The 130355-nt window shown below is 45.9% G+C and overlaps 6 protein-coding genes across 16 annotated transcripts; 4 read left to right on the top strand and 2 right to left on the bottom strand.

The window, feature by feature from the left end:
* Positions 1 to 18469: 18469 nt before the first annotated feature.
* On the top strand, positions 18470 to 26382 carry FAM3D (FAM3 metabolism regulating signaling molecule D). The gene is made up of 11 exons (XM_066195314.1): positions 18470 to 18536; positions 20982 to 21038; positions 21774 to 21838; positions 22586 to 22693; positions 23015 to 23035; positions 23518 to 23641; positions 23892 to 23950; positions 24327 to 24377; positions 25368 to 25452; positions 25594 to 25720; positions 25927 to 26382. Exons 3-11 carry the CDS (start codon positions 21826 to 21828, stop codon positions 26014 to 26016), a joined length of 678 nt encoding a protein of 225 aa, XP_066051411.1. The 5' UTR covers positions 18470 to 18536; positions 20982 to 21038; positions 21774 to 21825; the 3' UTR covers positions 26017 to 26382.
* Positions 26383 to 29710: 3328 nt separating this feature from the next.
* Positions 29711 to 55399, top strand: FAM107A (family with sequence similarity 107 member A). 2 transcript variants are annotated; one of them, XM_066195576.1, is made up of 5 exons: positions 29711 to 29980; positions 40887 to 40950; positions 50499 to 50673; positions 53770 to 53926; positions 55083 to 55399. In XM_066195576.1, exons 1-5 carry the CDS (start codon positions 29957 to 29959, stop codon positions 55188 to 55190), a joined length of 528 nt encoding a protein of 175 aa, XP_066051673.1. In that variant the 5' UTR covers positions 29711 to 29956; the 3' UTR covers positions 55191 to 55399. The 2 variants fall into 2 exon arrangements, with proteins under 2 accessions (XP_066051673.1, XP_066051674.1); XM_066195577.1 differs by lacking the exons at positions 29711 to 29980; positions 40887 to 40950 and adding an exon at positions 42254 to 42397.
* Positions 55400 to 61261: 5862 nt separating this feature from the next.
* ACOX2 (acyl-CoA oxidase 2) lies at positions 61262 to 79467 on the top strand. The gene is made up of 15 exons (XM_066195149.1): positions 61262 to 61423; positions 61997 to 62280; positions 63434 to 63596; positions 66260 to 66411; positions 66666 to 66773; positions 67470 to 67589; positions 68064 to 68179; positions 68577 to 68749; positions 69812 to 69974; positions 70624 to 70814; positions 71959 to 72120; positions 73082 to 73187; positions 75506 to 75723; positions 77463 to 77592; positions 78321 to 79467. Exons 2-15 carry the CDS (start codon positions 62121 to 62123, stop codon positions 78381 to 78383), a joined length of 2025 nt encoding a protein of 674 aa, XP_066051246.1. The 5' UTR covers positions 61262 to 61423; positions 61997 to 62120; the 3' UTR covers positions 78384 to 79467.
* A 530-nt stretch (positions 79468 to 79997) lies between these two features.
* KCTD6 (potassium channel tetramerization domain containing 6) lies at positions 79998 to 87950 on the bottom strand. 5 transcript variants are annotated; one of them, XM_066195151.1, is made up of 3 exons: positions 87856 to 87950; positions 82605 to 82713; positions 79998 to 81395 (listed from the first exon to the last, which is right to left on the bottom strand). In XM_066195151.1, exons 2-3 carry the CDS (start codon positions 82629 to 82631, stop codon positions 80709 to 80711), a joined length of 714 nt encoding a protein of 237 aa, XP_066051248.1. In that variant the 5' UTR covers positions 82632 to 82713; positions 87856 to 87950; the 3' UTR covers positions 79998 to 80708. The 5 variants fall into 5 exon arrangements, with proteins under 5 accessions (XP_066051248.1, XP_066051251.1, XP_066051252.1 ...); XM_066195154.1 differs by lacking the exon at positions 87856 to 87950 and adding an exon at positions 86498 to 87529; XM_066195155.1 differs by lacking the exon at positions 87856 to 87950 and adding an exon at positions 85718 to 85970.
* Positions 87951 to 88239: 289 nt separating this feature from the next.
* On the top strand, positions 88240 to 93007 carry PDHB (pyruvate dehydrogenase E1 subunit beta). Its single transcript, XM_066195835.1, has 9 exons — positions 88240 to 88433; positions 88594 to 88701; positions 88773 to 88835; positions 88919 to 88954; positions 89068 to 89353; positions 90059 to 90169; positions 90763 to 90854; positions 91125 to 91266; positions 91542 to 93007. Exons 1-9 carry the CDS (start codon positions 88296 to 88298, stop codon positions 91685 to 91687), a joined length of 1122 nt encoding a protein of 373 aa, XP_066051932.1. The 5' UTR covers positions 88240 to 88295; the 3' UTR covers positions 91688 to 93007.
* A 560-nt stretch (positions 93008 to 93567) lies between these two features.
* On the bottom strand, positions 93568 to 128157 carry PXK (PX domain containing serine/threonine kinase like). 6 transcript variants are annotated; one of them, XM_066195831.1, is made up of 19 exons: positions 127996 to 128157; positions 117728 to 117778; positions 117023 to 117070; positions 112684 to 112870; positions 110701 to 110778; positions 110456 to 110529; positions 109529 to 109603; positions 108606 to 108710; positions 108348 to 108449; positions 107538 to 107699; positions 106117 to 106234; positions 105597 to 105675; positions 103402 to 103450; positions 102572 to 102649; positions 102078 to 102164; positions 101391 to 101460; positions 100449 to 100511; positions 96807 to 96888; positions 93778 to 93863 (listed from the first exon to the last, which is right to left on the bottom strand). In XM_066195831.1, the coding sequence occupies exons 1-18, from the start codon at positions 128095 to 128097 to the stop codon at positions 96833 to 96835; spliced, it is 1584 nt and encodes a 527-aa protein (XP_066051928.1). In that variant the 5' UTR covers positions 128098 to 128157; the 3' UTR covers positions 93778 to 93863; positions 96807 to 96832. The 6 variants fall into 6 exon arrangements, with proteins under 6 accessions (XP_066051926.1, XP_066051927.1, XP_066051928.1 ...); XM_066195832.1 differs by having other exon boundaries at positions 100449 to 100508; XM_066195833.1 differs by lacking the exon at positions 93778 to 93863 and adding an exon at positions 97157 to 97191 and having other exon boundaries at positions 96806 to 96888; positions 127996 to 128156.
* Between the last annotated feature and the right edge of the window lie 2198 nt (positions 128158 to 130355).

Genomic DNA, 130355 nt, shown 5'->3' with positions numbered 1-130355 from the left:
GGGTTTCAGTGCAGTTTTCAGTGAGGGTCCTAAAATTCCAACTTGGAGTTTTAAATTGCCTGCATCACTGTGCATTTTTCTTTTGTGGTATGTAGAATAACTCTCCTGATCACAGTGAAAGAATACAGATAAAAAGCAGAACATATGTAGCATTTCAAAATGAAATCACTATATAAAATGACTCAAATACCATGCATGTATTTTATTTGTTGTATCTATTTATGGATTTATTACTGTGTATGGATACTGTGTACTGTACTTAGATCTAAAATCCAGTTAAACTGACCCTGATGTTTCTGGCTGCTGCTCGGCTCCAAGCTTTGCCCCACATTCCCAGCCCCAGAGCAAGTGCTGCTTGCCAAGAGCATCCCCCAACCAAGAGGACACTTGTCTAAGGGGTAAATAAATCATTAAAACATCAGCTGCCAGGTACAGGAGAAAAAGTGTTGCTCAGGAATTGTCCATGACACAAGAAGGCCAAGGAATTTTGTTTTAATGGAGTTGAGTCAGTGGAACAGTTTTGGAGTCCACCAGTTCAGTACATAACACTTTCCTGGAGACAGCTGAAGGGAATGTGAAAGGCTCATGGCAAAAGTGATCTATAGGCATTTCTGGTGACTCTTGTTCTAAGTTTCTACTCGATAATATCCGGTGCTATCCCACTAGTAATTCTTTTCAAGCTGACTACTCAGTGAATTTTTAAGAATGATGCATTTGAATGTCATAAAGCAAGCTCAGTAAGCTCACTGCAAGTGATTTAAAATTATAAGCCTGTAAATTATATGTAATTGTAGATCCCAGTTAATGAATATCCTAGAATCAATTGAAAATGCAGTTGTTAATAGTGGCTTGGCATAAGATCAGATTGTGTATTTGGCTCTGTGGCAGGTACAAACATATCATCACAAATTGATTCAAGGAAGAGTAGCACTGAAATCCACGGGAAGACAGATACTGCACTGAGATAATTTACTGACCCAGCCTTAGCCAGAAAGATTTGTACCTGTTCTTGCTAATGTCATAATCAGTTCAAAAGTTCAATGAAATCATAATTTTGACTTTCAAAAATCAGATGTAGGCTTGTATATGCTTGTGCATATCTGGCCATTTTAGTATCATTTAGTGATCAGGACCACACTCCCTCTGTGTGTGGCAAGGGTATTTAAAACATATTATTAATTTTCGTTCATAGCCACATGTCTCACAGGAGAGGTTGGGTGTTCCAGGGCACCACTGCGAGTCCATCCCTGATGCATCTGAGATAGCCACTCTCTTGGGAGAAAAGAACCCAACTAAATACTGGCTGCAAACTGCTGTCAGAGGGGTTGTCTGCCAGCGCCTGTCTGGCCAGATGTGCTTGTCCTGGCTTCACAGCAGGCAGTCACTAACCTGTCACATACAGAAGTGCACCAGTAGGCATCCAAAGCTTGGGCAAAAGGGAGTCCTTGGAGACCCCAAACTCTTACCCCTGCCTTTAATGAGCCCAGGAGTCAGGTGAGTAGCGACAGTAGGTTCAGGGTGAATCTGTTGTTCCCAGTTCACAGTCAAGTACAAATAGGATCTGCTTTCTTGTCATTAGCACAGCAGTATTTTATAGGTAAGCAGTTGTAACCTGCTTTTCAAAATCAGCAGTTTGGGATCCTTGCCCTTTGTGTTCTAGTTAGCAGCTTTATGTCTTCAGCATCCATGGGGATTGATTGCTTTGGTGCTGTGAACAACACCTCTGGCTTGAGCAGCACAAGAGGCTCACAAGGGCTCTGAGTTTTGCTCACAATGTTTTTCTTCATCATCATCCTGTGCTCTTCAAACTAAAGCACTGCTGACACGCAGCGGGTGCTTTGTTAAGCCAATTTGTCAAAGCCAGCAGTTATTACAAGTGATGAGGAACACAGAGATTTGCTCTTAGCAGTCATGTGCAATGTTTGAGCCCAGGAGAACCACACAGTTCTCACTAGAGCATGCTTTCCAACAGGTGAAAATACCCGAGTCTGAGCATAAAGTTTCAGGTTAATGAAACTGCAGGGATTTATTTCTACAAACCTGACATCAGTTATGATTTTTGGGAACAGAAATTTTGAAATGCAGTACATTTTAGTAAGGCTTCATTAATGTTCCTTGGACCTGCATAAAAAATAGAGGAAGTTGGTAGAGCTGCTGGAGTCAGCAGATCACAAGTCAACGAATTGGTCTCTCAGGTCTTTCTGTGTTCCTTACACATCTGAGATGTACCTGATACTTCTGCTTTGTTTCTGCTTGCTAAGAAACTAAGCTTTCAGATAGTTCAAAAGAAAGAAGAAATCTTTAAAACACATTTTATTGCTTTAAAACACAGCCCACATCAGTGTGTTTCTATGTTGCTGGAGCGATTCTTCTCATTTCTCATTCTTGTCTGAGGTCCATCTAACAGGATTTTCTCCGAAGTCCAGCCAAATTACCAGGTTTCAGCCTTCAGGTGTCTGTGGAGAGCAGCAGCACTGAGGTGCAAATCACTGAGAACCTGGTACCTTATGGTACCCCGTGGACTCCTTCCTCCAAGCAGCTCTAAGATTTCACACACACAGATACACACGCAGAATCACAGAAGGAAGAGACCTCCAAGATCATCAAGTCCAACCCCTGCCCTAACACCTCAACTAAACCATGGCACCGAGTGCCACATCCAGTCTTTTTTAAAACACATCCAGGGATGATTACTCCAACACCTTCCCAGGCAGACCATTCCAGTACTTCATCACTCTTTCCATAAAAAACTTTTTCCTAATATCCAGCCTATATTTCCCCTGGTGCAGCTTAAGACTGTGTCCTCTCATTCTGTCAGTTCCTGCCTGGAGAAAGAGACCAACCCCCACCTGACCACAACCACCTTTCAGGAAGTTGTAGAGAGTGATAAGGTCACCTCTGAGTCTCCTTTTCTCCAGGCTAAACAACCCCACCTCAGTCATTCACCAGCCTTGTTGCCTCTTCTGGACGCATTCAAGCATCTCAACGTCCTTCCTAAACTGAGGGGCCAGAGCTGGACACAGCACTCGAGGTGTGGCCTCAGCAGTGCTGAGTACAGGGCCAGAATGACCTCCCTGCTCCTGCTGGCCACACCATTCCTGATCCAGGCCAGGTGCCATTGGCCCTCTTGGCCACCAGGGCACACTGCTGGCTCATGTCCAGCTGCTGTCACCAGTGCCCCCAGGTCCCTTTCTGCCTGGGCACTGTCCAGACACACCATCCCCAGCCTGTAATGTCACTTCATAATCTCGCTGTGCTGCACCCAAGTGTTTCCTGTACCTGAGCCTCATTATGCCAGACAAAGAACACACTCTGTCCTAAGGAGCTTACTGTAAGAAATCAATATTGATTTTTCTCCTCTGCTGCCTGGGTTACTAGGCGAGAAAATATGAAAAGTCATGCTTTATTATTCACATATTCTTCAGCCATGAAGCATTCTGTTCAGAGGCACATCCTCAAACACTGAGTCAAGTGGCAATGATAAACAGGCTGGAAAATCCTTGAAAATAATTTTTCATAATTCATTTCATATTCAATTTATTTTTCTTGGTATTTCTTGGTAATTTTTTTTTCTTTATTTATACTTCTTTATTTTCATGGTATTTATTTTTTCAAAAAAGAGCTTAATTTTTTTAAGCAATAGGTTACATGTAAAATGAAAAACAATCCAGTCTGTCTTTCCTATGTGATAATGCTGATAATCACTGCTTTTCTCATGGTTACTATAGAAACTTGGCATCCTTATCTGCCACCTTTTTTGGCACCTTGAAAAAAACTATTTATGTTGAGTTTGCTGATAAACTGAAAGCTTGGCTTCACAATACCCATGGAAGTATGTAAGTGTAACAACAATATTTGTCATTTCTTATTATTTGGTGTTTAACTTGCTCATTAGCAGCTGTAGAGGCATTTCTGACTGTGATGTTCAGGGATCACGCTGCGGGCATTGTCACCAGCACAAATGCAGAAGTCCTGGATGAAACCCAGGAACAGCCGTGAACTCCCAAGGGCTCACATGGAGCAGCCCAGGATGCAAAGACCTGAGCAGGATTCTGCTCTTATCACATCACTCTAAAAGCAGTCCTGGTTTCAAGTTTGACAGTTTTCAAGTGGAAAAATAATCTGTGGGCATTAAACTTCATGGTAAGAGTGATTATGAAGGTTCCTGTGGTAAATCAGTGGTGAATCAACAGCGTTGTGATGCTTTTAATCCCATTCCAAGTATGTGCCATCCAGTCTGCATGGCAGACGAGAGTGGACTTGGGCTGGAGATGCTGAGGAGCATTTTTGGAGGTGAGTACAAGGCCAATGCAAACACCAGGTTTCCCGGCTGAGCACGGCTCCCCAGCACTTTCACATTTCTTTTGTTCAAAGGGCACCAGAATAATGCTTGTAACATAGGTTGTTCTTCTATTTCTGTCAAAATGGGGCCCAGATAGGTCCCTCTGCTTACACAGCCCCTGCACTGGTGTCCTTCAAGATCTCTGTACAGAAATCCCCTCAGCACTGGAAGAGAAAGGAGATGTCAACACCTGAACAGCTGCTTTTGGCTCCCAGCCATCAGGCACAATGGTCCAGTGTGGGCTGCAAGGGGGCAGAAAATTCTGCTAAAGCCAGAGCATTTGGTGATCCATCCCTGCAGCTGTGGCACCTTCAGCAGATCTCAGGGTTTTAATTTGTTGTCATGTTCTTCCACCAGGAGTATTGAAGAACAGACAGGTTTGAAAGATTACAGAAACAGGTTACAAAACAGCAGAAGAAAAATGCTATCAAGAGCCATTAAATAAAATGCAATTTTACTTTAGCATTGTGGTTGGAGTGCCCCAGGGGACTAACACCGTGTTCTCATCCAATCCTCACAGGTATCCTCACCTGGCCACTGCCAGAGAAGAGGTTCAGGCTATGCCAATAGTGTGTCCTCTGCACTGATCCACAGAGCAACAGTAAAATACTTTCCATAAAGAAACCCAGCTAGACTCCCAATACAAACTGCTAGTGTACTTCAAAAGATGTTTACATTAGAGTGCTTAGAGGGTTTTTCGATGAAAAAGTTTATTATTGGATGATTGTGCATTTTATCTGCGTGGGAGATCAAAAAACCTGAGGTCACAGAAATTACTGACGTTGTTTTAGAGCACTGCATATTTATTAGACCATCTGCTGCTGCAGCACTCAAGGCAGAAACTTCATACAGGCAATCTATTCACAGCTACTGTTTTACCACCTGATGTGCAAAATACCAAAGCTCTGGATGTATTTATTACAGCACTGAGTAATTTTCTAATGAATACATAAAGCTCAGGAAACATCCCATGCACAAGTTTCCAGCGCATTAGGCTGCTGTTTTCTCACTGGGGCTTTAGAGGGGACTCTGAGGAGAAATATCATTGTGTCAGTGCTCTGAAATGTTAGTAGGGTAAAACTGAGTCATTCCAGCTGTGTGCAGGCACATCCTTGCACAGGGCTGTCCATCACACTGCGGGGATTGAGCAGAGGAAAACAGGGATGGACAGGGGCCATGTGGGAGTGTCCAGACACCCATGAGGGGCTCCTGCCATCCTCAAGGAACTGCTGCTCCTCTGCAATGCCAAAGAGTTCCCTCAATGCCTCAGGGGTCCCAGGGTGCCCAGTCCCAGTGCTGCCTTCTCTGGGGTGATACCGAAGGGGCCAGAGCTAAACACTTGCTGTGAGAGCCCCAGACAGGAGCCCAGGGCATCGTGTGCCGGGCAGCAAACACTAGATGTTATCATGAGGGATGTGTTTCATAAAAGAGACCCTTCCCCTCTGCACACTTAGAGCCAGGCTGGGACTCTACACTCAGCCCAATGCAAAACATGAAGAATCCTCCATCTCTGTCTGAAACAGCTTCATCTTCCCATGGGTGTCTGCCATGGCAGCAGAGCTGGGGGTGGTGAGGGTCTGACAGCTCATCATGCCATTGACACATTTCAGTGCCCTTGCTGTGCATTACACCTCCTTTAATAAGATCTGTAAATCCTCACGTGCCAATAGAAGTGTCTGGCCAGTCTGTAAGGTGCTCCAAGGACTCATCTTTTACAAATATCTTCTGTTAACTTCCAGCTCATAAGCAAACCAACACACGGCAGGTTCTGAGACAGCCAAGAGAAACCTGTCAGCTCACCTGGATCCATCCTCCCATCTCCTGCTGCCACTTCCCCTCCAGAGCCACCTAAGAGCTACACACACACACAGACAGAAAGTGTTTAAGATAATTATACCTTTCTTCCAGTGAAACAGGGGGCTTGGTATCACTTTGTGCACTCGTCACATTGAAGGTAATCATGGGAACTCTTTGCCACTGTTACAGGTTAATGATGAATCATTTAAATGGGAATGAGATATCTGCAGTCAAATTTACACCTGGAGTTGCAGCACTGAGTGCCAGGGAGAGTCCCGGTGCTGAACCACAGTGCTGCTGCCATTGTCTGTGGCAGGGAACTGCACCCAGCCCTGGTGTGGCTGGTGGCCATGGGGAGCTGCTGCCCAGCCCTGCTCTCTGGGACATTCTTTTCTCCTCCTTGGGCTCTGCTGGCTCAGATCCCATCCATGTGCACCCCGGAGCCCAGAAAATCTTGGCAACAGACATTTGTATGGCTCTGCATAAAGAATCCAGTGAAATAAGGATAAGGGTGCTAATTCAGGAATTTGCTTTCCCTTCCTGGTCCTCTGACACCTCCAGCTCTGCAGCCCTCTCAGCAATAAACTCAGTGCCAGGAGATTAAAATGTACAACGACGTGACACCTTATAAGCCACATAAATATGAACTGGCAAGGCCCTGTAACAATGAAGGATTTTGCACAAAATGTTCAGGCACTAATTCAGTCTCAAGGCTCTCTTTCCACTGCAGTGGGTATGCAGTGCCATTATGAAACCTTGACTGAATTATAACCCTTTATTCTTCTAAGGCACCTTTTTTTTCTATCTTCAACAAGGTTTTATTTTGACCTAATCACAAAAATAAAGAGCATAAGAAATACAAATTCACTTAGTGATAGATTTGTTTTCCCTGGAAAAAACGTGTTATATGCTAGGAAAACACCTATTAACTTGTAGATTATTTTAAAACTAATGGATAATTATTATTCCGTGGATTTTTTTTTTCCCAGGGAAGAGTTTAGTTGGCTGAATGGTCCCTTCCCATTTGCAGCACTGATGTTTCTCTTCCCCTGCATTAACAACGTTACCAGATGTTATCAGAACAAATGGCTGTGCTTTTGCCTTTGAATTTTCTTTCACATTTTTGACAATTGCTTTTTATATCTTGCATAAGTCACTGTAACACATGATAAAGTAAGGCAGATTCAATGCTTGTGAATAGTTAAGACACTGTTTCTCCTTTATGCAATAGCCTGTAACTATATTTTAAAGCACTTAAAATCTTTTATCAAGCACATTGGCACATTTTTGTAGCTGGATCACTGAGCACAGTCTAACAGCTCTTAAGAGCTTTCTCACAGTGTCACGTAAATCCTTCTTAACTCACGGGTTATTGACCACAGTGGTTCTGGATGAGCGTCTGATGCCAGTTCCCTCACGGGCAGGGTGACACTGCTACCACATCACCACGGACATTCCCAATGTTCCTCTAAAAAAAACAACCCAGGTGTTGCAGATCATCACTGCTTCCATAGGGAAAGCAAGCTGGAGAGATGACACCCTTTGCAGTGGGTCTGTGAGTGGAATAACCCATGGCCAAGCAGACAGGAGCCCCTTGATCCTGGTGGAAGAAACTCATGGGAAAAGCTCCAATCTTGTGTGGGGTGAGGCAGCTGGAGCACCTCAACCCCACAAGGGTCAGTCCTGGGGGAACATGAGGCGACACCCAGCACTTGGGGACATTTGTGGCTGTAACCAGCTTGATGGCACCCAAATCTGCAAACCTCCTGTGTATCCCAAACACCCAGGACACCATTTGTTCAGTGCAATCTGCAGTCAGTGTGGGTGGAAGGGGGTTATTTTGCTCCTTTTATGAGCTGATTTATGACTTGTTTACTTGTATGCCTCACCCACACTGCTAATATTGTAATTAAACCTTGTTAAACTGCTCAGGCCCCCCTCAGGCATGTGTTGTAACTTATTTTTCCCCCAGAACCATAATTATTGTGTAGAGGGGAGGAGAAAACCTGGGTGGTGAGGAAGGGTGTCAGGCCAGCTTGGTTTTAATAAATACCTATTTAGCAGGCAGAGGATGTTTAGTCCTAAATCAGATTGTGTATTAAAGGTGGAAATTGCTGAGATTGGTGTTTACCTGTGAAACCAAAATTACTTCATGAAGAAAATAATTATAGATGCAGTCTCTCGAAGAAAGCAGTTTTGAGCCTATATTAAATAGTTAAAATCAAGATGTGCTGCTGTGAAGCACAGCATCAGCACATTGTGTGAGCGTTGTTTGGGAGGGGGCTGTGAGCTGTGTGTTGTACATACCCCACAGAGCTCCATCCCACAGTTTTCCAGTGCACTGCAATGTTTTCTAGGAGATAACAACTCCCATGAAGTAATATTAAAGCAGGTGAAACAGGGCACAAGGGAGGTGTTTTATTACCAGAAAAGGCTGATGAGTTCAGGGAATTATTAGAGAAAAAAATGAAATTTATATTAATAATAGTCATTTATTACCTGTAACAAGACAGCAAACACCCTAATGAGGGAGTGCAGAGGCATCGGGCTCACCACGGCTGCGGTGCCAGTTCCAGAGCAGCCCTTCCCCTGTCTCTAAAGCAGCTTCAATTCAGTGCTGGATTTACTCAGGGTTCTCTCTTCTGCAGCAGATCCAGTAGTTACTACCAGGAGAGTCTCTCTAGAGGTGTGTCTCTGCAGCTGGGGGGTGTGAGTGCAGGTGGGAGAGCGCTGGGGTGCCCTGGGAGCTGCTTGGCCACACGTGCAGCACCAGGGAGGTGTTGGTGGCCAGGTGGCAGCTGACAGATGGCACCAGAGAGCCCCAAATGCAAAGGCTTGTGCAGGGCCAGGGAGCTGCTTACTGTCACCTAAACCTGCAGTGGACACAGAGCCAGGAACAGGGTGGCCCTTTCCTGTAACTCTCCTCCAGTGCTGCATTACGAGACGGCTCTTCCAGGAACGGTTCCCTCATGTTGGAGCTTTACAGCTGAGGCACGCTGGAAGCTCACCAACAACTGCTTGGATCTGGACTATTTTTAGTCAGTCCTGTCCAAAAGGAAAGTCTTTCCTGAAATAGGTGTTCCTCCTGGGCGAGTGGCTCAGCGCGGAATCTGGGAGAGTCGCTCGAAGGACAAAGGTGCAGAAGAGCCCCAGGTTTGGTCGGAGGCTGCTGCTCCACGTGTTGTGTGTCCTTGGGGCAAACAGCTCCTCTCCACAGCACACATCACTGCTGGGCCAGGGCAGCTGTTGACCACCAGCTGGAGGGTCTTCAAAATTAGGTTATTTGGGAAAGAATTGCTGAGATGCTCAGAGCAGCAGCTCACCACAGTGCAGGCAGCATGAGGGTTTGGGATTTCACGGGCTGAATATGAGCGTCTTTAGTCTGAATTAACAACTTCCCCCTCCAAGGATGGCAGAGCTCTGGTGAAGGACCCTGGCCAGCCCAAAGGCCTTGACTCTTGCCTTGACCCTGGCTCTTCACCTCAGGGACTGCACCACTCTCCATGCAGCTCCTGGATAGATTCTCAGTGACTGTTAGAGGTGGGAACAAAAAGGGAGGGAAATGGATGGATTCTTCCTATGGAGCGGCATGAAAAAATTTCTTTATAGAGTTTTTCAGGCAATTAGCCAGTGGTACCAAATGGCACATGGAACCACTCCTAAAAATGAACCGGTCACCGCGCTGCCCCACACAGAAGTTGATGAATTTTAAAGCCATGCAGTTTTCAAGGAAGTACAGACAGATGTGCAAGGAGCTTTCACCCAGCTTGGCTCAGCTATACCATGTGCGTGTGTGTGTGTGTGTGTGTGTGTGCTCATTAAAGGGAGCCGTCAGTTCTGTTATCAGTTCTCTTGAGTCAAACACAGGAGTCCAGCTATAAGAATTCTCATCAATGGTGAGGTTTTGGATGCTCTAGAAGTGCCATTCACTAATGTGAGAACAGCATCATGCACTGCCTCAGTCATGAGGGAATCTCTGTGACCTGTGTTACACAAATGCCCCTCATGTTTGACCAGCCTGGCTGGAAAAGCTCTGAAGAATTTGCACTTTTGCAAATTTTACCATTTCCTTTGGTAGCATCAGCCATTTTCTCTGGGGTTAAACTGGCTGTGAACTGCATCATGGCTGAACATCCTCTTGAGTTCAGAAAAGGAAAACATAAACTATTGAAATACAACAGAGAGAAGAAAGACTTTTCACCATCTAAAACCATAATGCCTGAGCTGTTGGTGCATTGTCACTGTAAGGGACAATGGGTCAGGCTCCAGCATGGGGTTTCACATTGTCTCAGGAATCTCCTTCGGAAAGTGAGGAAGGCAATTCCAGCCTCTCACTCATCAAATCCCTCAGCCTACTTGTCTCAGCCAAGAGTAAAGGCTAAATAAACACATCTAAACAACTGGAAAGCATGTCAACATCCAACTTCAAAATAAAATGCAGTGAAGTGTGAAATTATACCTTTTATTCCATAAATCTTCAGCAAGCAGCATGGTTCTATAGCTTGTATCACGCTTTAATACTGGCAGAATTTAACACACCATGCAAAGCCCCATAAGGTAATTACATTTCATCTCAACAAAGCAACAAAATCCAGCTCATTCAACCCCCTCCATGTGAGGAAGGATTATAGACAATTCAACGCATGTTGATTTTTCCTGGTGATAAATCCAAAACAGGTCACCAATGAAATGTAAGTGTGGGTTTCCAAGACAGCTGATTCTGAGGGAAAAATAGAGATGTTATTTGGTGCCCTTCAAGGCAGTGTCACCCTGCTTTCTGAATCTTCCTAAAGTTTATCCTCCACCTAAAAGAAGCTGAAAATGTAAAACTTAACCTTGAACAGACCATTTTGGCACCTGGCAATTGCCCCTGTGCAGGCTGTTTATGTGCTTCACAGCAGATTCCTATCCAGCTTTTAAAGAGTTATTTAATTTTGCAATAAATGAGGTTGTATGAGTGATGATGAAGATGATGATAGAAAGCCAGCAGAAGACATTCACAGCCCCACATCCTGCAATACCAACCATCAATCTCCAAGGGTTTGGGGACTCCAGGCCCACAGGCCAGGCTGGAAATATTTGTCATCAGAGCATGTGCTAGCTGCCCTTCTGCCAAACCAAGGGTATCTCTGTATACAACAAACCACAATTAATTTAACTAATTTATCTATTAACTGCCCTCAAATAAAGCTTCCAAACTTTAATTAGACCTCTGTGATTTAATGCAATTAAAACCCTTAAAGCAAGTCAGCAAGGACTTCAGGCACTCTCATTCCCAAAGCCAGCACAAAGCTACAAACACACACAGGAATGGATAACTGAGGGTGAGGACAAAAGCATCTTTCCCCAGGCACAAAGTAACATGACTTTCTATAATTCCTTACTCAGCCTCTGCAACAAGACAAGACCTTGGAAAGGAGACAGGACATAGTGGCCTCCTGAGGGATGGGGTAAGAGGCTTTAAAGTCCTAAATGGGGAGAGGAATGCAATCGCCTGCCATGAAAGGTGTTGTTGTGTCACCTCAAATAATGATGATGCTCATTAGCAGCCCTAGCAGTGGTGGGGTTCAATGATGGCACAGACACAAGGAAAACTTGCTGGGACATTTTTTTTTCTTAATCCATTTCTTGTGCCTTGTTTCCTTGCATCTGAACCAAGCAGTCTGTGCTAAAGGTTGCACAGTGATGGGAAACACTGGAGAAAAGCCATGGCAGCTTCTCAGCACTTGGTGCTGTTGTATAAAACTGGAGGCAGACAATGCAGAAATAACTTGCACAAGCCTTTCCACAATTTTTCAGCTGATACACCTCATGAATGTAGTTCAGTTCCCAGTTCCTTCCAAGAAAACCAAAGACCTGAAGTGGTGCATGCAATTGTGTTGCCATAGTTGAGTCTTGTGCATGGAGAGGTCAGAGGGAAACCAAGACAGAGTGAATGACACTGGGCAGTGGCAGCACAGAGGATTAAATTGTGCTAAGAGTCACCTGAGCACAGAGTGGTCTTGGTGGAAGACATAAAATTTGATGGGAAATTTTTATGTTAAAAAGTTCACAACCTTTCTAGGAGATGATGAGCAGTGATGATGATGATTTTTGAAGACCAAAATGAGGCAAAATACTGCGAGGCGAGCACTAAGCAAGTTGCACAGGGCAAAAAATTTGATAATGTTATCAACAATTATGATGAAACAAGAAGAAAAAACTAGAAAGGGCTATGAGAAGGCAGGAAATGTCATTGGAGTGGGGGTCAGCAAGGAGGTGAGCGGCAAGCAAGGAAAAAAATCAGATTTCTAAATATAAGCCACATCCAGGTCCCTTGTTCCAGCCGTGGTGATTTCTCTTGCCCCTCGGACTTTTTGAAAAGCTGATACTAAGCTATACCTTGAACAACCCCAAATCATCCCTGCTAATGGCAGCTGTATTCAGATTTATATTCTGTAGTGAGCTGCAGTAGAAGGAGAGTTGCAATAGGCACCCTGCAGCTCCCCAGCCACCACGGCTCGGAGCATGCACGGCGCCAGGAAAAACCCAGCAGGTGCCGGAGAGTTCCCTGAGTTATTTCCTATTCTCTGTCTGGCAGTAAAGACACAGCTACACCAGGTGGTAACTCTTAGCAGATGGTGACTTTTTAAAGTTGATTGCTGTATAAATGATACTTTCTGAGTTTGTTCCTTTTAATTCAGATCCTCAGTAGTGTGTTCAAATGTCAGAGAGCATCATATTTCTATCTTTTATTTCCTTTGTGAGCAGAAATCTTCTTTAAGAAGTCTAGGAATTACAGCTTGGGAGAGGAGATAGACTCCCTCGATGAAAGTGATCTACTTTACAAATGTTACAGAATACAATAAAAACAGGAGATGCAAAAAGCCCCACTGGCTTTGTTCTCAGTGGAGAGTTTGAATTTCTATTGCGCTTTTAAAGAGACATTTTGTCTGCACTGTAATGTTTTACTGGATCTGTGGGGTCCATTAGCAGCACAAAAGCAGGATTTCCTCTGCTGGTAGCACAGGGGGAGTGGGGAGCTGAGGTGGAAGACATCTAATTTACTATTGCAGGTAAATAACAGGACAACTGAATGAGGATCATATTTACCCTCCACATGCCCTGCAGCCCCAAGCTGGGGTGGCCGTGTGCCAGACCCCCATGTCCTGCTCTGCTGTAACCACTCAGCAGGTCTGGCTGGCCCCGTGTGCCGGACTGTCATCTGCTCCTTTGAATATTTACGTTTCAATGACACCGACACACCAGAACTGGCCACAAACCAACACCCCACTGACCCAGCACTAAGGTCTGTCGCCTCAGGACATGAGTACTCTCTAAAAAATGGAGGTGACAAATAGATGAAGCACCTGTGTGGTTTGCACTAGTGCAGGACCCCCTGCCACCACAAGACAGCCCCTGCCCATGCCCCCAGCTTGGGAAAGATGGACCAGAATAGGTGGCACCGTGGCAAACTAGGGACATTCAAAGAGCTCTGGTACAGACACTCATCTGCCCTCTGTACTTCACCTCCCCTCAGAGTCTGTGTCTCAGCCCATTTATTTATTGCACCTCATTGGCAAAAAAAGGAAAGACATCCCCTGGCCAGAGGGAAATGTCCCAATTAAAGAGCAAATGATGCAGTAAAACAGCAGAGCATTCTTGAGAGCCGCGGTAAAAGCGGCCACCTCTTGTCCTCAATTTATGCTGCTCCCATCACCCTGGGCATTATATTTGTGCTGACAAGGATCAGTTTAACCCCTGCCTGCAATCTAATAAAAAGCTGGCATGGTGCAAGCATGCATAATCTTTCTTCAGTGTCCTAGAATGGATGCAATAAAAAACTGCTGCTGCTGCTCGATGGCCACAGCCACTGCCTGGAATAAATAACTCCCTGTCCGATGCCAGCAGTGAGAAGTGCTTTGGACCAGAGGCTTTTCAGACCCTCATCCCTTTATAGAACTTTATAATCATGGGGTTGTTTAGGTTGAAAAAGCCCTCTAAGGTCATTGAGTTCAACTGTTCCGCCAGCACTGCCCAGTTCACCACTAAACCATGACCCATGAGCCGCATCTACACATCTTTTAAATCCCTCCAGCAACTCATCCACCTCCCTGGGCAGCCTGTTCCAATGCTTGACAACCCTTTTGGTGAAGAAATTGTTCCTAATACCCAATCTAGAATTCCCCTGGTGCAGCTTGAGTGCACTTCCTCTCGTCCCGTCGTTCATTACTTGGGAGAAGAGACCATCCCCCACCTGGCAACAACCTCCTTTCAGGGAGTTGTAGAGAGCAGTAAGGACCTCCCTGAGCCTCCTTTCCTCTGGGCTGAGCCCCCCAGTTCCAGCTTAACACCCCAGCACATCTGTGAGTGCAGCATGTGCCCACCAGCCCTGAGTATACACTAGGGGCAAAGCAAAAGGAAAAGTCCCAAATGCCTTGCCATGGACAAACAACAGATTCTTCCCCCTCTCATCACTAATTGACCAAGCCAGCACAGCAGAGCTGGCATTACGCTCTGCTACCCTTTGTAATGAAATCACTGCCTGTGCACAAGAAACAAATTTAACGATATGATACTAATAGGGTTAGAAATTTCCCATGCAAATATTAATAATTTATATCTACATTCTTTTTTTTTTTTTTTTTTTTTAAACACTGCTTGCAGTCTGTAGCAAGGAAGTGCTGAGGTCTACCAGCCTCTCTCACAGATCTTGTCTGGGAAGGGTGCAGGTGTTATCCAGCTGGAGACAGAGGGCCCCAGTGCGATTTCACCAGGGGTTCAAATTAGCCTTTGGAAATCAAGTCCTGGCCTATTTCAAAAAAGAGACTTGAACAGGAGCGCTGCTTGCATGGACCAATTGGTAACAGGAGATGGTTGAGCCTCCCTGTGCCCAGGCTCCTTCACCTGCACCAAGAGCCAGGGCTGCTGATGTCCCCGCAACAATCCAGGGTGAAATGAGCTGTGGCCCAGCTGTTACAGAACACACCAAGCACTCACCTGCATCTTCAGGTAAAGGCAGCAAAAGGAGCCACCCTTAGGCTGGGAAGTCAGAGGAATTTCGGGACTGAGGAGAGGGGGGAAGGGGAGGACATTTTATTTTAGAAGTAGGGAGGGATTTGTGTTGAATGTCCTTTTCTTCAGCAGTAAAAAAGTCTCTGAGAGGAAGGGCAGTGACTGGGAACCTACAGGGTTGAAAGAAAAGCTAATTCCCTCAGACAAGCATAATTGCTGCAATTCAGAGTGGTAAAAATGAGAAATTAGGAATAATCAATGGCTGTTTATGATCTGTGTCTATACTGTGAATTCAGCTAATATGGACTAATTACACCGCGCTAATTCCTGGTATTTGTCATCGTTCGGTTGCAGAGGAGTCCTGCAAAACAATGAGAGCAGATTGGCTGTGCTGGGCCCGCAGACCAGGGGCTTAGCACCGCACGAACTAATTTTCCGTTTAATAGTAGAAGCGGCTGTGACTTCCCGTGTTTATTTTTCTCTCCCAGCAGCAGAGCGGGCGGAGATCGGCGGGCGCAGGATGCGCTACACAACAGCACCTCCAGTAGCCGGCACACGGAGCTGCGGGGGACCCAAACCCAACCCCTGCCGGCCAAACAGCACCTGCCTCCTCCCGTGCAACTGCCTCCTCACCTTCTGTCCGGTATTGTTACATCAGCCCTCCTATAAAACTTTGTCCTCATGCAATTCCTCCCATCCAGCACAAGGGAACTGTGCCGGCGTCTCACCCGGATGCTCAGCCACCCGTGAAACTCCCGGGATGTGTCATCGGTTTGCTGGCACGATTCACTCCTTGGCCAGTGGAGCAGTGCTGATTACTGACCTCCGCAAAAGTGGGAGAGGAGAGTACAGGAGCGGGATTCTTTAGCGGAGGGTGAATAATCCCCCGTAGCAGCACAGGTGGGAGGTGTGGGCTGCAGGGATAGCCCTCGCCCTCGTTCACCCCTCACGTGTGGCATGCGGTAAGTGCAGGTGGTGTTTAACACAAGACAAACACAGAAGTTACAGATCGTTTCCTTTCAGAGGAGCTACACTTAACATCTGCAGTAGTTCGGCAGGAGCAATCTGAAACCATACACCCACCGTGCTTATCAGTGGCCAAACCTTTCCTAAGAGAATTTGTCATCAGTTTATCCCAGTGAGCACACTCCTGAAAAGCTGCAATTCCTGGGCACTGCAGAGCCTCACAAGGGATCTTTGGGAGAAACTTCCTCCCAGTGCTGAACTTTCATATCCTGGAGGGACAGTCCTGCAGCCACTTTCTTGGCACCAGTGTCCCAATGCTTCCCACCACTCACGGAGGGTCAATGCACGCAGTGTGTCAGCTGGATGGAGGAGGAGGAGGAGAGCAGCTCCTCACTCACCAGCTCACTCCTGCTGATCTACCACAGTGCTGATCACAGTGCAGTGAATTTGCACCACATTCATTCCCTAGTCCGGCAGTTTTTTCATACCACATCTATTTTTTTTTCTTAATTCCTCATTTTCTATATCATGCAGAACCCCCTGGGGGAGCCTGCAAATGAGACTTGATGCAATATAATTCTACTACACCGGTTAATTATTTGCTGAGTCAAAACTGAGTTGATGCCCCACGCCCAGCCCTTGACACATTCCCTAATGTTAGGTGGGATTTAAAAGCCATTTTCGCTGTGTGCCACAGTGGATGGGCAAAACCTGGGCTTCCAAAGGACGCAGAGATGGGACATGAGGGCTCCCCACACCAGTGTGCGCCACAAGGAAAGCCCACAGTTCTCCATCCTTTCCTGCAGCTTCAGGGAAACATCTTGGATGACATGTTCAGTTCCAGACAGCAGAAGCTTTTCACACAAGATTTCATTGTTAGAGGCTCCTGGGCCTGTTGATGGACTTTGCTCATTTCCTCTGCAAGCAGCAGAAATGCTTTCATCTCCATAGAGGACTTTGCCTCAGGTCCCTTGAAACAGGAGGCAAAAGTCACCATGGACCACGCCTCCCCCAGGGTGTTACACTCCCCGCGCCGTGGGCCTGCCCCTGCAGGGGCAGGAGCAGGGAGACACAGCAGGGATGAGAGCTGTGGCACTCCAGGGCTTGGGGCACTTTGTTATTGAGCCGAGCCGGTTATTGCCAGCAGCTAAACAAACTAATAGGAAGGATATTTCCCCAGAGAGCAAGAAGGTTTTTGATTTAGACTGTGCTATTTAAGCTCAGACTCTCACCGCAGCTAAAATTTCCTTCCGAGAGCAATAATTATCCCAGTGCAGAGCCCAGGCATGTGTTTGCTTTTCTGCTCCCTGTCAGGAAGGGTTTGCTTTAGAGGCTGTGATTTCCCCTGGTGGTCAGCACCCCCTGCACCTCTTGCCCAGCACTGAGTACCAGAGCTGGGGGGAAGCAGAGAAAAGCTCAGTGCACAGCTTTACACAGAGATCACCCTCAGGTATTAAACTAATTATCAGGAAGAAGCGTTGGTCCCACAGGGGTTCTGCTCCAGCCCTGTGCAAGCTGCAGTCCCAAAGGCAGCGCTGTCACTGCCAGCCCCACGACTCCTCCACTGGTTCTTGGATGAAAATTGCTTTAAAAGCTCCAAGAGAAACCGTTTGGTTCTTCTGAGTGGTAAGAATGGAAAAGAAAAAGGAAAGAAGGAATGGGAACACTTTTGTTCTTGACTGCCAGGTAAATGGAGTTCAAATAGAGAGCCCCTAGTGCTAACTTCAGGAATGATTTCTTACTTCAGAACCATAATAATAACAATGATAAATTATTAAAAACAAAACAGCCTAAATCTATATCATGAGTTAACTCAGGACTCCTTTAGAGTTCAGGACTGTTGCTGGATAAATAAATGCTTGTTTGGAAAAGGAACCTCCAGCTTCCTGTAAATGAGAGGCAGAGAGGCAGGACTCAGGGCCAGACCACACACATGCAGCACAGCTCGGGGGAAATCCTGACAGATTTCTGGTTATTCTGTTTCACCCCAGTTTGGGGAATACCACTGCTTGGCTTCACGCCCACCTGTTCCCATTGCAGCACCCCTGTCAGCCCAATGTGCTGCTTTGGTGAAAGAGCAGAAAGTCAGGCTGGTGCTCACCCTGGGAGAGGTTTCCCTCTTCTGACGTGCCAAAGAGGCAAGGACCAAAGTGAAAAAAAAAAAAAAAAAAAAAAACAAACCAAGAGTTCGTGGCCGCAGCGATGAGTGTTTTGTCCCTCCCGCGGGGGAGCTGCTCCCCAGCGCTGCGGCCGCTGCGCCCCGCGGGCTGTGCCCAGCCCCGCACCGGGCAGGGAGATAAGGCGTGGGGAGGTGCCACGGCTCACGGAGGGCTGGGCAGGATGGGCGGCTGCCAAGCCCATGGAGCCTCAGCTTGCCGGGGTGCCCCAGCGCCCGCACGGCCCGCGGAGAGGGACGGCACGGCCGGGACACTGAGCGGTACGTGGGCTTGTCCCGTCCCCGACCGGGGAAATGCCTTTTCTAGAGCATGAATGAAATTATGTGTTCCTGCAGCACTTTTCTTCTCACTTGCTAGCAGGTTAGGGGGTTGCATGGGGAAGGTTTTAGTTGTTCTTCCTTCTCTTAGGCTGGAGGTGAAGGGGAAGCCCCCGGCGCTGGCATCCTTTCCGTGGGATGCATCTGTGCTGGTGTCATGGGCTGAAATATTGACCTCCCTGTGTCAACAGGGATGCACACCTACCCTGCCAGTCTCTCCTCTGCACCCCCGCATTCAGCTGTGCGGGAAAACCCTGGGTTTTGGACGCGTGACTCAGTGGCTGTGGGCATCTGGCTGTCACCCTTTTTGGAGTCGCAACAAAATGTTTTTGTTCACAGTCAGGGACCTGTTGGGAGAGAGAGGGACACGTGGACCTCAAAAGCCGACAAAAAAGATTTTTAAAAAAAGGGGGGAAAGGCAAAAGTTTGTGGTGAAGAGAAGAAAAGTTTTCCTGCAGCGCTGAGGGAGAACAGGAGCGTTCACCTGGTGCATCCTGGAAAAGCTCGCTGGGAGGGCAGGACTCTCTCTGTTCCTTCCACCAGCAGTGACTCAGCTCCGCCAAGCGGCACTTCGGGCCAGAGCAGCCTTGGGTGGAGCTTTTGCTTTACAGCACCGTGAGCCTCTAGCAATATTTGTCCAAGAACTTTCTTGTTACTGGAATTTTTTTTAAGCAAGCAAGTTTCATGTTTATTAGACAAATAACTCTGTTTAACACCTACCACAGTTCCTTCTTTTCTCCCCCTCCTGCCAACAGCTCTCTGGCTGGCAGATGCCAGAGCACAGGTGCCTTTTATTCTGGCACAGCCCTAGAAAGAAAAAAAATTATCAGTGCAAACAATTAAAAAATAATATAACAGAAATGCCAGGACAGGGCCACCCTCTTGTAATGCAATCAGATTCCAGGAATTTCACCACCCAAGGACTTCACCCAAAAAATTTTATCTGGGATTAAGGTGAAGACAAATAGCCCAAAGAAATATATGACTTCCCTAAATCACTGGCATTTATTGGTTTATTTTTCCATTTCTCTTCCTGTGCGATGAAATCAATACGTGCCAAGAAAAAACACAACTTTGGTGAAGGGGAGGACTGTGCAATGGGCCCCAGTGAGGCCAGTGTTCCCTGTAGCACTGGGGACCAAACAGGGAAGGTTTTGCAAACTCAGTGGAGTTTTGTTCTACTGACTGTGTTCAAATTGCACCCTAGGTCTGAATCCTCAGCACATCCAGGCTCTGCTCACAGCACTTGTAGGGAGGACAACAAGCTCCCAAAGCAAACCAATACCAATTTTGAAGTGTTTGCAACTTGCCAAGGGGGATTGTGAGAACTGGCCCCATTTTCCAACTCCATCATTAGATCTGGCACTGGGATGGGGAGCCAGAAATGGGAAGAGGGTTCCTGTGTTTATAAACTTCATGCTGAAAGGAGCAAAAGGGAAGAGTCTCGTGCTGCCCTTTTAGATCCAGCCATAGGCAATGCTTGTCCTCCAAAACCTTTAAACTGTCATTTTTCAGGTCTGTGTCTCTTATACCAGCACAGTGAAATGGGCTTGCTCGTGCCAGCTTGGACACAAGCTTTAAAATCTATTTCAAAGTCACTGTGTTTAGGGCTGGGGTGTGGGGAAGGGCTTTGGGCATCACAGACCCCCCTGGCACTTCCTGTGGGGACAGATCCCTGCTCACAGCCAACCTTCCTCTGAGAGGAACAGCTGCAGAGAGAGGGGAGATGCTCAGTTGATATGCTATCAAAAACACATTGTCTCCATACATAGGGGGACACAAATACCTCCCAAGGCTTCCCCTAAAATGCAGGTGGGCCAGTCTCCCGTGGGAAGCTGGTAGCTCCGTGCTGGAGCAGCTTTGGCAGATCGTCCTTGCTGCAGTGTCACAGCTGGTGTGGGGACAGCAGAGGGGTCTCATGGGGAAGTGCGACGAAAAGTGCCAAGCTCCAGAAACATCAGCTGAAACATCACTGAGGGGCTGCCTAAAAACCCTGGACAGTGATGCTGCAACCCACCCCTGGGTGTAGGGAAGCCACGGAGCATCTCCTCAGAGCTCTGAGAGGGACGTGGGTCCATTCAGCCCAGGCCCCAAGGCTGCTCCACAGCCTCGGTCAATAACACAGCGAGCCCTGGGAGGGGACCCAGAGCAGGGTTGGGCAGGAGGAAAAGCTTTTCTCTCCTTCCTCATGACGCAGCAGCCTGAAATCAACATTCAGCCCAGCCCTGCTACAACCCACTGCTCCTTATTTACCCTTCAAACAGGAAAAGCAACTCTCAGCACAGCTCGTTTACAAATTTTCTGTCAAACGTTACTAAAGGGCTGCTTTAGTTAACATTAGGCTCATTAACTCTCAGCACCCATCTCACAAGTGACAATTCGCCGTAGGGCTCCAGCGCAGTTTCCAGGACAGTGTTCAACAGACTGCAGCCCCGAATTTCAAAGGTAGGAGTGGTCCCAGCCCCTGGGGAAGCCCGGTGTGTGGGGTGGCAGTGCCTGTCCCACCAGCCAGGTGGCAGTGGGACAGAGGGCAGCAGGTGGACTCTCCCGGGTAGGAAATAGTTCATGCTCCAAATTACAAACATGCCCTGTCCCCGGGGTGAAGGTGCTCCACAATTTGGCCAGGTAGAAATATTTCTGGGTTGAAGTCAGGTGTCCACAAAGCTGGCTGCTCTCCTCAGCACAGTGGTGCTGCCCTTCTTCCCTTCTCCTTTGGATTTTGAAGGAAGACAAGCTTGTTCACAGACATTCCCCTGACTGGGCAAGGCCAGATCACAGCTTGTCCTCGACAGCATTTTGCAGTCCTTAATATTTGAAATCTACTTTGCATCATCCCAGAAAGGAAATGCAACACAACTGTGATTAAAAGTGTCCAACTCCTTGCTATCAGCAGAACAGAAAAGGCTGGTCCATTACCAAGCATGGGGCCTGGGCCAGGAGCCCATGGGGCAGCAGACACGGGGAAGAGTTCTGAGGCTCCACAAGGAAGCGAGCTCAGTCAGTGAGCTCCAGGACTTAATCAGGGTGAGACCAAGCAGTTCTGCATAAGAATTTGTACATCTTTGATGACATTGTCATTATTGCAAATATGACTAAACATAGCAATTATCTTCTCATCAAGAATCTGCCTGGCTTTGGTGAGTTACAGGCATTCTTTAAGGTGTTGCCTTCTTTCCTCAGAGTGACCTGTGACTGTCAGTCCTTCCCAGCTGTGCTCTCTCTGCTCACCACCATGCGGATAACGGGTAAGGAGGGACACATATTTACTTTTCTCTGTCTGTTTTTCTACAGTTCTTTATGCCTCCTTCTCATTTACATGATACCTTCCAAGCCCAGCAACCCTGCCCTTCCCCTGCCAGGGACATGGGAAACGGCCTTTGTATAAGCATCAGGTTTTTACAAGATTTGTGTAGATTTCAGCCTGTTGTATTTTTCCCAGTGAAACCTTCTGTGACTGGGAAGAGATGGCTATTGAGACGTTCCTGGTTCCATAAGAGCCATTCAGCTGCAATAAAAGTACATTTTTCTGCTTTCTTTCCATGCAGGACTGGAACGTTTTGCTCTGATGAGCGCTGCTTTAAAGCCAAATGCCAATCGCAGTTGTATCAGCAGCTGCTCGGCTGTAGCTAGTGACTAATTGGGGGATAGCAGCCTTCCCAGCACTGGGAACATAAAAAATATTTGGATTTACATAGCTTTCTGAGTAATTATCAGATTTACTTTAACATAGAGAGAAAAAGGAGTAGTGCCTCCCAGCAGAGCAGGAATGCCTATCTGAGCATCACCGCATACTCTGGAGATGGTAATTAAGAGATCAGGATCCCTTTGGAGGGTGAGGGATTCTTAGCTCCCTTCCCACACCACGGGCTGTCACCCTGTGCCTGGTAACCTTGGGACACACGGATGAAATCCCAAGAAACCAGAGGGGTGATCCAGGGCCTGCCCCGTGCTGCAGCTGCTGCTCTCACCCGGCTCCTCTCCCCCACCTGCAGCCGCGATCCGGTACACGGCACTGCTCATCACCCTGCTGAGCACGTGGTTCATCCTGCAGACGTACTTCCAGCGCAGCTGGAGAACCATCAGCCTGCGGAGCTGGCTCGGTGAGGCACCAGCGGGCTCCAGAGGGGTCCCGAGGGAGGGTGCCAGAGGTTCCGTTGCAAGCCACCCCCAGAGCTGGATACAGTTGCCCCGACCACTTGGATCCCCAGTCTCTGGCCAAGGCTTTAGCCACCGACTCTGACCACTAGGGCAGGGAGGGGACAGTGTGGTGGGAAGCTGCACCGGGGTGGGTGTGTCCAGGGGGATGTGTCTGCAGCCATGGGAAGCAGTTTTGGAGAGCTGGTGCCTGAACAGCTGCTCCTGGCTTGGGGAAGAGCCAGCAGCTCTCCAAGGTGTCTAATCCTCCCTCTTGATACCCACAGGTGCCGCAAACAAGCCCAGCAGTGAGTATCGCTCTTGACTTCATCACACAGCTCCACTCCAGGGTTCAGGGGGATGGTGGAAGCGTGAGATCTCTTTCAAGAGCCACTTACGAAGGCAAAAATCCCCCTCTCCCAAACACGGGGGATTTTGCTACTGCACACAGCAATGGGGTCTTTGGCAGGTCCCTGCCTTGGCCAAGAATGGGGAAACTCTGGGCAGAAAAGTCCCAAGGGTCTTGCCTTGGGCACCAGCTCTGAAGGCTCCCAGCACACCCCATGTGTCACACCTGGGGCAGCACCTGGCCTTGGCACCATAAACCTCAAATAAGAAGCTGGTCCCAGCCCCAGGACAAGCCTCCTTCATGCATGAAGTTGGTGCAGGTGTTGCCCCCTTCGTGGGCCACTGTATCCTGGGGTCAGTCCCACTCAGCCCCTCAGGGACACAGCCAGTGTCTCCCCACGGAGACAAAGCCATGACTTTCAGCTCCACTCCTCTCTTGCAGGTGAGAAGCTGCCCCGGAACAAGTGTGGGAACCAGAAGAGCTGCCCCCAGAATTATTTTGCCTTCAAAATCATCAGTGGTGCTGCAAATGTGGTGGGACCCTCAATCTGCTTTGAAGACTTGGTGTAAGCAGTCCATGGCAGGGACAAAGCAGCTGTGGCTGGCCTGGCTTCAAGAGGGCAAGTTTGACCTCTGCCAAGCACATTAATGGCCATCACAATGTATTTGTGGTTAAAAAAATTTTTGATAGATTTCTTTGCTACCACTTCTGGTTATTTTGCCACCTACAGCCACTTCACCCCACCACAGTTTCACGGGCATCAGCATCTCCAGGGCATCCCTGCACTCACTGGTGCTCTTTGCTTTCCTTTCCAGCCTCATGAGCAGCGTGAAAAACAACATTGGCAGAGGCCTGAACATTGCACTGGTGAATGGTGAGTTGGGCAGGCACTGACCCCCTTTTCCCCGCTGCCTGGCGTCCTCCCTTCCCCAGGAAAGCACAGGCCACTGGAGACACCATCCCAGGCACTGTGGCTGAGCCAAAGGCACATCCATCTGGTGTTGCATGGGGAGCATAGCCACAATTATGGTCGTAAGCACTGCCAGTGGGAAGGGAACAAACCCACCTGGGTCGTGCACAACCAGCTCCACAAACTCCTCCAAGCAACACAGTCACCATCGCAGCAGTTACAGCACACTGAGGGAAGAGCAAAGCATTTTGCAAAGGAAGCCCAGGCTCATGGCCAGGCAAAGCCCAGAGCCACCCCAGTGCAAACTCACTGTGCTCTGTTTTCAATTTTGACTTTTCAGGAACTACTGGGCAGCTCTTGAAAACAGGCGCCTTCGACATGTACTCCGGAGGTAAGCACAGTCGCTCTGCCCCTTGGTGGTTCCCAGCCAGGGCTCACACCAGCACTGCTGGCTGCTTCAGCTGCTTCTCTGTCATGTATTTAATGACAAAGTCAAGTGACTTTGACCAGACTTGCCAGCCTGGGTGGTAAAAGCCCAGCTTTCCCTGAGGCCATCAAGCCTGGAGTCCTCACAATGCTTCTACATCCAAGATTGGCTTCTTGCTCCTTTTACAAGCATGTAATAGCCTGGAAAACGTGAATAAACCAAGGCACTTGAGACTTGAGAAAGGTACTTTCTGAGATCCGGTGGTTAAACTAATCCTGATACTTTGCAACCTGTAACTCAGTTTTTGACTACTGGTGGTGGCTGAGCAGCAGCTCATTCCCCTGCTTTTCACAGCAGGACAAAGGAAGGAGCTCAGGGAGACATGGCCCCCTCAATCACTCCTTCGGTTTGGAACCTATTTTCGGTAACTCTGGAGTTTTAAGGAGAATCACCAATATAACGAGGTTTCCAGCCATGTTCACAAGCGAGATGCTCGGTGGGAGAGGCACTGGAAGAAGGCAGCAGTCAGCTCCTGTGCCACTAGATGGAGCATTGGATTCAAGCATCCCACAGATGCAAGATCAGGAATAATTCCCCCAATACAGCCAGAGGCATGATGGCAGGGAGGGCAGCTCTGTGGCTGAGCAGGTTCATTTCTTGTGTTGGGAAGTAAATTCACACAACTGATTTTAGAGTTAGCAAGCACAGTTTAGGAGGAATTTCCTCCCTGCAGTTGTATCAAAAGAGGACATCAGTCCCGTGCACTGCAGGAGAGCCCAGGTGGGAACAGAGGATGGGGAATGCATAATTTGGGAGCCCACCATTCTCCCAAATCCTGGCTAGCATCAGCACAGTCAGGTTATTTCCCACCAACCCCGAGGAGGCTCCCCCGGCCACCATGCCAAAGTACCTACTAAATCCCTTTTTTCTCTCCCTAATGCTTTTCTGTCCCAGATGTTACCAAGCTGCTCGTCTTCCTCCAAGGGATCAAGCGTGGCACCCTTGTGCTGACAGCAAGCTATGATGATCCTGCCACAAAGTGAGTTGCCCACATAAGCAACATCAGGCTCCCCAAAAACATGCAGCTGGGGGAGCTGGACATGCTGCTGCCACCATCGGAGAGGGTAAAAGAGGGGACACCCACCTGGCACCATACTGACACCTTGTTCCCCACTTTCAGGATGAATGACAAAGTGAGGGCACATTTCACAGAGCTGGGCAGCAACCATGTGCGCAACCTGCGCTTCCGGGACAACTGGATCTTCTTGGGGGCAAAAGGGCTGACGAACAAGAGCCCCTTTGAAAAGGTACATGGCCCTCCCCTGCCATGAGCTCTGTAGGCTCCATCCTCTCCATGGCACCTCCCAAGCTACATCTCACCCACCTGTCTGCAGAAGACAAGGGCCAGTGGCATTATCCCCCACACCAAACCGAGCTGTAACTTTTGCCGTGTTTCCGGCTTGCACTGTTCCAGTCTCCTCATTCATCTTCTCTCTCTCTTTTTTTCCTGCAGCACATTAAAAATGATCCAAAGACAAATAAATACGAGGGCTGGCCTGAGCTGTTGGAGATGGAGGGCTGTGCCCCCAGGAAGATGGACTAGCATCGAACTCCAGCCTGCCATGGAGGGCAGCTTCAGCAGTCACACAGGGACACCAGGCCCATGGTGGGGACTCCAGCCTCTCCAGCCAGGTCACAGAGTCCAGCAGCTGCTGCCTGCTCATGGGAGCTGCCTGTTTCACAGCAGGAGCTGTGCAGGGTTTGGAGAAGAGCTGTGCAAGTGCCTGCAGAGCCTGAGCAGACACGTGGCCGGGCTGCAGCCAAGCCATCCCCATCTGTGGGTGAATTTTGGGTATTTTATTTTTCTATCTTTAAACTAAAACTTTGTAGAAGGTTTTGTAAATGTATTAAATGAGATTTCTAATTATAAAACACTGCCTTCTCCCTTCCATTTTCAAGCATAATCAACACTTTCACCCACAGGCACAGCATGCCAGGTCCTCTGCCACTAGTCAAGCACCACCATCACCCATCCCACAGCCCTGCACACAGGAGGGACCCCTCCCCACATGGCACAGGAGATCTTGCCAATGTCCTACAGTCTCCTACAGCCACAATAAGGCCTGAAGTCCACAGGGATAGCATGCAGCAATGTAGGTTAATATTTACAGACCAAAGCATCATTCCTGAGTGTTAGGAACTGGTTTAAACCCAGAAGAGCAAAAAAACCTAAGTCTCTGTGGATAAAACAGAAAGAACTTCAAAGGTTCAGAATATTCCCAAAAACAAGAAAAAAAACAGATTAAATGCTGGTGGCAAAAAATTGATATATTTTTATTTAATAGTAAGAAAGGCAAAGATAAAGAAAGTGAAAACAAGGGAAAAGTTAGAAAATGCTAAGGTTATTTTTAAAAGCATAGGATAGGTCATCACCTCACCGTGCTACCTTTACTGCTGCTGAGACAGGGTGGGGGGAGCAGCGCAGGTTTTCCCTTTTTTTTTTTTTTTTCCCTGCTGTTTGAAGCATCTTATCTGCCTTCCCCGATCTCTGGAGCAGTTTGGCAGCAGGAGCCCATCCTCCCTCCATGCTGCAGGCACGGTGCCCGGTGGCTGCGGCCGCCCTTCGGTCCACCCGCGGTGCTCCAGCCACGGGACACCGGGGCAGGGCAGGAGTTCCACAGCTCACTCCCGACTTCGGTCCAGGGCTGCAGGATCGGGGGGGCTCCCCAAGCGGGCAGCGTCGGCTCCCACAGGCCTTAGGGTGTCTCGCAGCAGGCGATGGTGGTGGAGGCCAAGGAAAGGCAAAGGTCAGGGATTCTACCCCTTGATTCCCCCTCTACATTTCGCACCAGTTTTGCTTTCTTTTTTATGGGCCTCGAGCCGGCTACTCACTGTCCATCCCAGCCATAGTTTTCAGGTGTTAAAGAGTGATTATGATAAGCAGAAATAATGACAGATAACTTTTTGAATCCATTCTCTTATTATCAGGTTCTCACAGTCGGTTAAATCCAAGCTAAATCCTCTGTGACACATCCCCATCAAAGGTCAGGATAATGCCAGGGATGTGCCCACCTTGCTTTGCCCTCAGGAAGGGAGGGAGGGATGGATGGATGGATGGATGGATGGATGGATGGATGGATGGATGGATGTGCAGGTTTCTTGGGCAGCTGAAGTTGTGCAGCACAACCAATAGGTGGGAGCCTTTTACCGGTTTTACCGGAACCAGCATCACTCTGGAGCGATACAACGGCACCCGGGCTGGCACCCACTGGGGTCAGCCACACAACAGGAGCTGCAGCCCAGCCCGGGGCCAGCAGACACAACGAGGAGAGGAAAGATCCCTGCCCAAAGGAGGGGCGGGAAAGCCCCACTGTGCTCCTAGAGCAGTCCCTACACTGCTGCCCAACACCGAGCAGGTCCTGGGGAGCATCTGCCCCCTGCTCCTGTCCACACACATCAGCCAAGCACAGTCTGTTCCCAACCCCTTCCTGAGCACTGCTGGGATCAGATGAGCTGCACGGGTGACGGCCAGGCTTATCTGTCATCAGAGACAGGCATGAATTTGCATCATGTACAGACTTTAATTTCCGGTGATTGTATCTGGTTTTTCCCCATTCTCTGAAGCAGACCAGAGGTTTGTAGAACATGAGGATGGAGTGTTTCTCCTGGAGCATTTGGAGCTGGACAAGATAATAGACTGTCCTCCACAGCCTTCTCTGCTTCCAACAGCCCCTGCACAGCTCCTAGCAGGCAGTTCACAGGGTTGAGTCCTCGGGTCACCCCAGGGAAGCAGAATTGAGAAGCACAGGCAGGATAAGGCCAGGAAAGGACACGGCCTGACCTGTGCTGGGCACCTGAAGGATGAAACCCTAGATCCAAAATTCAACACCACCGATCAACTGGTTTTCCCTAAACAAGGAAAAATCCTCATACAAACTGTGTAACACCTGTAAGAACTTCCAGAGGCAGAACTGAAATAAAACCCCAAAACAGCCATCACAGAGGAATCCCTGAAGAGGTGTAGTATTTTATCCCAGCTTATCCTCCCATGCTCTTAGCACACACCTGATGGCACTGAGGGAAACCTCTGCCATAAATCGATCCCTAAGTCTGCTGCAACAACAGCGGTTAATCCCAAGCGCTGAATCATCCCTACCCGTGGCAGCAGCGAGAAATAACACAACCAGCAGACACAACAGCCCTGCCGAGCTGCCAGCATAAATATGCCAACTATTTTAAGCCCCTCAAAGGATCTAGATTCACTCATAAACCAAACTGAAAACAGCCCAAGAGCTGTAAAAGTGGCTCCACAGGGTAAACCAGAGCACAGCATCAACTACAGCCACAAAAACAACCAGCCCCATTCAGCCACAGGGAACTCTTCCTACCTCCTCGCAATGCACATTAGAAATCTGGTTTAAAGCCAAAATAAAGGAAATTTACATTTCAGCACACTACAGGCAGTTAAAACTAGCTCTGAATCCATCACAGAGTAGTTACTAAGGTATATCACTATTTTGCAGAAATAGGGAGAGCTAAAAGTGAAACTCCTGTGCAGAGACCTTCAGTAGCAGCCAGTGTTTTGAAGAGCCATTCCTGCCAAAGTCACTGTGTCCTGATAAAAAAATCAGAGTTTTTTTAATATCCAGACACTGAGAGGCAGGGAATAAATATGGACCCATGAGTCAAATTGAACTTGCTAATTTCTTTAAAAGGATTTAAAAAGGACAGTGGGTGCAGGCACAGTAATCTCCAAATGAGGGGGGGTTTTGCAGTGCCATGGCATTTTGAGAGCTGTATTACTGCAGGAACAGGCGCCTACCTGTGCTGGTTTGCACTGTGCCACATCCCCAGAGTCTTCACCAAACACAAGCCTGACCCACCCGGACTCCCAGGACGCAGCTTCAGGTAACCTGGGCTCACCTGGGGTCACAGCAAGCACCAACGCTGCAGCAGCACACAGGCAGCCTGGGGTGTTTGTGGCAGCAAAGTTTGCAAAATCCAGAGCTGCAACAGGAGCCAAGAGCCAGGATGCAGGCAGGCAGCAGAGGGATAGTCTTCCTTTATTTTGGGGGGTTCATTTGGGCAAAGCACCAAAGGAGTATCTAGGAAAGATGCCACAGGCAAGGACCTGCGGGTGCCGGGCCGCAGCTGGGCGAATCCGCATCCTGTGACATCTTGCCCTGTCAAGTGCAATTACTGTAATCTTCCACAGCCTCTCAAAATACGGATCCCGGCTTAGAAACCGGGCATCCGCGGCATGAAAGCTGCCTTTGTGCCCGGGCAGAGCCTGGGTGCGAGCCAGCCGTTAGGTGCATGAAGAAAATGAGTTCTCCACGTGCTGGAAGAAGGGAGGAAAAGCAAGCTTTCCCACCCGACCCCGCCACAGACGGGCTGGATTTCACCCACGTCTCCCCACAGCAGCCGCGGAGGGGCCGGGAGCAGCGCGGCCGCCGGTCCCCCCGGGAGTGACGGGGCCGTGACCGCGGGGAGCCGGCCGGTCCCGCAGCCCGGAGAGGGGAGCGCGGCCAACACAGCCGACCATGGGGGCGTCTCACGGGAAAAAGGTAACGGGGCGGGTTCGCCCAGGGCTGCGGCGGTGGGATGTGATGGAGAAGGCACCGACGGCTCACGTGGTGCCTGTTCTGCCCCGCGCCCGCTAAGGCGGCTGATGGCAGCCAGGGATTAGTGGGAAGGGACCCGCTCCTGGGTGTGGGTGCCACTCATCAGGGCCGGATTAAGTAATTCCATCTAATGGGCTCAGCATCGGGGCCTGCCGGGGCTTTCAGGACAGCGAGGAGGGGATCAGAGCATTGCAAGCAATTGCACTAAGAACAGACCAAGTTTGGTTCTCTGGGGAGAAATGTCAGATTTGTTCTGAATGCATCCAGCAGCCTCTGGGATGTCTCCTGTAGGTGCAGTGCAGAGCAAGCCCTGAGTACTTCTTGGCCTGGGAATTGATGCCAGCTCCCTTCCAGGACAGGGAGGAGCTGGGCCGGGTCCCACAGCACCAACAAGTGTCCCTCTCCTCCAAATCCCCTGGGGAGAGCGGTCAAACAGGTCCAAACAGAAAGAGTTTTGTGGAGTCAGAGCCCTGCAGAGGTGGCTAGAGATGGTTGCGCTGAGGATGCTGTTGGATGTCATTTTGCTTCCATGGCTGATGACATCAGTGCCTAGAAATGCATCATCCCTGCTCAGTTGCAATGCCCTGTCTGGAATAAGGCTTCCATAGCTCTAAGAGAAACACACTTGTGCACCATACTAGGTCAATAACTTCCACTGGAATGGGGACAGCAGTGACCCTTTGCCCCAGCAGGGACCCTCATGCTCGGCTGAGCATGATTGTCGCCTTCAGATGTATGGGCACCAAGTGCCTTTCAGAGTTCTGCAAACTTGCTGGACTTTGTTCCAAAACCAGAGCTAGACACTCTTGCAGGGCAAACATGTGAAAAAGCAACCCACTGGCCAGTGTGACCAACACCCAGAAGGAAAATCAGAGCTGATGTGGGACTAGTAAGCATTTATCTATTTTTCTGGACTTCTGACAAGAGCTGGTACAGGAGGTGATGCTCCATCCCAGGTACCAACGCCACACTGGCTCCAGCACACACGGGAGCCGTGGTTGTTCCCGTGGCTCAGAGCTACAACACACCCAGCAGGAGCCATGCTCTGCCCACAGCTAATCCCCAGGCCCCTGCTCACGTGGCCCTGACCTTCAGGCCCCAGCGCATTTGTAGAGGCATTACTGGAAGCAGGGATATAAGCTGGTTAGGTCAGGCTTGGCTCAGCGCCACCCAGTTAAGCCCTGCTGCATACAAAGCAGCCCATGCCAGCCTCCTGACCACCAGACCAGACTGCTTTTGGACAGCTTTCCCCACTGTTCCCTCTCCCTGAAACACCTCGATCCCACCACTGCCCGGCACTGAATGGCCTGGCTTTGAAAAGCTGCCGGGAGCTTGGGTTCTCCAGCTTCCTGGCAGCTCCTAAAAGCTGAGACAGTTTTACTTTCATGGGTACCAAAAGGTCAGAGATGTCACTCCCATTTCAGCCTCCCAAATGTTGCCAGGGTTGACAAAAGCCTGTGCCACTGCCCAGCTGGCACCAAGCAGGGATGTCTGACTGGCAGCTCCTGGGGCGGTGCTTTACTCTTAGGCTGATGCTGATGGGAGATGAAAACAAGACAATTCTTTCCGCTGCCTTTCCAGGGTGGGTGTGAACAGCAGGATCCAGCTCTCCTGAAGAGCAGGATGGGTCCAGGTGACAGGCAGGAAAGCTCCCTTCCCCCAGCCCTTGCAGAACCAGGGCTCAGGGACCTGAGGCACAGCTCAGGGCACAGGCACCTGCCAGCCCTGAACCCATCTATCAGCAACAGCCCAGAGAGGACCCACAGGGAGCACAGAGCAGGGCTCAGCACCCCGAGCCAGCACAGCCTGCATTAGCAGTCCCAGCTGCACCTCTTCTAAGCTTAGTCCAGAACAGCACTCCAAGGAGATTACAGTAGTGGATTGTGGAGTGCAAGGCAATCCACAGCTCCACAACAAAAAGCACCAGAAAGGCTGCCAGCGTGGCTCCAAGGACATTTTTACTTTAAAAGGCTGCATCTAGTCCCAAAAAACCTGTTCTCATATCACCAGTGCTCTGTGGGTCTGAGCCAACAGCAGGGCTCCAGCAAGACACAGACTTTTGCTGGGGTGCCCTTCTCTTGAAGGGAAGGCAAGGACTTTGCCACAGGCTAGTTCGTGGATGCTGCAGAGCTGATGCTGATTCTCTGATGATCTGGTGATGATTCCCTGCTGATTCCTCTGCTCTGCAGGGCTTCAGCCCCAGTGGTGTGGCTGACATCCCTCTAACCTCAGCAAACATCCTTCAAACAATCTGCAAGCACAGCCTCACCAGGAACAGATCCCCAGGGTGCCAGGGCAGATGCTTCAGACCCTCTGGCAGTGGAGATTATTCCCAGGCACCTGCACCTCTCCGCTTCTTTTCTCCACATTTTCTCAAGGCAAAGTTTGCATAGTGGTTGTTTCCCCAGGGAAAGTTCTCTGTCCCCAAATTCCCAAGAGTGTCAGTTTACACTAATGTCAGATGAGCCTGGATTAGCCCTGCTGCCGAGCGGGGAGCTTTGCTCTGTGGCTGGTTTAGAACAACAAGAGGCAGCATGCCAGTGCCAGGGAAAGAGGCTCTGCTTGTTCAGGCAAACCACAGTACCTGGCTGCCCATGCTGAAAACAGGGCTTTGAGTGCATCCTTTAAAACTCCTCCATCTGAGGAGGACAGGACGAGCATTTCTGGGAGCTGCTGGAGGGATTTCCCCACAACCACGACTTGCCTTGTTAGTGAGGGACCCCCACGGTCTGGCCAGAAAAGTGTTTTAGCCTGTGCAACAGAAAGACAAAGAGGTCTGAAACAGCCAGCACCTTGTGACACCCCAAGGAAGACCCACGGTCCAGCAGCCCCTCTCAAGTGGGGGGAAATACTACTCCAAGGCAGTGAGCTGAGACAGCTCTGCTCCATCACACTCCACAGAGCAGCAGGCACAGTGGGATTTTTCCTGGCTCTTCCTGACAAGAATTTCAGAAAGCTGGTAGCCAGGGACCCTGCCAGCTCTTTGGAAGCATCCCTGTGCCTGGGCAGCACAAGATCCCTCTGAGGGACCCTGCCTGCTCTGACACTGCAGCCCTGGCTGTCCCCCCCTCATCAGCCAGGGCTCCAGGGCTGCTCCACTGTCAGCAGGAGGGGCTGCAGGTGCCAGGGCCCCTGAGCAGAACAAGTCCCACTGACAGTCACAGAATGCCCACGGCTGTTCGGTGGCACTGGCCCCGGGAGCAAATCCAAAAACCAGATGGCAACCAGGAACCACAATGTTCCAGTGTCCTTAAGCATTGTGCTTCTTGGGGAGAAGGGTTTGCATGTGCTGCCTGCAACAAGCCTTTCTTAGAGGGACAGGGATGAGAGCTACAGAGGCACACCAGTAAAGTCCCAAAGTGCCTCACGAGTGGGGACATTAGTGATAAAAAGCCCATTTCTGGGCAAAAATTACGCACACCCAGAAACTAACAGCTCTGCATCATGAGACAGCAAATGTCTCTAAGTCCTCTCATCTGTCTGACGCAGATGTGGGAGAGCTGGGCCAGGGCTAGTCCCTAAACCTCCACAGAAGCCCTCTAAGGTGACTTTATCCTGCTTTTTGTCTTCCTCTTCTTCAACCCTTTAAGGTCCCACAGGTGGTGACACATGGGGACTCTAAGTAGAGACACTGCTCTGGGCTTCTGTAGCTTTTATAGTGAATAACATGCTGCAGCATCCCAGCCCTCAGAAGCCAAACTCATTACAGGGGGGCTGCTCTAGCTCCTAGAATGAGATCACAGCTTTATTTCTTACTTCTCCATCCCAAGCACCTAGACTGTGCCAGTAAACCAGCTCCAACACCTAACATAACCCACTCTCTGCCTCCAAACGGGCTGACGTTCTGGTCCTGAGAGAGCTCAAATGGGCTCAGTGAGACAGGGAACTAGCTTGGACACAGCCAACCCAGGCTGAATCTCTGCCTGCATGCATGACAAGTGGCACACGGGTTTGATCCATGGGTGAGGGTGCTGGGCAGGACACAGAGGAGTGTTCTGCCAGCCCCTCTAGGGCGTGGGCAGAGGTTATCCAGCACTGGCTAACGCTGCCTGCAGCACTGAAGTTGCAAGGGAGTCATGGAGAGGGCTCAGACTGAAGGGAGGTGCACAATGTGCTCATGGAGAGACCAAGAACAACAATGCATGGGAAATGCTGCAGCTGCTGGCTCTGGGATGGCTCAGCAGTCCTCAAATAAAAATGGATTAAAGTAATTAAAGGCTTCGCTGGTTCACTCTGCTCCTGGGGGGGCTTAAGTGGCATCTGCTGCCTCCTCCTGAGCCCTGCATTAACAGGGATGCTTCATGTCTTCCTTCACTGCCTCCTCTATTTGCAGCCCATGGTGGTATTTGCAGCCTGGCAGGTGGCGTCTCATCCCAGACAACAGCCAAACTTCCTCCCTTTCGGCCCCTTCCTTTGGGGTCTCCTCCACAAAGGACCCAGCTGGCACACGCTGCCCACAGGGATCAGAGCACCCCATGTGCTACCAGCAGTGCCTGGGGCTGGTGGGGCATTTCTGCCCTTGCTTGTCACAAACTCCATTTTTCTAAGGTAAGGACCAATTCAAGTGACCCTGGGCAGGTAAAGAGCCCAACAAGGTGGTGCCATAAGAGCAAATTTCTGATGGCAGCTCTATGCTTAACCCCTAACATATCGTCCCCAGATGTGAAATGGAGTGATGATGCCTCTGCAGCCTGGCAGCTCTAGGACAGCATGACACTCTGCCAGAAATAAACCCTGTCCCTATTAATCATGTGGCATAAGCCTCACTTTTCACAAAACAACATTCTTCAAGGCACTTTAGAGTGTCTTAACAGTCTCTCTGCAGCATGACAACAATTCACTCCAAAGCTGTCGGAGCCCTTTTGTGCCAGTGACTGATGTTCTTCCTGTGCAATCAGCAGGATCCCCAGAAATAGTGCAGCAGTCTTTCATATCAGCAGTGATATCACATCCCAGCACAGGGCAAGAATAAGCTCCTGAGACAGGTAAAAAAATGGTTTATCCATTGTAGCAACAACTTAACTGCTGCTGACAACATTGAGGTGGGCGATGCAGGTATTTCCAACAGTGAACAGGGCTGCAATTTGGCTTTGCCCTGGTATGCAGAGGTGGTGTGTGCTCTGCACTTTGCAAGGGACCAGATTAAAAAGCACTGAACTGCAAGTGAGGATTTCCTTAGGGACCAAGGCACAACAGCAGGTCCATCGGTGTGTGCACTGCCCTGCTTTGTGCCAAGAGCCTCTTCATGCCCTTCTCAGCGGGATGTCAGGCTTCACAGTCAGCTTGAACGCTGACAAATGAGCCTTGTGCACCGGCTGCTGTGGGGCTGAGCCCTGCCACTGATTGCTCTCATTAATCTGCGGGAAATTTTCTGCTGAGGTCTGGTGTGTCGCATTCCTCCTCCCCAGCCGTACGCCGGGAGCAGCCAGGGAGCAACGTTTGCTCAACCGTGGTGGGAAGTCCTGCGGAGCTCCCTGCCCCAGGGCTGGCAGCTCCAGGAAGCCTCCGTCCCCATGCCTCTGCCTCCCTGCTTTAGTTGGGGTTTTGTCCTTTGTTGTTGACAGTCAGTGAAATGGGACTCGATTTGCCAGCTTTCGCACCACAGGAGGGCTGTGCTTGCCTTCTGGGGCCACGGGGATTTGGGAAGGAGAATGACATTGGTGAAAAAGACAGGCAGGGATCAGCACAGCACTCATCTGTGTCAAATTGTGTGTTCTTTATGAATTAAATAACACCACTATTTGAAGCATTTACAATTTTCTACTCGACTAGGCAGCAAAGTGGCCACCTGGCTGGTGCTCCCAGAGACTGGCACAGGATCTGAGTGTCAGCCTGGCCCCATAGGCAGACCAAGAGCCTGATCCCCTTCTCTAAGCCTAAATTTACAAATTCCTGTGATCAAAATATCCTTAAAACTGCTGGCTGCTCTCGTGAGAGTGGCCACAGGCATCTGCCCTCAGCTCACTTCAACCCAAGAAAGGCTGCAGACTTGTAGAGGTCAAAAGACCAGTAATGAAACCTTACACCAATAACTTGATATTTCTTAGAGTCCTTTGCAATGTGATAGTGAAATCAGCTATGGTTGTGGCCAGGGACCAGGAGTAACACAAGCTCAGCTTTGTTTGAAAGCCCAGCTCCCTGTGGGCAGGTGTGCATGGAGGGCTGGGCACGGGCACGCTGGAGCACAGGGCAGGGAGCAGTGGGGCTGGACTGAGGCACTCACTGGATACTGTGGTGGCTCCAAGATCCCTTCCCATGACAAGGGCAGCACCATGACAGCAGATTTTATAGCTGCTGGCCCAGGAATGCTGGGATGTGCCTGGACACTGACTCCTGGGTGCCTGCCAGTCCCGATTGCAAAACCTGCCAATATAGCAGTGTCCCATAATGAGCTGGGAGCACAGGAATGTGCACAGTCAAGCTCCCTGCCAAGGTGTAACCCTCCCAAACCCGGCACTGCTCTGCCTCTGTGAGAGACAGGAACATGCAGCCTCTCACAAGAATCCCGAGAGCAGCTTCATCATGGCCACCACCAGGAAGGCAGAGCCCAGTCTGCAAGCTGCAGGGGGAGTTGGGTGTTATACTGCCTTTCCTAGCCCTCAAGAAATTTTGGAAATTCATCCAAACTGCAGCACTTCCTTTGGCCAGTGCCTTCAGGGAACTAGCAGAAGCATGAGGCATTGGGTTGTGCTGCTGATTTTCTCTGTGTTTCTCCTTACCAGGAACACGGTGTCATCCCAGCAAACGTGCCCCAGCTTGCTGAATGAAATAAGCCTCAACATCTCACATGGCAGGACTTTGCAGCAAAACAATGGAGCTGACAGATTTTTGTGCATTGACATCACAGATGGGAAAAAGTCTTAGTAATCCTCCAAAGTTCCTTGCAGTGGATGATTTCATTGATATCTCTGGATCAGTCCCACCTGCTGCAAATGAGCACAGATAGACCAAAATTCAGCAATAGCACAGAAGATTTGGGCAACAGCTCAGATGGCATCTCAGAGTCCAGGGGCATATATGAGATGTTTTCATAGAGAGCACTGAGAACAGCAAAAGGTATTGGGGGCTAATCAAAAGTAAGGGTAGAGGACAGTTTAATTAACCTCTAAATCACATGTTTTGTGGATTCATCACATACAGAAATGCTGGCTTTGATCTTCCAGCCATCTACGAACCTTGTTCCAGGTCATGGCAACTCCTTTCAGAGCCTCTGGGTTCAGCAATAACACTATTTTAATCAATGGATGTGGTCATTCATTGAGCACCGATGTCAGGAGCTGCTACAGCACCTTAGGGACAAAGTACTTTTCTCTGAGTCCATCTACTCCTAAAACGGTTGAGCAATGTCTAACCCTGTGTCCTGCTAATGGTGTCTCCCTCCCAAACCAGACCTGTGGGAGAGTCACATCAGAGTGGCATTTTGCCCACGTTTATACCTCTTTGCCACCCTGATTTGATTGCAGCAATTTCTTACCTAATTCATTAGCTTAGACTTTGGCTATAGTGTGATACAGATGCTCTGATACTACACCTTAATGGCCCCTGTATTGATCTGAACCTGCCTGAAGCCATTCTCATCACCCTTCCCATGGTTCACACTCTGACCGTGCTGACGGCTCTTCTCCCTGCTCTCATAAGATCACAGAGTCCAAATCTCCTGTCAGTTGTGCTTCAAGTAAACATTACAGCACCCACACGTGGGACAAACAGCACTGATTAATGGTTTATACAAGGTGGCTGGCTTTAAGCTCCAGTAGGAGCATTGCACACCCCCAGTGGGGAGCCAGGGAGGAGGATAGTGGTTAGAGCTGGTGGTTCAAAGCAGCCTGTGATGCTGCCTCCAGACATTTGCTGCAGGAGTTCTTTGCTGTACACCCAAGTCAGGGCCAGGAACAGTCCTGCCAGGACATAGTGATGCCCAGGATGTTTGGTAGTAACAGAGAACAGTGCATGTAAAGCATGGAACTACTTACTATTTATACTTTGTGTTGCTTTGTGGGATTTAACCCACTTAATCACCAGGCTAATTCCAGCTGAAGCAGCGGTGTCCTCACTGACATGGTCAAAGCAGGATGGGGATCCCAGGCAGGAGGAGCTTGCCTGCAGGTTGGAAGTGGCACCTCCTCCCATCAGCAATGTCTCCAGGACTGTCCTGCTCAGCTGCAGGGAGGCACAGTGTTACTATCTGATACTAGATTTTATTACTACTTCTTACTCCTGGCAAGATGCAGTCACACTGCACACAGAAAGTGGCTTTCACATGGAAATAGAAGGGTTTGAGAAATAGCAGGCATTTTCTGCACATTTACTGCAACAAAAGCTCCCCATCTGAGCCCTCACTGTGACAAATTAAGCCCTCTGACTCCTATAATCCCTGTCCCTCAGCTGGCTGGGGACAGTGCCATAACCTGATTTGTCCCATAGGGAGCAGAGAAAAGTCTCCATCACCTGGACAATCATTAACTGCCCTGGTGAGCTGGAGAGGTGCAAGGAGAAGCTGTCCTGCTGTGCAAATACACTAATGGCTCAAGTGGAGATTAGGGGGAGTGTGTTACCAACCAACCTGTACCAAGAGGTGACACGGTACCAGGGACCCAGCATGGTCTGGCCAGCCTACACATCCCCTGCCTTTGGCTTTGCCACCACCAAGGTCACCTCACAGTGCAACCAGCATGATTGCTGAGGTTGTACTGGGATAGCACAGAGTTTGTGTTGGGAGCTGGTGCCACAGGGCGAGAGGGAAGGCTGGGCTGCACAGCCAGTCCCAACCACCACAAGCAGCGCCTCAACCCACATCAAGCATTAACTCAGCAGAGCAAATGTTTAACCAGCCTGCAGGACCTCCCTGCAGCAGGAGGTGAAATGCTGTCTGCCTTCAAGTCCAGCCCCAGGTGACTTCAGCAGAGTAAAGTTTTGCATGCAGACTGGGAGCCTGGCATGACTGGCAGGGATGCTGCCGTCCCAACCCCGTGCTGAGAGTGGAGATTTAATAAAGGTCCAGGCAGAGCTGTCTGCTCTGTCACTGACAGCTGCACCCAGGCTCCTCAGAGCGCACACAGATTTATCTCACTGTCACCGCACTTGCATCAGCGGGTGGCATTGCACACCCAGAGAGAGCCAGTGCTGGTGTTGGGAACTGGCTTGACACACTTGGGGTTTTTTAATACACAGGAGACATGCCCATACAAGAAAGCTCTTGGTGCCACAGCAATTGGCTAAAGAGATGACAGCCAGCAGCCAACATCACTAACACAGTAACTCAGCAGCTAAAAGTCCACCTAATGAACATCCCTGGTAACAAGAACCCAGCTGTGGGCCCCTCCAGAACCATTTTCCTGTTCCCAGAACTCGTTAATAACCATACAGCCACCCACCAGTGACACACCAGGCGCACATTCAGTACAGCATTACTTTCTCTTTACATGCACATTAAAAAAGAAAACCATGTCATTGCCCCATCACAGCAGAGCACAAGTCCCAAGGGATGAGCCCTCTGTGCCCCACATGTCAGAGAGCTGTAGCAGAGCTGTTCCAGAGCTATCCCAGAGCCATGCCAGAACTGCCTGGGTCTTCTGCCAGCTGCTGACTCAGGGACACCCTGGGGTCACTCCTCTGGGGTAGTACATCCAAAGAACCCCACCCTGCAAACCCCTGCAGCATTCCTAGCAACACGGGGCCATACAGGGTACAGGAGATGCAATAGGTGATGCTGGAATGATGTCCCCATTCTCCCAGGACATGAAGCCACTTCCTAAGACACACAGGGCAGCTGGTGAATGACGCAACTCCTTGTCTGCAGGAGCCACTCCTGCTAAATCTCACCCAGCAATCAACCACCCTCGCAATATAACCTTCAGGGAGCTACAGGGGCAACACAAAAGCTTTTTGTTAATCTCAAAGACACAGAAGCACAGGGGGAGATTGCTTACTAATTTAGATAGCAAACAGAACTGTTCTGCAAGGAGCTCCCAGAAAAAGAGCTTTGCCATGAAAAGTCCCTTGGTTCAGGACAGCACCCCACAAACCCACTTCCTCCTCCACTCTGCAGGAGAGGAGTCCAGATGTGCAGCTGGTCAGGCACCAGGATGCATCAGAAATATATCCAAAGAATTTAGCTGACCTTTTTCTGATTTTACTCAGTCAAAAGCATGTTGATGGATCACAGACCTTTTCCAGTCCCACATCCACCAGCCATAACTGCACGTCCTTGGCAGCTCAAAACAGGTTTAGATCAATACTCTTTTCCCCCTTTGACACATCTCCAGTGAACTGACAGACCTGAAACTTGTTCAAAGGTGACCCAAGGGGAATAGCACAGATGTGTATCCATTTCCTTTTCCATTTTGAACTAAATGGTATTTTTGGAGTGTGCAATGAGCAGCCAGGCCATGGGACAATGCATGTTGTGAGGGAAGTCTGCTGGGCCACAAAAATCTTGTGGGGCACACATGGGCTGTGAAGTCACAGCTTGAGCAGAAAAACTACACAACCTCCTCACTTAAAGGCCTCTCCTTTGCCACAGCCTTGGTTTAGGTGCAAAAGCTGCATGGGACCTTCCAAACCCTGTCTGTGAGTAATCCACAACTGGACAGGTCAGGCTGAGTGTGCTCCTAAGCACAAGGACAAACACCACACACGTTGGAATAAGGACCAGTCTGCCTCTCCTCTCACGCATCTGAGACCCCATGTCAATTAAACTGAACAGCTCCTGGTCAGGAGGTTAAAAATAATAATTTTTTTTTAAATAATTCTGGTAGCAAAGGACTGGTAACTTCTCCTATGTTTTGTCTCCTGTGATAGAGCAATACCTGTACAGTCTTTTCTCATTTCTCTCATGCTTTTCTTTCAGAAAGAATATTCCCTTCAGTCCAAGGGTCCGAATGGAAGCAAGAAGCCAGGGAGTGGCAGTTCAGGTGAGTGCCAGAAGCCCATGCTGACCCTCAAAGTGCATTGGAAGCAAACTGAGAGGGACTGGGGCTTCTGCTCACACCTGGTGCTGCTGAGTCCTTGGCTGGGAAACATGGCTGGGATGGGAGAAAATGTTGGGATGTGAAGGGTGGATGTGGAGAGGTGCAAACTGCGGAAAGCTGAAAGTGAAAGAGCACCCCTGTGTCTGTGAGAACCTGGCTTCTTTCTCCAGTCCTTCACAGGGCCAGGAGTGTCACACCAGGACATGGCCTGGACCATGCACTCTTGGGTGCCGCAGAGTGTGAAGGTGACGGGGCACCCCAGCGGTGCCCCCCGGCTTTCCCTCTCCTGTTCCTCTGTGTGGAAATGATTTTGCTTCATCCCTGACCCTCCTGGGACTGGGACACTTAGCACTTGCCGGCTGCCACTGGGCAACCTGGGCAGAACTGGACCACAGAACCCACCAAAGAGCCAAAAGGAGTTGCTGGAGTGGTTTAACCCCTCCTTCTCCCCCACCTTTGCACCCTTTGGTTTCCCAGGCAGTGGCAATTCAGGGACGGCCAACATGGCAACTTCCAGGCACAGTGATGACGGGGACAAGAAGCGCAGTTCAGGCAGGGGCTGCATCCCAGCAGCAGAAGACCTGCGGCAGGGTTGCTGCGGCATCACACAAGCTCCGATGCCACCAGGACACCCGTGGCCCCGTGTAGGGGCTGCTCCTCCCTCTCGCAGCCCTTACCCCTGGGGGGTAGCAGCTGCTCCCGCTGGGCCGTGCAGCAGTAGGTGGATGACAGGGTGTTGCAACATGCCAGGGAATAATCACGATAGCTCGAGCGGTTGCCCTGGTGCCGGCTTGGCTGTTGCAGTGGTTGCTAAAGAGAGTGGGCGTGCGGCTTCCTCTGGGGCGATCTGATTTCTCCAGGAGCGTGGTTAAGGCACGTTGAGGAGAAATCGTCCTCCGTGGAGCAGGGACACGACCTCTCCACCCGCAGCAGTGGCTGTGCCGAGCAGGCAGCTCGGGTGCCTGGGCACGCACAGAGCTGTTTGCTCTGGGGAGAAAAAAGCGATTAGCGTGTTCATCTGTCCTGGGAAAACATCATCAGGCAAGAAAGAGCAAAGGGAAGAAGTTTCCAGGGCGGCAGAGGGACCAGCACTGAAGAGCGAGCGAGGCCACCGGCTGCTGCCAGCTGAGCTCCAGCGCTCGGTGAGGTCCTTGTGGGGTGGCAGGAGCAGCAGGGAGGGTGCAGCAGCCACCTCCACGTGACCTTCCGCCCCTGCTGCCACCGCAGAGACCGGGCAGGAGCCAGGCGGCTTCGTTGGAGCGGCCAAAAGTCACCTAGGCGCGAGTGCAGCCAGGCAGCAGCGGCAGCCTCAGCCCCCACGGCCCCATGTCGTGGGGCACAGGGCAGCACCTGCCCCCCGGGCTCCCCAGGGCCTCGCTGCGGAAATCAGGTAAGCCCAGGGCCCCCCGACTGCCCGGGGGATCCCCGCTTCTCTGGTGCTCCCTTCTGCGGGGACGGGCTGCTTCATCCCGCGGGATTGCTCTGCACTGTATCCACAGGTGACTTGGGACACGGTTTTATTTGAGATATCATGTTACTTTAATACTTCAGTAGCTGGTTGAGAGGCTGCCCTTCTGCTTCTGCCTTTCCATATCCCACAAGAAATTCCCTTAGAATACCCATCCTGCAATTCAAACCTTCTTCTTGGAGAGGCACTGGGCTGGATAGGGAGCTAATGCAATCCCTACACATCAACATGGGAGGGTATTTTCTGTATTTAACTAAATACCTTTGAACTAACTTTAAGCATTCATTACTGATTGATGTGCATGTCTGTCATTGGCAGAACAAATATTTGGTGAGGTATTAAAACTGAGTTTATGATTGTCAAGAAGGACTGCTAAGCATCTGCCACTGTCGAACAAAACTAAACCAGTGCTCCACATGCTGTTTGTAAAAGGCACGGGACATCTTGGTGATTGCTAACAGACTAAGATCCCAGCCTTGCTATCTTTGCTTATCACAGTCCAAGGTAATTAAATGAAATGATTAACCAGCACACACAGTCCTGCCTGCCAGCAGAGAGGCACTAGCCTGACAGTACAAGCATTTCCAGCTGATAACTTGTACAGCCCAGACAGCTCAGCAAGCCTCAAACCTGGTGGGATTTCTCTCTTCTAAATCCATGTGCATGAATGCAAAGTTGAGCAGGTGACCGTGCTGACATCCGGAGTCCTTTACCTTTGGGGTGATGGCAGGTGGCAATGCCTGAGCAGCCTGGGCTGAGCCCAGCCCCGCTCTGTGCAGTGCTGGTGCAAATGGGGGACCCAGCCCTGGGGGCTGCGGTGCTGGCACGGGGCTCAGCAAGGGTAAGCAGGACTGAGGACGAGCTGGGGAGACTGGCTATACCAATGAGAGAGCACTGGCTGTGCTGGAGGAGAGCACTGGCTGTGCAGGTGAGCAGCCCCATCCCCAGCATGTGCCCAGCAGAGACACAGAGGTAGGAACAGTGGTGACACGTGGCAGCAGTGCTGGGAGCTGCAGAGATGTGTCCCCCAGCCCTGTTTTACATTTCCATTAGAGTTTTCTCTGCCTTTCTGACCTTGTGACCCCGGTGGGGTTTATTTCTGACCGTCAGGGCTGAATGCAGGCAAGGGGACCTGGGGTGTGAGCGCCCGCTGCCCTGAGGCAGCCACTTGATAGCTGGGAACTGCTTCCCACAGCAGCCACATCGAGTTACACTCACCCTATTGCATTATAAATACCAGAATTAGCCTTGCTTAATTATTTAAAACTATAGATTAAAAGCAGACAAAGGCTCTTTGACTCCTTCCCAGAGCACACATATCATTTGTCAGAGGTACGGTCGCCTGGTGACAAGCACAGGGGAGCGTGCCAGGTCCGTCGGTATGAGGTGCTCCCGAGCTGCTGCACAGCTGGAACCAGAGGAGAGGAAAATCACAGTGAGGATGGGAGCTGGTGCCATCTCACCCAGGGAGGGTAATGTTTAGCATCTGCCAATCTTTGGGCTCACATTATTATTATTATTATTATCATTATCATTATTAACGTCATCATCATCCATCACCAGGGCAGCAAGCCACACCAGTCCTTAGGCTAATGGGAATTACAGGAATTTTGTTCCAGGTTGTTGTAACAGCAGCACATGGATTCCTGGGTGATAAGGCACATTTTGTGGGCTCAGCAGTGGGGACTCACCCACCAAAGGGTGTCCAGGCACTGTGAGCTTCCCCATCAAGCAGCACCGACACCTGGGTGTCTCCCTCTGCCTTGAACCGACCGACCATGCAGAAAGGGGCTTCCTAAAGCAAGTGCCTGACTTTGAGGTCAAACCTCCTGTCCTCCTGGCAGATGATCCTCTGCAATGCAGGTGCACAACTGAAAGCTGCTGTCATCAGACAAAGCTTTGGGGCTTTCAGAGACTGACATGGAATTCTTTCCCATTTTGCTGACCTCAGCTATTCTGTATTTCTAAAATACAGTTAATTAACACTAGAAAAATCGTGCAAATTAGCAAGTGCCATCAATTGAAAAGTCCAAAACCAATGACAAACTTTCAGCTTCATTCTTTGTAGGACTTAACATACAGCATGACCTTTTCTGCCATTACTCTCTCACAAGAAAAGCTGTAGAGCCAAATTCCAGCTGCACTTCAAACACTGGAAATGCATTGACAGAAAGTTCATACTCTAAAATGAAAAGAAAAGTTAAGTTCTGGTTAACAGAGAGAAGCATGCAAGTGCTTAAATGTAACAGAAGCCAGTTTAAAGATCCCAAAAACCTTCACCTGCACATACAAACTCTTGCAGGGATTGACAGGCCCTGCTCCTCTCAGCCTTCCCAAGAGGGGTGAGGGACAGTACTCTCACCCTGAAGAAAGGAGGGCTCCCCAGGGACTGGATGTTGTTGGGGTCTGAGGCCCAGAAAAGGGATGGTTTCCCCCCATAATTGCAGTTAAAAGTGTCAGAAACCCACATTTCCTCTCAGGCTCAGGTTACTTGTGTAAATAGCTTTAAACTCACTCTGCTGGCTCACACTGATGTGTTGGTTTTGCAGCCACCTGACTTGCAGGACGTGTATGACCAGCCACTGTCAGCAGCCCTTCATTAATCTCTTGGTTTACTTAAAAAGACACATTCATTAATAAATCCCAGGCATCCAGAAAAACAGGGGTTCTTCCCTGTAACCACAGTTTTAAGTGATCATCTCTGCTCAGGAAATGGTCTCTTGAATCAGTGGTTTTACAAACCCAGATCCAGGGCTCTGACCCTGGACATCCTGAGTTTTTGCCCAGTCTCATCCCTTCTACCAAGCAACAGGGTCTCACAAGGTTACAGACAGCTATGTCCTCTGAGTAGAGATCTCACTCCCAAAATAATGCCTTCTGACTGTTTTTACATGGGTGGCATTTCACAAAGGCCCATTATCTGCCCAGAAATGGATGCCAATACAATATTTTTAACAAAAGCAGTTTGGTCATCATCTGGCCCAATTGACAAAACTCTTCTGAGATGCTCTAGTTCAGTTATCAAATGACACAGACAGCAGAAATAAAACACTGTGAACTACATTTGCTTTCTAGGTTTCAGCTGAAGTTGAACACTGACCTGTGCTGCATAAGGCAGCATTGACAGCATTGCAGTTTAAGGATGCAGGTGGCATGGGAAAAGGATGAGGGATGTGCAGGGCAAAAACGAGATGTCACAAGGGGCAGGATGTCAAGGAGACCTTGGCAAAATACAAGTCAGGCATTTCACATAAAAACCTGCAAAAAGCAGCTGCTGTCCTGCTGCACCCTCCATTCTCCTGTACAGGTGCAGGTTGACAGGTGCTGGGCAGGACCCCAGACCTCCACTCTACAGCTTTTTAAATCCAACAGCTATGGATTAACTCCATTTCCAGCCTGTTTAGTTTTCCCCATGTAAAGAACAGCTGTAGCCATGTAAGCAGCCGTAAGCAGAGCTGCATCCCTCAGGTTGCCTGCCCTTTCCAGGACTGTTAATCCCTTTAACATTCCAGAGGATTATTTCCATCCCAACAGGACAGTAGCACAGGCTGCCAGCAGCAGTGCACAGTCCTGACACAGAGGGACTGACATGGCAATCCACCACCAGGAGACAAGTTGCTTAATCCTAAATAAATGCTCTGTGAAGGGCATCTCCTCCTTGTGAGGGAAAACCAAAAAGCAGCAGCAGCCAAAGGAAGCGTAGCCCAGCTCCAGCTGTGACCAAACCCTCATGTCCAAAGCCTGTCCTTGGGCATGAGCCAGTCCTCTCCCTCCTCCTCTTCCTCCTCCTCTCCAGAACCAGGCCAAAACCTTTCTCCTTGTTCTGGGGGGCTGCACAAAAGCCACTCAGCACCCCAAGCAGCACACCCTGTTTTACACTCCTAGTAGAGCATATTTAATATATATTTGCAGCATTTGTGCTTTCAAAGGCATTTAGTGCTGCACCAAAGCTGCCTGATACCGTGTTTCCCGAAAAGATTGCAGCTGAGCATAATCCGAAGTGGAAACAATTTGTCCCAGGATTGCAGAGTGATGATTTTATTGCAGCTCTCCCAGGCACTGAGGGATTTATAAGTATTTCCAGGTGGTCTGAGCAGGAATTTGGGCTTTGCTTTAGGTCAGAACAGAGATATTAAAATGTCACTTTTCTCCCCCAGTCAGTCCCACACCCTGGGGCAGGAGGGTGTCTGGTCTCTGGGCTACCTCAAAGATGCTGAACTTTCCCTGTCTGGTCTCCTAGAAATCTAATAGAGCCTGGAGGCTCATTTCACAGTACAGTTGAGAGACAAGATAACTCCATGTGTGATGTCCAAGTACCTGCCAGGGGCCCTGGCATCCTCATCCTGGCAGTCTTGCTTTTAACAGAAAAGCAGCTGGAAACCCACATTCCCTAGAAAGCCTTGAGTTTCTAGAAATAAGGAAAGGGAAAATACCTAAAAGCACGCAAAAGCCTGAGTGTGTAGAAACAAACAGAGTTACTCTTTATAAGCAACACTCCAAAGCAGACCTATTTAAAAGGTCACACTGTCTTCCTCAGTACAGCAGAGGGTATTAACATTCACATGTATTTTTTTGCTTGTATCTTGCAAAGAACAAAATAAAAATGTCCAACACCTTTTGCTGATTTATGATGGTGGCCAGGGAGGTGCCAGAGCAGAGCATTGTTCATTGATCTGCAGCTGAATCATGCAAAAACAGACATCCTGCTGTAAATCCACTGCAGAGACCTGGCTTGATTTACACCTCCAGCACCATAAATAATGACAAAAAGCAGACTGATAGCACTCTGTCTCATTACACGGACATGCATTACCTCAGGTCTCAGAGATGATAGATCTACTCCCCAACAAACATTTTGCACTGGGTCCTATTTGCCAACCTGCAGGAGTAAGGATGTCCCATCCCTACCCCCAGCATAACCCCAAGCTGTGCTCCAGACACACCAGCATTTTTTATATTCTCATTTTTCTTTTTCTGCTCAGTGCAAATGAAGACATTCCTTGAATTGTTCCATGCTGAGGGCTTCTGAAGGTTTAAAGTACTATTCTTGTAAAGAGGTTTCAAAACTCCTTCCAATCCCAGTCAGGGCTTTGACTTTGTCCCCAGGGCAGGAGTACAGACACCCACGGAAAGCCAAACCCTCGAGGTGGGTTTCTGCATACCCCTAGGCACATCTAGTGCCATGAAAACCAAGCACAGAGGTACCTGCTGAGTCCTGGCTCCCGCAGTTTATTCAGGCAAATTGCAGTCTTCATGAGGATTTTCACATGCTGGTTTAAGAGAACCTGCCCAGAAAAGCTTCCAGTTCATTTCAGTTCCTCCCACCCCTCCCTCTCCAGTTTTTTTCCTAATTTGTACTAGTTTAAGGGAAAAGTTTCCCATCTGCATTCAGTGAATAGCTTGATAAATTCCTGTTTCTTTGCAAGCCTCAGTCATGCAACGTTGGATTGCCGCAGTCTGGAAATAACCATATTAGCCCATCCAAAACCTCCAGGCTCACCACGGTGCTCCCTCAAAATGCTGCATAAAACAGAAGGGGACAGATGATTTCCTGATCATTCTGGGTGTCTGGGGAAACGCCACAAGCCCAGACTGATGATGCCATTCCATGGGTGTGCGTTGCTGGGTGTTAGACCTATGTGGATGTGGGGAAAGTCTGCCCAACCAAATCTCCCAGCATCTGGGTCTTGGGGTAGGGAAGAAGGGACTTCCACTGCTGAGTTGCAAAAGGAAAACCATGCATCATGGAGGCAGGGGAAAACAGTATTTAATATATAACAGTGCTGCATCAGTGCCCCAAGAGCAGCTTAGCAAGAAGACACAAGAGCTAATTGGTCCAGAGAAAAATACCAAAGTCACTTGAGTTTCAGCCATTTACACACTCAGATTGGTCCGTCAGGCTCGGTTGGCTGCATAATCCCTCCACACTCTCTACTCACTGTATTATCCCGTAGCAGAGCACATCAAGTGGATTTGAGATAGAGAGATCCAAGATGGACATGTCCCAGCCCTTCTCCTGACATGCATGACAATTTAGTACCAACACATAAGCAAGTGTGGGCATTTGTGTCACTGGAGGCAGCTCTGGACTAAACAGGAACAGCAGGAAAGGGCAGTGGGATGACACAGTGACATTGAGCCTAGTCTATTAACACAGCTTCCAAAAACAGTGTTTCCATTAAAAACACCTGGCATTTTATTGAAGTTACTCCATGGAGAGACCTTTTTGTTTGAAAAATGAAGACATACCTTTGCCATTTGAAATAGGAGTTCAACCATTTCATTCACGCCAAAACAAACCTTAGCTTTTGTACCTTCTTTCCTTCCTTGCCTTTTCTCTGCCTCTTCTGTGAAGAAAGGAAAAAAAAAGTACAAGGAAAAAACAAAGCCATTTTATCCCAGTGAAAATTTGATATGTTTTCTCATTGTTCAAAACCTGGCTTTCATCTAACAAAAATTAGCCATGAAATTTCACTGCCTTAACCCTTGGCTGTTCTTCAGTCCCTGCATCTCTCTGGAAGGCAAGGCAGAGCTCCCAGTTTCAGCCTGGGGAGTCCAGCCCCGCAAGGGTTTGAGTCAGCCTGGCACTTGCCACCAAACATCAAACCACACCACCTCCCCTTCTGCCAGCAGTGTTGTGTGATCCTAGAGGAAAATAATGTGATACAAAAAAATCACTGGCTCCAGCTTCCAAGCACCCTTTAAATACTTACCGAACTATTCACCCCAATTACACTCCTGTAATGGGCTCTGATTTGTTTTCCTTTGTTCCCAAAGCAGTAGGGCACTGGCCACATTAACATTCAATGAGAAGTTGTTTGATATTGAATCTTTTCTTCAGCAGTATTATTCCTTACACAATTTTGTTTGATTGCAATCCACTTCACATTTTTAAGTGCTTACTGACTGTGAAAGAATGACCTAGCCTGCTTTCTCTTGGCTTTTTTTATTGATTTCTCTTTTAAAAAGGTTTTATTTCTTTTATACATGAGACTGAAATAAGAGAAAGAGGCAACATTTCTGAACAACTGTTTTTCTTCAGGTCCATCAACCCATATAACTTCACAGTAGGCCTTAAAAATACTGCAGTAATGAGACACTTAAAGACATGAACCTGCCTACACCCTTTTCCTGGGACTTTTTTGGTTCTTACTGGTAAACTTCCAAATTGTTCAAGTGAATAGTCAGGAATAAATTGCTCTTTCTGAGCCCCTGATTAGACCATACACTGAATAATTGGAGGCAGACCTACTGTGCTCCTCATTTAAAGACGCAGCCCACCACATGCAGTTTGTCTTATAACTTGTTCTTTGCACTCACTTTGTATAGGAGTTTTTTGTAAAGAGAAAATGTAAAGGAATTGGAAAGCACCAGCAGTGAGCATGCCCTGTGGTTTGCCTGAAATCCAAGCTGCCACCCCTTCCAAAACTGTGGGCTCTTGTTCTTACATCCAGAACATAGAAATTATTGCAGCATGATCACAGACTGCATGAGCAAAGGATGCTTTTCTTGGCGTTGGACTCAATCCTGAATAGGTCAGCAGGATATCAGCAAAATCTTTCCTTGGCAAGATGTTTCAGATACAGCAGGACTTCCTTAGGCCAGTGTTTCAGAAGTCTCCTAAATCCCACAGCATTCCCTTGTGCTATGGGACCAACCGCTTCATGCAGAACGCTCAAAGCAGCAGCTCAACACAGTCTACATCCATGGCTGCTTCCAGTTTTAGTTAGACCTATCTTGCATTAATTAATCCTTGGCACTAAACTCTGCAGCCACTGAAGTGAGTGGCTGGCAAGTAATTTAAGTGATCTAATTAACATGTGTCTCATCAACAACGCAAAGGGAATATTTTTTTAAAACCTCTAAAAAACCGACACCAGCACGTGAAGGCACGTGCACTCTGACATTGACACGGGTATCATGCAGCCAGGACAAGCACCAGCTCCTCTCCACTGTCTTGCCCAGGGTTCTCACACCAAGTAGGGTGAGACTTCTCATGCAAACACCTCATTTTTTCTTCCAGCATCGATGTACACGGAAATACAGCGAGAGCGACCAGATGGTGGGAATATCCTGACTCACCCAGATTACATAGATGGAAACCCAGACCTCATCAAACCTAAAAAGCTCCTAAATCCTGTAAAAGCCTCAAAGAGCCATCAAGAGCTGCACAGAGAGCTGCTGATGAACCACAAGAGGTAAGGGGAGGTCGCAACCTGCCACTGGAGCAGTCAAAGAGGTGCTGAGCCATCAGAGCTCAGGGGCTGAGGCAAAGGTACCAGTGACAGGTTGCGAGCAGGAACAGCACGATAAATCCCCTCACTTGCACTCAAACACAGTATCCTGTCCTCTTTTGCTGTGTCCTTTCCTCTTTTCTCTGATGTGACCATTTCTTTAAAAAAATAAAGCAGAATGAAAAGCCCCTGCTTTGCCATCCTGAAGGATTGGCTGGCACTTTTTAGAGTCACAAGCACTGGAAGATGCAAGGCATCCCTACAGCCCACTTCTGGTGCCCCTTGGAGCTTTTCTGTTTTTTTTCTATCTCCATCACTGATCTGCCAAGTCCCCAGCAATGTACAGCATTCCTGTGCACTTGAAGATCAATCCAGAGGCAGGAAGAGGGGCAGGTTGGATGCAGCCATTGAAAGCTGAGGTAGCAGTGGGGTGAGATCATCTGTACAAGGCTACTCACCAACTCCCTAAATATCAAATGGGTAAAGACAGGCTAGAATGCATATTCCTGACTTCCTACCCCATCACCCCAATTTAACTCTTTGGGGGTACAGATACAACATCAGGAAAACCATACCAGTGATCAAGAACCTACAACTACATCATTCCATTGCGGCAACTGTCTGAACATCAATGTAATAAAATCATATTCTGCTCAGAGACTTTTAAGCACAGCAAGAAATCTGCTGGCTTTATACTGATATTTTCTGAACGCCCTGAAATACCCTGACACAATAGCTCTTTGGCTGCCTAATTAAAAGGAGCACAGCCTCTGTTCTGAAGGACTGCAGTCATCACAAGGACCAGACACGTATATTAATTCAGTGAACAATCAAGCCTGCCAGCAGGGTGCATTAATCAATACTGGCACTGGCTAGGCTTGGGTTTGATTTGATTTTCCCAGAATCAGAAGAATTACAGGGACCTTTCTCTGGCATCAAGGCAGATGTCACTATACCAGCCAGATATTTTTAAAAGTCTCTGGCTTGAGAGTGACCATCTCCTCCCTAGTGATGCTGCTCAGTTTAAAGGGTCACCCACCAGCACTGTCTTTGATCTCACAGAACATTATTCCAGTCTAACCATGATGGAACAAAGGAACAAAAAACCCCTGCAATGGAAGCAGCAGAGAGGAATGGCAGTGAAGGAGATGCAGACCCTGCGGCGCCAGAGCTGCATTTCACTCTGTCAAACACAAAGTACATCATCTCTCTGTGTTCCAGTTCTGTGCCTGCCACCCTGTCACATCCACGTGTGCCACCAGGTACTGGCAGGAGGCAGTTCCACCACAGACATCCTGCACCACTTACTCATGTGGCCCCTCTCAAGCATCAGTTTAAACCTGTTTTGGCTCTGATCTCCCTAGTATTTTTCAGCAAATGTGTGAAACAAACCCTACTGCAAAAAGTAATGCATTGTTGCTGGTTTCTTGTTGCTCTCAAATCCACCAGTTTTGCTTCCTGCTAAATATTACCATAGAGGGAGAGAGGGGAGAAGGGAAGAGAGAAGGAACTTGCTCCTGTTTCTGCTTTGGTTGGTTTTTCCCCCCAAGCAGCAGGGAGAAGCACTGGAATCAGCAGCTTGTGTAACAAAATCCTTATCTTACTCAACACCTCTGGGCACTAACAACACAGGCTGATTAAATCAAAGAATAGTAACAAATCTACAGGCAAATTGCAAGCTGTGTCTCCAGCAAGCCAAGGCAGGTTTTCCTTCTCTCAAGCCTTGTGAAAAGCATTTTTGCAGCATCCAAGTTGTTCCTGCTTCAAAAACCATCCTGAAAGCTCTGGGGCCAAGGCTACAGCTGCCTTCACTGATGTTGCTGTGAACTTTTGTCCTGTCAAGAAAAAAAAAATACAATAGGAAGTGTCATTAAAAGTGGTACTGGAAGGATGCAAGCACTGGACCCCAGCCATGCTGTGACAGTGCAGAGGTTTGCTGCATCTGGTGAGGGTGGTTCCTCTCTCCTGCCTGCCACTTCATCTTCTCATCATGTGAGGTACCACCTCACCACCTGCCACTCTGCCAAGAAATCCATAGCCCACAGGCTGGGATGCCTCTGCTTTCAAACAACCTTGGCCGAAGACAACCAGCCTTTGGTCAACAGAGACCTCCTGGTGCTGAGGAGGAGCTTTACATCAACAGCACTGCCCTGGGCAAGCCCTTAGCACAGGCATGGGAGGTCCCCATCTGTCTCAACACAGACCTGTGCCCACAGGAGCACCAAACAGCACCCATAACTACTTCAGGTATGGCAATATCCAAAGTGTGAGGTTTCTGAAATTTGTTCAGGGAATGCTTTCCATCTCTTTACCACACATTTATGCCTTGCCAGCTTGGCCCTGCTGTGTCTTGGTTCCGGTGATCCCACCCCTCACAGAACAGGGATTCACCTGAGATGCATCAGGTGGCCAAAGGGGAGCCAGGCACCTGCGCCATCAGCAAACCCTCCGGCTTCCAGGAGAAAAGGACAGTTCATTTCGGCCTCTTGATCCAAACTATCCATGTCAGCAGCGGCATCGCCGGCCCTCAGCTCCGAAGCAAAGCTTCAGATGAAGCAAAGCTTCAAAGCTTCAGAAGGGATGTGCGGGGAAGGAAGGAGCTGCCTGGACAATTACTGCAGCCCAATGACTACCCCTGCTGGTGGGAAAAAAATCGTCATTACGGCACATGTTCTCCACGCCGCTGAATCTTCCCCTGACACCGTTAAAACAGTAACAGCACGAGCCTACGGAACGTCCCGTTTCCACACCCGGCACAGAAAGCTGTGGTACCCCGGTGCAATGGGATCAGTAGAACTTCAAGCACCAAACGTGCCACACACGAACAGCAACATGTGTCCATCCCAAGCAGGCAGCCCAAGGCACCATCAAACACCCTCAAACCTTGTGGATGGATTTGTGGGTCAGGGCTGGTTCATGGATCTCCCATGGATCTCATGGAACACAGATCTCCCGTGTTTCCATTTAGGACCAAGACAAGTTTTGGCGTTGCCAGGCTGGCAGTGGTTACACCCCCGGTGTAGGTGCTCTGGCCCTCATTTTTCTGCTTTTCATCCACAGAGGTTTGGGTGTGGAGAGCAAGCCAGAGCTGCAGCGAGTGCTCGAGCACCGACGGCGAGACCTGCTCATCAAACAGAAGAAGGAAGAGGAAGAGGCGAAGAAATTGCAGTCTCCTTTTGAAAAAGAGCTATTAAAGAGGCACCAGAGGCTGGATCAGGTAGAACTGAGCTTTCAGCCATCCTTGGGTTATCTTAACCACCTGACACATGGCACAGGGGAGATGGGTGGGCTGAGGCTCAACACAAGGTATAGCACTTCTACCATTCCATTACACAGTAGCTGAAGTATATCCTCCACTGCTGCCCCATACAGCTGCAGCACTCTCATCCTCACAGTGGGATCAACCTTGTTTATACCACTTCACCCAGGACCCCCATTACACACCACTCACTCTGGGTCTCCTCTGGGTCCCACACAGTGTCCTTGGGAGTTTTATCCAGTTCAAAGCACCCTAAACTGCATGGGGGCTGCTGCAGCACCCACCACAGGAGGGCTCAGGACCCTGCAGTGCAGGCTGAGAGGCTGCAGAAGTGCTGGAAGAAACATTGCTGCAATCTGACCCAAACTGCTTTGGGGAACATTTCCTGGCATGTATCCTGGCCAAAATTCTGCCTGGGGAAAGCAATATTCACTGTGCACTTGACAGCAGCACAGCCGTGCCCCAGGTGCTCTGTGCCTGCCCTCTTACCCAAACCAGTGCAAGCAGTGAGCAGAGTCATTACCACCAAGAATAAAGTCATTGCCTCTCCTTCTTGCCAGTATTTGCACTGCAAATGGATGAAACCAGTTTGTTTAATTAACAACACAACAACAATGTCCATCAAAGCTGAGATCACTTGAAAATCAAAGCCTGGCACTCTCAGAGAACAAGGAATTTGAAACAAGGTGGTTTAGGGAAGATCCACAAGGACTTCACATATAAAAGTAAGGCAGTACAATGACTTACCTCACCTTAGACAATACCTAATACTGAGAGCTTTCCCAGTCTCACAGGCCTCCTTTGCTGGGAAGGGTTCAAACCTTTCCCTCCCTCTTCCTTGCCAGGTCTGAAGTGAAGCCCTACCTTGCTTTTCTGATGGAGATGTTCCTCCCTGGAGGAAAGAAAGAAATTAATGTTTCAGCAGGACAGAAGGAGACTAAGGGCAAACGTAGGTCTGGTGTGATGACTTGTAAAAAGAGAGCCACGACACATGCACTACACTCTCATTCAGCTTTGGGCAATAATGACTGCACCCAGCAATAATGAAGCCTTCTGTTTTAACATAGTTGTGCCCTTTTGTCCTTTCATGTGCACAACAAATTCTTTCTTACAGCTGGAGAGAGAGCAGGAAAAGCAGGAAGACCATGCACCAGAATTCATTAAAGTCAAGGAAAACCTGAGAAGAACATCAACGGTGACGGGGGACGAGAAAGCAGCATAGCTTCTGCCAAAACCCAACAGGATCCTAGCAAGGCCAGCGCCAACACCCCCACTGAAATCTCTGTACATGGTGGACATTCCCAGCCACGCCATCGGGGCTACTTGCGGTTATTAACACTTGCTCCAGTAGAAAGGCACAGAAAAGGTTTTCCAGACCAGGAGGGAATCACTGTGGAAAAAGTACAGTATTCACCAAAGTACTCACACAAATGGATGCAGAGAGAATGGTGTTATTTTCCCCCCAGACTGTGGATGCACACTAACCACCAGCTAACTCTTGGTTAACTCTAGAGACACCGTGAATATTTAAAACAGGGAAGTCTGTGTAGGAACAGCTTGGGGGATCCCTGCTTCTTGGAGGCAGGTTTGCCAGGCACAAGGGGACAAGAGTGCAGCTGCAGCTCTGGAGAGCCTCCTAGAAACCTGGTAATTAAAAGGGACAACGTGTATTACTGAGAACAGCCCAGGTGACCATAATGGCTTTCCCAAGGGTCACTGGCTTTGCACCAGTGTGCCAGTCAAGCATGGCTGAGGCTGTGTGTCTCAGCAGCACACCTGTATTATCAGAAAAACCAACTTCTGTGTGCGCTTACCAGTGCAGCACAGGCAGGTGCAGCTCTACTTCACAAGCACCTTTAAACACCATTTCAGCCCTGTTTGAAAGTATTTTTTTAGGCAATTCCATGCTCAGGCGGAAAATACATTGGGCTGTTCCATCAGCACCCCAGGTGGAAGGCAAATGCTCTGTTGCAGAAAGCAAAGGCTGGGTGTTCCCAGCACGGGTGTCCATGGAAGCATGCAGTGACCAGGCAGCAGATCCCTGTGGATGCAGCAGACAAACTGCTTCTTGCCCCTGCACTGCTGAGTTTCATTCCCTCGCCCAGCAGCTGGACATGTGCTACTATAGGGACTCACCAGAAATGCCCTGTGATGGAGAGGAGGTGATGTGGTCATGTCCCACCAGTTCCAGGCTGTCCTGTTAACCACCTTGCTGGTACTTGTAGGCACCAGGGGTTAGAGGGCATGTAGGTCCTCATGCAAAACTACTTGTCAGTGCTTCTCGTCCCCTTGTCCAGAGGTCAGAGCTGCCTCATTGCAGCTGCCACTTTACAAAGCTAAAACTTTTCAGCTGCTGGTACAGGCAAGCTGAGGTGGATGGTGCATTTGCACCATGTATGGACAGAGCCTGTCACACTTATGGGACACCCATGCCCTGGGATATCCACATCTAGAGCTAGAAGCGGGTTTCCAGGAATATCTCAGCTTCTTGCTTCTCACATCAACCCTGATACAAAGCCTGAACAGCATAACTCACCAACTGCCTTTGGACACTGGCTCTTGAATGGCCTCAGCAGACCTCATCAGCTGGGCAGGTAATACCTGGTTAATCAACATTTATTATCCACATCTACAGTGGATCTATACATACCTTAAGGGAAACTGGGCATTTATACATATTTATTAAAAAGTTACTAATCCATTCTCTAGTCTCCTGGTCCAATGGGTTGTTTCATTTCAGAGGGCTGTTGCTTGACCTGGCAGCTTGAGTAAAACACCTGAGCCACATCACGTGTCAAGAGCAGTGATACAGGTATGGAGCTTCTGTGACAGACTAAACTCAGCTTCAGTCCTTGAGCACCCCATCTCATGGCACTGTTTCTGCTGTAGTTTTTAAGGCCCTTGCTCATATGCTTATTCTAAACATAACTTTATTTCAGAAATCCAGTGCATATTGTCACTATGGGTCAAACAAGATTTTAAAGGATCTCTTAACAGCCTTTCCAACTGTGAAGCTTTTTATACAGGTTATGATTAAAACCATAAGGAAGAAGCAGCGTCCAATATTTTTTCATGGGGGAAAAAAAGCCAAATTTCTCCAAGGATAAAAAAGTGTTACTAAGGATGCTTGTATTATAGCTGTAAAGAATGCTGCATGACACTCCATAGGTAACATCGGTGTAAGTAACAAGCTAGAATTACTGTGCTGAGGTTTTGTGAAGAGTTATGGCACAGATTAAGTAACCTTGATCAAAGAGCTCAAAAAAAAATCAGCAAATTAATTTGTAATTTTGCCACAGATGGAAATGCACTCCAGGAGAGGCAATCTGTCGCTCCATATGCACCAATGAAATCCATGTTATCAGCTCACCCAGGCTGGGATGGGCATTTATGCAAGTCCTTGGGTGGGAGCCATGCAGTAAGGTCAGCAGTGAAGAGGCAGAAAGGATTTTGCTGCTCTTCTTAAGTATTCAAATATTACCCGGAGGGGAAAAATAAATCAAGGTGTCTCCCTTTGATGCAGTGTCCATCAAGCACAGAGAGGGGCTGCATACAACATGGCCCGTGGTGGCTAAGGGGTGTCTGGGTCAATTCCAGCAGGTGTCCCAAAGGGCAAGGGAGTGCCAGGTCACACTGTCCTAGCTCAGGCTGGGCTAGTAGAGTCACAAGAAATCCTTCCAGCAGTGAAGAGACAGCAGAAAGCCCCTACCCAGCTGCCCATCAAGACCCCACAGCAGGGGCAGCCAGCACAGGCAGCATCCTGAGGCACACAGCAGGGCAGACAGAGCTTCAACCCTGACCAGACCTCCAGGCTCCAGCCCTCAGAGATGGCACATGGGAGATGATCCTTTTGCTGTTGAAGTGTTGGCTTAAACATCACAGCAATTTTCAGCACAGCTCTTGTCACCCCTCTGAACTGATAACCCCCAGCTGGGCACAGACACAGAGCCCGCACAACTTTCACTAATGCTCTTGTGCTTCGTGGAACAGCAGTGAGGAGGTGACACCCTAAAAAAAAATCATTGTAGGTCTCACCAGGAAGATTTTAGGGTATCTTTGTGTCGCTATTTCTTTTGCATTAATTTTTTCCCTGTGCCCCTAAAGCCCATTCCTGAATAAAACTGGTGCATCCAGAAGATACAGATTATCAGAGTATTGATGGAGGACATTTTTTTGCACTGTGTATGTTGCTTATGTGGTATATAGTCTGTATTCTGTGTTGGTGCTTATACATTTATATAAAACTATATGTCATGCACCTCTACTGAATAAACTCACTGTTTAATGTGGACACTTCTGAAGAAATAAACTAAATGATGATTGTATATTTTGCTCTTTTCCACAAGGAACTGAAAAAGCTCCAAGGATACAAACAGACAACGGCCAAATAAACTGAATGAACATAAAATACAGTGAAGTCTGACAGCAATTCCTTTGTTAATGTTGTGTTCACCCACTCACCAATGAGGTCTTTGCATCATTGGCACCCAGCACTGCATCCAGTGCTTATCCCCAGACATCATCCCAATTTGATGAAAGTATAAGGGCACACAGATTGTGAATCAGACTTTGTGCACTGAAATTCCTATCTGATTTCTAACTGACTGTGGATATCTGGCAGGGTAAAATCCACACAAAGCCAAGGAAATACATCCTTGGATTTAATTTTAAAATACCTTTTTGGAACTGATAAGTAATCTTCAGACCAGTGAGCCTATTAATTATTTTTAAACATTTTTAAAGTTGCTCTAGCAGCAACCAAAGACCACGCATTTAGCAGATAAGAAGAAGAGATGATGCTTCACACATGCAGGTCACACACATCATAGTTCCTGAGTGCCAGGACTTAAAGTGAATGCAGCGAAGCAAACAAAAAGGACTTCTCTGTCTCATTAGCAACATCCTTATCAGCAAAGATGCCAACATCCCACTCAGAACAAGGCAGAGGTGGTGCTTGGATACATTTCTCTGACACCAGGTATCTGCTGGGGTTGCCACACTGGGAGGTGTTCCCGACCCTTGGCACCCTGTGGCAGTGGTGTGGCCAGTCAGCTCCTCACTGGGAATGAGATCCCATTCGCTAAACCTGTTCTTCAGGTCAGGTTTACAAAACATCTTCCCATCTCTTTGATGCTTATAATAATAGCTCCCTTCCTACCCTACTATGGCAGGTTGTGTACTTCATTCCCTGGCATAAACCTTTCAAAGGTACAAATCTTCCCCAGGCCTTGGTTAGACATGAGACCAGGGCAGTCATGCAGGACTCTGTAAAATGTTTTATCGACCTTTCCCAGCCCCAAGCAGTGAGGTTTCAATGAGCTATGCCCCAAAACTCCCGACAGTGATCACACATTTCCTTCCATGCATGGATGGCAATGGTAGTTGTTCATTGTGACAGTTCCTCTTCTGTGGAAGAGAGTAAGAACCAATCACTTCTGCTTTTTAAAGATAAAAACCTTTTAGCTATGCTCAAACTGCTCCATTGCCTGGAATTTCTCGCACTGCCAGAGTTTTCAATACCAGCTTTGCTCTTTATCCAGGTCATGCTGAGATCTCTTCTCCTAAGCACTCACTCCTGAAGTGCTCCTAGATAATTTGCTGCAGTGGAATTTCCTGTCAAGAAACACATTTTACTACGTGATTTGTTCCTCATGACTGCCTCAGAAATGGCAAGTTCTGGTTTTCTTCCTCAAGCCAGTGGTACCCTCAGACTGGCCCTGACTGAACACCCCTTCCTGAGAATTTGCCTTTGCCTATCCTAGGTATTTTTCCATACTAAGATTATTGCCCAAAATTATCTAAAACTGCCATAGACTGAATGCTTTTGTTAATGAAAGCATTATATGGAATCTTGAATTGGCCATGATACTGGTGAGATCCAGCCTAATGAAAATGGGCAAAAATGCAAAATTATTAGCAACATAATAATGAGGGTGTGTTCCAACACACCATGGCAGGTGCTTTTGTGGGTTTTGTTGGTTCTCATCATAGCCCATGAGATCTCGGTGCATCCACAGACACTTGGAGCTGAGCTGGGTGTGCAGCTCCAGTGGCTCTCCAGCTCAGACCTCACTAACACAGACTGGCAATGACACAGACAGACAAACTAACACAGACAGATCTCACTAACACAGACAGACAAACTCAGGCAGCACCTGAGCCTGCCCAAATATAAACCTGCATGAACATCAAGTTGCAAAGAGATTCAGGATCAGGCTTTTCCCAACCTGTCATCCCTCATCCTCCCTTCAGGAGAGCCAGACCCACTCACTGAATTACAAACAGCAGTCAGAAGCACAAGGCCAAGCACTTCTGACTCCAGCAGAAGAAAATGTAAGAACAAATGGAAAAATCCTACAGAGCACTTCAGAAGGATGTACTGCTTCCCAACCACTCATGACCTGAGTCACTGTGGGATGCGATACGGGACAGTACAGAGCAGAAAACGGCACATCCATAGGACACCCTGTCACTCGGGGAGTGTGATGGAGCCACATGGCATCTTTAATCTACCAGAGTGATCCCAACACACCTACCACTGCCCGTGAGCCACTCACTGCATTGCGGTTGAACGCTCTCGTTGACTGCGGCTCCTCGTGGCTTCTGGGCTTGGTTTAACAAGCTCAGTTTCAGGCTTAAAATTACTGTTACCCAACACTACATCCAAATTCCCGACCTTTGCTTAACTTGCCATGTTAAAGCAAGCCTTCCGTAATGTGAGCCCCGTGCGTTCCACCTCGCTCCCTGACAAAGCAGTTCGCAGCGTGGTTCTGCAGCGGCTGCACAGACCCATCCATGAGCCGTGGGTAGGGGGATCCTCTGCTGGATTCCTCTCCCGTTATTACACTCATCCTGCTGTAGCCAGGGTGAGCGGGGTGTGAGGGTTGTGATCTCCCATCTCCTGCCCACCGAGCAGCAGCAGGGACAGAGTCGGGACCGCGGGAGGTGAGGGCAGCACGTGCCCGTGTCAGGCTCCCCCCGGCACAGCCCCGCAGTGCAGCCCCGCGCCCCAAACTGCGGCAAGGGCTGAGGGCAGTGCCAGGGCAGAGCTGCGGAAACCCTGAGGGCACATCAAACCCCCAGGCAAAGAGCAGCGCCTGCCCCAAGGGTGCCGCTCTCCACCCGGAGCAGGCTACGAAAACAATCAACCAAAACTGAAAACACCAGGAGAAGGGCAGGGTGTCACTCGGGTGACGGAGCTGGAAGTGCAGTCTCCAAGGCGCCCGCTGCCTTTACGGGGATCAGGCGCAGCGCTGTTGCGGAGCGCGGAGCCCTCCGAGCGCCGGGGGCGGTGGGGTTTTCCTGCCTGCAGAGGTCAGCAGGAACACCCGCGGCCCGCAGCGCCGACCCCGGGGACAAGGTCCCCGCACACAAGGTCCCCGCACAGGGCTCGGAGCCGCGGCCCAGGCAGGGGGACAGCGGCCGGACGGCTCCACGGAGAACGCCTGAGACGAGGTACGGGGGGGGCTGCGCTCGCACGGAGAGAAAGGAATGGCGTTTTCCTCACGCAGCCTCACGGAAGAGGAAGCTGCGGCCGAGGCGTCCCCGGCGCCCAGCCCCGCGCTCCCCGTGACGGCTCAAGGGCAGCGCCGGGTCACCCCGGCCCTGGGTGCCAGCCCCCGAGGCTTTTCTCTCTCCAGCAAGACACCTTGGGCTAAAGGCCTGAATATCAGAAACAGCAGGAATTAATAACACACTTTACTAGTGTCCTGCGACCAGTCTCACTAACATGGGGTTAGGGGTTAGTGTAAAGCTGAGCCCCAAAGGACAGAGGCAGCACAGGCAGAGCCACCAGTGCCTGTGAGCCCTGGGCCAAAAACTCCCATAAACATTAACTCGTACTTGTGGGATATTCCAGCATGAACTTCTCATAAAATATTTGGGACAGACTGGGAAAGGAAAAACATTTTATGGCTTAAAATATGTCATAAAACCTGCAGTTTGAGTTCTTTCAACTGCCGTAAATCTCCACTGCCCATTGCAGTGAGGACAGGATAGCACCTAAATGGTTATGCAACCCTTGTGCAGGTACAACATCTTGGCCAACCTACCAAAACCACTCCTCGCAGTGCCAACACCTCCATCAGGCATCCACTGACAGTGCCAGTGCCAGAGGAGCCCTGTCCCTTTGCAGAGCAGTGCAGCCTCCAGGATGGCTCTGCTGGAGACCAGCAAATACTCGCAGGGCTCAGCGCTCAGTAGCGTGAACCCCGACCTGGCCAGCGAGAGGCAAACAGCCTCCTTCAGCGTGGAGAAGCTCACGGCCCTGCTGGACGGTGGTGCAGAGCAGACACGGATACGGAGGGCAGTGGGTGAGTGATCCTTACGAGGCCCTGGTGGGGGCTGGCACAGGCCATGCCTATGTCCTGCTGCTCTGCTCTTCCTCTGCAGCACAGTGGGGTTTGTGCTCTTGGGCATTTGCTTATCCCCCATCTCTTTAAAAAGTGGGAGTGTGGAGCTGGAGTCTTCTCTTCATGTAAATCAGTATGACTCCTCCGCAGCCATTCCTGGTGTCTGAAGCTTTTCCTCCTCCCTGCTCCCATCCCCTGTCTCTGGCAAGACTGGTTAAACTGGAATACGAGAACTGAGGAGCATCCATATTTAAGGGAAATGCATGCAGGGGCTGGTGCTGCTGTGCAGAAATGCACATCACGTGTGAACCACAGCCAGGTTCCCTCCCTGGCACACTGGGCTCATCCAGGTGGGGAATTTCTCGCGTGGGCTGGCTCAGCCAGGCTGAGCTGCTCTCACTCATGATGGATGTGCCAAAAAATGACTGTTGCTCAGGAGAAACAGAGGAAAAAACCCTCTCTGTTGTCTCTGTAACTGCATCCACATTATACACTTACCAAAGGAAAACAGCACAGCCATTGGGATTGCCCTCTTCACAGTGCCACACAGTGCCACTGGAGTTCAGTATAACCTTCCACTTTAATAGACTCAAGGTTTTAAGGCAAAATGGACAAGGGGAGTGTTCAAACTGACACAGAAATAGTGACTGAGTTGTTTTGCAACAGTACAATGGCTGGTAACATCCCAAGCAGGACGCCCAGCAGGCTCTGGCCATAACCCACCCTCTGGCTACTGCAGCTCACCACAGCCCTTACTGCCCTCACAGCAACTGGAGGCAGAGGGAACCTTGGCATCCTCTGCCAGAAGTCTCCTCTCCCACCCTGACCAGGGAGGGTGCCTTACCCTGCAGGGTCACCATTTCCACTGAACAGACCCCTCTCTCAGGCCCACTCAGTTCCCCTTCTGCTTCCCCAAACCTGCTGCTTTTCAGAGTTAGATGTGACAGCCATGGGAGCCAGAAATCGCAAAACAAAACCTGCCTGAAAGCACCCTAAAAATCACAGCATCAGTATCCATGAATCCAGTCCTGCCTGCTCTTCCCAAAAATGGCTTGAGGCACTGCCTGCACTTCCCCAGACCCAGGAGAACCAACTGTTCTGTGTTGCTTTGCAGTGGAAGCTATTGAATCTGACCCTGTATTTAGCAGAGAAAATCAGTATTTCCAGACCCAGAATGAGAGGTACGAAGCAGCAGTCAGGAAGGCTGTTCATCTCCAGAAAAAGATGCATGAGATGGGATGGACTGAGAATGGACCTGAATATAAGTACATTTACAGGTGATTTCTGTTTGTTGTTTTTTTTTTAATGAACAACTCTTTTTTTGTTAAAAGCTTTGTATTTCAACAAGAATCAGCTTTAGCAAAGGCTGGGAAAGGCCAACAGCTGACAAAATAGGTTTGGATAAAAATGTGCTGCAGGTTTTTACTTCAGCAGCACACTTGGGAAAAGGGAAAATGGTGGTACATGATCGGTAACTTCTCGGAGAGCAGCACATGGGTAGTGTGATAGATCACAGCAGTTCCCAACCACAACATGAGATTTCCACTTCAATAACCCCCTTACTTGTGCTGCAGCTCTCATACCACCCCTTAGATATTTTTAAATGTATAACCAGAATTGGAAGTGATGCTGTTTCAGTTACATTACAGACTTCTAAATAAATTAAAGATTATGTTTTGTGTATCTAGAAAACACATATTTGGGGGGGGGGGGGGGAAGAAAAAATTTCACCTTATTTTGTAGGTAAATGAGAATGAAGTATTTTCACAGTCCTTTCCTTTAAAAGTTTTCTTAACACTTCGTGTGGGGTTGAGCTCCACATTTCAATTGCCAATTGCTTGCCCCTCCTTTCCCCCTTTGCTCAATCAGTTCCTGGCTGGCTGTTGCCCAGGGCACACTCTCTGCTTCCTGGGGTCATGTACACAGTAGGAAGGTGCAAGTTCAGAAGTGTCACTCAGAAGGGCAATGCCTGTCCCCTACACAGCACTGCTGACACTCAGAGCCACTTTTTGGCATTTCATAGACTCATAGCACAGTTTGGGTTGGAAAGGACATTTAAAGGTCATCTAGTCTAGCCTTCTGCAGTGAGCAAGGACATCTTCAACTAGATCAGGTTGCACAGAGCCCTGTTCAGCCTGACCTGGAATGTTTGCTGGGAGGGGGCATCCACCAGCTCTCTGGGCAACCTGTGCCACTGTTTCACCATGCTCACTGAAAATGAGTTCTTCATTATGTCTCATCTAAATCTACCTTCTTTTACTTTAAAACCATTACCCCTTGCCCTATGGCAATAGGCCCTGCTAAAAAGTTGTCCCCATCATATGAAAGATGATATTTTTTTCTGCTGAGCTCTTCAACACTTACAGTGAACAGAATTAATGAAGGGGGAAATGTGCCATCAAGAGCTCTTGGATCTGATCATTATATTCCCATTAAAAAGCAGCTCTCCACTGCTCCCTCAGAACAAAAAAAATTCCACCCAGGTGTGCTTTTATCAGGCCCCCTGATGCCAAAGGCTGCAGCAGGACCAGCCCTATGTTGTCCCATTTGCTGGATTAGGAGCAGAGCTGTCTGGCAGGGCAGCTCTTGCCTGATGGAACTCCAGGTGAGCACCAAGCTCCTATGACAGAATCCTGGCTCCCAGTGCCAAGCATAGTGAATCACTCACACAATTTAAAATCCAGCTTTTCAAATTTCAGCTAAAGGAACATTATTTCTGGCCAGGCTGCCAAGGATTCATTAAGTCATTTTCTGCTAATCAAAGCAATTTCCCCTTAACTTCTTTGTTCATATTCCCCCCCCCCCGCCCCCCGCCCCCCCCCCCCCCCCCAGCCCGCCACACACTGTTTCAGCATGATTAATTCTCTCTCAGGGCCAGTATAAAAGAAAGGTCAGAGTAATTTGTTAACAATAGAAGGTATCTGTGTGAAAGGAGATGCACTCTATAGCACTGCAATAAAGCAATGTGCTAACAGCCACTCAGCTACTGAGAACAGCAGAGCCACTTACTTGTACATGTACCTGTACCTGTGAGGTGATTCAGCCATGTTGTGAGGAATCCCAGGAAGAGACATATATTTATATTCCTCATGTTTTCTTATTATTTCTCACACACAAAAAAAAGCTTAAATAAATTTCTCATTTGCGCCATGGAAATCATTGTACCCAAGTTCCCATACACAGTTTCTGGAATAGTGCTTTTTAGGATATATGCAGATGGTGATGGCAAAGGACCTGACCAGATAATAAACCAAGAGTTACTTGGATGTATTTCAACTTTTCCACAAGAAAATAACATCTCAGTTCAGGACAAATCTCCATGAACTCCAGTATTGTTTACTGACAGCAATAGGCAGCAAACAAACAGCAAAAAGTACAGCAACAAACCCAACATAACATGGTATTTCTCTAGAATGGGAATGGGAAGGTTCAGGAGATCCAGGTCCCAGATACCTACATGTGTTATTCAGTCTAATATGCCCCATAGTGAATTGCTAGGGTTTGGGGTTTTTCAAGTAGGGTGCTGTTTTGTTCTTTCTTTTTAGTTCAGCCTCAAAATCTGACTTAAATAATCAAGAAAAAAAATCCTATGAAGTAAAATAAAAATACAAAATGCTAACAGAGCCTCAGGAGCTTTGGAGCTGGGTTGTGCTTTTAGCTCAGCATCTGCTACTCAGAACAGAAAACTCCTCCAAGACCAAGTAAAATGAGTGAGCAACACATATGCAAAGTCTGTTATGAAAGAAGAGACAAAAGCAGCTTGGAAGGGCACTTTTCCTGCAACGCTGTTCTGATGCTGGGTGCTGGGCCAGGTATGACAAGGCAGAAATCAAAAGGCAGCAGGTGGTACTGTCTGGTGACCGCTGCAGTGCCACTGCCTCATTCATCACATGCCTGGAACCTCAACCCCTTAAAAACACCCCTTGTGCCTTCTCTGCAGGGCACTGTCAGGAGATGTTGCGTTCCTCCTCCACCACGTCTTTATGAGAAGTATTTCAGTGCTGGGCTCTGACAAGCAAATTGCCAAGTGGATTCCTCTCGCCACCCAGCACAAGCTCATTGGAAGCTATGCACAGACTGAACTGGGACATGGTAAGGCTGCAAGGAAAACGCATTTCACAAGGCTGCAGCCCAGATTCCCATGGGAATTTGACTCCTAACTGTCCATCCTTTACAGGGACGGGTGTGGTTGGGTTCTCATTCATGGTTCTCATCAGAAGGGTAAACCACAAAACCCTGATAATACCCACAGTCAGCTTCCGGGGATCCTTCACTCTCTCCATCCCTGTGATATACCAGGAGATAGATACACAGACAGATTATTTTTTTCATTTCTTTTTTTAAAGGCACTTATCTTCAGGGTTTGGAAACGACAGCAGTCTTTGATACTGCTACTCAGGAGTTTATACTGAACACACCAAAGATCTCCGCCATGAAGTGGTGGCCTGGAGACAGTAAGTACCACACAAAATGTTTTGGTTTTTGCCTCCTCCAGTTACTGCATCTACCCTAGTTAAGCTCTGTGTTTGAGGGCCCAGGTGCTAGCAGAAGACTTCAATAAGAGATGCTCTTATGGACAAGCAAGTGAGAGAAAGGGGGTTGTCCAAGTTCAAAGGCCACAACGGAGCCAATATCATCTGCAAAAGCCCCTTGGATTGCAGGCTGAAGAACTTCACTCAGGAAAGCTCTTGCCTCTGCAGGAATAAATCTTCCCTTCTTTCTAAATAATACTCAGACAACCAAAAACTGCAGGGAGGTCATCAGCATAAAGGATTTGAGTCACTAGACAGTCTCAGCATAAAGGATCCAAGCATGAATTCTTGGCTCCCTTCAGGAAGGTATTTCACAGAAAATAACTGGAATCACTGTAACAGCCACAGCACTTCCCACTCTCAGCATTACATTAGCTCAAACTGTTTATTTTTTTCTCATATTCTGTTACAAAACTGTTAATCCAAGCCTCATGAGCAGCAACAGAGGCAGAATGATGGTGCAACTTCTGAGAGCTAAGAGCAGGCTGATTTAGGTTTCCAGCACACACTTGGGCTGACCCATACCTAAGACCCAAAACATAATTAGTACTGACCTCTCTTAACTCTGTTTGTGCTATACCTTGTCTTAAGGGAATGGGGCTGTTTTTCTTCTTACAGTGGGAAGATCAGCAACCCACACAGTTGTCTTTGCTCAGCTGTACATCCATGGGAAGTGCTATGGCATCCATCCCTTCATCGTGCAGATACGCAGCCTGCAGGACCATTCCCTCTGCCCAGGTAAATGACCCCAGACACTGCAGCACCTGTGCAGGTGCTCTGCCTATTTTGCCCTCAAATGTTTTCTAAAACATTGGGCCGAGGAAGAGTTATAATTGGCAAAACCAAGCCAAGAGATAGCCAAGGTGTAGTTATCATTAACCCCAACCTTTTGATCTGAAGGGAAATTTAACATATCCTCAGCAATATCCAGCCCAAGCCCTTGACATAACCAGAAGCCTGAGCTGCTCTGAGCACCTCTGCACTAACACCTCAGTTCTGACCCCAGCCAGCACAGATCCATCTGTCAGTAGATCATGGAAACAAACTACTACAAGGCATTCAAATGCCTGTTTCTGCCCTTGGGCAAGATCACTCATGCTGGGGAAAAAGCAGAGCTGACCATGCCCTTCTTTTGAGGTCCCCATCCTGACACAAAATGGGGAGCAAAAAGTTCAAGTGGAAGTAAGCAGGCTATGTTTTCTCCTGCTGCAGGCATAACTGCAGGAGACATCGGTCCCAAAATGAATTTTGAGCACATTGACAATGGCTACCTCCTGCTGAAGAACGTGCGCATCCCCAGGGAGAACATGCTGAGCAAGTTTTGTGAGGTATGTGTGGACTCACATCACAAACTTGCTGTCAGACTTTCATTCCACAGCCAGAGAGTCAACAGGGACCTGTCTAAATTTGGGACAAAAATCTTCCTTTGAGTGTCAGCAAGTCTCTGAGGTTTTATCAAGGACAGAAGGTACCTGAATCCTAAATGAAAGTCACTGTCATGACTTCCATATTCAGGAGGTGGGGATCATGGGGCAGGCAGAACCTACCTCTGCCATAAACAGTAAGAGTTTGTCCCTTCAAATGGATATCTTTCATCCATCATACATAAAAGCATGGTTTCCGTTCAGTGAAGGATTTTTATGTCCATTTTATTCCATGCATAGCAATTACACAACCACGGTAGTACCGAATAAGGCAGCATCTGACAGCCTCTCTCTGCTCTAGGTTCGACCAGATGGCACCTATGTAAGACAGGGGTCGCAGAAGATTAATTATTTCACAATGACGACGGTGCGCATTTCGCTCATTTCAGACGAGGTTCTGACCCCCCTGATGAAGGCCTGCACCATCGCCATCCGGTACTCGGCCGTTCGCCGGCAGTCCAAGTTAAAGCCTGGGTAATGCCATGCATCCCACTGGGAAGGGGACTGTACACTCTGTTGCCCCACAGCAGTTTGTATTTCTTCTCTTCTGCTTATCTTTCAGCCCATCACTGGCTGATTTCCTGGCCCAGATAGGGCATGATAAACATGCTTCCCCATTATTTACATTAACGAGCTCCAGTCAAAGTACAAGAGAATGTTTACAGTTCTTTCCAAGATAAGTTTCATACTTTGAATAGGTCACACAGGCAACTTATTCTTTTATAACTGGTCTTCCCCTGAAATCCCATAACTCAGCAGAATCTAGACAAAGTGGACAAGTTGCTGAATTCTTATTCCATAGTGTCCTACTAGTGGATGTGACATTAAAATACCCTCCAACATCCAGAAATCCAATATCTACACTTGAAGCACTATATTGTATTCAGGGTTGAATCCCCATTATTTTTAAAGATGCACGTTAATTTGAATGGATTACAAAGATTTCCATTTAAATCTCCTTTCCAAAGCAGAAAGATCCTAGTGAAAACATGTTTTGGTTCAAACACAAACCAAACAGAAGAGCACAGCAGCTGAACTATTGTAATAACCAATTCCATTGATTGAAGCCCTAAATGTACCAACCACAGCAGAAGTGATAGAGAACATCCAAAAACACCTCAGAAAACTTAAAATAATTCAGACTCAAATATTTTCAGGGAAACATTTCCACGCTAGAGGCCACAAAGATTCCATTTGAAAAGCCAAAGATTATCAGGGTGCAATGCCACTGCCTTTCCTGGAACACCTAACAACTTGCTGTCCTTAAAGCTTCATTCTCATCTTTTCCTGCAGTCTCAGTTCCCCTCTGTACTGACTGACCACACAGAACCTTTTCTACACCGTTAGGCTTTTTTGGGGTTGTTTCTCCAATAGCTCAGCAAGCTGGGCAGATTTGCTGCCACACTGTCAGCTCAGTCTTGTTCACATACTGCTTCTTGGTAATGAAAAATGCCATTTTCATTCTGCAGCATGTAAAGTAACAGTAGCTATGCCCATGTCCACACTCTCCCTGCTTCATCAACCATCTTCCAACAGGGAACAAGAAGCAAAAATTCTTGACTACCAGACTCAGCAAGACAAACTGCTGCCCCAGCTGGCAGCAGCCTTTGCCTTTCATTTCATCAATGACTACCTGCAGGAGCTATTCAACAGGGGGTACAGAGAGATCCAGAGGAAGAACTTTGACATGCTGCCAGAGGTGAGCTGCAGCAGGATTAACTCATACAGCACTTCTGTTCTCTAAATGTTAAAGTCTTTTAGCAAACTGGACAAGCATTCCTCTCACCACTAGAGAACTGGAGAAAGAGGAAGCACTGAGAGGTCAAATGACCTGTCCCAGGTCCGCAACCAGTCAGCAACAGCATTTGCTCTACCACCCCAAACTTTTTGTTTTGGGAAGCATTGCAGAATGAAAAGTCCTTGAAAAGCATGTCCAAAAACTTGTTCCAAGTAGCTGGTGGCACAAAGTGTTATTACACAACATCGCCTACAATGAGCATGTACATGCATCTGTGCCAAAATCAAAAACGTGACTTTTTAGACAAAACAGAATATTTTTCAGTTGGGTGCTTGAAATGAAAACACACTCCAAGCAAAGGTGGCTAAAGCCAGAACTGGCTGAGTGAAACAAAAAAATGCATAAACTGACTACAGTGTGCCCAGCAGGAGCATATGCAGCATCCCAGAGAGACACCAAAGGCCAGGCTCAGGGAACTGGGTGCTACCACCATGCAAAGGGGGAACTGACAGGGATTTCATGCTCAGATATTGCACAAAATTTAAAAAATGAACTTATTCTGAAGATTCCACCAGTAATACTTTGCTTTTTTTCTCTCTTTTTTTAACAGCTCCATGCATTATCTTCGGGTTTTAAAGCTGTGATCACTCAGCACTGCACTGCAGGAGTGGAGATCTGTCTCCGGGCCTGTGGGGGCCATGGCTACTCCCTGCTGAGTGGACTGCCTTCCTTGTATACCAAAATACTTGCCTCATGTATTTATGAAGGGGAAAACACCATTTTGCTCCTGCAAACTGCTAGGTAACAATTCAAATGTGTTCATCTAAAAGCCTGCCCCCTCATTTATTCAGCCTTTACCACTTCTTCTCCAAAACCAGTAAAACCAGCTACTCCTTTCTCACAGCGCCTTCTAAAAATACAGCTCAGGACATAAACTATTCATGTCTTCAGTCTAACAAGCATGGAAGTGTGTGGGGACTGGATTATCTCTTCTATTTTTGGTTTGGGGATGTATGCAGGTGCTGTTCTGCATAACCTCATTTTCCTCTTTGCCTAGTAGCACAGCAAAGGTATTGCTGTGAAGGTTCTGTGGTTAATTCTTTAAGCTACCAATGTAACACTGGTACAATGTGACACAATATTGGTAAAGTGGGGTCATTCAGAGGAAGCAAAGCAGTTGGATACTGAAAGTGGATGAGTCATGCTCCAAGAACATCACTTTCCTCCAAACAGGCAGACTGATGATTATCAAGAGTAGATGAAATACAGGATAAAGAAACTACGGCTGCTTGAACTTTTAATAATGTATGTTTTTACTAAAAGGAGAAAAACAGGGCACTTCCCAGGGTCAGAGCCACCACATAGCTCCATGCTGCCAAGCAGACATTTCTGCACTCATTATTGCTTTTTCAAGATCAACAGCAAGGTCAAGACAAATGTTGTACCCTTTTAATTCCAGACCTGGTCATTCTAGCTCATAGCAGAGGTACCAAAAAACTAAGGGAGTGGGGAATGCTCCTTGTAAACTCTCTCCGAGGGTCTCATGTGTTAACATCATGTGATGGGGATCACAGAGAGTAAGACCAAATCACTGTTAAAGCTCCAGAACATTGAGACTCAGGTTGCAAAGTTGATAACGTATCTAATCACCACACTGCTGTGACTGCTAATAGCCACAGCAAGTTTCTGCTGAAAAAATTCACATTATGGATTGCAGTAGTATTAAATAAGGCAGGCAGGCCACCCCTGAGACCCACCACAGATCAGGTTATTGTGAGTAACATGCAAAACAAAAGGTCATTACTTGTTCAAGTCCATTCTGGGCCACTGATGGGATGGGTCACATATTGCTGCTCCTCACCTGAGCCCACTTTGCTTTTTGCATGTCTGTTTGCTGCAAGGAGATCATCACCATACGCTGCTCTGACTGTTACCCTCTTCCCAGGTTCCTGATTAAGTGCTTCATGGCAGCCAGTACTGGCCAGCCTGTGCCACCATCTGTCACTTATCTGGCTGCAGTGAAACACGGGAAGTGTCCAGCCAAGAACAAGTTGGATTTTCTCAGTCCAGATATTTACACTGAAGCCTATCAACATGTGGCAGTCAGGTCAGTACAGAGGACGGGAGACAGAATTTCTCTCTTTGACATCAGAAATGTGTTAAGAGCTCAGCTTCTTTCTTGCTTTAAAGGGAGGTAAAATCAAATAAGTTAAACTAGGATTGGCATCATGTGTTCCTGAAAAAGAAAAGGAAGGCTACACAGGATTAACAGCCATGTCAGATGTTTAGTATGAATCCTTCCTACTCAGAACTTTTTAAGCCATGTGCTACCAAACAACTACATTTCAAAGAGTTGGTGGCACTATTAAAGTAAATCCCAGACCACATCACTGAGTTGCCATCCAGCAAAATCTTTATTGGACCCTGAGCAATTCTATTAGAATTTTAAAATTTCACATACCTGAGAAAGTGATGTTTGTTTTCGGTTTACACCATAGCAAGAACAGAGCCCTTCATTCTGTCTGTAGCCTTTCAACTACACATTCAGCAACTCGACATAAATAAAAATGGTACCATGAGTGGTCTCAGAATTATGTACACAGTTATGGGCTGTATAGGTGTCACCTCTGAAAATCAGCTAAAAAGACAACCCTGCTGTCATTGAAACCGGTGTAAAAACAGCCACTCTTCAAAAAGCTTCATCAACGGGGACAGGAATTGAATCCCTGTGTAGAAAAGGAGAAACATAATGTAACAGCAGTCCAGTATTACTGTTTGTCTTGCAAACTCTCCCTACACACACACAACCCAAGGAAGGCTCAGCCAAACCCCTGGTAAACTACTCTGGAAGCTGAGAAGGCAGAAATCCTTCATTACCAGGGTGGTCTGGGTTCTTCTCAAAATTTATACTTAGATTTTGCATAATCTTAAATTCATTCATATTGCGTGTAGATAACTCCAGATGTCAGAAATGCCAGTTTGCCGTTCAGTCACACATAACTCCTGAGTGCAAATTCATACATGTGGGATGCACATACAAGATGCTTTATGCTTTTTCAATTTTTCAGGCTCGCAAGCAGCACAGCAGCAAAACTACAGGACTTGATTCAGTCTGGAGTCAAAAAGCACGACGCGTGGAACCAGTGCACAGTGCAGCTCGTGCAGGCTGCAAAGGTTAGCAAAATTTATCTGCTTATCTGGTGTTTGTCTTTATGAAACAATATGCAACAGAAATGGCATGATTAGCTTAAAGCCTCACTGCTGTTTATTGTTTCCTGTTATCATCTAAGAGACACCACACTGTGGTCTGCATGGTGGAAAAGTTATAGTAAGAAGAAATTCCTGATCTGAAAAATTTGCTGTCTGTATAGGCCAGGTAGAAAAAGACTAAATGAGAAAAAAGAAGAACTGAAAGGGAGAAAAAAAAATTAACAGCTATGCTGCCACTACTGGCAGAATCAGACCTCCCATACCCTGCAACAAAAACCCACCATCTCCAGCCAACACTCATCTTTATGTAAGAATCCAGCATTTCTGACACCCAGAGGAGTCTTCCTAAAGCCACTCCACTGAAAGCTGGTGGAATCACAGCAAAGGATGAAACATGCCTGGTATTTCTTCCATCTGCTGGAAAGATAACTGCAGAGAAAAGAGTGAAAACCAGTGATAAGTGCAGTGTTAACTACTGCTAAAAGATAAATCAAATTTATAAGAGGTGCTTTCAGCAGCTGAAGTAGCATTGGGACAGCAGCATTTGTTCCCTAAAACGAGAGTGAATTAGTACAGAATTAAGCAGAAAAGAGGGAAGGAAAGCCCTAAATATTAATGAAAATTAATCTGTTGATAGTTCTGTATCTTCCAAAGAACAAAAATCCTTTTTATAATATGCAATTAAGTGCAATTCCTTTACAGTTACGGTGAAGGTCCTTCCTTCCTTCCTTCCTTCCTTCCTTCCTTCCTTCCTTCCTTCCTTCCTTCCTTCCTTCCTTCCTTCCTTCCTTCCTTCCTTCCTTCCTCCCTTCCCTTCCCTTCCCTTCCCTTCCCTTCCCTTCCCTTCCCTTCCCTTCCCTTCCCTTCCCTTCCCTTCCCTTCCCTTCCCTTCCCTTCCCTTCCCTTCCCTTCCCTTCCCTTCCCTTCCCTTCCCTTCCCTTCCCTTCCCTTCCCTTCCCTTCCCTTCCCTTCCCTTCCCTTCCCTTCCCTTCCCTTCCCTTCCCTTCCCTTCCCTTCCCTTCCCTTCCCTTCCCTTCCCTTCCCTTCCCTTCCCTTCCCTTCCCTTCCCTTCCCTTCCCTTCCCTTCCCTTCCCTTCCCTTCCCTTCCCTTCCCTTCCCTTCCCTTCCCTTCCCTTTTGAAACAATAAGATCCACAGCTTATTTTAACATCATTAACCATTTCTGAAGAGCCTAACATAAGCAGAGGGCTGGCTGTGGTATCATCAGTGCTGCTACTAGACTCTTGAGAAAATGGGATTTGGGTCCCCAAAGTTTCTTAATTATTTCAGGGACAAGAAAAGTCATCCAAACCCTTTGAGTTTGCCCCATAACTTTAAAATTTTGATATACTGCTGCCTTCTTGGGGCAATTCTGTATTTACTTCTTATTCCATACCTTCCCTGGAGAGTCACTCACACATCTGGCATGGCATCTCTATGAACTGACACCTGCCAGCTCCCAGCTGAGTGGCTCAGACACTGGACAGACTCCACACAGGTTAATTGCTTGAGTGGCCACTCAGCTTCTGCAGTCTACACTGGCCTCCACCTCTGCTGCTTCACCATGCCAGCAGGAGAGGCTGCAGTGCAGGTGTGCCATTCTTACACCTACAGCTGAAAGGGAACTGTGCAGTGGGGGAGTGAACCCACACAGATCCCAGCACCACCAACCACCCACAGCAGTGTCAATCCTGCAAGAGTCACCCCACAGACAGGTGTGCTCAGCCTAATTCATCTCCTCTGCACCTCTGCTAATATTTCTGTCATTTCTGGGTCAGACACTCTATAGGTGTGTGACCCCAAAATTACCAGTTTAAAACCACGAAAGTGGGAGGTAAATTTGGTTGTTCTTCTGTGACAATGGTGTTTCCAGAGCTGAAGACTTGTAGACTGATCCCAAAGTACCATGACCCCAAGGTCTTCAACAGAAGTTTTCTCCTGTTGATGTACAACCAACATTCGCTTACACATATTCCAATGTGTTTCCTTCATAAACTCTTTGGGATATTCATCAGAACTATTTAGAATAAGTACTAGCATGATTTCTGAAGCAGTTTTCTGGAGTTTACAAATACCACAGTGTTGACTGTTTACACATTCTGTCTTCTGCTGTCGCTGTAAGCCATGAATGAAAAAGGCCTGGTCACCCAGCAAACAAAGGATACAGACTGGAGAAGTGCCAGGGAAATGAAAAGGTTTTATATTCTTTGCAAGAACATTTGAGTCACTTGGCCTACTAAAGTGTTTGATGTGCATTCACTGTTGATTGCATTTGTTTTCCAGGCTCACTGCCACTACATTGCAGTGAAAAACTTTGCAGAAACTGTGGAAAAACTCGAGACCAAGGCTGGCATCCAGAAGATTATGAAACATCTCTGTGACCTCTTTGCGCTACATGGGATCTTCTCAAATACAGGAGCCTTCTTGCATGATGGATACATATCTGCAGCTCAAATGGACATGGTCACAACATCCTACCTGGACCTCCTGGCTGTCATTCGGTGAGCTGCTTTGGCAGAACACACACAGCTATCCAGTTTATCCCTGCAATAGATAGAAAAGGGTGCTGCTGTACCTATGGCAACATCTCCAGAGTCAATTCACATCATTCAGTTTTTATTTCCATTGCCTGGCAGCACTAGAAATTGATTGAAACATCTACTCAGAGCTCATTTTCATGGCAAAACAGACCCAAGTGTCCAGCTCCTCTGCAATCTCTAAAGTTCTGTAACATGAAATCTTAAATTATAAATGAAGAAGTCATGAACACTTTCTACCATCTGCAGTAGAGAGAAAGCAGGAAAATATATAGTCAGAGCACACTGGCAGGAGGCAGCCACAGCAACCCATCACACATTGCAAAATCTGCTTAAGCCACAGCTAATACAGCCTACTCTGTTGCCATGGCTGAGCTGCAACTGGTACCCAAACAATCCTGCCTACAGCTACTTCAGATGCATCTGCTCGGCACCATTTATCACCAACTCTGTGAATTCTGCATTAAGGTTTTCACTCACCACAACACTCAGAGGCTTTTTGACAAAGGGTTCAGCTTCCACTACTCAGTGCTGTTTGCTTAGAACATACTAACTCACAGTGCAGAGGAGTTGCTACTGTATGTAAAATTCTACCTAAGCCACCTGGAGAGAAACAAGAACACACTATAAGCAAGGGCTGAACAGGGCTGAGCCAAAACAGCAAGGGTTTTCAGAACAGATAGCAGAATCTGAATTAAGTGATGAGTTTAACATAACATTTTCAAAAGCCTAACATGTTGTCTTTGGAATTCACTGCAATTTCTGTGTTAGTCCACACCTTGTTAACAGGATTCAAGAATGGAGTATTTGCATATTTACAGCTAGCAGAAAGGATGTAACGACTTCCTAGTCTGTAGCAAAAACCCAGCCTTTCCCAAACCTTCAGACAGCTCTTCCCCAAAAGGAACTGGAAGATGGAAATGCCAACATTTGAGCAAACCAATTTGCATCCTCAGGTGTGAGGTACAGCCAGCACAACTTCCTACACCCAGGATGATGGGAGGATAAGGAAAAAGAAACCATCTCTTGCTTAGAAGATGCTGCCTGAGCTCCAGCTCTCCATGCTGTCAGCCTGGCCCCTGGGCTAGATGGGCCCTTGGATGGGTCAGCGTTGTTTTGCTCTTACAGACATGAATAGAAGAGCTCAACACTTCACAATGAGATAATAGAAATACTGAAAGGTAGATGAAGGTTGAAGATCAGCAAAGCAACTTCACATCAATCTAGTAGGAACCTTATTCCATTTTATAAGACACACACACAGCGTAAGAAAAATGAAATGAAGACAAAAATCAGAAGAACAAACTGACAGAGACTACTGAGAAAAAATCTGACATAAGATTGAGTCCTGAATTAGGGATGGAGCCTGGGTGATTACAAGACCCTGCAAACACCCACTCAGCAGTGCAGACAACCCAGGGCTGTAGTAGAACATCACAGAATCACAGAATTATTAGGGTTGAAAGGGACATCTGGAGACCATCTAGTCCAATCTCCCTGCCAAGGCAGGGTCACCTAGAGATATCTCAGAGGAATCAGAGCAAGCAGGATTCCCCCCCCCAGCAAAGACGAGGAGGAAAACTGGCACAAGCTTTCCAGGAGAAACCTAGGAAACTGACTTCCAAGTTTATCTTTGATTTGTTTTCCCATCTTACAAAGCAGTACCCTCTCAGTGACAGGAATGTCACTCCTGTGCCCTGTAGGAAGGACGCTGTGCCACTGGTGGACGCGTTTGACTTCACGGACAAGAGCCTGAACTCGGCGCTCGGCAGCTACGACGGGCAGGTTTACCAGCGGCTCTACGAGTGGGCCCAGAGGTCACCCACCAACCAGGTAGGGATCAATCACAGCTGGGCAACTCCCTCAGCAGCCAGGGCAGACACTGCTTGCCTTCTAACAAAAGCAATACAGATAAGAGACAAGAGCTTTTAATTCCTCTTTGTATCACTGATTTGTAGCACGCTGTACAGAATAAGCTAAAATAAAAGTCTGTTTACGTATTATGGAACAGCACTAAATGCAGGGTATTTTGTATGCACTGCTACTTTTACCAGTGCAAAAGTTGGGGTTTTAAATATGTTTAACCAGAAAAAGTGTTAAACAAGGCAATTTGATCCTTCATGGTCTTTAGCACTTTGCTTTCTCAATTCATCCGTACTGTGGAGTAATGTAAAATTCTATGTGATGTAAAAACGTGTTGCTCTGTTTGAAAACTGATTTGGCCTTAAGTGAGATCTTTACTGTGGTAGTCGGTATCCCTTTGAAATTCCACGGCTGAACACAAAATTTGCCTTCAGCAAACATTCAAGTCCAAGCATATTTTCTGAGGTTAAATAGTATGCTGTCCCCTTTGGGATGAGTGTGGTGTGCTGTATGAAGGACAGCACATATTATAGGGAAAAAGATCCTGCACATAGTTGAAGTAGCTGGTGTTTGTTGGTTGTTGTTTTTTTTTAAGTAGCGCGGCTGTATGTATTTCAGAGATTGTTCTTAAGGAAAAGATTATAGCCTTTCCCTTCTTATTTGCCATTAATTCCCTTCCACATTCTCTTTCTGAACAGATGAGCCCAGCCTACGAGAGGTATTTGAAGCCACTTCTGCACAACACGCTATCGAAATTATGAAGACCATGTTCCAAGTGAAGGGCACAAATTTCCTCCTGTTCTTTGTGCAGCAGTACATTTATGAAGCATCAGTAATGACTAATCAGAATTAATAATCAGTTGCTTACTTGCAGTTATGAGTATGAAAGATTCTCAGCCAGCCATTTGCAATCAGACAGATGCCAACAGCGCTGAGTGGTACCTGCTGTTGTGAGACAATCTAGTCAGGAATGGTCCAGGGTTCACTGTTTTCTATCCTGAAGTGTCTTGACAACATCAAAACTCTCTCATTTGGCTTTCTTATTCTCTTTCTAAATCCATTATATGATGATTGAGAAAAATAAAAAACAAAACACCATCACACTGTGAACCCTCTCTCAGTGCGTTGTAACTATCTAGTGCCTTCAAAAAACCCCAACCAACCAACTTTACTGAAAAATCCATGGTGAAATAATGATCCTTTGTTTTTAGGAACAAGTTGTTGTCTTTGATCAGAAAGTATATTAGAAAGTGCATCTGTTTTGACAATTTAAATAGCTCTTGATTTTCTCAGTACTAGAATATTCCTGCCTAATGAAGATGCAGCAAAGCTGATGCCAGCTCCAGTCTGCAGAATTTACCTTCCCATTAATAGAGCTGCTCATAGTGTCTTTCTATAAATCTTGAATAAAGTGTATTATTTGGAATACTGCTTCTCTAATTATTATACTTCGTAATTATGGAAGGGGCAGGCTGATCCAGGCCAGTCATTAATTTGCTCATAAATGAAGTGTTGCAAAGAACATCTTGTGGTTATAATTCAATGCCAGTTAACGCGGATGTTTCCTACCATGTGTTGCAAGAAAGAAACAACTTTTCCTGAGGTTCATCAGTTCTGCTTCTCTTCCCTCCTTGATAGCAAGAATAAAGCTCTCACTGCTGCCTCTTATTACATAAGTCAAAAACCTGCTATGTATGAACAGGAAGAGACAAAATATGACAGAGAAATACCCCCCGAGACAGGCCTTTAGAGCCAGATATGAGATGGAAAGCTCCCACCTACTTGGGAGAAGAACTTCATGGGAGAACAGGATCCACTTCATGAAACAGCTACCAACTCCCTGACTCCCAGCTGCAATCAAATTAGAACATAACCAGAAATTCTATTAATAAACTATGACAAAGGGACCAGAATAAGTAGAAGTGTCTGTATGAAATTGAGTAAAGCCACAGAATTTGAGTGCCTTGACTTGTACATCACCAGAAAATGCATTCTGCAGTTAGAATTATATATATAAAGTCACTACATAAACTGCTGACAAACCAGGCAACTCTATTAGCAGCTACAAATATTTAAGCTCTGTGTTCCCTCTATCCCTACCCCTTTAACCAGTACAAATATTTGCCATCTTTCTATCAAACTAAAGCAGTTTTCAGAACACAGGCTTTGTCTATAATGAAGACATTTGAATCGACTGATTAACACAAAAAAGAACAAATTACATCATTAAAGGAAGAAACCAGGGCCCTGCAAGAACACCTGAACTACTCTGCAGCACAAAAAAACCACAATTTGGGTGGAGGATTTTTTGTTTGGTTGGGTTTGGTTTTTAAGTATAAGAGTTCTAAAAGACAAAAGGAAAATATAAAACAGTATTCTGTATTTCACATTTTTATTAGCTTCTTCTGGCAGGCATTACACTTGGGAATAATATTGCACCAGGCATTAAAAATATGAATTCTACCACAGGGACATTTTGCATTTAGAATCCAATATAAATATTTGTAATCATATTTCCATGGCTACAGATAATATTTGGTTGTTTGATTTATATGCATAGAAAGAAACAGTTGTCATAACTGTAAGAAATTGTACTTATCAAGTACTTTTAAAGGGTGGGATTTGTTTTCCTAGAATATTACAATACTGTTTATTGATTTAGAAACTAGTCTACACAATAGCAGCTTCTCCCCAACTGCATTTTAAAATCTTTTTTGTTTCTTGCTCCCAGTGTCATAGCATTAGATGGATTAGAAACCATTTAAACAAGAGGTAATTTTAGCACTTTGAGTCGAGTCAGAGAATTGTGTTAATGACACAAAATACCCTATTGTACTGATTCTTCGGACTCCCTCTTTCAAACAAAAAAGGTGTCTTGACTGAACAGGCACATGCACGGTTTTTTTTCTGAACTGGACAAAAGAACAGAGCTGCTAGAGAATGAAACTCCTCCAGTCCTCACTGATAAACAATAAATAGTCATATAAAAAAAGCCCATATTGTTGCTTTAGTCAAAATCCAGACTCTCTTGGGTACAGTGTCCAATTAAGTTGCTAATTACTCAAGTGGCTCCTGTGGAGTCAGAATCAGTCATCTGTTTTCCGTGCCAGTCTACAGAAAGTCCAGTTGTGTTCCACTGTGTTTTCATTGGCACGCTCGCTCATGTGATGGACTCTGGTGTTCCTGATCGTGAAGCCTTGCTTCGTGATGTACTCCATGAGATGGACTCGCAGCGACACTTCCTGGTGGTAATCACATGGCCCAAAGGTGAAGGACACCTGGCAGTCCCTGGTGTCCATCATGTGCTTATTCCACTTGGTGAAGTGGTTTGAAATGCCTTCCAGTAGTGCATGGACTTTTGTCGTGATGGTGAGCTGCGTGATGATCACAGCTACAGGGTTGGAGTACTTGGAAAGCTTCCGGGTGCTGGACAGCTCCACCACCTCCTCAAAGGTATCCACGGGATACAGTGGCTTGGGGTCATTAAGACACTGAATTAAGGGTTCAATCTGATAGAAGTCCGCTTCCTTCCGGAGCAGGTCAAACTCCTTGAAGTCCAGTGGCAAAGTGAGTTCTGAGGTCCTTAAAAAGTTAAGAACATAACGGAAAAGTGGTCCATCTCTGTCAATAAAGTAATTGCCCTGAGAGTCCCTGGCAGTGGGGAAGTCTCCCCTGAACATGGCCCCGAGCATTGAGTCAGGATATCTCGTTAGAGTTGTGAGGGAGGTCGTATACATGTGTCCACCCACATTTAGCGTGACTGGATCAGTCATCTAGAAAGAGAGAAATTGCAGAGTTTATCAAGCCCCGACAAGAAGATTCCATCACCTCACTGACACACACGGCAAATACTGCTGGAAAACTGGGGGGAATCACACTCATCCCATTCAATGCCTCTAAGGGCTGTACAAACCTGAACAAATCCAAGCCACCTAGCAACAGGGCACAACTGGCAACGAGACAGGATGATACTTTGCATGCAGAACGCACATTTCCAGAATGCTTTAGAAATCTTAACAACTGAGCCACTGTCACAAGAGCAAGTTTAGCATTTGGGCAGCAAGTTTTTTCCTATGCTACAGACGGGGAAATGAGAGCAGAGAAATTTCCTGAAGAACAAGTTAGTCAGAATGAGGCCCAGCAATGTTCCTTACTTTCACAATCTGTCTCTCATTCTAGAACAAAACCAAAACTAAAAAAAAAGGAAAGAAAAAAAAATCAGCCAAACAAATGTTAACCCTCTTTTTATCCCTCAAAAGAGGAAGACAATGCAGGTTTAAACACAGGACCAAGAGCTCACAATCAAAATAATCCATTGCTTTGGCTCAGAGGTTTCATTAAAACAGGCAAGGGAAAAAAAGAACTTTCAGCTTGTAACTCTAAAAAGAAATATTTATTAACAAATTAGCGTGCTGCATAGAAGTGGGGGACAGAGCATAAACCAGTCTGCATCCGATTCCAGATAGCACATGAGGAAGCAAGAGAGAAAGGAACATAAATTCCATCTGGCCACCAACTCTAACAACCAGGACTGCAGCCAGCCAGAGAAAAGAGACATATGCATGGCAGCAGAATGAGAAGGGGAGAAAAATAAGATGTGCTTGTCTAGTTTGAGATAAGGTTTACAAGGAAAAATACTTTCCTCAATAAATAAAATTACTAAGTCCGTAAAATGATAAGCAGAAAGCACGAACTATTTTCAGCCTTTGTGTTGAGAAAACGGTAACAGTGAGCTCGAGGCATCAGTTCAGTCCTGGCTGATTGTCCCTAGGAAATGCAAACCTGGGCATGCCCCACAAACAGCACAGGAGGTGCAGCACTCCAGGGAAGGTGAGTAAGCTGTTGTAAAGCTGTTTTAACAGGCATAGTTTCCCCCCCTCTCATGACTGAAGCTCTGGATCTACAGAAGGCAGATCTGGAAGGATTCTTGCTGCAAAACCTTGGAAGCCCAGTTGTAGTGCACAGCACACACTTGCACTCACCATATATCCCCAGTCTCCATTATCCATCTGTTCAAGTGCTTGAACTGTGGTATTCCAAGTTTAACAGAAGGCTGCTGAAAGGATACACAATTCCCCTCCTCTTATCTCCCTGCAGGAAAAAGCATACACAAACACAGAACAAAACAGGGCAGACCATCAGTACCTACAAGAACACCAAGGGGAATGCTTTCCAATCAAAGGCAGGCTCTCTGCCAGGAAAGCATTCAGCTACAAAGTCACACTAGCAGGAGAATCTGCAAACCCGATCTTCCCTCCTTCTCCCATCACATTACCCCCAGGACAGTCTCTGGATCACACATAACCACTCCACCAGTTGCCTGAACATCCCAGTTTTCTTGAATAACAAGCAATGTGCCTCCGAGGGTAATACATGTTCATAAGCAACCTTTCACCTGGGAACTGCGAGTACTTTGAGAGACAGATGTCGTTTTCCCAATTAAAAAAGTTTATTTAACCACCTCTGAGGTCACACATGTGATCCAGTAATATTAGTCAACATTCCCATGCTCCAGTTTCAAACTGCTCAGAAAAATAAATCAAGCATGAAAGTCAATGAACACTAAGAAGAAAAAAAACTCTCACTGCAGAATTAATAATTCAGTAGTGGAGAACTGCAACTGATAGCAAGAACATTAATCTACAAACAAAGAGTATGAATGGACTTCCCAGACACCTACTCTCAAAAACAATCTCTGCAGGGACAAGCCAGAGGACATCTAACATGTTGTCAACACACTCCAACAAAAGCAATTTGAGAAGAGCTTCATGCTGTGACTTCCCAGGAGATGCTGAACTGTTGACTTGCATAACAAGGGGACTGTCCACGGGAGCACAAGGCAAATCCACAGCCAAGTTGTGCAACTCGGGGAAGGGGGAAGTGGATGACCTCAGACACCAGTGTTGATTTGCCAAAGGTGGCCTGTCAACCATGTCAAGGGATGGAAGGACAGGGAAGCCAGTCGTCAGTAAGCCTTTATCCCTAGCCAGAGCCTGCCTCTCTGCTAGAATTGCTGAAAATTTAGGTCAGCCTGTTTTAAGTAGGGTAGCGCTTCTCAGCTTTGTTTATTTTTACATCTTAAAAGACCACACAGCTCCCAAGACTTCTGGTCCCATCCTCTTTACTAACAAACTTCAGCATACAGCTGCCCAGCTAAGCAGAACAAAGATTCAGCCAAGCCAGACCCCCGCATTCCAAAACAACTGAATGTTCACAGTTAACTCCCATCTGAAAAAGATAACTTGCCCTTCTCATTCCTAAGAAATTAGGTTGGTTTCATCCACCACAGAACAAGGCAGCACATCCCACCTCTCTGTGCCCTGCTGCCCTGCCCAAATCCACAGCCTGGGCAAAACAGTGTCCAGCAGCTCAGGTCTTTGGGACCCAGCAGCACATGCACAGCCCCAGCTGCATCTCAGGGGGATTAAAGAGTAAAAACAACAAAATCAATGTATGAAAATAGTGAGGTCAGACAACAGAAGACTAAGGAATACTAAGATACAGAACAAGTCATACCAGGATCCTATTTTTCCAAATTAGAGACAGAGCATGCCTCAAGAGAGCACATTAAAGCACATTCCCTGACAGCAGATAAACCTGGAACACCAGCTCTTTTGCCAATCTCTGTAATTATTTTTTTTAGCTGCTCACAAATCAGAAGTGAATTCTTTCAGGGTTTTGTTGTTTGGTTTTTTTGTTTTGGTTTGGTTTTTTGGGGGTATGGGAGGGGATTCTGGGTTTGGTGGGTTGTTTGCTTAGTTTGGTTTTGTTTTTAGGTCTTTTGGGGTTTTTTTGGAATTGTCACTCAAGTACAGTTTGTAAACTTCTAGCAATAGACCAGACCTTTTAAATTCCAGCACTTAAAGGTGTTATTCTAGTCAAGTACAAGACGAGGATAGCATGTAGATGCGTTAAAACCATATGAGAATGGTACAAGTTTCTGATACTCACTTGAAAGAGAAATGATGCAGCCGGCCAGAAACCTCACCAGCAATCATGACAGAGGAGATCTGCAGTCTTAATAAAATTAACTCAAATTACACATCCAGAATATTTCAAAGACAGAGATGTCCCTCGGTGTTATTTTAACTGGTGAACATGATGTTATTTTGGCCAGCATGTAAGTCCAGTACAGATGAATCAAGACTTCAGCAGGGAAAGAAAGAGATGGCACTGCAAGCCTGTGCAAAGGCATGATTTAATCTTTGATCATAGCACTCCTGTGTAACACCGGAGTGAATAATTTACAAGAGCAATTATCTGAAACAAACCTAGCCCTCAACAGAGAAGGGGCATGGAGAAATCTCTGTGACCTTTGTGTAAGGACCCAGAACCACAAGGCACACACAGACCTCCCTGGCAAACCAGTGCTGGAGAGAGATGTGCCACATGAAAGGATGAGACCAGGCATTGCTAAAATGCCCGAGTGTGATCCCAGCTATTCACTACTCCCCTCATCAGCCTGGGAGCTCTGAATCTCTAGACAACTTCACAGGTGAAAGTAGCTTAGTTTGGCTGCAACGTGAGCTAAGGACTCGCCAACCACATCACAGCAAGGCTGTGGATGGACGACCCTCATGACACATGCCCTTCCAATGATGCTTGAAATCCTCCTGAATGGAATACAGGGATCATCAGTGGGGGTGGGCAGACACTCCATCCATCCATCCCCCAGCACAGGCAGCCTCAAGCCAGCTCTGTCCTTGTGTCACACACCAGTGGACTGCACGCAGGGACAGGCTTGCCAATGCAGCTGCTCCTGTCCAGACAGCAAATTACAGACAACACACAGTCATATCCCAAGGCAGCCTATGTTTGATAACCACAAAAAATATTTAAAGTGAAATTCAGTCAGAAAAATTGCTGACACAGTTAAGCCAAACGGGCTGTCAGTCTCTGGTGGGAGCAGAAGTGCACGGATGGTGTCAAACCACAGTCCTGCTGTTGTGACCCTGCTCTGAGTGCAGGGAGAAGACACACAGCAGTGACACCGTCACTGGGGCTCCTGCCACAGCCCAGCACAGCCAGAACTGGAATGGGAAGCGAGAAAAGCACTCAAGTCATCACTTTGTACTCGACACACCAAACTGGATACCTGCATTTATAAAACGCTCACTCTTATTTCATGTGTTATGACTCAGAGGATTACAAGGCTGTTTATCAGCAACACTGCTGCAACAGGTAGTGCCAAAAACTCCAGCAGGGCTTCTCCCAGAACAGAGCTGCAAACCAGTTTGCAAGCTGAAATTCAAAGAAAGCATTTAAGAGTCAGATGAACGTCTGCATCTGTGAAAACACACACACAGACGCACACACACGCTCAGGCCAGGCCAGGGGATGCCGGCAGCACTGCCAGGCATTTGCACTGCTGAGACTACAGGCTACCACCACTCCTGGAGAGACCTGTGTAACATGCAATGACTCAAAGGAGGAGCAGAAATACACCCAGCCGTCGTAAGTCAAGAGGCACAGGCCACCTGATTTGCTCTGAATGTTCTTCATCTAGCTTTTCAAACAAAAGAATTAAGGAATTTACTTGTGGCACTAGTCTTTGGTGGGCAGTTTGGTATCAATAGTACAGCACAGGCTACTTAACCTCAGGAGTTACCTTTGCCATGTCAATAGAGAGATGGAAGGAATTCTAGCAAAGGCAACTTAAAAATGAAAAAGCGCAAGGTAAGACTCCGACATCCACCTGGCATTTCAGCTACTCACCCTCTTTGTGAGCTCCCTGCCTCTCACACTTAGATCTCAGAAGATGAGAAGAAACTCCATCCACCAGCACAGTTATGCTGTACAGGGACAGCCTCTCTCTTTCCCAGCCAGCCAGAACATTTGAAAGGCAAGTTCTTATTGTAAGTTATTGGTGACTCACCTGAACTGACAAACACTGAGCAGCACCAGTGCTGACTGCTCTCCACCAAACTACAGCGAGCTGACGGTCTGCAGAGCAGCCCCTGAGTTCCAGCTCTGTGCCACCCTAACCAGGGGAGTGAGGAGGAGGAGGAGCGTTCTCCAGACAACCAGTTACCAAATCTTCTGGCAATGATCAGCTTCGCTAAGGAAAGCACCTACCACCTTCTACACATGTCAGGTTTATCGTGACTAATGCACTTTATTAGAAGTTAACTTAGTTCTTGCTTTTCTTGAGTTGTTTTTTACTAATACTCAGTCTTTACCTCGGGCAGGATGGAAAAACGCTCACACCAGCCACTCAACATTTTCACTCCTTTATGTTTAATTGCTTCACTATAAATTCCAAGCTCCTGAAGTTTCCATCCCTCCCCCAAAGAGCTCTATGACATCCTGTTTTAAGTCCCAATTCCAAAACTTTATTTCAATTGCTTCTTGTTGGAAGAGCTCACATCCCCGTATGACTTTGGCCCTCCCATAAGAGACCCAAAGGAGGACTCTAATACCCACCCTGGTCCTGCTGAAGCAACGCAGGGCACTCAGGTTTCCATGACCTGTGACAATAATTGGGGTTTATCCATGTACTTTGCTTCTGGGATATTAACCAGTACTTTTCCAATGAGGAAACATGTCTCTGAACAGTTTTGGCGGCGGGCAGGTGTCAGAAACACCAAGTCTCCCTGCACACACTGATGGGGCTTAGCACACACACGGACCAAGGAGTGACAGCAACACGGGACAGAAAACCCCGCTGAAAGCCCAGAGTGGAGTCCAGGGCTTCAGCAGGAGTCGGGAAGTGCCCGTTTTCATCCCAGAGGAGGCCAACGAGATCGTGGTAAAAGAACTCTCCCCCGGATCACAGTGATTCAGCAAAGATGCTGAGAATGAACCCGTTCTGCCTCTCTCCCCGCAAGTGACCCAAGAGTCCACGGCTTCGCCCCCACCCCAAACCAGAGTCCCAGCTCTGCCTCCTCTCCCCGTGGGGCAGCAGGACCCGCTCCCCATCCCGACCAGAGCAAAGCCCCCGGGTCCCAGACCCTCCCCGCCAGAAATCCCCGCCGGGCACCGCGGTTCCCTCCCGGGCATCCCCCCCGCGCCCCGCCGGGAACAGGACCCCCGGAACGGCTGTCCCATCCCCGCCCGAACTCGGGGCCTCCGCTCCCTGCGCCCGGCCCGGCCCGGCCCCGGGAGCCCGGCCGGGCACCTGCCCCGCTCCCGTCCCGCCGTGACGCGCTCCGCTCCGCTCCGCGGCCGCCGCCCCCCGAGCCGGGGCAGCCCCGGGGGCTGGGCCCCGCGCCCCCCGCCCGGCCCGGCACTCACGGGCGCAGCTCTCGGCGCTGAGGCGGAGCCCGGCGGCGGCAGCGGCGGGGACTGAGCCCGATCCCGGAGCGGAGCCGCCGGCGCGGGCGGGGACGGCGCGGGGGCGTGTCCTGGTGAGCCCCGCCCCGGCGGTCGGTGACGGGGCGGGGCGGACGGACGAGGCCGGGACGCGCGTTCCCGCCGCCCTCGGGGCCGCCCGGCGGTTCCGGCCCGTCCCCGCGGGCGCGTCCCCGCGGGGCTGCGCGGGCCCGGCCGGGGCGGCGGGCGGGGCGTTCGGGCGCGCGCCAGGCGCGGCCCCGCGGGGGTCCCCGCGCGGCCCCGGTGCCGGAAGTGGCGCGATAAGGCCGCGCGCATCTCGCCGCTGCCCGCGCGGCGCGGACGCTCTCGCGAGAGCGGGGAGGCGGGGCCAGGCGGCCGCAGGGCGAGAGGACACGGGCAAGATGGCGGCGGCTGCGGCGGCTCTGCGGCACCTGGCGCTGGGCGCCCGCCTCGCCCCGCACGGCCGCAGCGCCGGGGCCCCGCTCCAGCGGCTCCAGCAGCGCAGGGGCCTCCGCCTCTCCGCGCCCGCCGCCATACAGGTAGCGGGGAGGGCTGCCCCCGGAGAGGGGCCCGTGCCCCTCGGGGAAGGGTCCGGCCCCGGGGCGGGCGGGCGGTGAGGTGACTTCGCCCCCGGTCTGAGGTGACTCCCGGCGTGTGGGGAGCGTGCCCCCGCCCAGCCCGCCTGCCGCTGTCTCGCAGGTGACGGTGCGGGACGCGCTGAACCAGGCGCTGGATGAGGAGCTGGAGCGGGACGAGCGCGTCTTCCTGCTGGGCGAGGAGGTGGCACAGTACGATGGTGCCTACAAGGTACGTGGGAGACGTTAGTGGCCCGGGAAAGCGCTTCAGGCGGGCCCTGACTCCTTTCTCCTGCCCTGCAGATATCCAGGGGTCTCTGGAAGAAGTACGGGGACAAAAGGGTGATCGACACCCCGATATCTGAGGTAAGGCTGCCCTGTCTCCTACCCTGGTGATCCCTCCATCAGCTGCTCCTTGGTCCTTACCCCTTGGTTTCCTTCTCTTTCAGATGGGCTTTGCAGGAATCGCTGTTGGTGCTGCTATGGTTTGTACATTTGCATTTCTCTAGTTCTGGTTTTAAAAACTAAACTATTTTTCTGTAAAAAACCCCATATTTCATCTTTTTATATAAAAAAAACATTTCGATACGTTTAACAGGCAGGGTTGAGACCAGTGTGCGAATTCATGACGTTCAACTTCTCCATGCAAGCAATCGATCAGGTCATCAACTCTGCTGCCAAGACCTGTTACATGTCTGCGGGGTCCATCCCCGTTCCCATCGTCTTCCGCGGTCCCAACGGCGCCTCCGCCGGCGTGGCCGCCCAGCACTCGCAGTGCTTCGCCGCCTGGTACGGCCACTGCCCCGGCCTCAAGGTCGTCAGTCCCTGGAGCTCGGAGGATGCCAAGGGGCTGCTGAAGGCGGCCATCCGCGATGATAACCCAGGTGAGCAGGTCGTAGCGATGCCTGGCACTCGGTCCTAAGGAATGTCTGTTTTCCCCACAAAAGCAAAGATCGGTGAAACCCTGAAGCGCTCAGGGCTGGTTTGCTGCAGTTTTAGGGTATGTAAAAAGACACGGAGGGATTCATGCTTTTCGTAACAGTCCCCTGCTGTGCTGACAGTGGATTGGTTTTGTGCTGCTGCCGGGTGCACAGTTTTAGTGCTAGTTTGGTATCAACCAGGAAACCTGGAAGCATTTATAACTCTATCATAAAGGGATTAAAAAGGGTGAAAATGAGTTAGGAGGGGTCCCTGCATATATAATGCCTATGTAACTCAATTTTACAGATCACAAAGTTCAAATGATACATTCAGCATGTCGTTATTGAAGAGCAGGGCAATCTTGGTCTTTATTTTTCACAAACAGCGATCAAAAATATGAGGCCTTTCTAAAACTAGTGATTGTACTGTGATGTACTGAATGTAAAATACCTAACCTCATTTCAGAGTAGTTGTGGAAGTTTTTCAAATAATTCATTATTGAAGTAAAGACTTAGATTTACTTTTTTTTAAATTACTCCTGCAAACATAGTCCTCACTCCCTTGCTGCCTGGATGGGTTTACTGTCTTGAGCTGCAGAACCATGAACAGTCAGTGCAGGGCTGTGCCTGCAGATGTACACGCTGTAATCCAAGTGTGTTTCCTTCTAGTTGTGATGCTGGAAAGTGAATTACTGTATGGTGTTCCCTTTGAAATGTCTGAACAGGCACAGACAAAGGATTTTGTTATTCCCATTGGAAAAGCTAAAATAGAAAAGCAAGGTAAGCTGAGAATACTTTGTTTCCTTATTAATTGACATGCTTAGAGACTTTTGTTAACCTCTCAGATATTCAGGGTGCTGCTTTCACAGGGCACAGAAAAGTATTTCAAATGTTAAGTGTTCAAATGTTCCTTTATCCAGTCATGTGTTTCGTGTTCTGTTGCCCTTGCAAGGAACTATCACCTGATTGTGCATATCTCAAACTATACTCTTCTAAAGGATTCTGTAAGGGATTTGTTCTGTAGTATAGAGACTGGGTAGGTGATGGCTGAAACAGTTTTTTCCTCACCCAAGTATGTAATTGTGGTCAAAAATGCAAAACGAGATCTCCAGTGTTTCAGCCTGCTTGTTCATAATTTATCTCTGAATTACATGAATGTTTGAATAGGATAATCTGAAAACTATATTGAATACCTCTTCAGTTCCCTGAAATCAAGGGTAAAATTTATGTCTTAACATGGTCCTTCCTCTCTTTGTACTATGTCTGGGCTCAGTATTTCAAATAAACCTAAGAATCTTAAATTTGTAAGTGAATCCTAATGCTGTCTTGAAAGGAGCTCAGGAGGTTTTTTCTAACACTTGTTTCTGTTCTAGGAACTCATGTTACATTAGTTGCACACTCAAGACCTGTTGGCCATTGTTTGGAAGCAGCTGCTGTACTTTCTAAAGAAGGTGTAGAATGTGAGGTCTGTGGGGCTTGGGTTACTTTTCTCTTTTCCTGAAGTGGGGGAAAAAAGAAGTATCTTCTTCTGCTAAACTTCAGTGTATAAATTACAAGTGTCTTAATACTTGCAAGTGCCTTAAGCGCATGTGCCTTTTATGTTTCTGAGTTAGAAATTCTATTAAGTCTTGTCCTTGGAGTTAGAAATGCTGCAAGTGCTGAAGGGCCCTGTAGCTAAGCAGTGGTTTGTGCTGACAGGCTCAGATCACCAAGGCTCACTCTCCCTTTCCCCCAGGTCATAAACCTGAGAACCATTCGACCCATGGACATCGAAACGGTGGAAGCCAGCGTGGTCAAGACAAACCATCTGGTAACTGTAGAAGGAGGCTGGCCCCAGTTCGGAGTAGGAGCTGAGATCTGTGCCAGGATCATGGAAGGTACGAGTTTCACAGTACATTGATCTCATTCCTGCTCTAAATCCTGATTATTCTTGATGAAGCCAGGCAAAGGCAGATGAGCTGGAGCTGTCTTGCTCTAGAGATTTTCACAGGGTGGATGACCAAACCCCAAGTGCATGAACACAAACAAGCCAGAATACTACTCTGGAATATTAGAGCTACAGAAACAAAATTGTTTAAATAGAGTAAGATTCAGAAATTGAATCAAGACAAAACCATAATACTTGGCAACCTGACACTGTCTTCTGTTTCAGGACCTGCCTTTAACTACTTGGACGCTCCAGCCGTGCGTGTCACCGGTGCCGATGTCCCCATGCCTTACGCAAAGATCTTAGAGGATAACAGCATACCTCAAGTGAAGGATATAGTATTTGCAGTGAAAAAAGCTTTGAATATATAAGTTGTAAATACATGTTTTAAAATCCCGCTTTATAAGGCATTGTTGGTGTTGGGCACGTTGTACACATAATTTCTGTTGTATAAGCTCCATGGTCTTTTGTACAGTGGGGAAAAGTATAGTGACCTCCCAAAATATTTATATGGGGTTACCCCCAAGCCACACTTCCTATATGCAACGATGTGGTAATGCTTGTTTGTTCAACAGTACGGCTGGGTTAGTGCTACTGTTTGTGGAGCAACCCTGCTCTAAATTCAAAGCGAGGAAAAAATCCTCCATTTTTGCTTGGCTTCTAAGTACCAGAGGAGCTGTCCTGAACCTGCTCTAGCAGTGATTGAGTGCAGAGCTGCAAAGAGCAAGAGCAGGCCCTGAATGCTGTACAGCTGCAGGAGCCCGTGGTTGCAGGGCTCATTAAAGAAGAGTGATCAGGCTGATCATGTGAAGCCCAGCCTATGAGTGCAGCAGTTCAGTGCAGCTCTGAGCAGAGGCTGTGGCCGTGTCTGATTTGAAGAGCACTCTGCACATGCAGAAGGGCTTCTGTACAAGAGCTGAAATAAAGATCCGCAACCTTTCCAGTATATGATGGGAAACAATATTTAATTTTTCTTTACTAGCTGCCACATACCAGTGATTAAAAAAAAAATTGCCCAGATGCTTTGCTTTTACTGTTCAAGTTTTTTGTGGTTTCTTTTTTTTTTGAACTCCCCACCTGGGCTGACAACGGCACGCTCTTACTATAGTCCTTGCAGTGCAAAATGAGTTACTTAGCTGCACTGAGCCTAAGCAGCAGGTGTGTGGATTGTGTGTGAAGACCTGGGACACATGCAGGGCAGCCTTTTGGAGATCACTGCATCCAGGGAGCTCTGCCAGGCTTCCCTCAGCAGCTTCTGGGACAGAGGGAAAGCTCCTTGAGGAGCCTGTGCAGCAGGGTCTGCTCTGCACCTCAGGTAAAGGGAGGGAGAGGAAGTACCTCTGTAAGCAGAGAGAGGAGCTTGGGCCCTGTTTCTAAAGAGCCAGGAATACTTCCCAGGGTATTTCCTGTAGCAGAAGTGCTGTTCAGTTGTTGGGAAGTCTGGCTTGGAGGTTGAATCCCACCTGAACATACCCACCACATGCTGCTGAAGGAATTCCATTAACATTTTAATAAAAATGACTGAATATCACAGGTTACATGAAACTTTGTACAGACATTCTCTGCATAGTAACAAACACTGATGTACTTGAATTTTAAAAAATGGATTATCTATAATCCTTTAAAGTGCAATTTGTTTAAGGTTTTAAATCAAAAAAGATCTTTCAATAAAGTTTAAATGGTAGAATTAACTTGAAGTAACTTTTCATTTAATTAAATCAACAATAACATCCCAGTGCCCTATAACCTCCCACTTCAACTGCTTCCTCATTTAAAAACACTTTCCCCTAGAGTTGCAGGTAGGATGTGCATTTAAACAAGCTTAATGAGACAGCATTTCAATTCCACCAGCAAACATGGTGGGAATAAGATTTAATTCTCCAGTTCCCTCACCTGTGCAGTATGCTTTAAGGGTTGGATTATGTAAAACAAACTTGTTGACTCCATGCAGCAAGAATTACGATGAGTTACAAGTGCATGAAAAGAGTTGAAAACTGAGTAGACTAAAGCTACATTCCTGTAATTTGAAAAAAGGGGTGGAATGGAGCTAGGAAAAATGCATTCATTCACCATCATCATGGTCATTCCTATTTTCAGATTTTTTTATTCAGCTATATAGAAGTTGCTGTAGCCCTGAAATTGTAGCTAGAGAACACAGTTCTTGCAGCCAAGACCGGAGTACTTATCCCAGCACGGCAAAGCAACTCGGGCAGGGCAGTGCTGCTACTCAGGAAAGCTGAACCCGGGGAGAAGGGAGCTGCAGCTGCTCCGTGCTGGTGGGTCAGTTGCTGGTCAGGACGGTCAGCACAGGAGGGGGAGTGGGAATTGAATCCTGGAGTGACCAGTGGCCTCAGCTGATCCTGGGAGCACTGTAGTCGCACGTCTGTGTTTTCTTCAGAGTTCCTTTCTGAAAGTTTTGAATGGAGCTGAGCAAGGCTCCTCGGCTTGCGCTGACGTCGGGCCGCGCCGTCGGCACCTGTGTGCTCAGGGGAGGAGCTGCTGGTGGCAGGGGCGGTGGGGGCGGTGCTGGGGGGATGGACGATGCTCCTGAGAAGTTGGGGAGAGAAGATGGAGTTTGATTATGCCACGGATGTCCTGCCACAGAGGCCTGCGGCTGCTTGGCTGGACTTGGTCAGTCCTGCACTCGTCACGTCATCCCTTGATGCCAGTGGAGTGTGAAGAACAGAACAGATGGAAAATGCCAAAGTGATCAAATCCCTCTATCTGCAGGTGAGTCACGTCATCTGAGATAGCCCTGAAATGAAGCCTGAAGGGCCACAGGACTCAGATGCAAAACATGACTCATGTGTGATCTTGCACCAAGGAAAATAGAGATGACTTAACGGGACTTCCCAGATTCAGCTTCTCCTATTTGTCCCTAGTGAGCCAGTTTGCTCTTTGGAACATGAACAGTAACAAAGACTGGAAGCAAATTTTACCACCTGTTCTTACTTACATAACTCACTTCACATTCCTATGAATGAAGGACGACATCTCTGTAGTATTTGCGATGACCATTTTGCCTGGTCAGATTATACTTCATTTTTAAAAGACTAACTGCAGATAGAGTTTTCTGGAAGTGTTTTACACTTCCAAAGGTCTGTTTGACTTTCTCCAAATATGTTGTAACAAATGGTTGTTTTGACAGACTGAATGAATCACAACACTGTCACACACACCTCCAGCCTGCCTCTCCTGTTCCCACCTTTGTACTCTGTCCCTTGCTCTCTATACCAGCCACATCCACTTTGTGCTTCTCATCCATCCTCAGCCTCCACGTCCTGACTCCCTGGGAAGCCAGAGCCCATAGTAAAACATGCAGCTGCATGGAGCTGTTTTCTGGCAGTAGATCCAGGCAAGTGGCCTCATCTGCCCCAGGCACTCTCCCCAGCTCCCTGATCCTGTGCAGCTCTGCTGCTGCACATTGCACCATCATTGCTACACAAGTCAAATAATAATAGGCCTATCTTGTCTCATATTCTGGAAGGAGTAGGAGCATAATGAGTAATATCCTGGAACTATTCAGCAGTGAATTTCAACTCTGTCATCTAGATCATGAGTTATACCATAAGAAGACTGAAGAGACAAATGGCACCTATTGACACCTGCTTCCAGTAGCTCTGACCTACAACGAGGAATATACTGGTAAGTGGAAGGAACTGTGATACTGGGCAAGGTAAAAAAACATTAAGGCAACCAAGAGACTGTTGTTCCTGAAGTAGAACTGCTTGCTAGAAGTAAGCAAATATCAAGCAATTATGTAACATTATGCCACTCAGACTCAAAAGGGATTTGATGAAGGATAAACCTCAACTACAGAAAAAAAGCAGACAAAAGATCTCTGTGCTCCATTTGTCTCTCAATTCTTCATCAACAATTGTTTTTAGACTAACAAGTAACAGTAAAAACAGAACTGCTGTTATTGAAACAAGCAGTTATACTAGATGAAAGACATAATTCAAAACTCCCTCATTTTCTATCTGTACCAGTCTTTGAAGAAAGATTTTTCCCATATGAGAGCAAGCTCAAAATTCAGAGTATTCACATAAAGCGTCCAATTTTGCCAGTGTACATTAATATGTGCTGTGATCATAGCACTTCCAGCTCTTCAGGAGAAATTCTCTTTGGCATGAAAGCCTTCTGTGAAAACAAAGCATTGAAGTACATATTGAGCTCATCTTCACTCTCTTCCCTTCCAGAGGAAACACTCAAGTCCTAATAGAATACCAGAGATCAACTGAAACAATTTAACCTGCCTGTTGCATGTGGATCAACTGCTTCCTGAAGTTACCAAAACTTTACACAAGGGCAGCACAAACTGAAATAAACTGCATACTAGGTGGGGCCTTCTAACTTATCCACAATCTGCTTTTAACACTTGCCAAAGATGTACGTCAATTTACTATTAGAAATACTGAAAAAGCATTCCCAGCATTAGAGTCCTGTTTCTCTTGGGGATGGAGTGCCAGGAAGGAAAAACTTGGCACTTGGCCAAAGGAAGAACAAGACCAAGAACAGTCCAAGTATCTTGTTTAGTGGTTGAAGTGGTCAGAGCAGGACCCTGCAGGATTAGTGCACCAACTTACCCCCAAACAGATCACAAACTGCTGTAAAAGCACCAAGAGAAGCTAACCACAAAAGAAATGGCTTCAAAGAGATGCAAGAACTGCAGAGAACAACGACAAGATTTTTATCTGGAATTGCTAGGTGAGGCTGAAAGAGACTATGCAAGTAGTTATACAAGATGTAACAGGGAATGACCATGAAAGCAGTGGCCAGGGAATACAAATACAATGGTAACACATGTGGTGAAAGAAGGCACAGGTTTGACACACAGAGGGCAAAAAGGACACAAAATGCCTGGATCGCTAAGTTTTAGTAGGCCAAGATTCAACATGTTATCTTCAAATTTTGGTCTGGTTATTTTACAAGAGTAGAAAAGACAGGGAAGTAGGGGCAGAGATCACCTTTCTTCCTGGAAAATTGTTAAATTCCTCAGGACTCACTATTATTGAAATTGAGCTGCTGACAACAGCATGCAGTTAAACTCTTGGGAAACTGATAACAAAGAATAATACTCTTACACTTGAGCTCCACCTAAGACATAAATACACACAGGGTTCAGAATGGTATCTGACTAGCTATAAGCATTACAAATTGAACTTGTTAATTAAGAGCATGATTCAAAAATCTTCAAATCCATTCACTTCAGTTAGGCAATCAACACCAAGCTGTCCTTCCCTTCTTGACACTAAGTGGTCCAAAAGAAGTCTCAGTTCACACACATGCATCCATATACATTTACATCTACAGATGAAGTTGTTCTGCCCTACAGTGAAATATTTTCCTGTATTTACTAGAAAAAACATTCAAGACGTGTTTAGCTATCATTAGGCCCTTCCAATACATACGGTGAAGGACGTTGCCTGCAAACACACACTTTATTCATTCATGCAGTTGTAAGAATAAAACACTCAAACAAGAACTTACCAAGGGTTTTTACAGGGACATTTTTGTTAAAAGAGTGTGTTAAAAGGAATAGGAAGTAAATCAGATGCTGTAAACTTGATGCCTGAATTGAAACAAAAACTTAATTATGAGTTTAAAGTGACAGCAATTGTGTAAACAGCATTAAAAACTTGGCTGAGAATGGGATGTGAACAAAGAAAATAATTTTAGTGACAGTTTTTAAAGATGCTGTATTTCATTAAAATAATCTGTAAGAACATTCAGATTTTTTCTTCTATTCCCTCCCAATACTAAGCAACTTCAAGATTTGCATCCAACTTCCCCATTCAGAAACAGAGCATCTTTAAAGAGATAAATCAGCATTAGCTTACTTTTCCGAAAATTCACGTTCAAAATGATGCATGCTCTATTGAAGACAGCAGAGAAAGAGAGAGGACACAAGTTAATCATCCAGTTCTCGTGTCAGAGTAAGAAAAACAGATACTGTTAGCTGAAAAGTTAGTACAGAAGTCAATACATTCTTACTCACTGACAAATATGAGGACAGCAGATTGACTATTTTGTATTACATTTATAATGCTTCATTCAATTCCAAAAAAATGAGCCACAATTTTCCATGCTCTAAGCATCATTATACTTGACCAACAAATACAACACACATGCTTTCAGCTGCACATGCTATAATTCAAGCTTTACAGGATTAAAGTACATTTAGAGAGATTTAGCAAGAAATCTGCAGGAAGATTAGCCACAGAAGACGAAATCCATTCAGTTCAAGAAACACTACCTGCTGTATTAACACCTGTATTCACACTTATGGGTCAGAGACACTTGGGAAAAGCACTTCCTAAAGCATTCCAACTGTTTTACAGGAAGGTGAGGGGCAGGAAAGAGGCACCATATGGGTGCCAATGAAACGTGTGTCACAATGAAGGATTCAGAACAACTGGCAGAGAAAAACATTGTTAAGTACAATTCTTCCACTATTCCTGCAAGGAAGTCCGGAGAAGCAAAAGTGACACCCTCCAAATTTTTCTCTGTTGAAAGAGATCTTGCTTTATCTTATGGGCTTATTTGATTTAGAAAATATTTAGTGAAATTTTAAATACCCCACACCACACTGTTCTGCATGCCTTCTGATCCTAGCCACTGCTCACAGCCACAAAGAAAATGAACAGATTTTCACAGCAGAAGCAAAGAATTGTGAGGGGAAAAAAAGAACCACACCCGAAGAATGTTAGAAACATAGGATGTTACATTAGAGTTACTTCCATGATCTAACAATGTATTTCAAATATGTTACTTAGCCAAGTACCTGCAACACCACCAGCCCAAAACATTCTCACCAATGAGAAAAGCTCAGGAGAGCCAACGTGGCACCCTCTCCCTCAGAGCAGGCCATGCTCTCAGTCCCACAGCTACAGCTGCCATGAGACAGTGGAAGCCAACCATTGTTTTATTCCTTAGTTTGTTTTCCACCGATTCTCACAAGTACTCTGCTGCAAGCCAAGCCTCACAAGGCCTCTGTTCAGGGACAAAGCACCCCTCAACACGTGAGAAACCCCTTGAATGAAGTTCCTTCCCCAGGGCATGTGGGCCTGGAGCCACTTCCCCTTTGGTCAGTGTCTCTTCACACACCCACACTCTATATATGACTATTTACACGCCAGGATAGAGCAAAAGCTTCTCTTGAGGGCACTTTTCCTCCTCAGCCTTAGTTTTGCCATGGTTTTGTATCAGCAGGATGCTTTGAGATGCCCCAGTTCTAACACAGCCATACCAAACCAGACAGACTGACTGAAAGCCTCATTGCCTTTTTGAGAATCTCACCACACTGACACACATGAGCAATTTTGGTATAGAGGTAAATATCCTTAGTAAGTGCAAGGAAATCAGAAGAGAGAAATGCAAGCTACAGATGCATCACTTCTCACAAATAAAGTCCTACCATGGGACCAGTGTGTCATTCCTCAAAGCAGTAATAGCACACTTGCTTAGAACAGCTAAAACTACAACACCACTGGTGGAAAAAAAAATCTAGTTTTCTCTCAGAACTAATATCTGAAATTTCTTCTACGAATTCTACTCACAAAAGAATTCCTAAAAACGTGACACTTGGCTTTACACCTCATAAACAGCATCCAAGCCATCGGCTCACTAACACACTTCCCAGTGTGAGGACAGGTAGGGCCACCATGTCAGACAGGGCTGACCCCACAAGTCACCAAGCACAAGATGAACAACAAATAGACTGTCACAATATGGTTTGAACTGCGACAAGTTTTGAGCACATCTGAGCTATTTTGATCCACATCTGCACATAAACCTGCGTCCCACGCTTAAAACTCATCAAAACTTTCAACCAAGTTCCAACAAGTCCAAGTCAGAACATAACAGTAGTTTCATTGCGAAAAAAAATGCTTTTTAAACACTTGTCCATTTTGGAGGCACATTTCAGCTACTTCCTTATTAAAGCCCCCAAACTGGCAACAAATTCTCCAGAACATGGTCAGTGTGTCCAGAGAACAGCACTGTTACTGTGCAACACAGTAACAGTCATTGTCCTGCTACCTGGGAGAAGTTAGTTCCTACAATACACACTTCTCATGCCCTCACCTTGAAGGAGAAATTACTAATTTGAATTTCAGCATGACTGATTTGAATTACATTATACAGACTGCAGTGCCCTTTGAAAGACTATCCACAGCAAAGACAAATTTGATTGCATTGCTTTGGTTAATGAGTTGTGCTGTGTAGGAAGTTCCTGGAACTACAAACGCTATGGGAAGAGTCACCATAAAAAACGGCAATGCCATGGGCTGCTCCCCCTCTAGAAATGTATTCTGTTAACACCTTTTGTTATTAATATTTGCCAGTACTCCTCTTCCAGTCTTTCAGACTGAAGCACATTGCCGACTGCTCAATACTCAGATTTGTAATTAAACTTTCAGAGCATCTCTATTGCCCACTCAAGAAGATTCTTCCATCACTTCTCACCCCTGTCTTAAACATTAGCAAAACTCTCTGCACAGCCATCCAGCAAACTGAAAAACAGAACTGGACAAAAATAACAGAGATATTATTTTTAACCCAAATCAATCTTGTTTCTAGACTTGTTTCTACCAACTCTACTGGGTTATCAGTGGGCTATAGCAGAACTGGGGAGATTTATGAAGCTCAAGCTACTGAATTTGTCACACCCAAAATTCCTGAAAATACATCACAGCAGTACAGGAATAAAAAGCACAAAGAAACAAGGGATGAACAAGCAGTATTTCAGAGTCAACAGACCATTAACACCAGAACAAATGCACACTGCAACATGAGACCCAGAAAATGCCTGGAAAGTAGCAATGTGGGTAGGCCTGGAGTAATACAGACTTCAAAGCAAGCACGTACACCCTGGGTAAATCGTATCATGTACATCTCAAAAAAGGTTATAGCTATAAAAAGGTTTTCTGTGACCCTCAAAAGAGCACATGCCCACACTCAGGCTGTCACAAGATAACTGTCATCTCGGTGTTCCATCCTTGAAAACCACCATCCCTTAATCATCCTTGGGAATAACACCATCACTGAAGGGCGGAGGGGAATTAAAAAAAACAAAAAACAAAAAAACCAAAACATTAAAAAGATAAAGACTGTAATGATTCTTGAACATACCTGCTGTGGAAGGCGGAGTGGGGGATGATGGAGATGTTAAAGGGGAACTCGCCCCAGAGCCTGCTAAATAAAACAACAGTCAAGTAACTACAGCTGTGACACGGCAGCTCAACACAGACAAGACAGATTGCTGGAAGCAGGCCAACTTTATTGACTGAAAATCCAATCCTGCTTCCACATCTTGGGAACGATTCCCATTCATAGCAACAGTGGCTTTACAGTACAGAGTATGAGAGAAGCCCCAAACACACAGGAAATGCACTCAGTATTTCTCAGTGGGAAATATTTCTGTTGCTTTGGCTGTTGGATTTCAGCATACAAATTCTGTTCTCCTTAAGAGTTGTGCCAATGCATGGGTGGCACCCCATCTCTCCTAAGAGATGATTTTCAGCCAGTTGCTGTACTCCACAACAAGCTGCTTTTGGACACATTTTCGCCAAGGAAATCAACTCTGGTAATCTGTTCCATAGTACCAACCACACCTTTTAACTAAATGAAAACTTGTCAAAGGCTCTGCTTTTTTAAAATTTGGCCCTGAAGCAGCAATTTAACACATAATTTTCTCATTCATCTTAACACTTTACTATGTAATACACATCACCAGAGAGTCTCCCTGAAGACCCATTATTATTTAATGGCCCAAGTTATGGACGTTGTTGTTATTCAACTCAAATATCAAACAGAATGAAGGGACTGATAATTTTTTTTTGAGGAATGGGGCACAGAAGAGAGGAGATATTACTTTACATTAGGCAGCTGAACATCAGCAATATTTTTAAGCCCTCAATTTATTTATTATTATATACCCCAAACAGCGGTACCAGACTTTGGTCATAAAGTGTAAAGTGTTGGTAATCCTAAATCTTTTCAGACAGAAAATGACAGTAACAACAGAAGAACTGACACAGCTGTGTAGAAACAAATTCCTCTCTCTGTAGTTACCTGAGTTATTTGAGTTGCTGTATTTGGCTGAGTGTTCTTCCCCACTTTCATTGGCAGAGCGTTTTGACTTCTTTAAAAGGGAGCAGAGGAAAAAGAATATAGGAATGAATAATCACTTCCTATGATAAGGATTAAACTGACACACAGATTTGTAACAGCCATCCACTGTATCACACAATGCTTTTCAATGCCCAACATCCCTCTCCCCATAGCTAGCACACGCTGATGTGGTTACAGGAACAGCAAGGCTGTTCTGTGCTCAAAAATCTCCAGCCAGGCACAGGGAACTCCAATGCCCTCTGACCAAAAGGGAAAGGAAGAAAACTGACACACACCCCTTCCCAGACAACAAGACCAATGCAGACAGTGCTGCAGGAGCAGAGTGAAACAGGCTCCAACACCTCCCCAGGGAACGGGCCAGAGCAGAGCAGCTCATCTGGGAATGAGCTGTGAATCAAGACTGGTTTCATACTGCTGCCTCAAACAGGTTGCACCAATATGCAAGTCAGCTACCACTATAACTTGAACTTTTTAGTAAATCAAAGAAGTGAAAAGAACCAGGAAGTAGTGCAGAAAAACACAGGAAAGAGTAGAGTCATGCACCTATGGCTAAACCTGTGCATGGTAAACATTACAAAAAGAAACACATATTTTTCTGTGGGAAAAACCTCTTTAATGATTGCTTACTTTTCGTGCCAAGATCTTCCTTTTCTTCTTTTCTTCTTCAGAGCCATGATGAGATTGAGCTCTTGTCAGCCTTCTGTGCTGGTGAATCTTCAAAATTAAGGAAAAAATAGAAAAAGGCCATATTAAGATCTTAAATGTTTGAAAACAACATTTGGGGCACAAGACAACACACTGTAGTCGCTTCGCCTGTTTGGATTTCCTTTCTTGTTTATAGTTTTACTGTTTCTAGTAGAGGATGGAGACTTGTACTGAAGTTAAAATGATCCTCTAACTTGGGAGCCACAATCTGTGAAACTGCATCTCTTAAAATAGTGAGATGTCATACAGTCAACACCTGTCATACAACTCCTCATATTGCATTTTTGGGAAAGCAGATCTGTTGGTGAAAGCCTTTATTACTCAAAATCACTTTGGAGTAAAAATCCAGTTCCTGCATGTAAAAGTGGTAAGAGGAAACTAAATGTCTGTAGGAAATAAAGAAATGCAGACATTACCAATTTCTGTTCTTCTGTTAACCGCTTTTCTATGCATTCCTTGGAGATTTTCAATGCCTCTTTTAGCTTAGTAGGAATCTAATACAGAATGGGGAACAAGATCATAGTACAAAATGTGATAGAGGAAAACACAACTTCACTGACCAAAACTCACCATTCATCTGATCATATTTCTCATCTAAAGCCCCAAGATGTGAGACTATTCCTTTAGTAAAGCAGAAAAGAAGACTCCAGATGCATGTTTTTCTACTCCAAATCTAGCTACAGATCAGCAGGGACAAAGAAACACCAAACCCTGGAAGGGATACTCTAAAGGCAAGGACAGATAACTGCTTCAAGACTCCAGTCACATCCCCAAATTTCTATGAGGCTGACATCACAAAACACAGGGCACGTATCCTCTAGGAGAAGCACCCTGGGGCAGCTCCCCAGTGGGCCCAGAAGTGGCCCCTGAAATGCCCCAGTGCTGGAGCTGGCAGCAAGGTGCTGATGGTCTCACGTAGCAAAATTGGCTTCCACAGGTGTTTGTAATGTGTTTCCTCTCACTGCAAGGGACCTGCATGGCCCAGAGCCTCTGCACAGACAGAGCATCACCACCAGTTACACAAATGGGCTCCAGTGCAGCAGCTGCCCCTGAACACCCCTGGGTCACACTGTGCTCCCCTCTAAGGGGTGGCACAAGGTTCTCAGGGACAGCAATCCAAACACTGATGGCAATAGCCACACAGGCAAATAAAACCAGCTCTCCGAGGCCCCTTCTGCTAATTAATATGTAGCTACCCACATCCTGGGACTTCCACAAACATCAGCAAATCAATGTTCAACTCTACCTTAAACTGTGGTTTCTCAGAGTTTGTTAGCAGGACATCACTGAATAATCTGTGAGTTGATTAAAAAAAAAAAAGAAAAAAGAGGAATATTATTCCCAAGAGACAGGCAAAAGCAGAACAAGAATACTATTGGCACTGTTCATTTCAACCCCTCTTTTTCCTTTTGATTCTCTGTCCTCAACCCTTGGCCAAAGGCTTCTATGTACTGCTTTTTATTGTCTAAGCATTGCTGTAAAATTAGCAGTACCCAACCCTCAGACTGTAGCCACTGCTTATGGCTGAGAAAACTGGTTTGTGTGAAATATTTTGAGAGTGGCTAGAACAGGTACAGTTATCAAAGGCAGAGAAGGGTTCCCCCCAAACAACAATACCTCTTCCTTAAAAGTACATGGATTCTTTATTAAAAAAAAAAAAAAAAAAAAACAAAAAAAAAAAAAAAACAGGGACTTTATTTTGAATTTCACCTAAACAAAACCATTGCTCTTGTTAAAAAACTACTTTTAGCATGACCTTTGTCTTAGAATTAAGAAGAACATGTGAAAGATTAAGTGAACTTAACATTTGAAAACATCTGCTTTCTTGCCTGTCCTCTTCAAAAGGCAACTAAAGCAAATATTGAAATATTTTTGTTCTCCCCTCTATGGTATCAGCAGAAACACCATAAATGACTAATCCTTTTCCATACAAAACAAAGACACTAGAGGGCAATGGCGGTCTGAAAATACACTGGTTAGTCCATTTCAAGACACTTTGTCCTGGAGAACATACTAGAAAACTGTCACAGAGTGACATGAATCCTGGCTCCAAGATAAGTATTTCTGAGTTGATGTTCACTATGGAAAATTATCACAGGCTTATGCTAGGCAAAATGAATTCATGTCTAGAATAAAGTTAATTAAGGAGAATGAAAAATTCAGAAATAAAGCAAATATTAAAATACTTCCAAAAATCCATGAAAGTTCATCCTTGTTTACAGGACTTTCTGACCTTTTCAGATTACATGTTCTTATGGTTATAATAAATAGATATTTAAATTATATTAATAGCTTTAAATTACATTAATTGCATTGCATATCTACGTAGAACGCTTTTGTAAAGCGTATTGGTATGAAGGGCAAGTAGTATAATATCTCTACATATGAAATGCAGATGGGCATAGATTGTTCATTCAACACCTTTAAACACCTGGATATTTCTGTATTCACAGAGTTTTCCTATAGTATTTCTCCCCTGCTTACATTGTTCTGTCTACCTCCCACCTTAAAAAGCAGAGGAGGGGAGGAGAAGGAGGAATTGAAGATTGCAGTGACTCTTCCCAACCAGGAAATTTGAACCTCAGAGCAGGCTCTATATGCACTGCAATCTCTGCTGTGAGATCAGACCCAGATTTAGGTATGGACAATCTGCCATTTAGTAGGCCCCAACTACAGCATCTCACATTAAGAAATAATAAAAGAACCTCCCAGCAGAACTGTGGTTCCATGCTCAGCTTGCTGGTGACATGTCACAGCATGAGGACAGCAATTTCCCTGGAATGCTGTGCCCTAACTGCAGGCAGGGTGGCACTGCAGACAGATGTGGTCCCCACTCAGTGGCACACTGACTGCTCCCTTTCTGCATCCTGGCCTTGCCCCCATGCCTGCCCTCACCCCTTCACTGCATCCTTGGAAGGCACCCTGTAAGGAAATTTATTCTGTCTATGCTTCAGATAATTCCTAAGCCAGACCTACAAGAAACCAGACAGAGCTTCCATACTACATTTCATACCCAGAGCAGGTCTATATGTCACTGCTGAGGAAAGCAAGAGATGTATTTCGTCAGTCCCAAGTGAACTGATAGCAAAATCTGCTGAAGTAGATCTGAAGAGGACAGGCAAAAAGACTCCTTATTCTAAATCCTTTAAATCAATCTGTACATGATCTCAATCTTGCTTGCACTACTTTAATGGCTGGATTAATTAAAGCCATGCTAAATAAAGTGCATATATAACAGCTCCAACACACCAAGAGACAAAGAAATGTTAAGCACATATTAACATGGGATGGGTTCTATAAAGCCTATCAAGCTTCACTTGGGATATATCCCTCAGAATAAGGAGCAAACCTTTCTGAAAAGGAACCAGAGCAGAAAGTTTCTTTCTCCTAAAATAATTCAAAACATTGCTATCAATATAAAACAAGTAGAACAGGACTTACGGCATCTGTAAGAGCCGTGAGACAGTTGGCATCCCATTCTTCAGAGCTTCACAAGTCAGAATGGACTCCAACACTGACACTACCAAAGAAAGAATAAGAATGAACACATTTTTTGCACAGCAGGATAGCAAATGACTTAGAACGAATGTTTGGCACTGTTGTGTGATGCTCCCCTAAGTACTGCATCAACCAAGCAGTGATGAAGCTCTGTGGCATGTGGTTTTTATTACAGTGTTACTATTACACATAGAAGCTTTTCAAGAATGTTAGACATGAGGAAAGGGAATCCAGGCATCTGATTACTTGCTAAACACTGCTTTATCAGTCAGCTAAAAAAGTTTTATTCATACACTACATATATTTCACGAAGAACACATTTTCTATTTGACCAAATGACTAATTCTTTCTGGTCACAGGGTGCAAAGATGTCAGGCTGCTATTTCACAGCCCTTCAGCTTAGGTAAGGTCTAAGAGGGTACCCAGGGTGCTGTGACTGAGATGTTCTGCACTGCATACTAACCAACAAACACTGATGGAGCAGGGGGGAAGGTCTCCACTGGAATCGTGTCTGGAGGTCTTCCATAGGTCATTTCATACAGTAAGTGTCCAAAGCAATGAACATCAACACCCTCTAAAGTCTGTGGGGGAACAAAATAATAAAACCACAACTTGTTAGTTTTTCACAACTGGTTAACCCAGTGATCTTGCATGTGTAGACAGAAAAGAGGAACCATTAAGGAAGTTCCTAACCACAACCATTTCCCTGCATAACTGTAGCTCAGATGAAATCTTCATGCTACAAGCTAAAACAGTTTCTGTTGTCTTTTGTACAAGACGGTACAAATGGGAAGCAGTGTAGTCAAGTTCTGTAAAAATGTGTGAAGTAATAAACTCTTCACAAAGCAGTTTAGAGGTGTGTGATGCTACACACCAATAGAAGTCCTGACCAAGCACACTTTCCCAGCTAAGTCAAACAGCAAAGAATGAGATTCATAATATAACCAGATGTCACTTTACAGTGAAGTAGATAAAAAGACAGGAAAAAATGCATACCAAACAAACCTAGGAGAGTCTCTTTTGCTTGCACAAAACCTCCTTAGGTTTGTGCAAGCTGAACATACATGCTGGGCTCCCAGACAGCACATTTGCAAGATTTCTGAATCCTGTTTAAACAGAAGAGGCTCCTCGTACTGTAGGAGGCTTTGATGGCACTAACAGATTTGGACTAACCATGAACTTGTGATCGTTTCTTTGACAACACAGTAGAACTTGTTCAGCAAGGCCAGCAGGCAGCTCTCTCGTGATGCTGCACAGAATTTATTACAATGAGAGTCTAAAGGCAGGGAACGATGTTGCTACAACAGGGCAAATTTGTTTTCATATTTTTGCAGTAAGATAAATATTTTGCTTTGCAAGCCTGCAGTCAAACAGACACCCCTCAAATAAATAAAAATAACCTTTGAATATCTAGAGATCTGCAAGCATCTGATCCATTTTCACAGTCTCCACCAAAGACAGGGCTGATGACTGCTCCCAGCTAAGCACAAGCAAATAGCTGTGCTCACTGTACAGACATACAAGTAAACTGCAGTAAACAATATGCACATTGCTATGAAATACTGACCAGGGTGGAAAGAGATCATAAAACAACTGCACTTTACCACTATTTGTGCTGGCACCGTTGTCACAAAAACCCTCACCTGCAAACCCCCTCTACCTGCTTACCTTTGGCCTCAGCCTCACTCCAGTGTGCTGCAACAGAACTGCTGTGCAGCCAGACAGTGATTTGGAGGAGCAGAAAAGCGATTTGACAGAGCAAAGTTCAGATTAAAAAAAAGGGGGGCTTGAGAGAGGTTTTTTTCATTCTAGTCAGTTCTCCATAAACAAAGGTTGAGAATAAAGATTTGCACAAGTCAGATGAATTCCCTGTCTGAACCTTACATTAATTTTGCGGAACTGTGAAAAGTATGATCGATAAAATGATGGAAGTCCCAATAAGGAATTTTCTAGATCCAGTAACTTGCAGGTATCCCCATCCAACATCACGTTGGCAGAGTGAAGATGGCCATAAGGAAATCCTTTCTCATGGAGGAATTTTAATACCTGAAAAAAATCCAATAGAGAAGCACTATCACAAGATGCTGTGATGATCTCAAGATCATATGATCAACTTAAATGCTCCAATACTAAAGCAGGCACATAATAAATGTGGCCCCAATTTGGAATGCTCACTCAACTTGATCTTCTATCTACATCCTCTTCATCTGACTATTCACTCCCATTTAACTGGAAGCACTTTTCACAAAACAAACATTTGATGCTGATCCTCAAAGCAGGTTTATGGACACTTCTCAAAGAGATCTGGAAACTAAAATTTAAGATTCTACTGAATATGATAGTTTGAGTAAAACAAAATTTAAAATACACTAACAACCATGGATTTATAGCACATGTTCTGCAGGCTATGAGTTACTTCTTTCCCATTCTACACAAGGAACAGACTATATTATCACCTCTCTACCATTTAAGCTCTACACATACCAACTGCATTTTTTGGGGTGGTCATAAATGGTCTCACACAAATATATCTAAATTCAACTCAGCAGCATATCTCAATTTACTTTTACCTTTGAAGTTTGCTGCTGATATAAAGCCTGTGTATTCAAAAGTTTGTCCACTTTCTGTAGCTAGACCAGCTGGCCTCCAAAAAAATAAATTAAAAATTCTGGTGAATAAAGAAAAACAAAGTACCTCTAATATTTGCCTTCCATATGTTTTTATTTGCTGAAGTTCAAGACCTTGAATTTTTTTAGGATTGCAATACTTCTTCAGGAACGGGTCTTTAGGCTTTGCCTTTAAAAGAAACACACATATCAAGTATCATGCTGAGAAAAGTCACTATCTGTCTGTTTGCTTAGCAATTGATGGCCAACACTTTTATAAAAAACATGTATGGTCATTCCAGTATATGTTCTGCCATTTGAGTTGAGGGTATGGGAGAGACATTACCTTATAAATAAGGTCCTTTAGTGTCCCTTTTTCGCTGAATGGTCTAATAACCAGCGCTGAAGATTCATTGGCAGTGGCAAAAGTAATTTTGTAAATATAGGGATGCTACCAAAAGAAGAAACTGTAGGTAAATTTTAGATTATGGATTTTTTAAATCATTTGTGTTCTATTCACAAGTAAGAAAAGATCAGCCTGAATTGTATATTTAAAGTAGTAAATTAGATTCTGTCAGTGACATGGAATAACTCAAGTTATTCAGTCTTAACCTGGAGTAAATGCAAAGAAAACTTCACTAAGACATTATTCAATTAACAAATAAATTAAACACAAAAAATAATTATTTCAGCCAGTCTTTCACATGCTTAACATCCTTAAAGAGAGACTCCAGAGACTTCTTTTGGAGTCAAATGCCAGTTTTTCAGGCAGAGATGCCTACCGGATTTATAATGTGGCATTGCACAGGAGCTTAAATTGTACACCCTCCATTGCAGCTCTACTAAGATGCTCCTGTCTTGAGTCTAAAGAACTGAAAAAATAATGATACTCGTTCCACTGCCTCATCCACTGCTGCCTGAGAATATCCCAGCTCACAGTTTAGCAATTACACCTAACAACACTATCCTAACAGCCTAAAGGTGTTGAGGAGATGAAATAAAATCTCATGATCTCACAGTACTGCATAAGAGAAAAATCAAACCAACCACATCACTGAATCTCCTGCAATAATCCTGCAGGATTATTATTTTTGCTGAGAACATGTTACCTCAAAGGATATGGGAAATGTAATTAAAGGGTTTGCAAACCTTTAATGAAAGCAACTCTAAAATTACAAACTATGTTAACTAGGCTACATGCGCTTTTCCAAGATCAGTCCTTGACACACACTTTTGTGCTAGCACAATTTAAAAAACTTCAGTACTCACAGAACAGGAAGAAAGAAGTTTCACAGCATACTGTAAGTCTCTGTCAGACAAGTATTTATCAGGGCCAAGATCAGCCTGGAAGTAAACAGAAAAAGAATGGCATTATAATACATGTTGCATTTCATACAGAAAATGTGATCGGTGTTCTACCCTGGCAAATCAGGACAGATGTTTGAAGGCACTATTTTGAAGAGCAAGCAAGGAAATTACACATACAAAATGAAACCCAAAGAGGCTGAATAAGGCCATGGTTTGGCAGTACAAACAGTCTGACCATAAATATTACTGCCTATTTCCTCCCACAGCCCTGACATGCATTACTACCACTGAATGAGCTTTGCCAACCCTAAGCTGGGGGACTGTGTACATTAGGAACTGATAAGGCACCTTCTTCCTCTGCAGCAATAAAAACTTCCCTCCTCTCACAGGCTTTAGTGACCTCCACTCTCCAGTGAAGTCTCACAAACAGCTGTGCTCATACAACTAACAGGGCAACACATTTCAGCACAGGAGCAAAAGCAACTGTTGTTAAGGGTGCAATTCATGCCCCTTTCACCTATTAGTTTGTCAGTGTAACTAAGGATCTGAGTAGGGAAACCCATGACTTTAAAAAGGTTTCTCTGACTATTTTCAGTGAGCAAATTTATGTTATGGTCAACAGCCACAAGCATTACAACTAAAAAATCCTGAGGTGCAGGTTTGGGAGTAAATGACCAGGCACAGGAACTTCCAAACTGGATTTGCCACCAAAGGAAAGAAATACAAGAAATTCCACACCACGCATCTACCTAAAGGCTTCCAAAGCCCTCACAAAGCCCAAGCTCTTCAATCTCTCTCTCTCCCCATCCATCACTCACACATGGTAGTCAAAATCAAACTTTCAGTGAAATTGAGAAAGACTTAAGTATGAAATTAAAGCATAGATACCCAGCTTAGCACTAGCCGTTCCTTTGGTTGATTCTTAATTTTCATTAAGAAATATTTCTTACGTATTCGCCAACCTACAGAAAAAGTAAAGAAAAAAGTCAGCAGCAGCTTTAATTAAACACTGCTAAATCACGCAGCTTACAGGCAGGATAAGGTCTGTGAGCAAAGACAGTATTGGAATCCTAGGACAACTCATAGTTGAGAAAGAAATCAGGTAAGTTTTCATGCACACATGCCCCTCTTACCTATATCTTTTAATGGTTCAACTACTTCCCACTTTGGCTCTGATCGGAAGAACATTGAAACATGCTGTAAGGCAATTTCTGGAAAGAAAAAAAGGAGACAAAGAGGGAGAAAAAAAAAAAAGTTAAATGCTTTTAAGACACTATTTAATGTAATCATCCACATATGAGGTAAGGTCCGAAGCCAGAAGGAAACCTTCAGGAATTCAAACTAAAAGTCAGCAAAATCAATTCAAAAGGAAATCAGATAAAAACACAGTTAGAGGCCATTTGCATTTTTAACCTGTTAACTCAAATCCAGAGAGAAAACAAAGAAAGCACTGCTTAGAAAACTTAGCTTACCAGTCTCCATTCTATCTGTACTTGATCTACATTTCTAAGTCGAAATCACAGCTCAGATTTCCCACACTAGGTATGCACAACATTAGAACTCAAGTCTTTCTGCTATATCTGTAAAAGTCCTTTTATCTCTTTGACATCCATCTATGTTGCTATTACTAAGTGTAGTTTATGTAAACTAATTAGCTCTGTTTCACTATATGTTATTGTGCCCTTTTTTGTGCAGGCAGAGGTATTTGGCCAGCTATCATGAGTCTTCATACATTTTGGGGGGCCAAGGGGGAGGACACTCATCTGGTTAGTGAATTCTCCCACAGCTAGGAGCACAACTGGTTTATTCATGAAGTGGCTTGAGGGGAAATCTCAATGAGAAGTCGGGGGGAAGAAAGGGACTCATGCCAACAAGGAATTTTCTCTAAAATGGCATAGAAACACAGCAAAAAGGTAAGGATGCACTGTTCTCTCTGCATTGTATCTTCTTTCTTTAGAAATATGCTACAAAAATGTACAGAAAATATCATCTCTCTGCTCCAGTATTTAAGAAATGACAAACTGATGGTGTCCCTAAAGACCATAGGCAATGACATGTGTCACCAGCCTCCCAGTAACTTTCAGGAAAAACAATCTTGATGAAAGTGCTCAGAATTAACACAGAAGTCACAATGCCTCCTTGAGAATTTCAACTGCTTGCTCAGCATCAGCCAAAAAACCCACATCCTTAAAGAGTTACTAATAATTTACAACTCCTGCACAGCTTATCATATCGTGAAATGTTCTTTGCACTTTGAAGCTGAAGACACAAGCATGTTACATAAAGGGAGAGAAAAAAAAGATAAGTGAAAAGGAAGCAGCGAGTTCCTGCTTCAGTAGGCTCTGCTTCTAAGAAAACAAGCTTTGCATTTTGCAAAGAGTTGGTTTGCCTATGAACTAAACTTGTGGAGTGGGTTTCATCACTAAGAGGAAGTTTTTTCAGTCTGTAAGACAAATATTTATTAAAATTCTATGGCTGAAGCTGAAGTAAGACAAATTCAAAGAAGAAACTGTTAGTAATGAAGAAACTGACCACTAGGATATTATTTTAAGAAATGCAGTGACTTTCCAGTATCTGCGGGAAGAGAGTGTTTGGCTTAGTCTAGCCTTGAAGAAGTACTCAACCTAGTTCAAACAATTAGTTCTAAAAGTTTCACACCCCAAAGCACGGGTAGGAGCTGGACAAGATAACCACAATTCTTGAAAAATTCAGTGCTCAGAAAATGGGCTGTTTTAACAGAACACTAAGCTGACAAACTTAACTCCACCTTACACTGTGACAGCCAAATTATTTCCCAAGAGCAATTGTTTTCATTTATTATGAATTGTGAAAAGTAGATGTCACCCTCACCAACCCCCCTCCTCCAAGTTCTGATTATACAGATCTTGACCCTCTTCACTCCTCTGTGAAATAATTCAAACATTTATATTTGACAATCCCAGCAGGATCCATGCACAGAGCTGGAGACGCATTATCATAAATAATCACATGCACACTATGATAATTTTGAAGATTGTTCCCGCCTTGCTTCACTGTAGATCCTGGCCAGCGTTCACAGAAGATCCACAGCACGTGCTGAAGTCAAAGTGAAGAACAGTTTTGTATTTTCCACTTACCAGTGTAATTTACAGAGTAACTGTTTGGGTCCAAGAATTTCTTTACCAGTTCACAGTTAGACAGTATGTGATGGGTAGTAATTACATCCAGATAGGCCTGGAGTCCCTTCTGTCTTTCAGCAATGAATTCACGCTCCATATTTCCAATCAACTTTTTTGGAGGAAGAGGTAGACTTAGAGTTGAGATCTTAAAAAGAGAGGAAAAATTACTAACCTTGCTCTCAAAATGCCTCAAGGATATAAAACTAGCAACCCAGAAAGCAAAAGTCTCTCAGCAGCAAGCTAACTACTGGATAACTCTTTTTGTACTGTGTATGTACAAGCTTTTATATTTTTCCTAAGCACCGTTATCAGAGTCAGATGACAGCTCGCATCCCACTGTGAAGAGATTAGGAAGTGGAACGACACTGAAAATACAAGGAGATGAATTTTTGCTAGTGAGTCACACATTTAAGATCACAACCTGAAACTTTCAGATACTAAGTGGCTACAATTTTCAGCCAGATTCTTTCTATGACATACTTTTGCCGCAGCACAAAAACAATTCACACCTTACCATTTTTTCTGGGTAAGATTTATGCTTTGTTATTTCATCAAGTGCAGATTAGTAACTTTCCTCTGCCTCTATGTATTTGTAGGTAATGTTAAACCATTTCTATTAGTATTTTCAATATCTCATTTCAAATATGGTGCAAATGTCTGTTTTATCTTCTGAATTTGTTCCTGTACATTTTTTTAAACATCTATATATCTTTAAACCCAGAAATAGCTGCAATGTACCAGGGGATTGTTTTATACTGACACAAGAGATCCAAAACTTCAGGGAAAAAAAAAAAATCAGAGAAATCCTTCAAAACAGGACAATGAAAAAATTCAAAGCCTTGTGTAAATCAGATCAAAGAGATCTTTACTGTTCAGATTCAATTACGTCATGTGAATTGCTAGAATACATTTTTCGTGTTGTTAACACATCATTGTCCTGCAGATCAAAGCACCTGCCTTGGGTAAGCTGAATCTCCATGGGAGTTATCCTTAAGAACTGTGTGTTGCAGGAATCAATTACACCAGATGCAATAACCTCATTTCTAAAGCAAACAGTTCACCAGGGAGAAGACTGGGACTTTTCGTGTTTGAATAACTTTCATTTTAAGTAGTGGTAAAAGTAACGGATTAGTTCAACAAACTGGGGCAGAAGTAGCATTCCCCTTCCTTTCTACTTCCCTCATCTGAACACAGGAGTTGTCCCCTGCTAACTTTAGCACTTCCCCTACTTCTTGTTTTCTGACTTCAACTTATGGACTGAAAAAGAACTATAACTGTGTCTGAACCTGTTAATAAAAACCAGGGAAAAAACTAAAATCAACCATGTATCTCTTACAGCCAGTAATTCACCAAATTAGTTTTAGCACCAAAGGCAAACAGATCTCCTCTTTGGCAGACTACTCATTTCAATTCAAAACTGAGTTTATAAACAAGAATGAAATCCTTTTCTAGTATTACTCACTTAAAAAGCATGTCAAATCATCATCACTTTTACCTTCTTGACCTGACAATTAGCTACCATCAGAGAGAAACTGACTCTAATTCACATGTTTTCCAACCACTATTATTTGTTTCAAAACGTATAAATCAGACTTGTACTATTTTTCAGCAGAAAGTAACATTCAGGCCCAGGTTTCTGTAGCAATCTGCCAAGACACACAGCACAGCACAGCAAGAACACTCCACCACAGAAGAACACCTCAGTGAGGGCCTGACCTTGCAAAGACCTCACATGCTTTCAGACACTACTTCTCAGTGGCCCCAGCTCACCACTGGAGCCAGGATGGGCTTCGCCACGGAAGAACCTTGGAATTAACATTCTTATCTTCAAACCACAGCCTCCTCAGGAATGTCTGTTCAAAAGCTGCAATAAAATGCTTCACAAAAGCCAGATATCTTGCTGTGAATTCCAGTACTTCCAGTACCAGCACTTTGCTTGACAAAACAGAAGAGCCAATGATCTCCACTGATCTCTGTCAAGCAAGTAAAGAGGAAAAAATGCAAAACTGACTGGAAGAAGCTTTTCAGTCTGATACAACTGAGAGTTCAGGGAATCTGTCTTGAAACTTTCTGATACAAATCAGGGTCACATACACGCACTTCATTATTTTCCAAGGTATTTGGCAGGACTGCATTACCTAGCCTAGACAATTCTGAAATTCTCAATCCTTACTATTATCACATAGGTAGTAGCAGATTAAGAACAGAAAATTTGCATTCCAACTCAGCTGCAACTGTGCTCAAACACATCCACACGAACATACAGAGAGGTCAAGTATGCCACAAGAACTTCGAGAACTTGGGCTTTACGCCCAAAAGAAGCTCCAGCAGTTCTTACAGCAGATTTTTAGCTTTGAAGAAAAATAATTAAGGTTTGGTATTTTCTTATTTGTATGGAGTTTTGTTTGTTTACTCTAATTTCAGTATACACAAGATGAGAATTAAAGAGTTTTAAAACATGTCATGGGACCTGAATATTTTGATGGAATATAGTTAGAGTTTTGGATGGAAACATCAGAGAAGTGTTGCATTGTCTTAATGGATGAGGAAAGTTCAGCTCTAGCATCACAAAGAGTAATTTATAAAAAACTCTGAAACAGTGGGAGAAAAGAGCCACTGGAGGAGACCAACTGCTAAAGCACGTGGCCTGCTAATTTAGCCACCCTCTCATTCCTCCCATTGAAGTTAGAGGTACATTTTGATAATTCTTTTTAATGTTTTCCAGTTATCCAAGCAGCTGACATTTTTGTCCTGGATCTTAGTCTCTCTTGTGTCAAATTTCCCCTTTGTCCCACTCCGCAAAGTTGCTGTCAGATAATTTCCTGGACCCTCCACTTTTATCATTCACCTCAATTTCAGATACAAAGGTTTTTTCTTTTTAAACCCCGCCATACATAACCTATTTACCTTCACTTAATAGATTTTCCACATAGGCCTAACTTCGCAGTACCTGTCATTTCCGGATTTTAAGTCTTAAAGGTCCATTGCCTTCTCTACTAAAGCTGCCTCATTTGAAAGGTAAATGAGAAGGCAGCAAAGCCTTTTCATGCCTTTACACATTCTATTCCCTCACGGTTAAGAAGAGCCTGTTATACGTGGCTGCAAAGTGAACTCTTCCTTCTGTTTAAAACTTTCACAATTTTTTTTCTCTGTGATCTCTATCAAAACTATGGTTAAGCCCACAATGACCCCAAGGTACTCTGATGACTAGTACCATCTCAGCTCCTTGTGTCCCCATGGGTGTTTGTCTAATTTTAAATCCTGGACGTCTCTAGGGCAGGAGACACCTCTGTATTGCATTTATTCAGCACATCACAGAGAAGGTTTCTAGGTCATGATAAAAGTTCGTACGTGCTACTGCACAATTATCAGAATAATTCCCCAAGGCAACCATGCTGCATCAGTTGAATTAAGACTGATTTGCCCCCATCCACCTGCAGCAGAGGAAGCAGTTACAGTGAGCTCTAAGAGCACACAAATCAACACCCTTACAGGGCTTTGCTCATCAAGGTTCATCAAGCAGATAGTTGATTGGACTCAGGGAGGAGAAAGTGGAAGCAGTATTAAGCTCTTGAATTCATGAAACGCTTAACAAGGGAAACGTTTCAAAGTCACAAAAATCTATCCTCAAAAATCATGCCATTCACTTTTTATCTTGTTTGCCCAGTATGGAAATCTCAAGTAACGAGTTTGTCTCCTGTAGATGTTAATTGCTGCTGCTTCTCCCCCGTTCCCAAACACACTCACATACCCTGCTTTTTCCCACACAAACTAAAAAGAAATAATTGTCCTAAAAAGCAGAAGAAAACACACAGTAAGTCCAGTGTCTGACCAAGGAACACTCCTCAGTGACACAGAAAACCATCACATAAGAAGCAGCATCTGGTAGTGCTTTTGGACGAATACAAACAATGAGACACATAGCACTTCAATGCTGAATTTATAAGGTTGGTATGTGCCTTGGCTTTCACCAAATCAAAGGAGGAACAAATAAAAATGCATAAAACCGGAACAAGTCCCAGGACTGAAGAGAAAGATTCAGTATCTGCCAATTTCCTCCATTTCTATATAAATTGATCCTGTTGATGCTAAAATTCAAATTTTATAAGAGAAAAGTTAAGGGTGAATAAGTACACATTCATGTTATATTTGAAGTCACAGTTTTTCTTTACAGTAATGAGAATGCTTTTTTTTTCCACAACAATATGTAAAAATATCACAAGATAAAAATATAACGATTTTGAATATATTCTTCTAATGACATTTTTCATTTATATATATCAAGAGTGAAAATTACCTGCAGGCTGTTATTCAACAAGTCAAAGTCACTATATCGCCTCACAATCTGTAAAATAAAAGACAAAGTTCAGGAAACAAATTACATTTTCCATTAGCATTTTATTCCTCAAAATCCCATCAGAGAAAAGTAATTCCCATTTACAATCATCGTCTTTTGCAGTTTTTGTACAAATGCCTAACTGCTGGATTTATATCATATTGCCAGAGAGCAAAAAAGAGTTTTTAATCACAATTCCATCAGACAGAAAATGCATTTCTAAAAATTATCTTAAAGTAGTACTTGTGAGCAAAGCTGTCTGCAACCAGGCATTTTTGCCATATTAGATGTAACAACTTTTCATACTCATCTTCATTACTACTTCTTGGCTTCACTGGTCTTGTATAAGCAGAGCTGTGATTTTAGCACTGAGAAAGGCAAATTGGCATTTGAGATTTTAAAAATATGGTTGTACCAACATAGAGTAGAAACACATGACAGGCATTTTTCCTGGAATATTCAGAATAGCAGCTGACAACATGCCTCTGTAGCTGGCAGCAGTACTGTTTTTCTCTTAGTTTTGACCAAAAGAATTCAAGTACTTCATGTTCTCAATTCCAAATCAACAATTCTCTTTCCAGCTCAAATTTTAAAAGCTAGACAATATTCAAACCCTTCCTAAAAAAAAAGAATCTTGGTTACACGAACTACAACTTAAGAAATTACCTGCCAACTGTTTTCTGTTGAAACCCCTCTCTGGACACGGATTATGTATTCCTAATAAAAGGAAAAGGTCATTAGAAATTAGAACTAATGAGCTGAAGAAAGTTATCAGGCACTTCTTCAAACATGACAACTAACATTCAAATGCAGAAAATTCAGATCCAGCACCCTGGGGAAGGTCAGAGCTGGGTTTGCTCAGACCCATCCCTAACAGTTGTTCCACAATGCTTTCCCAGCACAGAGGACAAGGAGAGTTCCAGGAGCATGCACACCTGAGGAGCACTTGAGCAGTTTAATGTAGTTACAGAAAAAGCCAGCAAAAGCATACTCAGCACACACCTCTACCCACAACGGCTGAAGAAATCTCTCTCTCCTCAGCCCCAATATCTAACAAGTACCCCCAGGAATTATTGCCACCATCATAACAAAGTAAAATGCCAGTAAATACCCACAGCTGCACAGCCTCTCATTATTTCTGTACTAGAAAGGTTACCACAAAAGCTTTGGAATGTGCTTCAGTAACTAGAACATATCTGTTTCTCATGATGTTAATTTTTCATTTATAATGCATACTTAATGTTAAATATTTATGTATTAGCTATGCAGATATAGCTAAATCTCAGTGAGCCACTCCTGAATTTTAAGAATTAATTATTCTCCCACCACAATCACATTCATAAATCACAATTATTTTCAGTCTCTTCATTTCAAGTTCAACTACACCTTTTGTAGACTAATATCTGGCCAAAAATACCTGGTCAATATAGCAATATCCTTATTTGAGATTTATCCAGTTATCTCAAAAATAGATATGAACTATTTCCTACACCTACTCAGACATACTTCAAAAAAGTGCCCTACTTACCCCTACTCTGTTTCAGTTTGAAAACACTTCTGATATTTCAAAGATCATATACAAGGCAACTCTCCTTTCTAGAAAAGGAAATCCTATAGACCTATAGGATCCTGTAGAGAGATATATAGAATCCTACAATATATAGATACTAGAATATAGATTACACTAAATATATGGATTAGAATATAGATGTACAGTCCTATAATCCTATAGGATCCTATAATCTCCATTTTAGATATTTGATTAGTAAGAAACTAAAATTAATCTTGGCAAAGCATAGTAATAGAGACTTCTTTGTCATTAGCACACATAAAACTCTACAACTCTTTTTATCTGTGTTATAAAATCTTATTATTAATTAATAATAGGATTCATCCATTAATCCCATGGCCACATAATTTACTTTGAAAAACATGAAAACGGAGAGCCAAAAAGTACAGTGCTGCGAGAAAAAGAAATTTCCAGAAGTGAGGTGAGCTAGAGAATACCCGAAGCAAGATGAGGGGGATGTGGCCACACCAGAAGCTGAGCTTTTACACTGTATTCTAATTGTACCACTCTGACGTTGTAGGAAAAGCCACATCCCCAGTGCCCTTTAAGCACATTCACCACCTCTGCTACACTCAGCCACGCTAGGCTGGCAGGACCTGCCCCTGAGCTCAGAGTGCCATCAACCCCTCCAGGGACAAGCTACCAAACATGGTTTATCTGAAGTGCTGAATAATTTTTTGATTTCAAACGCCACCAAAATTTTGCTGAACTGGTTACATCAACAGGAGCCTTACACAGACAAAAAGGACTGATCAGTGCATTACCTACAGGGTTTTTTCAGCTATTAAAATTAATGCTGAATTCCAAATGGTCATGAATAAACAATAATAGCAAATTTAAAAAAATATTTCCAGCACCTTGTGTTTAATAGCAAATTTGTCCATTCTCTATACAATAACTCTATCTGACGCGTACCTGCATACCAAGTAGATAATTCAATTAAGTGAGTGTTTAATTCATGATGTATTATAAATTTGGCTGCACAGTTAAAAATCCACTGCAATCAGTTTTTAAGTAACTTCTTTCAGGTACTGGGAAGTGTCTTCTGGTTTTGGAGTTCGCCTTCTGAACCTCACAGAACTAATTTCCCTCTCCCAAATGAAATTAAACTAAAAGCTGTTAAACTGAAAAACATAAATATACCATTGGATGCAAAAAAAGTGAGGCATATCAGAGAACCCCTCCACAGAATTAAACTCTCATTTAACATCTCCCAAGTAAGTAGTGTAAATCAAGAATTATGACTGTTCCAGACAAGAGGCAAAGGCAACAATTACCAGCTGTCATTACCTTGTATATTCAACGTTACCTTATCCAAATTTTATTTACTGAAATTTCCATCCAAAACCCAATGCACTGAGGCAAAAATGGTATTCTATTTTCTAAAATTCACTTAAAATATCCTTCATTATCAAAGCTGTCAAATATCTGTAGCAAGTTGGAACCACGTAGCCTTGAGAAGAAACAAGACTACTAAGCATGAAAACCAGAGTGATTTAAAACACTTCTTGTCCTAGCAGCTTAGTAGGAAATTAGAGAAATCCAAGATGCCACAAACCAAGAGAGATGACTGTAAAATTAGAATTAAAGTGTCTATTTTCAGAAAGCCAGCTTGACATGGTCCCTCTATATTCTTTCCTCTTACCCATTTGAAATCATAATTATGGTATCTTCTTGCAAAACAAGAAGCCCAAATCCACAGAGCTGATAACATCCAACCAGTGTAACTGTCTTTGGAAACTGTGTGACAGAAATCAAATAATGGGACACCTGGAAATCCATATTCACCACTAACGTGGCTTTTCTTGTTTTGTGACCATTGCTGCATGCTGAGAAGAGGCTACTTCACACACAGACAAAAAATTGCAACAACCGCTTATTCGTCAAGTCTCAAAGGAACATTGGCTGCTTCTCTGAAAAACCACGCCAGTGATGATTCACCACGTGCAGTCATTCATCTTTTCTAGGATTTTGAAAGAAGCAGAGTTATTGCTCAATCCCTTGTAGCACTTGCTCTTTATTCAGTGATTGTCATTCTCTATTGTGCCCTGAGAAAATGCTCCAGGACAGGCAGAACACAAATACATTAAACATCAATCAAAGCATCTTACTGCACACAACCACACTGGTCAACACGGGTCTTCTGGAGAGCCTTGTGATAAACAACTCGGGACTCACAGCTCATTCCCACAGTAAGATTATATTTTTTAAAAAAAACATATTTGGGCCACAACTACTTTTCCCCACACTTACTCGAGCATTTTCCCATCCCATCCATATCTGCTTTTGTGGCTTAATGGACTAATCAAGTCCCTTTTTTATGTCACAGGGTTTGCAAATGGAAAGAGAAGAGCAAACACTCTCCAGGTGTGGCCATTAGTTCTATTCTGTATGGAAAAGCCAAGTACCCACCATATGTTCTCCCTCAGCACTGACCATAATGAATTATTGTCCAACTCAGCACTACCCTGTCAATACAACCAACGAAAAAGCCTAAATGGTCTTCTGAGCTGGCTGAGGGGCTTTTTGCCCAAAGCTGGTAACGAGATTGAAAGTCAAAGAACAGCAACAGTAGAAAAGCCAGGATAAGAAATGCAATCCCATTCCCAGTATCTGCCATGGCTACACATAATCAGCAGACCAGAGTATGCTGAGTTCTAGTGAGAAGTTGATACTTCCTATTGCCTCCATGTGGCAACAAGCTTGTCGTGGGATTATAATTAGCACCACTGATATATGCTTCCCATAGGACCAGAGAAGAGCTTTCAACTCTTCAAGTCTAAATGTACAAAAGCCTTTATTACTCTGCCAAATTCTGTTTTAGTTAGGGGGAAAAAAAAAACCAAACAAACCTGCATTACAACAATCTTCTTCTGAGACAGCCTGATAGTGGGACTGAGACTGTGCCCATAGGAAATAAATGAAAGCATAATGAAAACAGAGGCACACTCAGGATCATTTCTGCTTAGCAGCATCATCTAATGTAGGAAAACAGGGTGGAAATACTTCCAGAAAAAGCTAGTAATTACCAGGGCTCACTCCTGCAAACAATTTTAGGCATCAACAACCAGGCTTGGGGAGGTCTATATTAGCTAGACTCGTGTAGAAATTCCCATGGCATCTTTCACTCCTACACGAATAGCTCAGAATTTTTCCTATTACTCAGTTTACCAAATAACTTCAAAGGAGCCCTAACAGCTGCTGGTTGGGAAAGAAGGGTCTCAGCTTGCAGAAGAGAGACAACCTCCCGCTCTGCTTTGCCCACGGGCAGCAAGGTCACCGTCAGCAGGAGCCTCCAACAAGACAGGCCACAAAACCATTCCTGAAACAACCTCCCTGGGACCCCCCCACAGGTAAGGTTTGTATATCTGCTGCTCTTCCTATCAGTACTGTCAAGCCACCTCATGGCACAACCTCGATATTCCTGCAGCAGCTCAAAATATATTTTTAAAGATGGCAAGAAAAGCAGTTTTACCTATGGAATCATTTCCTGACTGCTCCAATTAGTCAAAAAAAGTTGAAACAGGTGCTGGGAGGAGGAGGTCGGGAGCAGGGAAAGATATATGACCCCAGGTACACACTGTCATTTCCTAAACTCTTCTTCCTAGTACTACAGAGTTGCGAATAGTTTCTGAAAAGGGATATTTTCCAAATAACCACATGGATCAGGGACAACCACACTGCATTTCTCCAATCTTTTGCTGGTAACAGTTTCACATTCACTGCGTGGGATTAATGCTATCCTGAACTTACCCATTTTCACGCAGAGCCAAGATTTAGGTGGTTGGATTTTTCTTTTTTTTTTTCCAAAATTCACCAAGATTAGTCCCTGGTGTTTCAGCACTTATTAAAACATTATCATCAGCAACTCAGAGCTGCTCAGCAAATTTTGTTAACATTCCTGGGTGAAAATTGCACAGCAAAGCACTCCAAATGTTTAACAATTGCTCTTTATCACTATTCCTAGTTTTTGAAACAGGAAGCAAACAGGAAAGAAGGCTTTTGCAGAGATAAATTAGGGGAAAAAAAAGTGGTGAGTTAAGAGGTTCTTATAATAAAACGTAGAGAGTCAACAATATTGGCCAATACATTCTGTTTCCCCAAGCAAATAGTCTAAATTTCCAGCTCAGGATAGTCAGTCTCTTTTTCCACAGATTTCTGCTTTACATCTGTTTAATCCAACAGGCTTGAAAAGCCAACCATTATAAAGATCCAGGTCACCTTCAGGTCACATCAACTAAAAGTTTGAAAGGGCTTTATTTTATAAGCATTAAAGAGAGGAAAGCCTAATTAAGCATGAATACAATCCCTGCTTAAGTAGGCTGGATTGGAACAATTTCTAGTAAGAAGCTCTTTTAAATGTTTATTTAGAAAATCTCCCATGTGAAAAGCAGCAACAACATCAGGGGAGCTGCCCAGCCTCAGAGGCCTCTCTGTTACAGGGCACAGCATTTATTTGCTATGGCACAACCTGCCATTAAGCCCATCTGAGGTAGGAGCAGCAGCAGTGGTTGCTGTTTCCCCGCTTTCCAAACAATGCAGGTGTGTGTGCGTCTGTGTTGCCCCATTCACACACTGTATCCCTTCTGTAGTAATGAGTCAGCCATTCAATAAGTGAAAGCTATGAAGTAGGACAACTGCAGGGGAAAAATAGGACACACATTTACATGTAATGAAACCTAGTGAGCATGAAAAGCTTTGGAGATGAGAAATCACAGATTTTCAGCGCTCTGCATCACCATGACCTTCACCAGAAAGGCAAATTACTCACTGTTTTTCAGGAAATATTCAGTAGCCAAGAAAAATATTCTGATTTGGGTTTACTAAAGTATAATATGGAAACTAATATTTTGACTATAATTTTCACAGGACCTACAAACCCAGTACTAATTTAGTAAGATCACCATAAGTTTGGAATATTTAAAATTAGATGTGATGAAAGAGCCATCTTTTGTGAGTTCATGCTGGAGGAGAGGTGGGAGGTAATCAAGCTTACTGACTAAGTCCAGTGGAGGAACTGCATTTCTGAAACCTCAAACAAGTGAATTATGACAGTTCCCTGTCATAGTTCCCTGTTCCCTGTAAAGCCATGTCTAAAAGTAACGTCATGCTTTTTTTGTCCAAAGTGAATGCAGCCTTGAAAAGACTGAATTCCTTGTAAAGCAGATGTGCAAAATCTTTTACAAGCTTTAAAACTAAACCCCACAGTCCTAGAAATATGTGGCTCCATTTTTTCTATCTGTAACAATATAGGAAAAATATAAATGCTTTTTCAACGTTTTTCTAATCTAAAAGCCATAAGTGTCAACATTCATCATTGCTTAAGGAAAACTAAAAACTCTGAAAGATTGTTAAGAGAGGGATTTATCTCAGCCGTTCATTTCCAAATGTCTTTAAGACAACAATGTACTGTATCAAAGCTGGCTGTTTCACTACTTCAATTTCAAAATATGAAACACATGAAAAAGGAAAATCGATTCAGAAAAGAATTAAGAGATTTTCAGAAGAGTGTGTACAACTCACCAGTGGTTTTACTGCTGAAAAGACTTGCACATACAGATGTGCAGTTCTTAATAAGGAAAATGTTTAGATTATCACGGAAGAAAATAGCATCCTATTTTAAGGCTTAGAAAGAAGCCACTATTAAATAGTGAACACGCAGATGAAATGTTGCAATATGAGGCAAGTTTAACAGCCAAAATTTATTAAAGCTTTAGTGCTGAAATTGCCTCTGTTGTCGGAACACAACATTTGGCATCAAGATGAGACACTTGCAAATGGCTTAGTATATTGGATGTAATCCTGCTCCTATTGAAGTCAAAGAATGCAATAGCAACACAACTTCATTTTCTACAAAAGGGTTGGTACACAGACCTACAAAGAGACTGACTCATGGTTATGGAAAGGTGCCCAACACACCCCTGGACGTTACACAGCTACTGCCTCTCTGACGCAGTGCTAGTGACTGAAGCATAGAGAAACAAAATGAAGCTGACTGGGCTTGCTCTCGTAATTTCAAATCTATTAGGTGAGATGCCATTGGAACACACCTGAAATATGTACCTTTTTGTATTTCAAAATGAAATGGACTCCGTAAACACCATGCTATAGAATCAATTGTATTTAAGTGCACATTCCAACAAAACTCAGACTGCCTGTAACACACTTAACCAGGGAAACAACTTTTGCAAACACAGAAATGCATCATTTTCCTCTTCCAGTTATGACTGGAAATAAATACACAGAAAGAAAACCTCAGTGAACAATTTCTTTGTTGCAACATAAAAACATGGAGATTAAGTTCCAGCTCAGATGTACTAAGTCCAGTAAGAACTTCTGAGCTCTTCTGACCTGAACGAAGCATGCTGAGCCTGTGAGCCTATCAGATAATTTTGCAGTTGGCTCCCTAACAATCTAAAAACCCATTCATGGGGGGGTTGACATACTCTTACTAAGCAAAAAGTGCAAATCCTCAAAAGTAGCTTGATCCCTTCTTAGGTTTCTGGAAAATTCAAGTAAGAACATAGTAGTTTCAGGTTTTGTTTTCAGTTTTGTTTTTTTCAGTTTCACCTTCAGCCTCAGGAAACAGAAACTCAGCCTCTGCCAAGTACAGCCCTTGATTCAATACTATGAAGTTTACACTTACCCAGTCTGTTGTACTAAATTTAAATTAACAGAAACTGCTTAGAACAATACAAAAGCAAACTATTCATTAGACACAAGCTTTGGTCTTCTGTGTGGTATTTCACCACGTCTACAGAGCTTTTCCTGAAATTCTTCACCTTTTCCTTAGCTGTTTTTTCAGAAGATTGGCTATTTTCAGCACCAACAGAAGGTTTACATAATTACTAGTTCAGTTGCCATATTAAAGTTGCACCTAAACTCAGTCTAAGCCATCTTCATATGAGTGCTTTTAGAAGAAAAAAAAAATACAAACCCCAGTTTAAAAGAACTCTTGCAACACTAAACAACATTATAAAATCTTAATACATACTGCTGACAAAAGAATAGATTTTTTTTTTCATGGCTGCCTTTGCTTTAGAACAGACCTAGTTCTCCAAACATTAGTTTGGGATAAAGGGTTTTATAGATCTACATCTTTTGAAGACCGCTTTGAGGTGGAACGAGGAACAAAAGTAAAAAGCATTCAGTTAATGACAATCTGCTTTCTTCTAACTATAATTTAACAAAGTAAAATACAGTCTTCAGGCCCCACAAAAACACTTCAACCCTTATTTCTTAGAATGGCTTCATTTACACACCTCTTCAGAGACAAGGATTTATTTCTCCGGCTTATTTTGAAACAGGAAAGTTCAAATCAGGGACAGCATCACCCACCAATAAACAAACTATTCAGACACCAGAGACACAAGATGAAGTATCCGAAATGACAGAATAGTCCACTTACATCAAATAAGAAACCAAGTCTCTGTTAATGGCTCCCTGTATTTTGTTATTCCACACTGGCTCTATATAAACCATCTGTGCCACACACACTTCAAGCCATCTTACAGCTATCAACAGAGCTTCTGCAATAAAACAAACAATTACTAATAGACGTATCTTAGAGACAGATTTTAAATTGAAAGGCCTGGTGCTCCAGCATTCTGTTATTAAGAAAAGATCAGAATGAAACAGTAGAGAATTCTTCTGCAAACCTGTTATAATAATAGAATACAGAAATTAAAGATGGGGGGGGGGGGGAACATTTGCTATCAAACTCCCTCAGAAAGATGACACAAGAAAAGTCTGGATTGAAAAAGCTCTTCCAAGTTATCATTCTGAAAGAATTTTGTGACTTTTTCTTTTCTAACCAGAATCATGCAAACTAAAGCAAAGAACACAAAATACTATTGTCATTTGCACTAACAAAAAAAGTATAATAAGGAAACAAGTTACCAATGAAACTTAATCTGGTTTACTAACTGGGGAGTATTAGGAGTTACACAACTTCTCACGGGACTTGGCACACCCATCCTTCAGCTACTGTAACAGGTAAAAAGCATCACACTTGCCAGGAAATAAACCTCTTTAGCCTTACTTATAAGAAGAGGAGTTGCAACAACTGAGAGCCACAGCCTGTTAGACTCACAAGACCTACACAATTTCTCATAGATAACTTCTGTTCAGAGAAAGACTGGAATATCAGTAAATGTGAGTTCCGCAGACAAAAAACAAACCATTTCTTAGGTGTGAATTATTTATATGAAGAGTATTTAATAAGACAATCTGTAAACTAGTTGTAAACCCCATGGTGAATCTACAGTTACTGTCATTCAGGTTAAGGGTATGCAACAGATGCAAGGAACCAGGAAGCGACCCACAATGCAGGAACCAGAACTATGCAAGGGATGTAAGGAAACCCTCGCTCCATTTAAAGCAAGCTTCCCACTAGAGTACCTACTGCTGAGATACCTCTGGCCTCCTCTCCAGCATCCCTGCTCTCAGCTAAAGCAGGAATCAGAAATGACAGCCAGTTCTCTGATTCACACTACTGCTTGGTCATACCATAATGAAATCCGGTTTTTAAAGCGGAAAATGACTGCAAACAGGACATTACAGAATTTGGATTATTACTGCATGCTCCAAGACAGTTCTTATGGAAGCACTGTGCATACGTCCTAGGCATCCCAAAAGAATCAATCTGTGACACGCAAGTCTCGGCAGGGCTTGTTCTGCTGAGTGCCGCCGCTCCCCACAGCGAAGCGGGGCTGGGGCTGCGGGGTCTCTGCAGCTTCACAGCCGCCGCTCCGCCACACGGCAGCACCCGGAGGCAAATGCAGCCCATTCACGTGTAACTTCATCACAGCCACTGAAACGCGGCAGCCAGAGCCCATCTCTGCTCCAGAGGCTGCAACAGCCCGAGGAAAGCAGGAATTACAGTAACTCACAGGGCCTGGCCCGGAGCGAACGCCAGACAGCGCGAACCCCGCGGCGGCCGCCCCCGCAGAGCCCTGGCGGTCCCTGCCGGGGGGTGCCGCCGGCTGCCCCCGGCCACCCCGCGGACACAGAGGGGGCGAAGGAGCCGAAAGACCCTCCGCTCCGGGCAGCGGCGGCACCGCCGCACCCCACCGAGGGGCTCCGGGGCGCTGCAACCCGCGCTGCGAGGTCGCGGCCCCGCTGCCTCCCGCACCGCTTCCCCTCGCCCCCAGCCCACCCCGCGGTGCCCCGGCGCACCCCCCGCCACCCCCGGCCCCGCTGCCGCGGGCTCAGCTCAGGCCCCCGCCCGGCCCCGCTCCCGCCGTGCCCCGGCCGGCCCCGCGGACCCCGCGCACCCCCCGGCCCCCCGTTACCGGCTCCCTCCATTCCCTCCCCCGCCCCGGCCGCTCCCGCCTGCCCCCGCGGCCCGGCCTGCCCCGCTCACCGTGTGCGAGTGCAGGCTCTGGCTCGCCTCGATCTGCGCTGTCAGCGGCACCGTGTCGTCCAGCAGCACCTTGCCGGCCGGCGGCTTCTCCATGAAGGCCATAGCGGAGCTGGGAGCGGAGAACCGGCGCCGCCAACCCGCTTCCCGGGGCAGCTCCCGGCGCGGCCGCCGCTGTCAACACGGCAGCGCCGCCGCGGGGCCTTAGCGCCGCCGCCGCCGCTGCCACCGCCCGCCGCCAGGGGGCGCCGCGGCCGCCGCTCCGCGCGGGTTCCGCCCCGGCAGCGCGGGACTGGGAGGGATGGGGGGACATGGAGGGATGGAAGACTGGGAGGGATGGGGGGACATGGAGGGATGGAGGACTGGGAGGGATGGGGGGACATGGAGGGATGGAGGACTGGGAGGGATGGGGGGACATGGAGGGATGGAGGACTGGGTGGGATGGGGGGACATGGAGGGATGGAGGACTGGGAGGGATGGGGGAACATGGAGGGATGGAGGACTGGGAGGGATGGGGGGACATGGAGGGATGGAGGACTGGGAGGGATGGGGGGACATGGAGGGATGGAGGACTGGGAGGGATGGGGGGACATGGAGGGATGGAGGACTGGGAGGGATGGGGGGACATGGAGGGATGGAGGACTGGGAGGGATGGGGGGACATGGAGGGATGGAGGACTGGGAGGGATGGGGGAACATGGAGGGATGGGGCACTGGGAGGGATGGGGCACTGGGAGGGATGGGGGACACGGCTGGGGTGAGCGATAGGGAGGGATGGGGGACATGAGCAGTCTCGTCTGCGCGGGCAATAACGGGGAAAGGGGCTGGAGGGGAGGCCATGAGTGCAGGAGCGTCGCCCCGCCGCCCAAGTCTTCTGCGCCTGCTGCTCCCGGCGGCACCGACAGCGGCAACAGCAGCTGCAGCCCCGGGGAGATCAGCCCAAGACCTTGCTGGTCCTCCCAGAGAGATCGGGAAAATTACAAGGACTGGTGCACTTGATGCTCTTTACCTTTTGGGCTGTTTTGTGGTAATAATCAGAATATCCCATATATTTTACTCAATTTCTAGAATTTAGGGTTTGGAGTTGATACTTTGTGGAGTTTTGGTTTGGTTGTGGTTCAAAACACAGATTTAAAGTTTTTAACAACTGAGTTCCTCAATGACTTTAACTGCAGCAGCATAAGAAACTTTCTATTTGAATATTACTTAGTGCTTGAAGTTGGACAGCTATCTGCATTTCCTTTTTACACCATACACAGGAATTACTCTCACTTAGGATGTTGTAAGACTGCAGAGCTGGAGTGTGTGGTACACCTGGAGCAGGTGTCATGAACAGCCCCATATCTCTCTCTTGCAGCTCCATGAAGAGAGGAAAATGGGCTGTGTTGCTGTGGTTCAGCAGCAAGGCTGGAACAGCAACCCCAACTCCCCAACTACTCCTGCAGTGACCCAGGAGGTCAGGCACAGATCCGATTCATTCTGTCCATAGGCCTTAACAACTTCCCACCTGGAGAGGCAGCAGGAGCCACCTTGTTCCCAACTGAACAAGGAGCAGGATAAGGAGGGGGCCTGCTTGGATGAAGTGCTTTGTCCAGCAAAGGCAAGTGACAGGCAGTGACCCAAGGCAGAAGGAAAGGAAATGGGAAGTAAAACAGCTCTTACAGACAAGAGATAAGGAAACCTCTTTCTAATTACTGCTTCCACGTTGCAAACAGCCCAAATTCCAAGCTTTGGAAAGAGAAGGCATGGAGTCAAACACCTGAAACTACCCCTCCCGCTGCTCCAGTGTGACTGACACCTGCAACACATTCAGGCAGTGCAGCTGTTTTACCAGTAGCTTTCATCACAGGTCGAGGAGAAACTCTCTCTTCACAGCAGACAACTTCTGAAGTTATTTGCAGTAAAGGAAAGTTTCAAATACATTTCTGCTGCAGAGAAGAGGGGGGATAATAGATGCTTTGCCAGAAAGTTATGAGCCACCAATTGGAGGCCTCACTCCTGATGGCCACAATCATTCCTAAAAAATGTTTCTTAGTGTATAATAATCTTATGCCAGTACTAAAATAATTTAACCCAGATTGTTTACTAATGAATTTGCCAGAAGTCTACTCTACCAAGGTACTTCCAGTGGACAAAGGGAAATCCATGTTCACACACTCAAGCAAGGAGAAGCCATATAGTTAGTATTCAAATCATCTGCCTTGCTTGTCTTGCCCTCAGGAGCACAAGTACAGTAAGTACAACTTGTGACAGAATATTTCTTTAAAAGCCTCCTTCCCTCTCTTTAGGGGAAGCAAGTGTCAGAAGAAACACCAGCTGGAGTTGCCATGCAGATTACAGCATATCTTGCAGTACCTGTGTGTC

This window comes from Chamaea fasciata, unplaced genomic scaffold, assembly GCF_029207755.1.
Source record: "Chamaea fasciata isolate MVZ Bird 193981 ecotype frontalis unplaced genomic scaffold, bChaFas1.0.hap1 SCAF_13, whole genome shotgun sequence".
NCBI classification, from domain to species: domain Eukaryota; kingdom Metazoa; phylum Chordata; class Aves; order Passeriformes; family Sylviidae; genus Chamaea; species Chamaea fasciata.
The sequence above is the reverse complement of the archived record's forward strand: the minus strand, read 5'-3'. Positions and strand labels throughout refer to the sequence as shown.

What these genes read in the sequence shown, in the direction of transcription:
- FAM3D (XM_066195314.1), top strand. An exon ending in CAGCCTGCGGAGCTGGCTCG is followed by an intron (nt 22,694 to 23,014) that starts GTGAGGCACCAG and finishes TGATACCCACAG; the next exon opens with GTGCCGCAAACAAGCCCAGC. An exon ending in TGCCGCAAACAAGCCCAGCA is followed by an intron (nt 23,036 to 23,517) that starts GTGAGTATCGCT and finishes CCTCTCTTGCAG; the next exon opens with GTGAGAAGCTGCCCCGGAAC.
- FAM107A (XM_066195576.1), top strand. Translation starts at nt 29,957, where the DNA reads ATGGGGGCGTCTCACGGGAAAAAG. An exon ending in CTGCTGATGAACCACAAGAG is followed by an intron (nt 50,674 to 53,769) that starts GTAAGGGGAGGT and finishes TTTCATCCACAG; the next exon opens with AGGTTTGGGTGTGGAGAGCA. An exon ending in GGCACCAGAGGCTGGATCAG is followed by an intron (nt 53,927 to 55,082) that starts GTAGAACTGAGC and finishes TCTTTCTTACAG; the next exon opens with CTGGAGAGAGAGCAGGAAAA.
- ACOX2 (XM_066195149.1), top strand. Translation starts at nt 62,121, where the DNA reads ATGGCTCTGCTGGAGACCAGCAAATACTCGCAGGGCTCAGCGCTCAGT. An exon ending in TTGCTCCTGCAAACTGCTAG is followed by an intron (nt 70,815 to 71,958) that starts GTAACAATTCAA and finishes CCCTCTTCCCAG; the next exon opens with GTTCCTGATTAAGTGCTTCA. An exon ending in AGCTCGTGCAGGCTGCAAAG is followed by an intron (nt 73,188 to 75,505) that starts GTTAGCAAAATT and finishes TTTGTTTTCCAG; the next exon opens with GCTCACTGCCACTACATTGC.
- KCTD6 (XM_066195151.1), bottom strand. Translation starts at nt 82,631, where the DNA reads ATGGATAATGGAGACTGGGGATATATG. An exon ending in ATGGAGACTGGGGATATATG is followed by an intron (nt 81,396 to 82,604) that starts GTGAGTGCAAGT and finishes CTCTCTTTCTAG; the next exon opens with ATGACTGATCCAGTCACGCT.
- PDHB (XM_066195835.1), top strand. Translation starts at nt 88,296, where the DNA reads ATGGCGGCGGCTGCGGCGGCTCTGCGGCACCTGGCGCTGGGCGCCCGC. An exon ending in CCGCGCCCGCCGCCATACAG is followed by an intron (nt 88,434 to 88,593) that starts GTAGCGGGGAGG and finishes GCTGTCTCGCAG; the next exon opens with GTGACGGTGCGGGACGCGCT. An exon ending in TCGACACCCCGATATCTGAG is followed by an intron (nt 88,836 to 88,918) that starts GTAAGGCTGCCC and finishes CTTCTCTTTCAG; the next exon opens with ATGGGCTTTGCAGGAATCGC.
- PXK (XM_066195829.1), bottom strand. Translation starts at nt 128,097, where the DNA reads ATGGCCTTCATGGAGAAGCCGCCGGCCGGCAAGGTGCTGCTGGACGAC. An exon ending in CACAGTTCCGCAAAATTAAT is followed by an intron (nt 106,235 to 107,537) that starts GTAAGGTTCAGA and finishes GTTCCCCCACAG; the next exon opens with ACTTTAGAGGGTGTTGATGT. An exon ending in TCACGGCTCTTACAGATGCC is followed by an intron (nt 103,451 to 105,596) that starts GTAAGTCCTGTT and finishes ATCAACTCACAG; the next exon opens with ATTATTCAGTGATGTCCTGC.